General features: G+C 39.0%; 2 long non-coding RNA genes across 2 annotated transcripts; one reads left to right on the forward strand and one right to left on the reverse strand.

Annotated features, from left to right (window-relative positions):
• Window positions 1-1,044: 1,044 nt before the first annotated feature.
• Window positions 1,045-61,135, forward strand: LOC129634100 (uncharacterized). The gene is made up of 5 exons (XR_008705422.1): window positions 1,045-1,609; window positions 1,943-2,038; window positions 14,051-14,130; window positions 55,053-55,299; window positions 60,928-61,135. It is a non-coding gene; the product is annotated as an uncharacterized LOC129634100 (long non-coding RNA).
• A 29,810-nt stretch (window positions 61,136-90,945) lies between these two features.
• LOC129634150 (uncharacterized) lies at window positions 90,946-94,191 on the reverse strand. The gene is made up of 3 exons (XR_008705448.1): window positions 93,584-94,191; window positions 91,901-92,128; window positions 90,946-91,139 (listed from the first exon to the last, which is right to left on the reverse strand). It is a non-coding gene; the product is annotated as an uncharacterized LOC129634150 (long non-coding RNA).
• Between the last annotated feature and the right edge of the window lie 49,988 nt (window positions 94,192-144,179).

A 144,179-nucleotide genomic window follows, 5' to 3' on the forward strand; every position in this document is an offset into this window, starting at 1 on the left:
CACAGGCTGTCTCCAGCCTCAGCCACAATGGCCTATGCATTATTCTCCTAACACATCAGTTGGCTTCTTTGTTTCTCCAAATCATTGCCTGGACTTCTCCTTCACTTAATTAAGATCTCTGCTCAGAAAGGATTTGCTTGACATTTACTGTCTGTAATAGTCCCTTCCATCTTTTAGTCTCTATCCTATTACCCTGCTTTGATTTGCTTCTGAGAACTTTATCACTATCAGATACCACTTCATGTGTGTGTTTGATACTTTTCTTTCCATCACGGACTTATGAGCTCTGAAGTTTAAGGGCCCTATATATCTTATTTCCCACAGTACTCAGCATCTAGAACTTAGTAGGTTCTCAACATATCATTAAGTGGGTATTCAATAAACTGACCTTCTGTTAGAGCCATGTGGTTGATTGATGACTAACTTAGGTCTTGATGCTGAGTTGTGTTGTTCTCGTTATATACTCAAGGAAGGGTGTCAAGCAGCATTCACTGGACCACTACATAGTTGAACATCCAGTCAGGACATATGATCCAAGACAGTGTAATTTCATTTAATGGGAGAGACTGTTTGAAATGGATTCTCCATGGAAAGCCTAAGGTCTAAGTTGGTTCTTGCATTGCTCAACTCTTGCATGTGGAACAGATATCACATTGTGAGTCCCCAGGTACAGGTCTCTCAGCATATAAGTAACCAAGAAGCCACACAATAAAAGGAAACTAATATGGGTTGAATAATGAATAACGATTGATCTATATATCCTGTACATATTTCTTCATTTGTCTTCCCTGAGATAGATGTTCGCTTTCCCCTCTACAAATAAATCAAGAGCCTCCGGGCTACAAAACTTGCCCAAAGACAGACCTGCTGAGATTGGCAGATGGGACATTTTGTACAAGATTGTCAGCTGAGGCATAGAAGTCAGGATCTGATCCAGAGCCACACACCTCTTTATCAGATGTCGCAACTCCGTTCACTTTCCCTCAAGTCACTCCCTCTTTTGAGACTCCCCCCGCCCCCAACACCCACACATAAAGGTACACACACAACAAAGCAACCTCAAATCTGTGGAGGACAGCCAAGGATTTGAGGCTGAGGTTTCCTGTGCCAAGAGTTGCCCCACCAAGCCGAGAATATAACACCTCCTTTTGGCTTCCGTAAAGCTTCAAGACAAATCTTAAACCAGATACACTCCTTTTAATCCTATTGTTACCATCTCATGTGGTGCCAAAGTAAAGAAAGGACATGCCTTTAAAATGGGGACTCTAAGAAGATATAAGTAGGATACACAAAACACACACTCAGAGCAATTCCCAGGAGGGTTAAAGCGTGATCTCGCCTAACCACACTTCCTCCTTCCCATCACCCCCTTCCTGTGCAGTAATAAGTAAATAAATGAACCAACAAGCTACACTCTGCTGTCTTTTTTCAAAAGCATAATATATTTCAAAAGTTTAGTTGTTTCTTTCTGCTTTCTTTCAAGGGAAGAAAGTGTACTTACTATGACTCAGACCTGAGGGCAGTTCCTTTCTATGTATTATTTCATTTATCTTTATCATAGTTTCTTAAAGGCAAGCCATTAATGACAAATGAACTGCAGCTCAGAGAGGTGAGTTTACTTAATGTCAAACAGCTAGTAAGTAGCTCAACTGGGATTTGGATTCAAATCAGATGATTCCAATACCCCCATTTTTTTTTTTCACTTTCTTCCATATGCAGTACTGAATGAATATGATATATGTGTGTGGGGGTTGGGCAGAGAATGGTGACTGCAGTTGATTATTGTTATAACAAGAGCTCAGACTGATTTTTTTTTTAAGTCAGGGACTAATAAAGATGGCTGCACTGAGCTCACATGGTATTAACATGACACGTGTTGAGATGTGCTTGTTGGAAGGTGGATATCTTTGTGTTATACCTGCTTCCTGACCCACTCATGCAGGTCGGCAAGAGTTGACACAATCAAGCAATCAAGTGCCTGACAGGAAGTGGCTTGTGTGCAGTTCTGAGCTCTCTGGCCAGGAGACAGGACTTCCTGGTGAGCAAAGCTAACAGCAGATGAATTAATGCTTTTTATCAGCAGGAGTTTCAGACCCCTTCATTTCTAAGGTGAAACCACCAAATATCAACTCAATCATGTCAGTATTATGACAGTCCTTTGTCTACACAGCACCATAGGATTTCTGGGGAGAAAGCTAGAAAGAAGCTGATATGCAAAAGTGCTTATTAAAGCAACAGGAGAATACAACAGTTCTTTTTCATTTTTTTTTTTCAAAAAAATTCTTTTTCAAAAGTACCTGACATGAACAACTGGAACCTAAACTGCAGAAAGCTGAGAATTTCATTAACTCTGTTGCAGGATTTCTCAAACCCATACGACTCCCCAAACCAAGCAGCCATCAACAGCACAGTTCTCCTTCTAAACCGCCACTGTGGAATATCAATTGCCTTCATGACATGGAAAATCAGGACCCAATGTCCACCTCTGAACACACCTAGATTCAGAATGACAACTTGAGAACATAACTTAGAGATTCACTTCTACCTTGATTTTTCAATGAGAGGTATTTGAGGCACGTAAAAAGCATCCATTTTCCATTCCCATATTTCTTATGAAATGAATGTTCCTAGGTATGCACTTGATTCTCATTCTGGTGTCAAGAACCCAGTGAAAAGGTCTCATAGGGTAAACTTTAGAGTCTAGTCTATTTTTTTTTCTCTCAACTTCTTGCAATATGCTTCACTAGAACTTTATAACGTGATTTGATACTATCATTTGTCATAACTACTGAATCTGAGTGATTTCTTGGATTGAAGTCTGCACACTTCTTAGTACCAAGTGTAGAGATGCTAAAATGGCAACCCTGAGGTCAGATATTAAAATGTACAACCTCTTCTCCTCTTGTAATGCTTGGTTGATAAGCAGTTATTGTCCTGAAAGCCAGTCATTGGAGTTGAAAGATAAATATTATTCCATATCTTATTGAATAAAATATATTATATCACAGGTGATGGAGACAGATTGACTCAATAAATTCTAATAGTGTATGCTGAGAAATAGTGGCAATAAAAATGCTGATGACTTGACACAGGGAGAATATTGAATGTCATTAACATGCTATTTCCTCTCTTCTGATCTCCCTGTCATGTTCTTTACACGGTTATCATCTCTATCAGTGGATTTTTCTTTGCATTATCGGTATGAGGATAAATGGCATGTTTAGTACTTTAAGTTATCCACTACTCCACTTATTACAGAAATGAGACAGTAGCCTAAACACAAAAAATTAATATAAAATTTTATATTTAGCCATATCATCAGCCTATATTTGAGCATGCTGCAAGAATGGGAGCTGCCACTGAGCACAACTATGTGGTCTTTCCACAAAGTTTTGTCCAAACTCTCATTTGTGCTAATTTTCATTAACTGAATCAGTTTAGAATAATGAGTCAGAATTTCCTTTTAGGATTTTATTTTAAGACAGTTCAGTGACATGGATCTTATTTTATGAGATGCAGTTAAGGTGCAAGGCATGAAAATTTTAAAGCTTGTTTTAATCTCAGTTGTTTTTATATATTGTTTGGGATACACAATAAACACATACCATTTGTTAATAGAATTTAACTTTTGAGTTACAACTTCTAAATTGATATTTTAAAAAAAGTGTATTTTGTTAGAGCAGTGACTCATCATTAATGAGAGAGTCTCTCCTATGAGGACCTTACACAGGGTTCTTACTCAATTGGAGTAAGATTTCCTACTCCAATTACCCTCAGTCTTCTCTGAAGAGTTTTGGATGAGATGCTTCTATTTGGCATAGTTCCTTAAATTGTCCACAGATACTCTAATCTCAAAATATCTTGAGCTGAAATTGTCTTTTTCTGGAAAAGCTTTTTCCTCTCCGTGTTCTATTTCAGTGAGTGATATCACTCCCTAACCTGTACCCCTAAACCAGACTTTCACATCCTTTCTGTCCTTCCTCTTCTTTGCCCAAAGCCTCAATAAGCAAGCAGTTACCAAGGACACAGGTGTTTCTAACAGGGTTTAGAATCTATCTAGTTCTCCAAATCCTGTATCTATTCTCCTTCAGGTCAATGTCATCTCATCCTCAGATTGCTACAATAGTCTCTGAATTCTTCTTCCATCTTCTAAACTGCTCGCATCTGCAACCCCCAACCTGTCAATCATTCTCCATATTGCAGCAAATCTGATCACGCCTTAAAGTGAAGTCACTCGGCCAAGTCTGACTCTTTGTGACCCCATGGACTGTAGCCTACCAGGCACCTCCGTCCATGGTATTTTCCAGGCAAGAGTACTGGAGTGGGTTGCTATTTCCTTCTCCAGAGGATCTTCCTGACCCAGGGATCGAACACAGGTGTCCAGCATTATATGCAGACGCTTTACCATCTGAGCCACCTGGGAGTCCTCCTAAGATAATGCATGATCTTATCAAATCCCTTCAATGGTTCCTCACCATCAGCAGCAGCTTATCCCCAGGAGCAGGGGCATGGATATGTCTTGCCTTTAAAGGCTGTAATGGGGTGTGTTTTAATTAATATTGCTATTGGTATTAAAGAAACTAGCAAAATATTCCTTCCTCAAAACTGAAATATACTGAGAGGCTCCAATGATGACTTAAAAGTCAAATATGACTGGTGCTGGTGGATTTCCAGCTGATGTGCTCATGCTGTCACCCACACCTCCATCACATAGAAGGGGAACACCCTGGAGTGCTTTGGTTGTCATAGTGGGCAGGCGAATTGTTTTTTATTCTTAAACTTATTTATCTTCATAAATAACATGGTTTAAACCTTTAATTCGGAGAAGGCAATGGCACCCCGCTCCAGTACTCTTGCCTGGAAAATCCCATGGACGGAGGAGCCTGGTAGGCTGCAGTCCATGGGGTCGCTAAGAGTCGGGCATGACTGAGCGACTTCACTTTCACTTTTCACTTTCACGCATTGGAGAAGGAAATGGCAACCCACTCCAGTGTTCTTGCCTGGAGACTCCCAGGGATGAGGGAGCCTGGTGGGCTGCCGTCTATGGGGTCGCACAGAGTCAGATACGACTGAAGCGACTTAGCAGCAAACCTTTAATTAAAGGTTTGTTTCTAGGAAGCCTAGAAATACAATGTTAGAATATGAGTTAATCAGTTCAGTTCAGTTCAGTCGCTCAGTCGTGTCCGACTCTTTGCGACCCCATGAATCACAGCACGCCAGGCCTCACGGTCCATCTCCAACTCCCGGAATTCACTCAAACTCACGTCCATTGAGTCGGTGATATCATCCAGCCATCTCATCCTTTGCCGTCCCCTTTTCCTCCTGCCCTCAATCCCTCCCAGCATCAGAGTCTTTTCCAATGAGTCAAATAAACAGTATTAAAACTGAGCGATGAGTGTCAATGGACCCATAATGCTCAATTCATTTAATCACGATATGTATAAACTACAGCAAGATATGTACAATAGTCAAAAGATGTCTTCAGTAATCTTGATGTCTCCAGTAATCTATTTATTGAAATCAAATGTTAGAAAAATTAGGAAAAATACAATAACATTTTTCCATATATCTTTTTAAATTTTTGTCTTTTAGTGTATTGAGAATAAGATAGTCTATCTGTACCCATGATGAATAGTACCTGCCAGTAGCATCCTGAAGTTTATAGTTTAGAAGAAAACTATAATATTAATAAAGCAAATTAACCAGTTGTATGTTTGAGTGTGTGTGTATGAGTGTGTGAGGGGGTATATAAGAGGGACGGAGAGAGAGAGATTTCAAAACCCCTAAGTGACAATTAGTCCAAGAAAGCAGTTTTATCCACTCCTTATGTTGTAAGAAATATTTCATTTTTAATCTACATTGTATTTTACATTCACTACAAAAAATTATGTGGTGTACACATCTTGAAAATTATTTGTTCATAATTTTTCACTTAATTAGTTTTCTAGTAAATAGCAAGAGTGGCATTTGTTCTGGGAAATAGTAAAATTAGTCTTTACATATAATTACTATTAATAATAATTTTAGCAGGATGTTAAAGAGAGATTATTTCCCATCTCCTTTTTGGCCAAAGCCCCAGTGGTTGATGGAGAAGGGAATGGCAACTCACTCCAATATTCTTACCTGGAGAATCCCATGGACAGAGAAGCCTGGCGAGCTACAGTCCATGAGGTTGTGAGACTCAGACACAACTTAGTGGCTAAACCACCACCACCCAGTGGGTGAGAAAAAATATATTGTTCTAAGAAATGTCCCAATACAAAGAGAAGAGCTGGTCTACCATGGCAGGCTGAGATAAAACTTGCTCTGCCCAAGTTATTGACAATCCATTCCCAGGCCATAAGAGTAGGTGGGTGAGACAAAAAAGGAGCACATCTTCCACAATACAGAGAGGTGCCTTTCTTATCACTGCGTGAGTACAAAACCTTCAAGTGGCCTGCTTCTTAGAATTCGTTGGTGTGTTATCATCACCTAGAGACTACTAGAGGCAAATTCAGGGACATTCTGAAACTTCTGCAGATGACTACGATGGTAGGTATCTCCCAATTACCAAAAATGGACCTTTGAGAGGGAGCTTGCTAGAACTTTTTAAAAGAACACTTGGAAAAAATGGTGGGAGGGGCAGAGGGGCAGGGAATATCCGTGGTGGTCCAGTGGTTAGAGTTTCATCCTTCTACTACAGGGAGCATGGGTTTGATCCCCAGTTGGGGAACTAAGATCCCACAAGCCATGCAGTGTAGTCAAAAGAAAAAAAGGAAGAAAGAAAGAAACACCACTTGGGAAGGCCACCTGGACAGGTGAAGAGACCCAGAGGAGGATGGCCATTTTACCTTCTGAAATGATTGCTCTTATGTCTAAAGAGGACTAGAAATCTTAAAGACCTGTATGATAAAGTCATCTAGGAGTGGGGAGTGATAACCTTCAGAATAAGTAGTGAGAGAATAAAATTATTTCTGCTTGGTCCTAATCAAGTCCAGTGTGTTCAATTGTGTAATGATAACTATTAAGAGTTCTGTGTTTTTTTCAAGTTTGATATCACAAGTCAGGTTCCCCAGAAAGCAATGAACCAGGTATCTGTGGACTGGAAAGTTTGGGACATTCTCTGGGACATTCTCTCAGGATCCATACTTGTGAGGAACTAAAGGAATCTGGATTTAACCGAAGGAGAAGTTAGATTGAGATGCACACATAGAATAAGTCTTGGTTGGGCTGGGATCCTCCTTCAGAATTTTCTAAAATTAAAACAAGGAACTGAGCTTCTTACATAGACCAGGCATTGCACGTGGTTTACTCCAAGGAAGGGCATATGAGCTTGAATGAGGCAATATTCTTTGTTCTAAGAAACTCACCATGTCAAGATGGAGGTAGTGTTTCAGCAGCAAATGAGTCATCGGAACTGCCAACGACTGGGAAAATATGTCATTCAATCCTGAAGAGTGTGTTTGGCACCTCATAACATTTGTAACAATCTATGTCTGGTACTACTAAGATCTACTTGCTTTGTACTAATTTAGGGATCACTTTTTTCACAATTATGGTGCTCTCCTTTCCTGGAGAACCTGATGGGAAGAAATACAGACCCCACACTGACACTGTTCATAGGTCATGTAACCAATATTCATTATTTCATTTTTGAACTATCCATTCTAGTTTTCCTTCATTTTAGGAGGATCCATTTCTTGGTCTAGGTAGCTTACCTGGGCAGTAGGGTAAAATGTTCTTATTTATGAAAAGTGTGAGTGCCTGTCACCATACTCTTCTCAGGCTAGGCTGCTGCTTTTGCCCATTTGCTATCACAATTAAGCACAAGAATAGTAAGGCATCCCCATGTAGTGACTAAACTTATTCTTCTCTGCCTCCATTCTGTAACTGTATATCCGTTACACCAGCCAGGGTGGCATACTTTCCAACCCCTGGTACCATATTATCTGCCAGGTCTCATGGCTCAATGTCAGGACTATGTGCACCATATCCTGAGTTTACTGCAAAGCTCTTTCCTTCCCCCGACTCTTCACAAAACTGACAGCCTTTTAGGTGATTTGGACTTCATTATCTGTTTCCCATACACAACCACACTAATAGTTGGGCCCATGACAATGTTTTAGAATTCTGAATATCAATGTCAGCTGAAATACTGTCTACAAAAACTCTCATAATGTTGAGACATTTTCTTTTTTTTAACCCAAGCAAGTAGCTCAGTTTTTAAAAGAGACCAAGGAAACCCTTCATACATATACTTTCTGTGGTGTTACTATAGTTTTTCCCCCTGGAAATCTGATTCTTTCTTCAGTCAGTGGGTTCTGAACTATAAACTGGGTCAGGCTCAGTATCTGAAGAAGGAAGTGGATTTTTGATTGGGGTGGTTGCCTTGAATTATATACAGTTTGTATTTCTTTTGATCATATAGATGGCACTCTTGTTAATTGCTCATCAATCTTTCTCCCAGGAAGCTGGGATCTATTATCTATTCTCACAATTATCTGTAGGTCCATTAATTCCAGTTGTTTTTTTAAATTTCTAACTTATTATAATCTTTGTATGGAACTTGTTCTGGTGGTAAAGTGTCATTACCTATCCTCTAATATTTCTGAATTCCAAGATGCCATTCTATCATTGAGCCCATTTCTATAATAGTATCTGCTATTGTTGATGCTGGTTCACACCACTCAGTCACCACTGAACTTCTCCATTCCTCTCATCAGTTTGCTTGCCAGTTTGATTAGCAAGGTGACCTCTGATCCTTTCTGCAGAACACAGTCAAATGATGGGTTTCCCAGTCTTATACACAGCACCAACTTTAACACGTCTATTCTCTGAGCCTTTTGATCCCCTATTGTATAATCTGCAATGGCAGTTCTGTCAGTTCTGCTTAGCCTCCTGAGGGTAATTGATTTCCCCAAGCTTCTAAGAGACATCCTAACAATGTGTTAAAATCACCATCTGAGGTCTTTGCCAGATTGTTGTATCCAATATTTCGAGTAGTGATCCCATTTTGGTAAACTCTCTCTGTCCAAAATTATATTCTGTCCACTTATTTTCAGTACCCTCTGAATCCATTCTCTAAATAATTACCTTGTTTCTGACAGTACATATTGACTATCTCTTTTAGCAAATTCCTTTTCTCCCTTGGTAGCCTCAGTGATTCCCTGGCTAGGTATCATTGTGACTCATCCCTAGTTAAAGTGGTCAGGAAAGAAGAAGGGGCAGATCCTGAAGGGCACACACTTTGTTTTACAAGACAGAAAACCCTGCGTAGTCTTCACAAAAAACATGGGCTATAGGTTTTAACAGGGAGGAATAGATCATTTCCATTGGCCTAAATGGATTTGGAGATTCAAGGTTTTTGATGCAAAACTTCAGATGTTCCTATCCTGAAAGTGAAAGTCACTCAGTCGTGTCTGACTCTTTGTGGCCCCGTGGACTGTACAGTCCATGGAATTCTCCAGGTCAGAGTCTTTCCCTTTTCCAGAGGATCTTCCCAACCTGGGTATCAAACCCAGGTCTCCAGCATTGCAGGTGAATTCTTTACCAGCTGAGCCACAAGGGAAGCCCAAGAATACTGGAGTGGGTAGGCTATCCCTTCTCCAGAGGATCTTCCCAACCCAGGAATGAAACCAGGGTGTCCTGCATTGCAGATGGATTCTTTATCAACTAAGTTATCAGGGAAGTCCTGTTCCTATCCTAGTTCTTACTAAATATACAATAGCATTATGCCTTAAAATTTTGCATACCTTATTTAAAATATAATTTGTTGATAAAAATGCTGTCATCTGAGTCTTCAGTGAATCATAATCTTTATGCTCAGTGATGATGGCTGCTGACTGATCAGCATGGTAGTTGCTTAAGGCTGGAGTCAGTTCAGTTCAGTTGCTCAGTCGTGTCTGCCTCTTTGCGACCTATGGACTGTTTGACTCTTTACTCTATGGACTGTAGCACACCAGGCTTCCCTGTCCATCACCAACTCCTGGAGTTTGCTCAAACCCATGTCCATTGAGTCCGTGATGCCATCCAACCATCTCATCCTCTGTCATCCCCTTCTCCTCCCACCTTCAATCTTTCCCAGCATCAGGGTCATCTCCAATGAGTCAGTTCTTCGCATCAGGTGGCTAAAGTATTGGCGTTTCAGCTTCAGCATCAGTTCTTTCAGTGAACATTCAGGACTGATTTCCTTTACGATTAACTAGTTCAATCTCCTTGCATTCCAAGGAACTCTCAAGAGTCTTCTCCAACACAACAGTTCAAAAGCATCAATTCTTTGGCACTCAGCTCTCTTTATAGTCCAACTCTCACAACTATACATGACCACTGGAAAAACCAAAGCTTTGGCTACATGGACCTTTGTTGGCAAAGTAATGCCTCTGCTTTTTAATGTGCTTTCTAGGTTTGTTATAGCTTTTCTCCCAAGGGATAAGCATATTTAAATTTCATGGCTGGGATGGCTATAGCAATTTCTTAAAAGACAACCTGAAGTTTGCCACAGCAGTTGATATTTTCTTTTCTGAACTATTTTTCTGTAGTACGCAATACTATTTAATAGCGCTTTGCCCACATTTGAAGTTTGTTCAATATTGGAGTCAATTCTTTCAAATCCTTCCACTGCTTTATAAAATAAATTGATGCAATATTCTAAGTCCTTTGTTGTCATTTCAGCAATCTTCACAGCATCTTTGCCAGGAATAGATTCCATCTCAAGAAACCACTTTCTCTACTCATCCATAAGAAGCAAGTCCTCATCCATTCAAGTTTTACTGTGAGGTTGCAGCAATTCAGTCTCATCCTTGAAGGCTGGAATCATCTTCTGCCTAACTCCTGCTAATGTCAATATTTTGACCTCTTCCCGTGAATCACAAACATTCTCAAAGGTATGTAAAATGGTGAATCCCTTCCATAAAGTTTTCAATTTACTTTGCCCAGATCCATCAGTGGAATCACTATTTGTTGCACCTGTAGACTTTATATAATACAACTTGGAATTTGAAATTACTCTTTGATCCACAGGCTGCAGAATGGACGCTGTGTTAGCAGGCATAAAAAACAACATTAATCTCATTGTTGACTTTCATTAGAGCTCTTGAGTAGTCCTGTGTACTGTCAATAAGCAGTAATGTTTCAAGATGAATCTTTATCTTTTTTTTTTTTTTTCTGAGCTGTAGGTCTCAACAATGGGATTAAAATATTTAGTAAAGCAAACTGTAAACAGATGTGCTGTCATACAGGCTTTGTTGTTCCATTTATAGAGCACAGGCGGAGTAGATTTAGAGTCCACAGTTTTTAAAAGTCCTAGGATTTTCATAATAGTAAATGAGAAGTGGCTTTTACTTGAAAGTCACCAGCTGCAGTAGCTCTGAACAAGAGAGTCGGCCTGTCATTTGAAATTTTGAAGCCATGCGTTGACTTCTCCTCTTTACCTATGAAAGACTTAAATGGCATCTTCTTCCAGTGTAAGGATGCTTCTTCTACACTGAAAATTTGTAGTTTAGAGAAGCCATCTTCATGGCTAATGGTTTTAATTCAGCCTCTAGATAACTTGCTTCCAGCAATCACTGTTTCATCTTGCTCTTTCATTTTATAAGGACAGTGTCTTTCCTGACACCTTATGAACCAATCTCCGTGAGCTTCACACTTTTCTTCTGTAGTTTCCTCACCTGCCTCAGCCTTCCTAGAATTGAAGAGAGTTAGGGCCTTGCTCTTGATTAGGCTTTAACTTAATGGACTGTTGTGATCTTCTACCCAGAACACTCAAACTTTTCCCCAATCAGTAATAAAGTGATTTTTTTTTTTTACCATTTGTGTGATCACGGGAGCGGTTTCAAGAAACTTTTCCTTCGTGAACTTTTCCTTTGTCTTCACAACTTGACTAACGCTTTAACTTTCATACTATTTTGGTTCAACATGCCTTCTTCACTAGGCTTAATTATTTCCAGCTTTTATTTAAGGTGAGAGAGGTGTGACTCCTCCTTTCACTTGAAAACTTAGAGGCCATTGCAGGATTATTAATTGGCCTAATTTCAATATTATTGTGTCTCAGGGTGTACGGAGGCCTGAGGAGGGGGAAAGAGACTGGGGAACAGGTAGTTGGTAGAGTAGTTGGAACTCACACATAATTTATGTATTACATTCACTGTCTTATATGGGTGCAGTTCACGGCACCACAAAACAACTGCAGTCATAACATCAAAGATCACTGACCATCATTGTTGTTCATTGTTCAATCAATAAGTCATGTCCGACTCTTTGCAACCCCATGGACTTAAGCACACCAGGCTTCCCTGTCCTTCACTATCTCCTGCAGCTTGTTCAAACTCATGTCCATTGAGTCAGGGATGCCATCCAACCATCTCATCCTCTGTTCGTTCCCTTCATCTCCTGCCCTCAGTCTTTCCCAGCATCATCATATTGAATATAATAATGATGAAAACGTTTGAAATTCTGTGAAAAATATCAACCTGCGACTCAGAGACACAAAATCAGTAAATGCTGTTGGAAAAATGGCACCCATAGCCTTGCTCCATGCAGGTTGCCATGAACCTTCAATTTGTTTAAAAAAAAAAAAAAGTGCAATTATTTTCAAAGTACAGTAAAGCGAAAGGTAATAAAAGAAGCCATGCTTGCATTCATCCTTCAGAACTGAGGCACTCATACACAGTTGCTGGAAATATTACTCTTTTGACTCCATCTTCAGGAATTGCCCTCAGTTGAGGAGAACTACTGAGCTCAAATCTGTACATTTCCCTTGAGTGTTGGCACAGACCCAGTGGCTGGTAATATAGAGGCCAAAGGTGCAGGCTTCTTGCTTCAAGGCAGGCACTTTTGAAATGATGATCCATCTCCAACACTCTCCAGGGCATTCTGGGGTTGGGTTGATACCCTCTAAATTGCATTACTTCCTCTGCCGCAGTCCTTCCTTGCCTCCTCCACAGGAGTTGATCTTGCAAGGCACTTCTCAATAAACTTCCTGCATAAAATCTCTGTGTTTCTTTCAAAGGACTTGGTCTAAGATAACGAATATATTCTGTTGTTACTGGACTTATGAATGTCATTAGAGATTGTTTCAAATATTCTTATCCAAAGTGAAGTATTTATTTTACTTGGAAATGTTATAATATGCCATGGAAATTGACAAAAAGATTGAAAAAATTTCCCTAAGAGTTTGGGAGATTATGTTACTGTAAAATGAGTCTGTAAGTCTAAGGTTGGTTAATGCCTATAGGATCATGTCCTATATCACTTGCTTCTCACAGTCTATCCTTCTCACATCCCAAGTTATTTGTTTTCTCCTAATTGTATCTCTTTAGGGGTCTTTTACTATATTATTTTATGTTTCCTCTTCCTTCACATAGCTAAGTGAAGTGACACCAGAAGTACAGCTTTTCTAATAATTTTACATTGAAGTATTTTGCTGGGAAGGGACCATCTCTAGAATGAATTAATTAATATGGTGATAGCATGCTGGTATAACTTTTATTATCATAAGTGTATCCTCTTCAGTTATCACAGCAGGGGCTCAGATCAACCAGATTCAGAGCTTTGACTTTGATAGAAAAATCATGACAATGGTGTGAGAATCGATGGAGTAACGTCTAGAGTACTCTCTTGTTGGTTTATGAATTTTCTGATAAGTATGAGTGTAGAAGGTCAAAGCCAGACTTGAGATGGCAACTCAACTGGCCTCAGCTGCTCAGGTTTTATTAGGGAGGTTCTGTTAGCCATAGGCTTCAGAACATCCTTGTGGTTGGACAACTAGCTCAGGACTGTGAGACACAAAGATAGGAAGGTGAATAAAAATTTCTTTCCTCTTTATTTTATCAAAAATAAATGTCTATACATGTCAAAATGAATCACATTGCACACCCTACAACTGATTCCGGATTATGGCAGCAGAATTTAGAAAAGGGTTGGAAATGCTCTCCACCAGCAGTTCCCAACCTTTTGGGGAACAGGGACTGGTTTCATGGAAGAGGAACTGGGGATGCGGGTTAGGGGTGGCGAACAGCTATAAATAGAGATGAATCTTCACTTGCTCACCTACTGCTCACCTCCTGTTGTGCAGCCCACTTCCTAAAAGGTCAGGGACCAGTACTGATCTATGGCCCAGGAGTTGGAGACCTCTGCTCTGAGCTGCCCTAAAGAGTAAGATTCTTTCCTTGAAATGGTACTGTAACAAGAAATACATTTTTGCTGTTGTTGTTCAGTCACCAAGTCATGTTTGACTCTTCTCGATCCCATGGGCTGCAGCATGCCAGGCCTCCCTGTCCCTCACTATCTCCTGGAGTTTGCCCAAGTTCATGTCCATTGCACTGGTGATGCCATCCAACCATCTCATCCTCTGTCACCTTCTTCTTTTTCTGCCTTCCATCTTTCCCAGCATCAGGGTCTTTTCCAATGAGTCAGATGTTCACATCAGGTAGCCAAAGTATTGGAGTTTCAGCTTCAGCATCAGTCCTTCCAATGACTATTCAAGGTTGATTTCCTTTAGAATTGACTGGTTTGGTCCTCTTGCAGTCTAAGTGTCTCTCAAGAGTCTTCTCCAGTGCCACAGTTTGAAAACATCAATTCTTCACTCTCTGCTTTCTTTATGGTCCAACTCTTACAACCGTACATGACTACTGGAAAACTTTGATCTATGATTTAGAAAAGGCAGAGAAACCAGAGAGCTAATGGCTTTTTGTGTGGAGATAAGTATGGGATTTCTATTTAAAAAATCAGAAGCTCTAGTGGAGTGTTTATAGCTTTGATTGTACAACCCTATAAATAGATTTGTGAACAACAGATTCAGTTTCAGAGAATGAGGCACAGCTTCTACCCAACGATTTTAAAGGAATCAACCCCAGATGTGCTATATGTAGTATTGTCAAGTCAGTTTGACAAATGCCTTCTGGAAGAGCACTATTATCTCTCCATAATGGATTTTTTTTTTCCAGAAGACAATTGGTGGACACATTATTTCTATTTTGTCAATATCCCATCTTTAGGTATCACTTCTCTGGTCTTGGTTGGCCCTCACTCACCATGTCCCACAAACTCAGGCCACTTTTTCTGACACAGGGTTGGTTTGTGACACAGACTGAGCCAATAATTAAACTCCCATCTCCTTAAAGAGAGTACAAGTAGAATCTTCCCCGAGATTGCCTCATGCTTATTGGAAGAGGCAATATCTCTTTATCTCTACATTTTACAGCTATAAAGAGGTAAGCCAGAGATGGCCAGTGGTTATCTTACTCACACAGTGAAAGAAACCTTCATTTCAATGAAATGAGAGTTTAGAAGGAGATGCAAAGAAAGATCACTGACAATATTCCTGGGGCCCATGGGTCTGATTGAACATTTAGCTGACTGTTCTCCTGGACATCTTTTAGTGAGCCAGTGAAATTCTGTTCCTCCCTGAGATTGTTTGAATTGTTTTGCCACTTTAAAAACATTCAGCCTATTTTAACAAATTATTTGGATGAATTGTATTTGAATTGAATCTACTACTACTTAATTCCTCCAGTCCACATTCTCCACACCTAGTTTGACTCAGGATAATCTAGGATTGGTGCATATAATTGCATTTTTTTTCTGTTTAACTGGAGACATAAAGTGACAGTGAAGTTCACTCAGTTGTGTCTGATTCTTTGTGACTCCATGGACTGTATAGTCCATGGAATTCTCCAGGCCAGAATACTGGAGTGGGTAGCCTTTCCCTTCTCCAGGGGATCTTCCCAACCCAAGAATCGAACTCAGGTCTCCCACATTGCAGGTGGATTTTTTACCAGCTGAGCCACAAGGGAAGTATAAGTCAGGAAGATTTTCTTACATCAGTGTCTTTAAGTGAAGAATCTGCTATGGCCAATAGCTCAGAAAATGCCCATTGGATACAGATATACTGGATTAATAAAAATGTAAAAGTACTAGGTAAATAATTTCAATGTTATACAAGTGATGATAAAACTAAGAATACAGGTTTCCATTCAGTTTTTAAAAATCCCAAAGAGGTATGTGATGAACAAAGACTATAACAATACAACTAAGGTAGCCATGAAACTTCATTCTTATGAAAATAGAAAGGATTCCCTTATTCATTAATGATCTACCTTTCTAAGTAATATGTAATTTTTGTCTCTCTGCCAATGGGCATGGCTAAATATTGATGCAATCACATAGGGTGGAATATCAGTGAATAGGAGGCAACATTTTATATTTATACTATATTTCTCTAGAGTCAAAAACCAGTAATACCCTGGGGTTTTAGGATTTCTTTTCTCAGTTGTGAGCATACGAGCATGAAAATGAATGAATGGGGAAGAACTGGGAGAAGGATGGGGTGGGAGGCTGGGGTTAGCAGATGGAAGCTGTTATATGCAGAACGGATAAACAGCAAGGTTCTACTGTACAGCACAGGGAAATAGATTCAATATCTTGTTATAAACTATAATGAAAAACATTAAAAGTGTATACAAATGTATAACTGAATCACTTTGCTGCATAGCAGAAATTAAGACAACACTGTAAATCAACTATACTTCAATAAAAATAAGAAAATGAAATTAGCTTGAAGGGATTACTTGTATTTTACCTGATTTTCACCTAAAAAGTGTTCATTTCATATGATTCAACATGAGCATTCAGTGATTTTAATTCTAATATTATTATAAATGTGACATGAACATTACTAAAGAAAGAACAACTACTACAAAACAGGAACTGGAATAAGTCCTTAATTTACTTAAAAACATGTGATCTTTCACAACATTGACAGTTGTAAAGTACCAATGAAAGAAAGTGAAAGTCACTCTGTCGTGTCTGACTCTTTGCAACCCCATGGACTATACAGTCCATGGAATTCTCCAGGCCAGAATACTGGAGTGGGTAGCCTTTCCCTTCTCCAAGGGATCTTCCCAACCCAGGAAAGGAAACCAGGTCTCCTGCATTGCAGGTAGATTCTTTATTAGCTGAGCTACCAAGGAAGCCCAAAAGATGTAAAGCTCAATTGGTTAAGTACCAATAGGTGTAATTATTTTCTTACTATACAGATGAAGAAAATAAGTCTCTAAAGGTTAATTAACTGGCCAGTGTCACAGAGACTGTATATATGGGAGCCAGGACTTGAACCCAATGAATCCGGTTCCTGAGTCTGCACCATTAGCCGCTGTGTTATATTATGCCACAAAGTAACACTCCAGATTCCAGGCTTATATTTCACCTTTTCCAGTCATAATGCAGATACAATAAAACAAGGTAAGATTTCTTGAAGCTTTATATTCCTCTTCCTCTGATTTCTTATTCAGGATATCAATGAAATGAGACCACTTTTATCAATTTTATCAATGAAATGAGACCACTTTTGGTGTCAGCACACTCAGGACTTCTCTGAAACTCTGGATCTGAGTCAATGGAATAACAAGTAAAACTCATGACTTTATTGAATGCCATTGTTGTTTCAGATTATCTCCTAGTCATCTCATTTCATGAGGGAGGGATTTCTACTCTAGGCTTTTTAGAATGGCCAACAACAGTTACCTGACACTGGACAGATGAGATAGTCAGCAATTTATAAATCACGTGCACTCTCAGCTTGGGGGAGAAAGATGGTACCTGCCCCATGGGGCCACATGGAAGCTGCATTCAGGGACAGAGTGAAAAAGTAAGTCTGTGGGAGTCAGTCTTTGCAGCATCAAGAGGATGGGGTGACCCATGGTGTCCATGGGAGGATGTGGTTGGCTTGTTTGAATAATGCCACAGACGGGCAGGAAAGTAAAATCTGCTAGTCAGAGATGGGCAGGAACTGTGTCTGGTCCTCTTAGAGTGTTGTTTGGCTAAGGGGATTCATCCATGAGAGCACTGTGGGGAGGAAAACCTGCAGTTAGGTACCTGGTGCTTCCCTGGTGGCTCAGATGGTAAAGCATCTGCCTGCAATGCAGGAGACCCAGGTTCCATCCCTGAGTTGGGAAGATCCCCTTGGAGAAGGGAAAGGCTACCCACTCCAGAACTCTTGCCTGGAAAATCCTATGGATGGAGGAACCTGGTGGCCTTCAGTCCATGTGGTCGCAAAGAGTTGGACACAACTGAGCAACTTCACTTTTCAGTTTCCCTAGGTATCAAGGCAGCAGAGAATATTGGGCCTTGATCTTAGGCTTTAAATGCTGTTGTCTGGCTTGATGGTTCTAGTAGGAGCAAAATCTAAAACAAAGAAAACAAAATAGTCCTTGATGTGTTTGGCTAAAACTGAATGTGAGAAAACTTTTGCTCTAGCCAAAAGAGGAAGGAGGCTGACTAATCATAAACAGTGGTCAGAGGCATTGCTTCAGTACTTTGTAATCTTCAGGTCCTAACTTGTCCTTAGGTTTTTATAAAAGCACAGATGAAATGCTAGATGAGTTGAGAATTTCCAAATCATTTATACAGATGTTCATATTTTCAGGCTAACAGACAGGACAAAAATATCTTCAAATATTTTTAAATGCCTCCTTTGAAGATCCTGTAGCATAAGCTACACAACTACGTGATCTTGGGCAAGTTGTTCCACTTTCTTAGGCTCAATTGCTTGACTTTAAATAAGATCTAATAATATCCATTTCAAGGGATTACATGAAACTTGAATAAAACAACAGATATGAATGGGTTGCCACTTCAGAATACTCAATAAATATTATTCCTTTCTTTCTTCCCCCTCCACTTACCATTTGGTTTTTGTCTCTTTATATTATTGACAATTATTAGATGGTACCTTACTTTCTATGGTGTGCAGATGCAGCTGTAATTGCTAGATCCTTTTATAGGCCATTGTAAATGTAACATTTGAGTCAATCAAAAGGCATCATCTTAGTATTGAGTATACAACTATATATACATGTTACTTCTATACCATGTCATCCATGAAATCTCTAAAGTCTCAAAGTTGAAAACAAGAAGCTACCAGAATGGAACAAAGATACTTCTGCTTTCAGTTGTCTGTAGATTGCATTTGTAATGTTTGAATACTAAACAATGATATTCTTTTAGTGCTGGTGGGAAGTGAAATGTCAATACCTCCAGTAGTTAATCAAGTATTTCATTGCTAGGTGAAGTAGAGGAAAAAGGAAACATAACGATAATGGCCTATTCTTTAGAATACAAGATAATCCCATAGCACCTTTCTGCTAAAGTTAAATTTTAACTTAATTTGTTCATCATATATAGACTTCCAGATGTACAAGCTGCATTTAGAAAAGGCAGAGGAACCAGGGATCAAATTGTCAACATCTGTTGGGTCATAGAAAAAGCAAGAGAATTCCAGAAGAACTTCTGCTTCATTGATTACACTAAAACCTTTGACTGTGTGGATCACAACAAACTGTGGTAAATACTTCAAGAGATGGGATTATCAGACCACCTTACCTGTGTCCTGAGAAACCTGTATGCAGGTCAAGAAGCAACAGTTAGAATCAGGCATGGAACATGAGACTGGTTCAAAACTGGGAAAGGAGTACATCAAGGTTGTATATTGTCACCTGGTTTAATTAACTTTTATGCAGAATGCAGGTGCAAATGCCAGGCTGAATGAAGCACAAGCCAGAATCAAGATTGCTGGGGAAATATCAATAACCTCAGATATGCATATTATATCATGCTTATGGTAGAAAGTGAAGAGGAACTGAAAAGTCTCTTGATGAAAGTGAAGAAGAGAGTGAAAAAACTGGCTTAAAATTCAACATTTAAAAAATGAAGATCATGGCACCCAGTTCCATGACTTCATGGCAAATAGATGGGGAAACAGAGGTTTGAAACAGTGAAAAACTTTTTTTTGGGGGGGTGGGGGCTCCAGAATCACTGCCAATGGTGACTGTAGAGCCATGAAATTAAAAGACACTTGCTCCTTGGAAGAAAAGCTATGACAAACCTGGACAGTATATTAAAAAACAGAGACATTACTTTGCCGACAGAGGCCCATGTAGTCAAAGCCATGGTTTTTCCAGTAGTCATGTATGGTTGTGAGAGTTGGACTATAAAGAAGGCTGAACACTGAAGAGTTGATGCTTTTGAAATATGGTGTTGGAGAAGACTCTTGAGAGTCCTTTGGACTGCAAGGAGATCAAACCAGTCCATCCTGGTTTGATCAGGAAATCAGGAAATTGGATTTCCTGATTTTCTGATATTCTGATATTCAGGATTCTTGATCAGAATATCAATGAATATTCAGGAAATCAGTCCTGAATATTCATTGGAAGGACTGATGTTAAAACTGAAGCTCTAATACTTTGGCCACCTGACATGAAGAGCTGACTCATTGGAGAAGACCCTGATGCTGAGAAAGATTGAAGGTAGAAGGAGAAAGGGATAACTGAGGACTAGATGGTTGGATGGCATCACTGACTCAGTGGACATGAGTTTGAGCAAACTCTGGGAGATGGTGAAGGACAGGGAAACCTGGTGTGCTTCAGTCCATGGGGGTGCAAAGAGTCAGACACAACTGAGCAGCATCAAATACCTGTTTTACGCTAGTAATTCTATTAACTTCTTATTAAACCTCATAGTAGCCCATGGACACCTCAAACTTAACATGTTCATGATGAATTTTCCATGTTGTACCCATTCCCTGCATTCTTTCTCTTCTCTCCATTTTAATGAAGGGAACTGCCAATGTCTATCAAACTAAATCAGAACTAGGGCTTCATCTGGGGTCTCTTCCCTCTCCTATCCTTCATAACCAATCATTCCTATTGTCTTTCAATGCTTAGTCTTAATCCATTTTGGTTTTTTATCCCATCACCACCTTCAGCTTTCATCCAGATTAAAACAGTCAACAACAGCTCTGTTGTCACATGCATGTTTCACATAGTAACCAACTACCTTTTCTTATATAAAAACATTCCACACAATAAGAGATAGGAAGGTATCAGCATGATGGTGAAGATCCACTCTAGCCTATTTCTTCAACCAATTACAATTGAAATCTTTGGACAAAATACAAAACTGATTGTTTGAGGGTTCTAAACAAAGCAGGTGGAGTAGAACCAAATCTTGAAGTAACTCTATAGAGCTGTATCCTGAGATTTTTTTTTCCCCTATCCTATTGTTGGGGTCCTTTAATGGACCTTTAATGGACCCCAACAATAGGTCCTTTAATGGACCACTCTGGTGGTCCCGAGTTGACGGATAAGAAAGTAAAGGAGAGATAAAGAGACTGATATTCCTTGGTTTACAAAGAAAGCCAATAAAGCCCCCCTGCACAGGGCTTGCTCTGTTCATGAAGGCCTCAGGTGCCCTCTCAATGGGGTGAAGGTGCAGAGCACCTTCTTGAGAGGGTCTTAGAAGCCCAGGCAGGAAAGTGAACACAGAGGACTTCTGCGCTCCAAAGAAATAGCCTGAGAGAGAGACAAAGAAAGCAAGAGATGGGGACCAAAGCTCTGATGCAGCAAAGGTGTTTTAATCAACATGGTGTGGACATATATACTGTAGTTATTCTCAGCAAAGATAAAGATTAAAATTCCAGACTTACAAAACATAGGCGATCCATATTAAAGAGAGAGAGAGTTGTAAATAATCACTTTTACCATATGGCTCATAAAAAGGAAGAGGGTACTTATCACCGTATAGAAAAACTAATGAAGGAAATGCCTGGATTCCTCAGCCCCCAGAGAGGCTTGCCTCTCCTCTTAATTCCTGAATATTCAGGAATTAATAAGGAACGGAGAATTCCTGACAGATCCAAAACAGCACGCAGGAAGCCTCCTGTTAAATGCTTCCTGACGATTCCCCCTATTTTATTATATTTGTAAAAAAAAAAGGTCCTGACCAAATGAGTTTGGTTAGTATTAACCAACCTTATAGAAAGGCTACGGCAAACAACAAATATAATTATCAAGACAATCACCAAAGTTACAGTTCCAGACCCGATACTGTGGGTAATACTTTGAAACCATCCTGGTGGGTCTAGCCCGGATAATTTGTTCAGCTAAAGTTTCCAAATTAGGGGAAGAGGGCAGATTTTTAGAAAAAGTTTTAAAGATTTCCTTTTGCAGTAAGTGTACATTCAGAGAGGCATTATCATGTATATTCTGTAAATGAAATTTGATTTGTTCCCAGTTGTAGGCGCTATGATTGAATTGAACAAGAGTAACACAAAATTGAGTAGCTTAAAGAGATAGAGGAGTTATGACAAGTATATAGTTTGCAATTAATACAAATTACAGAACGCAAAGTCTTATTAAATTGTAAATTTCCTATGGCAATAGCAAAAGTGGAACACAGGCCTACATAAAATATGACTGATTATAGCGAAAGAAATAGTTACTATGACCACGATAGGTCTCTGTGAAATGTCCGGTCCAAGTTCCAAATTTTTTGCTGTTCGCAGCAAGTTTTCCAAACGTCCCATTGTTCAGGCCCAATTTGTTTATCGAGGACGATTAGAAGAGGAGGAGGGGGTGCCATTCCACAGTCAAGCCAGCCAAGAAGTCCTTTGTCATGGTAATATTTCATTAGTAACCTTTTACATAATGTTTTTTGTTCTTTCCCTAACTCTTTCCCTAAAGTTTCAGTAGTGTAAACATGGTTCACAGTAAATAACCCAAGCAACTTCCGAAGGTCTTCTTTTGGAGGCAGGATGGAAACTCAAGTTTGTTGGCTGACGTTTATGTGTAGTACTGCTGGGCCCATGTCCGAGGGAAGGGCTTCATATCCTAAAGACATGTTAATCAGTTTTCCTTCGTCCCCAGGTTGTGATGGCTCCTTCACATTCTAGAGAGGGGGCATACGTATAGAGTCATTAGTTGAAAGGATTGGTCCTCTCTCTGTCCATTTGACCACCTGTAATAGAGCGGGGTTGGGTATTAGTCCAGCTTGAGCGGGGGGTGGTCGGGGGTGGGGGGGGGAGGGGTAGGTACAGGCCAAAAGACTGAGCATTGCCAGGAGAATGTATTCAGGACTCTGAGGCAATCCCTGTTGAGAGAGCAAATTTTCAGCTCGATTAGTAAGGGTTTTTATTTGTCCCCAGGGGAGATCATAGGGGTGATGCCTCTGAGGGCGGTGCTTTCTGGAGATCTTTAGAGTGGACATAGCCCATATTGGAATTTCTTCTTCCTGGGGTTCTTGTTTCATCTCCATTTTGAATGCCGGGGGTCCCCTTGGGTTTAATCTTCCAAAGAGGTTAAAAAAAATTAAAACCAATAAAACTGTATTAACAATAGATATAGGTTTAGAAAGTATCTTATGTTGGAATCTAGTGAAGTCTGCTTTAGATAAGGAAGACAGTAGTGTACCTGTGCATACCCCCTTTTTAAAAATTTATGTATTTGTAACTTTAGTGTCTGATGTGTTCGTTTGACTAAGTCTTGTGTCTGTGGATTATAAAGAATAGCTGTAATATATTTAATAGAAAAAGATTGTAAAAATTGTTTAAAGTGTCTAGAAATATAGGCAGGGTATAACACGTTGTGTAGCCTTGCCATGAAGAGGTGTGACCCAGATAAAAGAGGAATTTGTGTCTATACAGACGTGTAGGAAGGAAAATAGAGGAAGTTCAGGGCGATGAGTTACCTTGTGCGATGGGTTGAAGATGTTCAGTTCAGTTCAGTTCAGTTCAGTCACTCAGTCATGTCCGACTCTTTGTGACCCCATGAATCACAGCATGCCAGGCCTCCCTGTCCATCACCAACTCCCAGAGTTCACTCAAACTCACGTCCATCAAGTCGGTGATGCCATCCAGCCATCTCTTCCTCTGTCATCCCCTTTTCTTCCTGCCCCCAATCCCTCCCAGCATCAGAGTCTTTTCCAATGAGTCAACTCTTCGCATGAGGTGGCCAAAGTACTGGAGTTTCAGCTTTAGCATCAGTCCTTCCAAGGGCTGATCTCCTTTAGAATGGTTGGATCTCCTTGCAGTCCAAGGGACTCTCAAGAGTCTTCTCCAACACCACAGTTCAAAAGCATCAATTCTTTCGTGCTCAGCTTTCTTCACAGTCCAACTCTCACATCCATACATGACCACAGGAAAAACCATAGCCTTGACTAAACGGACCTTTGTTGGCAAAGTAATGTCTCTGCTTTTCAATATGCTATCTAGGTTGGTCATAACTTTTCTTCCAAGGAGTCAGCGTCTTTTAATTTCATGGCTGCAGTCACCATCTGCAGTGATTTTGGAGCCCAAAAAGATAAAGTCTGACACTGTTTCCACTGTTTCCCCATCTAGTTGCCATGAAGTGACGGGACCAGATACCATGATCTTCGTTTTCTGAATGTTGAGCTTATTTCCACATGAAAAGCATCCTTCATTTCCCTTTCTAAAGGCAGCAACCATTGTTTTAGCTAGCATTTGTATCTTCTGAGTTTCTGATCCTAGATTGTGACAAGCCTTCAAATAATCAATAATAGTCCCTGTCTCATGAATTGGAGCTATAGCTTTTTGACATTCCTGATTTGCATTTTCATAAGCAAGTAATTTCTCTAGTTGCCTTTTGGCTTCTTCTCCAATTACAGTATGGGAAATAGCAGTTTCTAATCTAGCTAAAAAATCAGCACACATTTCATTAGATCCCAGAACTTTAAATAAGTGATGAAGTAAAGTAGCAAAGTGATGGGGCTTTCCAGCCATTTTATCCATGTCTTAGTACTTACCGGCCTCAATAGGCCCTGAGGGCACTCCATCAGAATTTGCCTACGTATACCAAGCTCCTGTTCTGGGTACCACTTGTTGGGGTCCATTAATGGACTGGAACCTGGTGGTCCAGAGTCGACCGATAAGAAAGTAAAGGAGAGAGAAAGAGGCTGATATTCCTTGGTTTACACAGAAAGCCAATAAAGCCCCTGCACGGGGCTTGCTCTGTTCATGAAGCCCTCAAGTGCCCTCTTGATGGGGTGAAAGCGCAGAGCGCCTTCTGGAGAGGGTCTTAGAAACCCAGGCAGGAAAGTGAACACAGAGGACCTCTGTGCTTCAAAGAAAGCCTGAGAGAGAGACAAAGAAAGCAAGACACAGGGACCAAAGCTCTGATGCAGCAAAGGTGTTTTAATCAACATGGTGTGGACATATATACGGTAGCTATTCTCAGCAAAGATAAAGATTAAAATTCCAGACTTACAAAACATGGGCGATCCATATTAAAGAGAGAGAGAGAGTTGTAAATAATCACTTTTACCATATGGTTCATAAAAAGGAAGAGGGTACTCATCACCGTACAGAAAAACTAATGAAGGAAATGCCTGGATTCCTCAGCCCCCAGAGAGGCTTGCATCTCCTCTTAATTCCTGAATATTCAGGAATTAATAAGGAACAGAGAATTCCTGACAGATCCAAAACCGCACACAGGAAGCCTCCTGTTAAATGCTTCCTGACATCCTATCATACATTTTCTCTCAGTATGGCAGGAGTAGTGCAGTCTTCAGCTAAAATTTTGAGTAAAATTCTGTGTTTCTGGCTAAAGGAACAAAGAAAACAGGACTCTTATGGTGAGATGTTATCGAGAGATGGATGCTCAAAGGAAGAGAAGAGGCGCTTCTAATTCTCTGTATAGGAACATGCGAGTGTTAGTCCATACCTTGAGCTACGTCTTTGTGGGAGAGACCAACAGTAGCCTAACTAAGGCTTAGATGAATGAGAGAATAAAATGACGCACACAAATCTTTTAGTGCAGTCTCTGAAGAGCATACATATGGAATAAATACAAACCAAAGATGGTGAATGCTTGCAGAACTCAACTGAACTCTGCACAAGTATCTGTCTAAATTCTGAGCTGTTCAGCATAAGGCAGATTCAAATCCTCATAGCAAGGATTTGAGAATTTAACCTAATAATTGAGCCTCTTCCCACAGAAGAGAAGATGCAACCTAATTAGACTGATTGCTTGCTGAAAGGAAAATAATAATATTTTACAGAGCACTTTAAAAAGAACAGTGCCCAACAACTTAACATCCACAACATTCAGGGTGTAATCCAAAATTAATTGATTCAAAAACTAAACAAATTTCAACAGTAACAAATAATAAAATGTGACAGATAATAAAATGTCACAAAACTGTAAAGGTAAAAATAAACATATGCCAAGCTTGAGGTTAGTCCAAATGCTGGAAAAATCAGACACATGCTTCAAAACATACTTTAAATTTTATTAATATTTATGTAAAGAAAAATATTTTGAAATGAGTAATAAAAATGAGAAAGTGTCAACAGAAATAGGAATTATATAAAGAACTAAATGTGAATTTTAGAGGTGGAAAACAGAATATAAGAAAATTTTTAAAAATGCTAATTGGATCCAATAATAAAATAATGACCAAAGAAGAAAGAGTAAACAAATCTGAGGGTATATCAATATAAATTATCCTGAGGCTAGAGAGAGAAAAGGTTAAAAAAGAAGAACAGAGTTTTGGTTTCTTTGAATGTGTAATTGAAGTTCAAAAGAAGGGGGCAAGGAAATTGGGGTTGAAATAGTATTTAAAGCAATAACAGTAGGAAACTTAAATTCTTGAAAAACATATTTATAGGTTGAAGATCAGCAAATTTCAACCTAGATAAAACCAAGGAAGATCATGTGTAGGTATATTATAATCAGTTCACAACTAAAGATAAAGAAAAATGTTTAGAAAATGGCATGACATATAGTGGAAGAAAAATTTGAATAAATTTCTCTTTAATATCCTTAAAGCACTGAAAGAAAGAAATAGAAACTCAGAATTCTATCTCCAATAAAAATATTCTGCAGGAATAAAAGTTAAATAAATAAATTTAAAAATAAACAAAATAATAAACTAAAAGAAAATTTATGAAATTCTAGAGGAATTTCTTCAAGGTGAAAAGAAAATGATACAGAGATTAGAATTTTTAGGAATTAAGGAAAAGCAAGAGAGATATCAAATAGCAGGATAAATGTAAAAATTACCTTTACTGACTAAAACAAAAATGTATACTTGATTATTAAAGCAAAAATTAAAACATTTTTGAAATTCTTGAGGTATATAGAAGTAAAGAGTATGACAATTGAGACAATTAAGAGATGAAGATGATTGTGGTGGAGAAAAGACCTAATATAGTTGCAAAGATTTTCATTTTATATGAAGTGATACAATATTAAAGGTAAAAGATTAAGTATGAATACTGAAATCTCTAGAGAAATCACTAAAATAATGCAAACAGATATTGACAAACATTCAGTAAATAAAATAAACAGGTGAAATAAAAACAAAGTAGTAAAATTATGGACATAAATCCAATGCAATCAATGATTATATTAAGTGTTAATAGTTTAAATACCTCAATTAAAAAAAAAAAGCATAAAAAATTGCCAGAGTAGCTTAAAAAGCAAGAATCCACTATGTGCTGCCTACAAGAAATATATTTTATTTTATTTTTACTTTTAAATTAATTTATTATAATTGGAGGCTAATTACTTTACAATATTGTGTTGGTTTTGCCATACATCAACATGAATCCACCACAGATGTACACGTGTTCCCCATCCTGAATGCCCCCTTCCCTCCTCCCTCCCCATACCATCCCTCTAGGTCATCCCAGTGCACGAGCCCAAAGCATCCTGTATCATGATCAAAACTGGACTGGCAATTCGTTTCTTCTATGATATTATACATGTTTAAATGCCATTCTCCCAAATCATCCCACCCTCTCCCTCTCCCACTGAGTCCAAAAGACTGTTCTATACATCTGTGTCTCTTTTGCTGTCTCGCATACAGGGTTATCGTTACCATCTTTCTAAATTCCATATATATGCGTTAGTATACTGTATTGGTGTTTTTCTTTCTGGCTTACTTCACTCTGTATAATAGGCTCCAGTTTTACCCACCCCATTAGAACTGATTCAAATGTGTTCTTTTTAATAACTGAGTAATATTCCATTGTGTACATGTACCACAGCTTTCTTATCCATTCGTCTTCTGATGGACATCTAGGTTACTTCCATGTCCTAGCTATTGTGAACAGTGCTACGACTGGGGTACACATGTCTGTTTCAATTCTGGTTTGCTCAGTGTGTATGCCCAGCAGTAGGATTGCTGGATCATATGGCAGTTCTATTTCCAGTTTTTTAAGGTATCTCCATACTGTTCTCCATAGTGGCTGTACTAGTTTGCATTCCCACCAACAGTGTAAGAGGGTTCCCTTTTCTCCACACCCTCTCTAGCATTTATGGTTTGTAGACTTTTTGAGAGCAATTCTGACCAGCATGAGATGGTACCTCATTGTGGTTTTGATGTGCATTTCTCTGATAATGAGTGATGTTGAGCATCTTTTCATGTTTGTTAGCCCTCTCTATGTCTTATTTGGAGAAATGTCTGTTTAGTTCTTTGGCCCATTTTTTGATTGGGTCATTTATTTTTCTGGTATTGAGCTACATGCACTGCTTGTATATTTTTGAGATTAATTCTTTGTCAGTTGCTTTGTTTACTATTATTTTCTCCCATTCTGAAGGCTGTCTTTTCACCTTGCTTATAGTTTCCTTCGTTGCGCAAAAGCTTTTAAGTATAACTATGTCCCATTTGTCTATTTTCACTCTTATTTCCATTGCTCTGGAAGGTGGGTCATAGAAGATGCTGCTGCTGCTGCTGCTAAGTCACTTCAGTCATGTCCAACTCTGTGCAACCCCATGGACGGCAGCCCACCAGGCTCCCCCGTCCCTGGGATTCTCCAGGCAAGAACACTGGAGTGGGTTGCCATTTCCTTCTCCAATGCATGAAAGTGAAAAGTCAAAGTAAAGTCGCTTAGTCATTTCCGACTCTTAACAACCCCATGGACTGGAGCCTACCAGGCTCCTCCATCCATGGGATTTTCCAGGCAAGAGTACTGGAGTGGGGTGCCATTGCCTTCTCCGATAGAAGATCCTACTGTGATTTATGTCAGAGAATGTTCTGCCTATGTTTTCCTCTGGGAGTTTTATAGTTTCTGGTCTTATATTTAGGTCTTTTAAATCCATTTTATTTTTGTGTGTGGTGTTATAAAGTGTTCTAGTTTCATTCTTTTACAGGTGGTTGACCAGTTTTCCAGCACCACTTGTTGAAAGATTGTCTTTTCACCATGTATTTTTGCCTTCTTTATCAAAGCAAATGTGTCCATAGGTGCGTGGTTTTATCTCTGGGCTTTCTATTTTGATCCATTGATCCATATTTCTGTCTTTATGCTAGTATCATACTGTCTTGATGACTGTAGCTTTGCAGTATAGTCTGAACACAGGCAGGTTGAATTCCTCCAGTTCCATTCTTCTTTCTCAAGATTGCTTTGGCTATTCGAGGTTTTTTGTGTTTCCATACAAATTGTGAAAATATTTGTTCTAGTTCTGTGAAAAATACCATTGGTAGCTTGTTAGAGATTGCACTGAATCTATAGATTGCTTTGGGTAGTATACTCATTTTCACTATATTGATTCTTCCAACCCATGAACATGGTATATTTCCCCATTTATTTGTATTATTTGATTTCTTTCATCAGTGTTTTATAGTTTTCTACATATAGGTCTTTTGAAGAAACATATTTTAAACATAAAAATAACATATTGAAAGTAAATACGTGCAAAAAATTGCCAAGAAAACAGTAAGCCTTACTATTTATAAAATAAAATTAAAGAGAACTACCAGATATAAAAAGAAATATTTCAGTAAAAAAATTCAATATGACAAATGGGATAATTCAGAAGAAAGACATAAAAATTATTAATATACATGTGTTTAGTGATACAGCTTCAGTCAGTTCAGTTCAGTTCAGTCACTCAGTCGTGTACGACTCTTTGTGACCCCATGAACCACAGCACGCCAGGCCTCCCTGTCCATCACCAACTCCCGGAGTACACCCAAACCCATGTTCATTGAGTCGGTGATGCCATCCAACCATATTATCCTCTGTCGTCCCCTTCTCCTCCTGCCCTCAATCTTTCCCAGCATCAGGGTCTTTTCAAATGAGTCAGTTCTTCACACCAGGTGGCCAAAGTATTGGAGTTTCAGCTTCAATATCAGTCCTTCCAATCAACACCCAGGACTGATCTCCTTTAGGATGGACTTGTTGGATCTCCTTGCAGTCCAAAGACTCTCAAGAGTCTTCTCCAATACCACAGCTCAAAAACATCAATTCTTCGGTGCTCAGCTTTCTTTACAGTCCAACTCTCACATCCATACATGACCCCTGAAAAAACCATAGCCTTGACTAGATGGACCTTTGTTGGCAAAGTAATGTCTCTGCTTTTCAATATGCTGTCTAGGTTGGTCATAACTTTCCTTCCAAGGAGTAAACGTCTTTTAATTTCATGGCTGCAATCACCATCTGCAGTGATTTTGGAGTCCCCCAAAATAAAGTCTGACACTGTTTCCACTGTTTCCCCATCTATTTCCCATGAAGTGATGGGTCCGGATGCTGTGATCTTAGTTTTCTGAATGTTGAGCTTTAAGCCAACATTTTCACTCTCCTCCTTCACTTTCATCCAGAGGCTCTTTAGTTCCTCTTCACTTTCTGCCATAAGGGTGGTGTCATCTGCATATCTGAGGTTATTGATATTTCTCCCGGCAATCTTGATTCCAGCTTGTGCTTCTTCCAGCCCAGCATTTCTCATGATGTACTCTGCATATAAGTTAAATAAGCAGGGTGACAATATACAGCCTTGACGTACTCCTTTTCCTATTTGGAACCAGTCTGTTGTTCTATGTCCAGTTCTAACTGTTGCTTCCTGACCTGCATATAAATTTCCCAAGAGGCAGGTCAGGTGGTCTGGTATTTCTATCTCTTTCACAATTGTCCCCAGTTTATTGTGATCCACACAGTCAAAGGCTTTGGCATAGTCAAGAAAGCAGAAATAGATGTTTTTCTGGAATCTCTTTTTTTTTCCATGATCCAGCGGATGTTGGCAATTTGATCTCTGGTTCCTCTGCCTTTTCGAAAACCAGCTTGAACATCTGGAAGTTCATGGTTCACATATTGCTGAAGCCTGGCTTGGAGAATTTTAAGCATCACTTTACTAGCGTGTGAGATGCGTGCAATTGTGCGGTAGTTTGAGCATTCTTTGGCATTGCCTTTCTTTGGGATTGGAATGAAAACTGACCTTTTCCAGTCCTGTGGCCACTGCTGAGTTTTCCAAATTTGCTGGTATATTGAGTGCAGCCCTTTCACAGCATCATTTTCCAGGATTTAAAATAGCTCAACTGGAATTCCATCACCTCCACTAGCTTTGTTCGTAGTGACGCTTTCTAAGGCCCACTTGACTTCACATTTCAGGATATCTGGCTCTAGGCTAGCGATCATATCATCATGATTATCTTGGTTATGAAGATCTTTTTTGTACAGTTCTTCTGTGTATTCTTGCCACCTCTTCTTAATATCTTCTGCTTCTGTTAGGTCCATACCATTTCTGTCCTTTACCGAGCCCATCTTTGCATGAAATGTTCCCTGGGTATCTCTAATTTTATTGAAGAGATCTCTAGTCTTTCCCATTCTATTGTTTTCCTCTATTTCTTTGCACTGATAGCTGAGGAAGGCTTTCTTATCTCTCCTTCTAATTCTTTGGAACTCTGTATTCAAATGAGTATATCTTTCCTTTTCTCCTTTGCTTTTCACTTCCCTTCTTTTCACAGCTATTTGTAAGTCCCCCTCAGACAGCCATTTTGCTTTTTTGCATTTCTATTTCTTGGGGATGGTTTTGATTCCTGTGTCCTGTACAATGTCACGAACCTCCATCCATAGTTCATCAGGCACTCTATGTATCAGATCTAGTCCCTTAAATATATATATCTCACTTCCACTGTATAGTCATAAGGGATTTGATCTAGGTCATAGCTGAATGGTCTGGTGGTTTTCCCTACTTTCTTCAATTTAAGTCTGAATTTGGCAATAAGGAGTTCATGGTCTGAGCCACAGTCAACTCCGAGTCTTGTTTTTGCTGACTGTATACAGCTTCTTGATCTTTGAAAACAGCTTCACATGACAATAAATGAAAAATGACAGAAGGATACAGATAAACTCAAAACTATTGTAGCATACTTTAATAACTGTTACTTCTCATTATTTCTCATGAATTAATAAAATTAGATGAAATCAGTATGAAAATAGAAGACCTAAAACCTCTTTCAAGTACCTTGTTCTAATTAATATTTTCAATCATTGTATCCAATAAGTGCACCTTACACATGGTACAGTCACTAAAACAGATCATATATTAGGGTATAAGACAATTCACATTAAGTATAAAAGGATCAAAATCATATGGAGTATTATCACAAAAGGATTAAATTTGAAACCAGTAAAAAAACTTAGGAAAACCCACATATCTGAAAATTAGCACATTTCTAAATAGTTCATAGGTCAAGGAGAAAATCATGAGGAATGTTAGAAACTATTTTTAGTAAAAATATATGATATCAAACCATGTGTGGTGTAATTAAAATATAGTTGTTATTTTTAATTATTTTAGCAAAAGAAAGATTCACCTTCATAAGCTAAAATAAGCCAGGTAAACAAAGACTTATTTTACAAGAAATGCAAAAGGAATTTCTTCAGTCTGAAAGTAATGACATCAAATATTAATTAAAATCCACAGAAAGAATTTAAGAGAATTTGAAATGATAAATATGTGGATAAATATACAAGATTACATAATTTTTTTCTGTTTTCACTTCCTTCTTTCAAAGGCACACAATTACATAAAGCAATCATTATAACCCAGTATAATTGAATTTACAAGATATAGGAATAATAATACATGTGACATTAACAGTAAAAATAAAGATGAAGGAAATGAAGATATACTGTAACAAAGTATCTATATCTTATAAGAATTCATCTAATTTGTGATATTATGTAATCCATAGAAAATAATTAACCATATGTATGTAATCACTAGTGAAAATGAAAATGGTGATATAGGTACATAAGTGCCATATTGCTATTTGATATACTGTTATTTATAATTTTTGTTTCTTTATCTGTTTCTCCTTTGTAATGATCTTAGCTTTTGTAATTATATATATATACACACATACATATATACCAAATATATATAAACTATGTATAATGCCAAATATACATATATAATACAAAGTATATATATAAAACATCATATATTATTATAACAAGATTTATATAATTTATATTAAATATGTATAAAATTATATGTATATAATATATAATAATAACAAAGGAGAAAAGGAGAATCTGAGTAACAAAGAGAGACATGGGAGATATTAAACCAAATAGTAACATGACAGATATAAATTCAATCACATCAGTAATTATATTACATATAAGTGGATTCAGTTCAGTTCAGTCACTCAGTCCTGTCCGACTCTTTGCGACCCCATGAATCGCAGCTCGCCAGGCCTCCCTGTCCATCACCAACTCCTGGAGTTCACTCAAACTCATGTCCATCGAGTCGGTGATGCCATCCAGGTGTCTCATCCTCTGTCATCCCCTTTTCCTCCTGCCCTCAATCCCTCCCAGCATCGGAGTCTTTTCCAATGAGTCAACTCTTCACATTAGGTGGCTAAAGTACTGGAGTTTCAGCTTTAGCATCATTCCTTCCAAAGAACACCCAGGGATGGTCTCCTTTAGAATGGACTGGTTGGATCTCCTTGCAGTCCAAGGACTCTCAAGAGTCTTCTCGAACACCACAGCTCAAAAGCATCAATTCTTTGGCGCTCAGCTTCCTTCACAATCCAACTCTCACATCCATATATGATCACTGGAAAAACCATAGCCTTGACTAGATGGACATTTGTTGGCAAAGTAATGTCTTTGCTTTTCAATATGCTATCTAGGTTGGTCATAACTTTTCTTCCAAGGAGTAAGTGTCTTTTAATTTCATGGCTGCAAACACCATCTGCAGTGATTTTGTAGCCCAAAAAAATAAAGTCTGACACTGTTTCCCCTGTTTCCCCATCTATTTGCGATGAAGTGATGGGACCAGATGCCATGATCTTCCTTTTCTGAATGTTGAGCTTTAAGCCAACTTTTTCACTCTCCTCTTTCACTTTCATCCAGAGGCTTTTTAGTTCCTCTTCACTTTCTGCCATAAGGGTGGTGTCATCTGCATATCTGAGGTTATTGATATTTCTCCCGGCAATCTTGATTCCAGCTTGTGCTTCTTCCAGCCCAGCATTTCTCATGATGTACTCTGCATATAAGTTAAATAAGCAGGGTGACAATATACAGCCTTGATGTACTCCTTTTCCTATTTGGAACCAGTCTGTTGTTCCATGTCCAGTTCTAACTGTTGCTTCCTGACCTGCACATAGGTTTCCTCCAATAAAAATAATCAGCAACTGTCAGATTGATTAAAAAGGCAATGTTCAACCACATGTTGTCTATAGAAACACATTTTATATTTAATGACACAAACAAGTAGAAATAAAAGAATAGAAAAAGACATACAATGGAAATAATAAACCATGAGAGAAATGAAGTAGCTATATATAAATATTAGACAATATTTTGGACTTTGTACAAAGAAATCCTGCAAGAACTCGATATTTCTGGAAGATGTAATAAATATAATGTATATGCATCTAATAAGCCATGACTCCAGAGCACATGAATGAAAATCTGATAGAAGTGAAAAGAACATAATCAATGATGATATTTTAATACTCTAATCTCAAAAAAAGAGAGAGAAATCTCCAGTGATATAAAAGACCTATATTACTATCAACCATTTTGACCTCAGTGACAGTTATGTTATCCTTTATCTGATGACACCACAATATACTCTTTTCAAGGTGGCATAAAATATTCTTTAGGATGGACCATATGCTAGACCATAAAAGTCTCAGTAAAGTGAAAAGCACTGAAATAACACAAAGTGCGCTCTTCAATCACAAAGAAATTAAATTAGAAATTAATAACAAAGATATTTGGGAAATCCTCAAATATCTAGAGGTTAAATATTCTACTTAGTAATTCAGAGGTTAAAAAAGAAACCACAGGGATAATTAGATGAATATTTTAGATGAATGAAAAAGAAAATGTCAAAATTGATGAAATGAAGCTAAAGCAATGCTTAGAGAGATATTCATATATTTAAAACAGCTTTATATATATATATATATATATACACATATATATATATATGTAAAACTCAATGTGCAACACCTACCATACAACTTAGCCATCTTGTAGCTCAGTTGGTGAAGAGTCTGCCTGCAATGTGGGAGACCTGCATTCAATCCCTGGGTTGGAAAGATCCCCAGGAGAAGGGAAAGATTACTCACTCAAGTATTCTGGGCTGGAGAATTCCATAGACTGTGTAGTCCATGGGGTTGCAAAGAGTTGGACACAACTGAACGACTTTCACACACACACCCCAATGGCTCAGTGGTTAAAGAATACATCTGCAATGCAGAAGATGAAGGACACACAGGTTTGATCCCTGGGCAGGAAGATCCCTTAGATGAGGAAATGGTAATCCACTCCAATATTCTTGCCTGGAAAATCCCATGGACAGAGGAGCCTGGCAGTCTATAGTCCATGGGATTGCAAAGATCAGATATGACTGAGCGACTAAGCACACACACATATTTAACTCAATAATAAGTCAAACAGCCCCATCAAAAATGAGCAAAATACTTGAATCTACTTTGCCAAATAAAAGATGAGTAGTACTGTATGTAAGCATATGGAAAGTTTAGTCATCGGGGAAATACAAATTCATACTACAATGAGATACAATTACAAACCTATTTACTTTACTGTAACCCAAAAGATTGATTGTATCAAGCATTGGTAAGAATATGCAGAGTTGATATTTCCATATGTAGCTTTGTTGGAAATGTAATGTGGTACAACTACTTTGGAAAACAGTTTAACATATTCTTAAAAAAATTAACCAACACCTACCATACAACCTAGCCATTTCAGTCTTAAATATCAGAGGAAAGAAAACCCTCAAATAACATCAACACGTGAATGAATAAACACATTATGTTCTAACCATACAATAAAATAAAATATTAAGCAAAATTAAACGAAAAAAAGAAATAAACTATGAAACACACAAGAACAGGAGACTAAGGATAAGTCTTAATTATTCAGCTGTGTGAACCAAACCAGGCCAAAAAGGGAACATATTGCATGACTCTATAAATGCATACTCTCTATGATTTATTTTTTTAAAAAAGCTAGAACATACAAACAGGAAGACATTTTATGGCTGTCTGGGATGGGGGTGACAGAAATGACAGATTACTACAGGTGCTGAGAAAATGTTTGGTGGTGATGGATATGTTCATTATCTGTGGTGACGGCTTCTACAGGAATGCACTTTTATCAAAATGGATCCAATTTTACTCCTTAAATATGTGTAACTATACCTTAATACAACATACTAAAAATAGATAAGTAAAACTTTTATGGTACCCTACTGTCACCTGGAAATTTTTTCAATTTTTTAGCATGGCATTATCAAAGGCCTCCATATTAGCTTGAATTAGTCCTAGCTTTGAGTGGCAGAAAATCTAAATGAATGGTGGTCTAATCTCAGGGTCAGCAAGCATTTTCTGTAAAGGGCCAGACAGTGAACAGTTTAGGCTTTGCAGGCCATATGATGGTAACTACTCAACTTTGCCTTTGTGACATCAAATCAGTTATGCTAAGCTGCTAAGTCGCTTCAGTCGTGTCCGACTCTGTGCAACCCCATAGATGGCAGCCCACCAGGCTCCCCCATCCCTGGGTTCTCCAGGCAAGAACACTGGAGTGGGTTGCCATTTCCTTCTCCAATGCATGAAAGTGAAAAGTGAAAGTGAAGCCGCTCAGTCATGTCTGACTCCTAGCAACCCCACGGACTGCAGCCTACCAGGTTCCTCCATCCCTGGGATTTTCCAGGCAAGAGTACAGGAGTGGGGTGCCATTGCCTTCTCCATCAAATCAGTTATAGATGCTATCTAAAGGAATGGCATTAGTGTGATCCAGTGAAACTTTAATTACAAAAACAGATGGTGAACTGAATTTGGAAGGGTGGGCTGTAGTTTGCCTATCTCCAGTTTGAACAATAGCCTTTGTAAACATAGGTAATCCAAGAATACGATGATGACTCCATTCTCCTCCCGGTTTACTATCCTTAACGTGTAGTGTCTATGTCATGGCACAAGACAGCCACTCTAGCATCAACCACATCTGTATTTCAGCAAATGGGAGAAGAAAAGAAAGAAGAAAAAAAAAAAAAAGCATGCCTTTCTCTTGGAATACTCCTAGAAAGTTATGCACACTTTAATTTATATTTGTCTGTCTGGAAATTAATCACATGGCCACACTTAGATACAAGGGAAACTGAGCAATATAGTTTTCATTCATGATGTCTAGGTATCCAGATAATTGTCAGGGTTCTACTACGAAGAAGAAAGTATTAGGTAAAAATTCTCTTCTGAATTTTTCTAAATATAATATGTATAGAATCCATAATTATATGAAGGAAGCAAAAAGGAAAATATATTTTTAGATAGAAATCACAAACTTTTATTTTGTATCATTTTTAAATATTGTAAGAAACATGCTTAAAGGATATTTGTTTATATAAAGAAATATGATTTCCTTAATGACATAGAGATGACGTCAGACAAGCTTGTGTGTTGGATTCAGATGAGCCTGGATAATTCTGGTTTTCACTTATTGTTTATGAGAAAGTTAATAAATGTCCTTTGAATCCTAGTTTGAGAATTGAAAGTGAAAATATTAGCCGCTCAGTCATGTCTGACTCTTTGCAACCCCATGGACTGTAGCCTGCCAGGCTCCTCTGTCCATGGGATTCTCTGGGCAAGAATACTAGCGAGGGTAGCCATTCCCTTCTCCAGGGGAGTCTTCCCAACCCAGGGATAAAACCTAGGTCTCCTGCACTGCAGACAGATTCTTTACCATCCGAGCCACCAGGGAAGCCTAGTTTACTAATCTGTACAATGGGCAGATATAGTTTATTTAATATATTCACATCTATGTACGAGGACAGGGAGAGTACTGCTTATCTTTCCAACACTGTAGTTATGATATGACAAGTTAGGATGATTTCTAGTGTCTGAAAGTGAAAGTGAAAGCTGCTCAGTTGTGTCCGACTCTTTGAGACCCCATGGACTATAGAGTCCATGGACTTCTCCAGGCCAGAATACTGGAGTGGGTAGCCTTTGCCTTCTCCAGGGGATCTTCCTAAACTAGGGATCGAACCCAGGTCTCCTGCATTGCAGGTGGATTATTTATCAACTGAGCCAAAAGGGAAGCCCAAGAATACTGGAGTGGGTAGCCTGTCCCTTCTCCAGCAGATCTTCCCGACCCAAGAATCAAACTGGGGTTTCCTGCATTGCAGGCGGATTCTTCACCAACTGAGCTATCCAGCATCTACATTTTATTAAATCTTCATAGGCAAAGCACAGAAGAATTTGAGGGTCTGAGGATCTTAGGTGTGCCATAGACATTTTTAAAATTCACATTGGTATATATCACTCTAAGTAACTGATAATATCTCACTTACATATAAACTGAGCCACTCATCACAATGCCATTCCTGAAACCTATATGCCAACAAATCTCCAGAAAAATACTGATGCCAGGGTCTTAATTTTTAGCCATTCTGAAACTCCAATACTTTGGCCACCTCATGCGAAGAATTGACTCATTGGAAAAAACCTGATGCTAGGAGGGATTAGGGACAGGAGGAGAAGGGGACAACAGAGGATGAGATGGCTGGATGGCATCACCGACTCAGTGCAGATGAGTTTGGGTGAACTACGGGAGTTGGTGATGGACAGAGAGGCCTGGCGTGCTGCTATTCATGGGGTCGCAATGAGTCAGACACGACTGAGCGACTGACCTGAACTGAACTGAACTGAACATTTGTTGCTAAGAAAGGCATTGCTATTACATATTTAAATGAGATTATTTCCAGCTCGTGTTTTGAAAACAATTTGCAACTATCACTGTATTTTATTTTAAGACAGCTTAGTTTGGTAATCCTTGTTTGACAGATGAGAAAGCCAAAACATAGAACAGGTACCTGCCTCATAATGACAAGCAGACGTTTATTGCTGAAGCTTATTGCCATCAGGGGCGTATAAGGAATATAAGAAATACTGGGTTGGTTAATTTTAAGAAATTATAGTCAGGATGGTCCACCCTTACCTTTGCGATACATAGGTGCTGGCTTTCTTAGTGGCTTCAATCATGGGCACAGCATTGAAACACATTTGCCTTCAAATTCTAGACCCTTCTTGTCCACTCACAGGTTTAGTTAACTATAGAACCTACAGGAACTATCTGTCTCATGCATAATCTTGAGTAAAGATACTAATGGGTAAAATCTGAATGAGTGGTGTAGTCATGCCTGTAACCACCTTTCTCTCACCCCCCAACTGGTGGATGCAGATTGCAGACCAAGAACAAAGCAAAATCAGGGGCAAACTGCCCACCACCTCCAGCCTGACCACAAGCTCCCTTGGAGATATATGATCCTTCTATGCAGTCATCCCAACCACCTGCTCACCCTCAGCCAGCAACCGGCAAGCTCCAAATTTACATTGGGAAATTTGAAAAAGTATCAGCTCCTGACCTCATAGGCTTCCCAGGTAGTGGTAGGGGTAAAGAACTCACCTGCCAATGCTGGAGATGTAAGAGATGTAGGTTTGATTCCCTGGGTCAGGAAGATCCCCTGAAGGAGGAAATGGCCACCCACTCCAGTATTCTTGCCTGGAAAATCCTATAGATAGAGGAGCCCGGCAGGCTATAGTCCATGAAGTCATACACAGTTGGACACGACTGAGGCTTAGCACCTGGCCTTGGACCTCCAGTGGTTCTGACTTAACTGGACTGGGATGGGGCTTCGATTTGGTAGGTTTTAAGAGTATATTGTCACTCTACTTATTCAACTTATATGCAGAGTACATCATGAGAAATGCTGGGCTGGAAGAATCACAAGCTAGAATCAAGATTGCTGGGAGAAATATCAATAACCTCAGATATGCAGATGACACCACCCTTATGGCAGAAAGTGAAGAGGAACTAAAAAGCCTCTGGATGAAAGTGAAAGAGGAGAGTGAAAATGTTGGCTTATAGCTCAACATTCAGAAAACGAAGATCATGGCATCGGGTCCCATCACTTCATGGCAAATAGATGGGGAAACAAAGGAAACAGTGTCAGACTTTATTTTTTTGGGCTCCAAAATCACTGCAGATGGTGATTGCAGCCATGAAATTAAAAGACACTTACTCCTTGGAAGGAAAGTTATGACCAACCTAGATAGCATATTCAAAAGCAGAGATATTACCTTGGCAACAAAGGTCCCTCTAGTCAAGGCTATGGTTTTTCCAGTGGTCGTGTATGGATGTGAGAGTTGGTCTGTAAAGAAAGCTGAGCACCGAAGAATTGATGCATTTGAACTGTGGTGTTAGAGAAGACTCTTGAGAGTCCCTTGGACTGCAAGCAGGTCCAACCAGTCCATTCTAAAGGAGATCAGTCCTGGGTGTTATTTGGAAGGACTGATGCTAAAGCTGAAACTTCAATATTTTGGGCACCTCATGCGAAGAGTGGACTCATTGGAAGACCCTGATGCTGGGAGGGATTGGGGGCAGGAGGAGAAGGGGATGACAGAGGATGAGATGGCTGGATGGCATCACCAACTCAATGGACATGAGTCTGAGTGGACTCCAGGAGTTGGTGATGGACAGGGAGGCCTGGCGTGCTGTGATTCATGGGGTCGCAAAAAGCCTGACACGACTGAGCAACTGAACTGAACTGAACTGAAGAGCATCCCAGGTATTTTTACTGTGCAGCTGAGGTTAAGAACCACAGCTCAGGGGCTTCCTGGCTGGGACCGTGGGCTGCCTCACCTTTCCTGTGGATTTCAGACTTGATCTTGCCTGTTGCTGTCTGGCCTGCTCTGCCTGATTCTCAGTTCACAACTCTTGCCCAGTTCTGCACTTTCTGGTATTTGTGTCGTCCTCATTTACTGGTACTTTTCCAGCTTCCAGCTAAATGCCTGCTCTACCTCGCAGGTGTGTCTGAGTCAGACCCAGGCTTTGCCTCGGCCTCTCTTGCTGCCTGGGTCCTGAGTCTGTTCCAGGCAACCACTGTCCAAATCTTAGCACAGCCTCCAAGACTTTGCTCCTTTAGGGATGCTTCCCTGAGGCTCCTCCCAGCCAGGGGCACCTTCAGAACAGATTTTCTGAGCAAAAATACTGGAGTGGGTTGCCATTTCCTCCTCCAGGGGATTTTCCTGAGCCAGGGATGAAACCTGCATCTCCTGAATTGCAGGCAGTTTCTTTACCTGCTGAGCCACTGCGGAATGCATACTGACACTGTTTAGTATTCTCTGATGTTCCTTTGCCCTGACAGTGGGAGGGAGTGTAGTTGTGGGGGTGGGGGTGGGGGTTGGGGAGTGGAGGGTGTGGGAGGGGGTAGGGGGTGTGGGAGGGGGTAGGGGGTGGAGAGGTTGGAGGAAGGAGGTGGGAAGGGGAGCAAAATTCCAGGACGTATTTCCCCAGTGGGATCCCCATTATTATTAAACACAAATAATTAAAGTTGATAAATTTTATGTTGTCTAGTACATTTTTCATATTCTATTAAGCCTAGTGTATTTTTAGCTTTGTATTTAAACATTTAATATTTATTACTAAAGGTATAATATAAACCATTTAATATAATTTAACTACAGTGCCTATATTTTTTGAGGAAATTTAAAGGAAAAACTATTAGCTACACAAAACTTCAAGCTTTGACCTTGTATTGATTTAAATTTGGGTCTGTAACTCATAACATTGTTTGAAAGAAATATTTATTTGATACCTGGTATAAATAAGAGAAAGAAGGGGAAAGCAGTCACTTTTCACACCTACAAAAATGGGAAATATTATATCTTCTGCCAAAGTATTCATTCTACTCAAAGTTACTTGAGAAGAAAAGCTGGAGTTAATTGTCATTTATTTATATAAAGCTACAAATTAATAATGACTACTTGTTGTCTTCCCCTTCCACTCATTCAGTATTTCCCAAATGGAGTTAACTGGGAGTAAGAAAAGAGGCATGGGAGGGAGTGACTCATTGACTCAGATTACTGTCACCTGTTTTATCATTTTATGGGAAATAGTAAATGGATAGATGCCTATTTATTATTTTATCTCAATTTGCAATGTCACGAATGAGTCTTATTATGCAATGACTGACATTTACTCAAAATTTCTGAGATAACATTTCATTTACATAATTTCAAGATAAATCATCTAAATATAGTAGCCTGCCCTGTTTCCTATCAAAAATTGATCAGAATATGAAAATATCAATTGATTGCTTCCAGTTGATGCATTGTCTTGTACTTAATCATTTGTCTATGATTTAACATTGAATTCATTTTTTTTTTCATTCTATTTTTCTTTTCTCTGCTGATATCAATAACATTGCAGTGAACGACTCTGTGTTTGTTATTTCAAAATAAATATTTTGAATTTATTCATTTGTATAGATTTTGCACAGGTCAAATATCGTTAAACTTCTTAGTCTAATTGATAAGCCTATCGAATACATCCAGTTCTCTAAGCTTCCTAAGGAGATGCTGCTGCTGCTGCTGCTAAGTCGCTTCAGTTGTGTCTGATTCTGTGTGACCCCATAGATGGCAGCTTACCAGGCTCTCCCGTCCCTGGGATTCTCCAGGCAAGAACATTGGAGTGGGTTGCCATTTCCTTCTCCAATGCATGAAAGTGAAGAGTGAAAGTGAAGTCGCTCAGTCGTGTCCGACTCTTAGCGACCCCATAGACTGCAGCCCACCAGGCTCCTCCATCCATGGGATTTTCCAGGCAAGAGTACTGCAGTGGGGTGCCATTGCCTTCTCCGTCCTAAGGGGATGAGAGCCATTTAAAAACAGCCCCATGTGTTGGTAAAGAGTGCTCAGATTGAGGAAGGAGAAGAAAGTAGAGTATTTCGGCCCCTATTTTACGGTGGGTTGGTCTGATTTCAAACACTGTTATTAAATCCAACCGTTACTATTGTTTTTATGGTGTTGACAACTTGAGGTGAAGTTGCATGAGAATTCTTTACAATATAGAGTGTGTGTGGTGTGCGTGTGCTCAGTTGTGTCCAACTCTTTGCTACCCCATAGACTGCTGCTGCCGCTGCTAAGTCACTTCAGTCATGTCCGACTCTGTGCGACCCCATAGACAGCAGCCCACCAGGCTCCTCTGTCCATGGGATTCTCCAGGCAAGAACACTGGAGTGGGTTGCCATTTCCTCCTCCAATGCATGAAAGTGAAAAGTCAAAGTGAAGTCGCTCAGTTGTGTCTGACTCCTAGCGACCCCATGGACTGCAGCCCACCAGGCTCCTCCATCCATGGGATTTTCCAGGCAAGAGTACTGGAGTGGGGTGCCATTGCCTTCTCCAACCCCATAGACTAGGCCACCAGAAAATTCCTCTGTCCATGGAATTTTCCAGGCAAGAATACTGGAGTTGGTTGCCATTTCCTACTCCAGGGGATCTTCTTGACCCAGAGATCAAATCCATGTTTCTTGCATCTCCTGCACTGGCAAGTGGATTCTTTCCAACTGACCCCCCTGGGAAGTCCCACCTATAGAGAGTACACAGTGTGAACTATTAAGGCGATTCATAAATTGGGAAGGGGAAATATGTGATACAACTGTCTTTCTTATTTGGGGACATCTGCTCTTTGACCTCTTCCAACTGGTCACTGTGCCCCGTGGCTGTTGGGCTAGGTTGGGTAACCAAAGGAAGAGCTTTGCAACAGGTGTTCTTTTATAGGTGTTGCTATGGCCTCTTGAGGACTTTCTTTTTTTCCAGTTAGGTATCTATCAGACTTTGTGGTTCATGTTCTCCTCTGGTTATTCTCTCAGCTGTGATCAGCAGACTCTGAGATACAAGGTGGAACTTTCCACGTGGCACTGTGGCACAGCTTCTTCATGTGTGTCTGTGCTACAAAAGGATGGTAAATGCTTTACCAGCGATCATTTTATTGGCTCTGAAAGGAGGTTTGATCTCGGTTCTAGTAACCAATTAGAATCTATCCCTCTTCAAAATTTACATTGTTTAATTCATAACTAATCAATTATTCTTCTGTTATGAGAATATTTCATGTTTTAATGGCCATGATGAACTTCTTTGTGTTCATTGATTTCTTTTATTTTTTCTTCTCAGTCTCTCCTTCTCTTCTTCTTTTTTTTTTTTTTTTTGTTCTCATCACATTTACTTCCTTTGTTGACTCCATTTGCAAAGGTTGTTCCTCTGTTACTTCCACTGGGAGAGATTCCACATAGGTGATTTTAGGCAGGAGGTACTACAGCAGAATTTAGTCCCTTAGTTTGACTGAAGTAGCCAAAACTTGTTATGTTGCTGTTGTTGTTTCTACAAATTCTATTCCCTCTTTTCAAAATAAAGGATACAGTCACTTAAACTTTTCCAGCGAGGCTCCTCATCTCCACAATGACATTCTTCATGCCTGGGGTGGGGGGTAGAGGGCTCTTTATTTCCCCTTTCCACAGAGCATGGTCCCAGCTGTGTGGTTCCCTTCATGAATATGCATGAAATCAGATATGACATTGCCCTGCTCCCATTAATAATCTTGTCATCTGACTTGTGCTCCAGAAAGCTCCAGCCCTGGGCTTCTCAGAGCAAATGTAGCCTGAAGAAAAACAAGACAAAACAAAACAAAAAGACCCTATCTTTTTGTTTATCTTTTTTTTTTTTTAATTTTATTTGGATTAAGTATTCCAACATTTGGGCAAGGGCTTGTGAGAGGAACAGAGGAGGCAGGAAGGGAGAGAGGGAGAGGGCTCAGAGGAGAAGTCGGCCCCCTTGTGAATGGCGTGGCTTGTTGGGAGTCGAACGCGGTGGGTGTAATGGCATGCGAAGTGACCTTGAATATAGGCACTGTGGGTAGCCCCAGCTTTTTTGTAAAAGAAGCATTTGCAGTGGAGGTTTGGGTTTCAGGCCTCCCAGTCATCAATCATCTCAGCCCATTCTTCTCTTTGACAGCTCAGTACAAGGCCTGACATTTGACACCCAAGACCCCAGAACTTACACACAGACACAAGCTGATGCCCTAAGGGAGGGGAGGAGGGGAAGAGAGAGAAAAAAGCTTATTTTATTTTTTAAGCAGCAAACAAATTCTGTCACAGTAATTCTGCAGAAAAGCATCACGTTGAGTTTTGCCACTGCTTTGTGATTTTTCATGCTGCCCAGGGTTCTCAAAATAGCTTTGTGTGGACAGTTTGGGGTAAATATCTCAGCCTGGCGGGCCACTTACCATTTGGCCAGATTGAATCCAACCTCAGCATTAAAGGATGGATTGGTGGACAAGGGGGTTATCGCTTTCTGGACAATGGTCCATGACATTGTGACCTGAGTGCCATTACATCATACTGTCACTTCAGGGGGAAGGCCACCCTCAGGGTACTTTCCCTTTGGAACACTGGAAAAATAAAAAAGAAGGATAATAACTCAGGTTCAGATATGAGCTCACTGAAGTCTGGGGTCAACTAATGCAAGTGTTTCAGGGATCAAATAATGGTAATTGGTGTTAAGAATTAGGTAATTTATGGTTCTAACTTTGAAAGAGTCTAAAAGGTTTATAACATGCAAGTCCCAGGATTTCATGGGTGAAGGTCCAGGTGGCTGTGCTTCTAATCCCTGTTCATCGACAGCCAGTTAAGCTGAGTGCCAAGCCCTGAGCATACGAGGCCAAGGGTATGCCATTAAATTCTTACCCAAGTCTGAGATCTGACAGATCAATCTTTCAATGACTTTTGACAATGACTATATGCCCAGCACTATACTGATATCATAGAAAATGCAAATACTTTAAGAGACAATCCCAGCCCACACAAACACTACTAGACTATTTGGAGAGATAAAGCATATGTTGATAAGATAGTGCATAGCAGGATAGTAAAAACAAATGTATTCTGATAAATCAGTGAGACTGTCTCCAGGATTACTCAGCACATCTTTCATCCTGGAAACATCAGCATCTCACACACAGACTTGAGGGAAAAAAACCATGGTTCTTCTCAGTGTAAATGTAGAAAAATATTTTGGGGATTGCTTAGGAAATATAAAAAGCTTCCTAACAATTATTAGCAGTATAGGTTTAGGGGTCAATATTAGGTATGGTTCAGAAAAATTGAGCAGAGACTAATAACAGCAGTGAATAGTGTGACTGAAGTAGAAGTCATTTTTCTCTTTATCTTTAATAACTTTCCCAATAATTAATGATGGATATGAATAACTTTTATTAATAAATAAATGTTATGAATATTGAAAACAGTAGGGCTATTCAGTTGGTCCTTAGAATCATATATCAGCTTCATTTCATTCTATGGATTTTCTCACAGTGTGGAAAGTCTGTCAACATCCTCCTTTCATTCCCCTCCTGGAAATAGTTAATAATGTTCATGCTTCTGCAAGAGCAAAGGTGAATCAGCCTCTGAACCTGAGGGAAGCTCTTTAGAGTAGATGGGGGCTCCTCTTCTCTAGTTCCACAATGGCCTGTGCACTTGAATAACACCAACAAGTTGTATTAATTTGGGAGTGACTTTTCGACCTTACTCATTCAACTGGGAGCTTCTTGAGGGCCAGACCCTGTCTTTGTCAGGCAGTTTACACATGTTTATTCCTCCAGAGGGCAGGTCCTTACCAAAAGAGGCATTCGATGTCCTACTGAAGACTTAACAAGTATATGAATAAAAATCTGCTTCCATATCTCCTTAGACAAGCTTTATCACTATATATTTAGGGCACTGATTTGTCCACCTGTAGGCAGTCACACTGGGGGAGGAAATGGCAACCCACTCCAGTATTTTTGCCTGAGAAACCCCATGGACAGAGAAGCCTGGTGAGCTACAGTCCGTGGGGTTGCAACCAAACCATCACCACCACCAGGCAGGCACACATTCCTTAGTCTTTGAGCTTTGCTCTGTTATCACTTTTGGCAGTAAACAAATTTATTTTTCTGACTTTTCCTGAGCTTCTTGTCAAGAATGGATGAAGAAAAACTTACCAGACTCTCATCTACTTTCATTGAAAATTGCCTGTGCTTTTTTGCTTCTCCTTTACCTTTCTTTGCTTGTTCTTAATTTTTTAAAGTATGTCTTTCTTTTTTGAAAAGCTTTTAAATTCTCTAAGAAATAATACTGTATTTTTTTTTTTGCTTTTCTAATTCTCCAAAATAAAGTGTCATTTATAATGATGTAAGTTTCACATAGTTAATTCCTGTCCAAAATAGCTTTTATTCCCCAAGTTATTTATTAATTTTTTCAAGTGTCTTGCTCTTCTATCAGGGTATTCATCTATGTTTGGATAAATCTGTGGTACTTTTATTTGGTGTGCTTCTTTTTCCCCTGGAAAACTTCACCCACTGCTGTCAAGAATTTGAAGTCCAAATCATGATTTTCCCCCCAACTTTGTTAAAGAAGTACAGAATCTGCAATATTGCAAAATGAAAGGTCTTAATCTTGAGGGGAATTCTCTGATCCATAAAATAAGAGCTTTGCTTAGCCATGAGCTTGTAGAAGTAGTGTTTTTCATTCTGTACAAAAAATCTACAGTTAGCCTGAAAATGTCACACAGTGGAGATGATTAGTTATAATGTAAATAGAATGTACCACTGAAAGCAAACTCAGGACAAATGTCTTGGTTTTTTTTTTTTTACAAGTTAGCTATTTCCCAGTGTGGGGGAAAAAAAAAAAGTAATCAAACATTTGTAATTAACAATACTGACTACCATCATTTTAATACTTTCAAACTATGGAGACAGCTGACATTCAGTGCAATCAGGGTGAAGACTGCATTGTTGGGTGGAGGAACTCCATGGCCATTTTTCTCCTATAGGTTCACCATGCGTCACTACAGAATTGGAATTCAAGAGGTGAGCCTGTATTTCTAATCATGTTGATATTTCCCATGTAGCTTCTTAGTCAGCTCCTTGAATTCTTCACACAAAACTATAAAAAGGTCATCAATTATAAGGACCTTATGTAAATACTGGGCAGTTTTGTGATTCTATTCTGAGCAACGTTTATATACATTTGCTCAAATAAATTAATTTTCTTGTCCCAAATGACTCATTTAGTGGAAATAGAAGTTTTCATGCCAATGCAAATAGAGAAGGGAAAGAGGGCACAGGGAAATGAGGAGAATGGGAATTCACTTTGTAATCTACCAGTTTATGAGTGTTGGCACATAGTTTTTAAATGGAAAAGCATTAAGCAAATATTTATTAATATATGGGGAAGGAAAAGAGAGAGATAGGATTAGGAATCTAATCTTCTTATATGGAAAGTAACCATGTTGAGGGTTTGGTGTGCACTACAGACATGCCTGCATTCTAGTCCAGTTTGCACTGTTTTCCTGGCTTGAGAATCTGACTCACTTCAGTTAATTTTTCAGAGCCATATTTCTATATATGCAACATCATAATGTAGTTTTTCAAACTGTGATCACTGGCAGCTAAATGACACAACACTTCTATCTTCTGTAGGTGCTAGGGGCAGGTCCACATGTATTGGGCATCCCATAACAGATGAAGAAAGGCTTGCAAACTTTGCTCAGTCATGTTACAGGCTAAGGTGAGTCTGACTGATCCTTGAAACTCCACCTGAGGTCTGGAGTCATGGCCATATGGATTTTAATAGCAGTTTCTTTCCTGCCAGGAAACAAAGTTTCTATACAAAGCTTCCACCATGTTTCCATCAACCCATTGCAATGAGTCATTTGCTATGCTATGCTATGCTAAGTCACTTCAGTCGTGTCCGACTCTGTGCGACCCCATAGATGGCAGCCCACCAGGCTGCCCCGTCCCTGGGATTCTCCAGACAAGAACACTGGAGTGGGTTGCCATTTCCTTCTCCAATGCATGAAAGTGAAAAGTGAAAGTGAAATAGCTCAGTCGTGTCCGACTCTTAGCGACCCCATGGACTGCAGCCCACCAGGCTCCTCCATCCATGGGATTTTCCAGGCAAGAGTACTGGAGTGGGGTGCCATTGCCTTCTCCAAATTAGTCATATAGACTGCTCCAAAAACTATATTTTCTTCCTATCACTTGTTAGATCTCAATAAACTTCCTCTTTTGGCATTTATACCCCGCCCCCAACATCTAGCATTGATTATCCTAGTTTTGTGGTATTCACGGACACTGTCATGTTATGAATTATCCATCCCAACCTTATTGCCAGCCCTTTGACATCTCTTGAAATCTCTCCCCCTTTCTACATGACCTTTTTAGAGCATTGGCATTCTCCTCCAGCTTATGCCCATGATTATTTTTTCAAAATTCAGTTCATCTTTCTCCATCCAAGAATCTTTCAGAATGAAATTTAGCTTCTTTGAATTGCTACTTTATTTTGTGTTCCTCAACTTTTCTGCAGAATGGATACGTTTATGTTTTTCATACTTCTTTTCCCTTGCCATTTCTTAAAGCTTTTCTTTCTTTTCTATTGAGAATGCAAACTCGTCAGGAGATAGCATTACATTTTTAAAACATATTGTATTCATTATATGGCCCAGCAGAGTTCCTTATATAGGATAAAAATTTTAGTAATTGATTCTTGAATATAATTGCAATTAATTGAATGCTACTACAGATTCCCATTAGCTATTACTATTATTTTTGCATGCATTCTGCTTTTTCTATCTCCCTTCCCTAAATAGGTAGAAAAATTGATTTATTGATTTGCATACAAGTATTGGTATTCATCTATTTGTATTTTTAATTATATCATGGCAATGCCCCTGAAAACAAAAGTAACAAAAGTTCATTTTTAATTGTGGCATTTCTTGGTCCTAGAATGGATCCTTACATATAGATTCAAGGTAACATATTTCTAATGGCAATTAACTAGCAGAATTTCACTAGCAGAACTTCAAGTTTCACACCTTTGTTCTTTTCTAATTCCAGGCCCAGAAACCTAACTGTATCATGTGCTTCTGTGTATTTGTCCAATAAGACCTCAATCCAGGTTCAATAAATAAAATAGTATTATTTCAGTTGTATTCTTATAATTCTTAAAATGCATTATTATTGTATAGATGAGTGAGTGACTTGATCTCTACTTCACTAAGTAGACGAGGGAGTTTGCTAATTCACTCCAGGTCTATTCTTTGAGTCTTGCTACACAGTTTTGGGCCCTTAAGTATAAGGATAGCAAAACTTGGATAATAATGAAGAAAGAATGTACTATATGCTTTGAAAAGGAGGAAGATAAACAATAGAAGAGAAGATTAGAAATACTGGTTCTGCAACCACAGTATTCTGTTTGAAAATCAACCCACCACCACTTGACTCTGTGTTTCAATTACCTTATGTATAAAATGGAAATAAAATGCAGCTTCATGGGGTTATTTGGAGGATCCAATGGTATATGGAAGTAATGCACTTATACAGTCTCTGGCAGAATATGGCTTTTATTCCATCCATGCTAGCTATAATTTTCATGATTCTGACCATGAATTCATCAGGTGGACAGTCCCGTGCTTTTGCTGGGGGTTAGTCCACTTGGGTGAAGCCACAGTCAAGCACATGCTTATTAGGCAGCACAGGTTCCCAGCTTCCAGTGCCATGTTTCTTAGTTCCATCTGTGTGGGCTGAGTGTGAAGGAGGATGGAGAAGCTGAAGAGGAAAAAAAAACAAGGCCCCTGAGCATTAAACAGAGTCTATTCCCCACGCCTACTCCAAGAGATTAAAGAGACGGATTCTCGAGCAGTTCTTCAGACTGACTAATTTATATGTATATTGAGGACTCAGCCAGAAAATTTTTTTTAAAAGGAGCTGGGGGAAAATATGATGCTCTCACAGTCCCAGCGGTGTTGCCACATCCATTTTACTAGCACGTTTATCCTTTAGTACTTCCACGGATTGACATGAGGGAGGAATCCGCATGTCATGGGAGATAACATCTCACTGTTGCCAAAGGAGTCTATTCAGACATGCATGTTAGTGGGTTGATAACTTATTCGGTATTGCAGAGGACTCAAAGATAGACATTTCGCCTTTTATCTCCATCTCTGTGCTCCCTGCATACTAAAGATAGTGCAAAACAGCCAGATACATCTTAACTAACCCACGCAGAAAAGAGGGACTTTTGCTAGCCTGCTGCCAGGGCTGCGAAGTGAAAGGGACAAGGTGTCACAGGGCCTAATGACAAATGAATTAAACATGTTTATGTCCCAACTTGAGTGGTCTGTGAATGTATTTTTAAAGCTCACACCTAGTGATAATTTAGCAAGAAGAGGTGTAAAATAAATGGGAGGCAGACATTTTGCAGCAGTCTTGGGTGGAGGGGTGGGCGATAAAAAAAACAAATAGGGAGGTTGCAATAAAAAAAAAACTGGGTAGGTTAACCCATATGAATATTTATACTAGTTGACACACATTTTGAGGAGAAGGAAAGAAAAATGAAAACTTATTTAAACAATGGCTCTAAATATGTATTAAAACAGAAACCATTCTAATTGCCTGTGTATTTTCAAGAAGGTAAGGATGCAGGATTCTCTATTAGACACTGTACAAAACAAACATCTATCTTTTTGTCAGCACCAATCATTGAGTATTTATCCTTTACTCAAATAGTATGTGTCCTCTCTCAATTACCTATGGGTGGTAGGAAAGTGGGATCATTTAAGATAATGTTCAAGATAACATTTCAAATACACAAGGTGAAGCTGACCGTGAAGATAGTGATTCCATTATTTTAGATCAGCAAGATCATAGCTGCTCTGACATGATCTGAAAACTGAAGCCCAAAAGTGAAATTTTGGTCAAAATTTCTAACTCACTTTTTGTGTTCAGCTAGAATTTATTGCTATGTTATTAATATAAAATATAATTATCTAAACAAAAATTAATATTTTAGAGAAAAGTGAAATGCTTAATGGTCACTGTTGCTCTGCTTAAAGAGCTTGAAAAATGATTCAAAGAATATGAACCAAGATGATAAAAAGTAATTCAGCTGGAAGATTTTAAGTGATTTTTATATTTTGCTTTCTAGCTCTTTTCCAGATTTTCCAAATATTCAAAACTTAGTATGTATTTTTATAACCAAGAGAAATGTGTAAGTGCTTCTTAAACATGCTTTATTTATTAAAACCCATTGTTCGTATGATCCATATGGCCCCCAATTATTTTTATATATATATTTCAAACATTTTATTGAAGTACAGTTGATTTATAATGTTGCATTAATTTCTAATCTAGTGTTCTACTTAACATTCTTAAATGTTCCTTTTAAACATCTTTGAAACAAAGAAATGCTATATTTGAAAAAGTTTTCCTCATGCACACAATATTTAGGAAAATATACCATGTTTTTCATGGTCAAGTAGATCAAAAGACAATTTATTTTGAGATCTTACCAGGTCTTCAGTAGAGTTAATTCAATATACAGAAATGGGTTCAATTTTTTTTTCAAATGAAATTTATAGGCGGCTCAGATGGTAAAGAATCTGCCTGCAATGCAAGAGACCTGGGTTCTATCCCTAAATCAGGAAGATCCCCTGGCGAAAGGACAGGCAACGCACTCCAAGCCTGGAGAATCCCATGGACAGAGCAGCCTGGTTGAGCCGCTAACACCCTCACTTTTCATCTGCAAGTACAGTATATGTATGCGTGTATGTGATGCATGCTCAGTTGTGTCTGATTCTTTGAGACCCCATGGGTTGTAGCTCATCAGGTTCCTCTGTCCATGGGATTTCCCAGGCAAAAATACTGGAGTGGGTTACCATTTCCTACTCTAGGGGATCTTCCTGATCCAGGGATTGAACTCACGTTTCCTGCATCTCCTGTATTGGCAGGCAGGTTCTTTACCAACTGGGCCACCTGGGAATACCTCCTATAAGTAGAGTACTAGGTGTTATTAATATATATAACTTAAAATATTATAGACCTAACAGCATGCAATCTGTTCACTCTCTTTGGAGGGTTTGTGTTGGTATTATGAAGTATATGAGCCCTGCCTCCCCTTCCTAACTCCTTCTTCTGCTTTCAGTTGATTTTTTAAAAATATGTTTATACCTCTCTACAAATGAAGTAGAAAACAAGTGTTTTTATTTCATTTGATCATTATAGGGAACAAAACTGAAAATTCCAGGCACCTATAAACTTGTGTAATCTCATTTAGCTACATGTGCTAAGATAGAAAATGTTTACTCTTCAGCTTTGTGTCATGTAGAACTAGCTGATCTTTAATGGAAAGTTCCTTTGTCTCAGTCCTAGTACTTTCTATCATTTTCAAGATGGGCATAAGATTTCTTTCTTTCATTTTCCAGTGTAACAGTGAATGAGTTCTGATTGGTCAGGAGCTTCATTGAAATCCTTGAGTGCACAGGGTATTTCACTAACTCAAGAACTATTTAAAAATAAACTATAACTGTAAATGCAATTTTATAGTAAGGCCATCAGCTTTGAAAATATAAATCTATAATATTTATATATGGGCTGCCATTGCACAGAAGTCATAACCTCCCATGAGAATGTGTATGTGTATGCCTTTGCATCCCACCTCGAATGATTTTAACTTTTAGCTTTTCTTCATGAGCACCCAGATTAGTGTCTGTGACTTATGGCTGCATCAATTCATACAGAAATGCATTGTACCACTGCAAGGGAAGTAGTTCATCTTCTACATGACAACACTTGCCCATCTCCAAAACCTGAAAGGACTCTAGACATGCAAAGTCAGAATAGCTTTAGAACGAGTTCGGGGCCTAATTATAAACCTGACAAGCAGGAATTTACAGAAATAGAACAGAGCCATGCTGGGTGATACGTCTTTGTTGATATGTCTATTTATAAATTGACATTGGACTAAAACATTGAATACTTGGACCTACCCAAATACATGAGTATATTATTAACGAATATTCTACAAATTCAAAAGTCTATGGATTTGAAACACAGCTGGTTAATAATCATTGGTCTACCAAAATTTTGCTTTGAATTTTCAAATTAATTAGTGGGTTTGAACACAATAGCATCAATATGTTCAATATCTTAGTTTTGTATTTAGAACTAATGTTTAAGTTCTCTGAACATACAACATTAGAAATGACTCCTCTGTGTAATTACTCTTATTTCCTAATCACTCTCATTTGCAGTTTGTTTATATTTATAAACACATAGAATTTGAAAATACCAAAATATACTAATTCAAAAGAAATCCCCTTTCATGGATAAAGTATTTATGAATATCAATCATATGGGAATTTCTTTGATATTTCTAGTAAGATCCAAGTGCATTTCAGTTCAACGGTTAGTTGTATCAGGATGAAAATAGCCGTGTGTTATGGTCAACTTCACATCCAATGAATTGTGTCTATAAATTTACTTCCTTAATACCTCTGGCTGTAGATTTGATCCTGATAAATGTGACACCATTGAAGGTTCATTAAAAACATGGTCCACATTAGAAAACATCCATTAGATAATATTTTATTCAATAGCAGTTAATTGTATCTTGGTTTAAATAGCTTTTGCTTATGATTGAGCAAGAAAGAGAGCAAACAATACTTGTACACACTTTAATTTTCAGTAGATGATTAGTAAATATTGTTCAATGAAATATTTTTGTGTCATTCTCCACTAAGGCATTAAGCCACATAACTTCAACTAGAGTCTTTATGTAGCTAATTCCCAAATATAAATCTCCAGCTGCCATATTTTTAATGAGCTGTTTGAATTCAACTGCATGATGAACTTTCTATATGGATGTTTCTCCAGGCTGGCGATATCAGCATGTCTCTTTCGAGGTTCTGCCTTCTCTTCTGTGCCTTGCACATGTGCAAGTCAATACCCCCGCCTTCAATTGTTAAATCCTCATTGGTTACTTTCTCTTTTCTTCTCTCTACATGCCATGAGAAGCAAACTAAGTTTATTTGGTCTGTCTTTGCAGTTCTTCCCATGCCCACCTTTTCTTTCTATTTCCACTCTATTACGTATACTCAAGTTCTCAACATTTCCTGTACAGACTTCAGTAACTTTTCAGTTGATCTTTCCTTCTACCATCTCCTTTGACCTTAGCCCACTTTAGCATAACTACAAATTAATATCTCTTTTGCATATGCTTGGGATATTACAAACTCTTTTTTTAAAACCTTCAGTTGTTCTCAAACCCAAACTTCCAGAATAAACCTTTCCACAATTTGGCTCCGAACTTATTTTCTAGGGAATTCTGCTTTTAGCTTTGACATAAAAAGAGCGTGGAAATCGTCACTCCCAGATTTCTAACAAGCAAAAGCTGGACAAGAAGAAAAGCAACAACTTTTCTTAGACCCATCGGAGAACTGACATGACAAGGGAAATTCCCATCCTGAAATTTGAAGACAGTGAGACATCTTGAGAGACATTAACGCAGATATGTTTACCAGGAGCAGAAGTCTCTGGGTCCATAAGCTGAGAGGAACACGAAAATGGTAATATGACAAATTACTGGAGTGAGAATGTGGATTAGTGGGAGGGAAAATACTTAGAGGTTACAGTCTTAGAAGGCACTGACACTTGTGTTGGGCTTTCAGTCCAGGAATGCTATGAAGATCCAAGAAAGGCACTCCCCTCAGGGGTTCTGGCAGAGGGAAAAGGAAACAGAGAACTTTATGATACATATCCAGAGTCTTTTCCATAACAGAATTCTGCTCTTCATGGAAAGGACTTTGCCAGAGCACAGTTCTAAATAACAATTCTGCTAGAATAAGGGAATTCCTCTGTACTCCAGCTCCATACAGCCTTCCCGTTGGACCTAAAGTGGGAGGGGGTGGATTACAGGCAACTGGGGACTTAATCAGAAAGTTATACAGCATTTCTACCCTCTGTACCCTATCACCACACCAACAAGGATTCAGGATAGTCACAGTAGATTACAGCTGAAAGGGCCGTGACACACAGATTCTCTCTGAGAAGCAGTACATAGCAAAGTCCCAAAGTCAAGGTGAAGGGCAAAATTAAGGACTAGAGGAATATGAAAACTCTGAAGCCTAGAAGTACAGAAAACATGAAACACAGCCCAACTGTTAGGCAGATTAATGTAAATCCTCACACTAAAAATCTGTTTACCTCAGTTCCTATTCCCTGATACTACATCTGCAAACTTATACATAAATAAATATTCATATTTATAAATTTATAAATAAAAAACCTTATAAATAAATAAAGCAAAAATAATAAATCATACAGTGAAAGTGAGTGAAGTCTCTCAGTCGTGTCCAACTCTTTGCGACCCCATAGACTGTAGCCTACCAGGTTCCTCTGTCCATGGGATTTTCCAGGCAACGGTACTGAAGTGGATTGCCATTTCATTCTCCAGGGGATCTTCCCAACCCAGGGTTCGAACCCGGGTCTCCCACATTGTAGACAGATGCTTTACCATCTGAGCCACCGGGGAAGTCAAATCATACAAGAGGCAAGGAAAAAGAGGGTGAAAAAAAAAAATAAGCCATCAGAACACAGACTCATATATGATACAGGTGCTGAAATTTTCAGACAGGGAATCTAAAATTACAGTTTCATACATTAAGGTTGCTAATGAAAAAAGTAGGCAATATACAAAGAGAAAATTAAAAACAAAACCAAATAAAACAAAAATAGATAGACACTGAAAAAAAAGAATAAAAAAGAACTGCTAGAAATCAAAAACTTTGTGTTAAAAATGAAGAATGCCTTCAACAGGCTCATTAGTAGACTTGACGTAACCAAAGAGAGAATTAAAAGACTTGAAGATGTGGCAATAAAGACTTCCCCAACAGAAAAGTAAAAAACCAAAAATAAGGAAGAAAACATTTAAAAACTGAATGTAATGACAATATGAAAATGTACATAAGTGGAGTACAACAAAAAATGAAAAGAGAGAATGAAACAGAGGTATTTGAAGAAATAGTGGCTGAGAAATTCTAAAATTGACAGACACCAAACCACAGATCCAGATGCTCAGTGAACATCAAACAGCATAAATACCACACACACACACACATTACATTCAAATTTTAGATAATTAGATACACAAAACTGAAGGAAGCTGGAGGAGGAAAAAGCATCTTAACTTATAGGAATAAAGATAAAAATTACATCAGACTTCTTTTTAGGAAACTTGCAGTCAAGAAGAGTGTGATATATTTGTGATATATTTAAAGTGTTGAAAGAAAATGTGATATATTTAAAGTGTTGAAAGAAAACACTATCAACCTGGAATTATACATCAAGCCATATTATCCTTCAAAAAGGAAGGAGAAATAATGACTTGCTTAATAAAGAAAAGCTGAAAGAGTTCATTGTGAGCACACCTTCTCCATAAGAAATGTTAAAAGAAATTTTTAAGCAGAGGAAAAAAACTATTCAATACATAGGTCAGAAATTGGAATCAATATAAAGAAAGGAAGAGGATAGAAAGAAAATTTATTATTACTATTTAATTGATCAAAATGACCAGTTAAATACTAAATTAATGCTAAAATAATGACTAACACTTAATTGAGTAATTTTAGTATATATGCATACACACACACACACACACACACAATGAGTTACATCAGTAGTCCAAGGGATGAAAATTGGGAATACTGTATTATAAGGTATCTATGAAACATGTGACGTACGCAGCCTGTACTTGAATGTGGACATAGATTATTCCAAAATTTGTATTGTAAAACCTAGGGTAGGGTAAATCACTAATTTTAAAAGAAAAGCATAAACGATGTGATAAAAGAGAAGATAAAATGGAATCATATAAAATGCTCATTTAAGACCAGAGAAGGCAGAAGGGTCTGGGGGCAATAAATGAATTCAACAAGAAAAAAGTGGAAAGATGAGAGAGATTATTCCAAGCATATCCACGGGTACTTGCTCTCAGTGTGAACAGTCTAAAAACATTTAGTTGTTAGAGTGGATTAAACAAATCTAATAAATCAAATAAACCCTCATTTCCATCTTTTGGACTTACCTATTCCTATTTTAAATAGAGTAAACTATGATGTTAGAAAACAAAAATATAAATAGTAATCTCCTAAGCTCTGCCCACAAATCAACTGTAACATGTAGATTGAATTTGACTGATTGATGGAAAAGGAAATAGCCACCCACTCCAGTATTCTTGCCTGGGAAATCCCATGGATAGAGGAGCCTGGTGGGCTACAGTCCACGAGGTTGCAAAAGAGTCAGACATGACTTAGTGACTAAACAGCAAACAGAACTGATTGAAGTGAGTAGATATTTTACATTTATTTGTAAGCATTTAGGAGTAATGTTTTCTAAGATTGAGAATTAGGTCAACAGAAAACTGAAAACTGGTCTATTATATTCTGCTCATTAAAGGTTTTAAGAATGTATTTATAAAGGTATACTGTCTGAGACGTGTTTGCTGTAATGATAACAAATAAAATATCTAAAAATATAATTTATATCCATACTAAATTTTATCTTTTTAATTAATATGAGTAATGACTTCTCTTTTTGCATCTAAATGGCAGGTAAAATTATTGCATGTTGCTGTTTGTTATAGCTCTTCTAGAAAATGCTAGTTAATAGTAGTATGATCATTGAAAACTTCCTCCCAGAGTTTGTCAAGGTCTGGGTCTGTAGCCTGCAAAAGACACATAGGGTACACGTTTAGGTGAGCTTGTAAAGACATTGAGAAAGCAAAAATGGAGAATAAAAAATTCTATTGATGTACTTCTGCTACAGGTTTTGTCTGTTAACCTCATGGAGAATTTATTTGTAATTAAACTACCACAATCTTTCTTGGTCAATATGTTCTTTATTTTGAAAGATAAACAAAAACTGTCAAATAATAGATTTTTGAAGTGCAAAAAAGTACTGTTTTTATTACTCTATTCAATATACTTTTTTCCCTTCTAAATAGGTCATTATACTTCAAGCATTTCTTTTTTAAAAAAAAAAATCTCAGCATAATCAGCAGGAATTTAAATGACTTTATTATTTGCATTTCAAATTACAGTTGAAGAAACAGAAGTTGGTTTTATAAAGCACATCAAGGAAAGGGAATTAACAAGGAAATCAGTTTTACCTGAACCATTTTTTTTTAATTTATTTTTTTATTGAAGGATAATTGCTTTATAAAAATTTGTTGTTTTCTGTTAAACCTCAACATGAATCAGCCATAGGTACTATCAATTTGTAATCCCTTAAACTCAGTGTAGCCCCCAAAATGTACGTTTCTGTTCTCCTTTGAATTTAGAAAAAGAATGAATAAATTATGTAGTCAAGTTGGAGTGTATGGACTCATGCACATTCTTCCACAGAAAGAAAATAAATACTAGGTGATTGTTTCAGCACAAATATATTGATACAGCTACTCATTTCAAAACGCTAACTTTATCTGTGAACAGCAGATGCATACAAGTATGGGTGCCTGATAACAAGGATGCAAGATGGATACGAATGCTATCAGCAATCTCTTGTGTGTTAGGAACATGAGTCCCTAAGGCTGAGTTGGCACCACAAAGGTAAATGCAAAATTCTCCTTTTCTTCAGAGATTTTTCAGTCAAACTCTGGTTTTCTTCTTGATAGTCTAGATATCATTTTCAACTATTTTTTTTTTCAAATTTGAATGTTTATATGATCACCTGGCAATCTTGTTAAATGCATGTTCTGAATCAGTAGATTCTAGGCAGAGTCTAAGAATTTGCATTTCCAGCAAGCTCCTAAGTCATGGTAATCCTGCCCTTCTTAGGACCACACTTAAAGATGTAAGTTTTTAATTTATTTTTTTAAATTTATTTTTAATTGAAAGATAATTGCTTTACAATATTGTATTGGTTTCTGCTATACATCAACGTGTGAATCAGCCATAGGTATACTTATGTCTTCTTCCTCTTGAACCCTCCTCCCACCTCCCACCCCTCTAGGTTGTCCCAGAGCACCAGTCTGAACTCCCTGAATCATACAGTTAATTCCTACTGGCTATCTATTTTACATATGGTAGTGTATATTCCCATGCTACTCTCTCCAGGGTTTTAGAAGATTACACATTTAAGAGGAGCTTAGTAATGTACACATTGTTATAAACTATTACTTTATATTAAATAGCATTTTTTGCTCTTTGGATACATAATGAAATTCACTAAGACTTCCTCATTTATATTTTGGTAGCTTTTGATACTGCAGATAATAAACAAATAAATTGCTTTGTTTTGGTCACTTAGGGGATTTTTTCCCCTTTGCAATGATTTAGATCAACCCCCTTTGTAGTGAATCAGATTTGAATTCCCAAAAGTTAAATTCTGTGTTTATCAGTAGAGGGACAATCTTTTCCATTCCGGCAAAATCACTTTGGGATTTGTCTCTTCACTTTGCTTTCACTCCTAAGTCATCATCCTCTGTTACATGTGGAGAACACAAGGTGCTTTAGTAAGTAAGCAAGTGTTAATTTCAGAGTTAATACCTCACTATATTGCAAAAACAAATACAGCTTATCCCTGACTTTGGGGCTGGATGATGTAGCCAAATACTTTCAAAGTCATTTTTTAAATAATTAAATATGTAGGATACTCGGAGGGAGAAGTGATCCGTTAGTTATCCTCTAGTTAGAAGAGAATCATGGAAAGCTTAATGAAAGAGGTTGAGCAAGGCTTAGAGGGCTAAGAAGGACTTGGCCATCTAGACAGGGCTGTCAATGACATTGAAAAGGAAATCCATGCAGTATTCTAGAAGTCTGTGAAAGTCTGGTTGGTTTGAGGCCATGCAAGTCATTTGTTACTGATGAGAAAATCAGTGGAAAAGAAGGCAAAAGGTAGAAAGGGAACAGGCTACAAATAGCGTCAGGCAGTTGCAAGTTTCTGTGTTTTATCCTGGCAATTGGAAGTCATTTATGATTTTAAGTAGGGTAATGATGTGAAAAAAAAAATATTTTACTGTGAGCTCTTTATCTTCTCTTCAGTGTTGTGCAGAACAGATTTCTTCTACAAAATGTAAGTTTCTACCATAGCCTTTTCAGAGTTTAGTGCTTGTTAAACTCTGCACATATACATGTACATTTATATGCAGAAAAGAAAGTTAAAGTGTTAATCACACAGTCATGTCTGATTCTTTACAGCTTCATGGATTGTAGTCCGCCAGCCTCCTCCTGGCCATGGAATTCTCCAGCAAGAACACTGGAGTGGGTAGCCATTCCCTTCTCCAGGGGATCTTCCTGACCCAAAGATCAAACCTGTATCTCCTGCATTGAAGGAAGATTCTATACCATCTGCGCTACCAGGGAAGCCTGATGTAACTACGACTATGTAGTATACAAATGTCTAGGTTTTACCTCAGTTGTTTTGAATCTTAATTAAAAAAAAAACTTACAACCTATAACTATATTTTAAAAAAAGATCAAAGTGTTAATTCATTTAGAAATTACTAAAATCCTGTACTAAACCCTGTACTTTTATTCATAATCTCTTTAAACGTTATTTCTTTCTAAGTTACACTTTTACAGGTTATTGCCTTTGGACAAAATCACAAAACTTTCTGCTATGTCTAAATTAAACTTTACTAAGTTTAAAAAAGCAGAATAAATGACTTTATTGTATTCTTTAGAAGTTATTCATATTAATTATAACAGATTCTAGCAATGGGTCTGCAAAGAAAACATTAGAAAAAATTTTCACCAAGTTTTTTTAAACAGGTTTAAACATACATAAATTATACAGATTTGTATAATAAATATCTCAATACCCTTTATATAGATTCACCAGCTGTTCTAGTTTTTCACATTTGTTTTTTCTACATACAATTGGGTCAGGCTGAAGTATTTGATAATAAATTGCACGTATCATAACACATTCATTCCTAAATATTTCAGAATGAATCTCCACCAGATAAGTAAATTCTCCTTCAATAAGTACAACAGTGTTGCTATAACTAAGAAAAGTAGTAGTAATAATAATACTATAATAGTACTTATAACATCCTTTAGGAAGTTAGGGTTAGGGTTAGAGTGAAGAATAGAAAACTTTTCTACTCTCCATACCCAGGTAAAAATTTGATTCTGCAGAAACAGTAGAAGTTAATGCATATTCACTTGAGTGAGGGATATGGACCTACCTTGAGCTCAGGATCCTATACAAATAACAATCAGAGACTGGATAATTCCAGGATATGGATAGAACACTCTCCTGCTTAAGACCCTCTCCAGATACAAGACAGAATTTGGTTGCCATGGGAAGAAAGGCAGGAATACTGAGAAAGAGTCACTCTCAAGGTACACATACTCTGCATAAGGGTGACGCTCAACCAGGACAATCAAGAACCACTTTTTTCCCCATAGTGAGCCCAGTGTTGAGTAACAAGCAACAGCAGTCTACTAATAGTAAGCAAGAACTTGGAAAGACCCCTCTGTGGGAATTAATTATGTGCAGGAACTACTAAAATGTTAGAGTGGAGCTGGGACATTTAGGAAAAAACCCCATGTCACCCCTAACCCTTCATTAAGCACAAGCTGCTAACATTCCACCACTGCGGGACTTTGAAATCTGTGGTCCCTTAAAGATAACTTGAGGAGTAAAGCCCCAGTTCCAGCTTCTTGTCTTACTGTATTTCACGATAATATTTCACACTAAGAGCCAGAAAAAAAAATCTGCCTGATTATGGCTCTAAGTATTATTTACTTTAGTCTCTACATTTTTATTTATAATGTCTCCAATCTCATAAAAACTATGAGACAACTAAATAAAGCAAGGGAAACATAATCATTCATTTTCAAAAGAAAAAGAAGTTAGAAACAGACCAAGAGAAAACAACTTTAAAATAACTATGAATAATATGTTAAAAGATCTGGTGTAAAAGTTGACAATATGAATGAAGAAATGAGGTATTTTAGTAGAGATATGAAAGCTATTTAAAGGCAAATGGAAATGCTAGAAGTTAAAAAAATCAGAAATGAAGCATTAGTTTAACAGACATTTCAGCTAATTGGACAAAAATGAGGACTGGATGAGTTAAGTTAATAATGCTGCTGCTGCTGCTGCTGCTAAGTTGCTTCAGTCGTGCCCAACTCTGTGCGACCCGATAGACGGCAGCCCACCAGGCTCCCCTGTCCCTGGGATTCTCCAGGCAAGAACACTGGAGTGGGTTGCCATTTCCTTCTCCAATGCATGAAAGTGAAAAGTGAAAGTGAAGTCGCTCAGTCGTGTCCGACTCTTCAGGACCCCATGGACTGCAGCCTACCAGGCTCCTCCGTCCATGGGATTTTCCAGGCAAGAGTACTGGAGTGGGGTGCCATTGCCTTCTCCAAGTTAATAATAGATAAACAGAAATTATCCAATAGGATCACAAATAGAAAATAGAGGGAAAAATAAACAAGCAAAATATGTAAAAGCTATGAGAAAATAACAAACAGTCTAACAAAAATCTTCCTGAAGGAAATGGGAGAGATTTTGAGCAAAGAATATAGTAGAAAAGATAATAGCTGAGAATACTCCAAAATTAAAGAAGGGATACTAATCATGGATTGAAGAATCTGAGAGAACCCAACCGATATAAATACAGAATGTAACAGAAGAAAAAAAAAATTTCTAATCCAGTTGCTGAAAACCAAAACTAAAGTGAAAAATCTTAGACAGCTAAGGTCACATATATTTTAGAGCTTAAGAGAAAAGTACATTATATTTACCATTTCTGGCGCTCCACCCTCATTCTTGAAGTTATAAGTTTCCTCTGGTATTCTCTCCTCAGTCTAAAGGATTTCCTTTTAACACTATTTCAGGGCAGATCTGCTGTTAATTAATTCTCTTAGTTTTCTTCATATGAGAATTTCTTTTTGCTGTTGTTCCCGAAGGATATTTCCAGTGGATATAAGCATCTGTTTTAGAAGTCGCGTTTTTGTTTGTGTGGGGATGGGAAGGCAGATTAAAGGAATTCCACTGTCTCCTGGCGTTCATGATTTCTGGTGAGAAGTCCACTGTCATTGCTCCCCATCATATAATGTATCTTTTTTTGCCCATTTTTCTGATTTTCTCCCATATCTTTGGTTTTCAGAAGTTATATTACTGTATTTGTGGGTATGAACATCTTTGACTTTTGTTGTTCAGATTTCTCTAATCTTAAGGTTCTAACATATAACATTTGCCAAATTTGGCAAGACTTTCTGCTGTTATTTTGTTATGTATTTTATCTTTACCAATCCCTCCCTTCTTTCCTTCTGGGGTTCTAATATTACGAATGTTAGGCCTTTGGGTATTATCCCATAGGACCCTGAAGTTTGATTTAAATACTTCTTTGTCACTGTTCTCAGGTCTTTGGGTTGGATCATCTCTGTTGATCCATCTTTAAGTTCACTGAGTCATTCCTCTGTCATCTCTATTCTGCTATAAGCCTATACAACATTTTAAAATTTTCAGATATTTTGTTTTATAGCCCTGTTACCATTCGATTATTTTTAATAGTTCTTCCTTCTATGCTGAGAATTTATACTTTTTTTTCAATTCTTTAAAGTGCTTACCCTTATTTTGTGGAGAATGGTCACATTGCTGCTTGTTGATTCCAAAATCTGTGTCATTTGGTGATTGGCATCTGTTGATTATCATTGTTGAGGATTGTTCAAATTTTTCTGGTTCTTTGTATGCTGAAGAGCTTTGTATGCCTCCTAGGAAATCTGAATAATATGTTGTGAGGGTTTTGGACACACTAAAATCCTCTGGAGAATTTTGAATTTGTCTTTAGGAACCAGTCAACCCAGTCAGCTCCAGACCACAAATTCTGGTTCATCTTCTGTGGGCAGTAGTTAAAGTATCTGTTCAGTCTGAAAGGATTTACCGTGCTGTTTGCAGCTATCCCCGTGGATGTACCACCAAAGACTCAGGTAGGACTTGGGCAGTACTTTGCCTCATAGTTCAGCTCTAAACATGTTTGCTATGCTTCTTGGGTGTGTTCTGAGAATATACAGCTTGAGAGAAAAGGGGGCCTCCTGCCAGCTGATACACATAATTAGGGTATTTTCTCTCTCATTCTCAGTATTTTCCCAGTATTCCCCGCTTCTCAGCCTTCTGGCTAGAAATCAGTGTTTTCCTCTCAGAATTTTAGCCCCTGCACTGATACTCATGGGGAGAAACACCAATTTAAAAAAGTAATGAGTATCTCCCCCATGTTCTTCAAATAACATGAGTCTCTTTTCCTGTTTTCTCTATACAGATTGATAAGTTTTTTCTGCAAGGTTTTATGTGTCACATCAACCAGCTATTTCATCCAAATGAGCATGAAGTGATCAGAATAATTTATATCAATATTTACTCTCTTTTCATCAGGAAATCAAAATGTAAGAGGCATCTTATTTATCTATCTTAAGCTACTTATAGAAATGTATTCCCTAATTATAGAATTCTGTCTAGGCATATCCAGAAATTTCCTATGTATGCTATCAGGATTTGCCTCAATGTTTAGTAAGTTCTTCCTACTTAGGCTGTCTAAAATATGTATGAAATAGGACATTTTTCTGTATTTTTAAGAAATATTTAGAATTTCTTAATACATTTTATTTTAGGTGGCTTAAAGATCAATATACCATTTTGAATTAATGTTTCATATAGTGCTAAAGATTTTCCATCATATATTTCTTATGTTAATATTTATTTTTGCTAATGTAGTCCAAAGGTTGTGCTAAAAACCTAATTTGGATGCTCTTATCCATCATGTGAGAGTGATACAAGAGCATATTTTTTTTTTTGCTACTGAAATTAAAGTGTCTTATTATAGGGTATTTATGCTATGGATGTTCTTAGTAAAGTGGAATTTTTATATTATGTCATTAAAATGAATATTAAAATGATACAATGGAAAATATAGATTTTCATATTTCTTTGGCATAGAGAAATTCTAATGTGAAGTACAAGTGGCATCTTGTAGAAAGATCTAAATTGAAGTCTTTAATTTAAACTAAGGCTATATGATTTTTAAAAGATCTACTTTAAATTTCCTTAACTATTTCACTAATTAAAGTGATTAAGGAATAGAGTTTCTATATACCATCTTCTTATGTTTTTGCAAATATTGTATTCATGAATAAAACTAAACAGCTGGCTGCTGAACCTGGACACAAAAGAATACCAGTCTAGGTATTACACCGTACTGTTGGTAATCCTAGATTTTTTTTTGACATATCTTGTTGACTGGATGTTATCTATTCCTCTCCCTTTCTGGTAAGACCACTCCAGATCACTTTTGGGAAATCAAGCTCTTTGATATGGTGTGATCTGATTCCTGTATAGGGGAATTGTTCTCAAACTTCAAGTGTACCAGGCATACTCAGGGTACTTGATGAAGCACAGATTTCTGGTCCCACTTCCAGAATTTCTGAGTCAGTAGGTCTGAGGTGGGGCTTAAAAACTTGCATTTCTCACAAGTCCTTAGGTATTGACAATGTGGCAAATGCAGGGACAACACTTGGAGAAACTCTAATCTAGGGTGAATCACTCTATTTTCTCACTGCTGGAAAGTAGTTCTACTGGTATCAGCTGAACCATCATAGCCTAGATCATTGTACTTCTCTCCACACTGAACCAAAAACACAAAACTATAAACTTGGTATATGGCGGTGTTGAAATACAAGTATGTTGTTTGTTAGAAATCTAAGCTTAGTCAGTTGTGTGCTGTAGTCAGAATCACAATGATAGCAAATGATATAATGTCCAGTGAAATAAGTGATATATTCCCATCTTTGTTAGGAGGATAAATCAGAAGGCCCTCTGTTCGCCTTGCTAACATCCCTTCACTCAAGTCTTCCTTGATCTAGCCATTCATCAAGATGGGTTATAGATCATTTCTTATACAGCTATCAAAACATTCTGTGAATATATCTATCATTGAACTTTACATTTTTTTAAAAAAAAATTACCTTTCTATGTATCTGTTTTCCTCATTGGACATTTGTTCTTTGAAGGCAAGGGTCATTTCTTATTAATCTTTTAACTTCAATGATTGGGGCAAAATCTTGTGGGTGGTTGGAGCCCAATAAATTTTTTGTTGAAAGAAGAGATTCATGATGGATGATGAGTGAAAGGCAAAGTCAAAATACAACCTGTCCAAAATGATTTCCTGAGAGAGTGAGTGTTTGCATTTCTTCATACACTCATGCAAGTCTGTGCATGAGAAGCTACTGTCCCCATAACAGTCCTTTACTCTTTTCTAGAAAGTGTCCCTGTGCTTGTGACTTGTACAGAGAATGACAAATAAAATCCTCAAGGGGATAAGAGGTGATAGACTGGAAAATTTAAATTCTAGATGGAAAGGCACAAGTTGAAGGAAAATATGTCTTAAGTTTAAAATTCACTGAAAGCATAGGTGGGGGAAGGTGGATTTAACACACGGTAAAATAAGCTAGAATTAGGTGTTTTCATTGGGATTTAAGAAACTACATTAGCACACCTTAAAAAAAATATTACTATGCATTGTGATGGATACAGAGCACATTCATCCTTTACTTACATTTTCGTGCTTTTAGAACATTCTCCCCCTTTAAATACTAAGCCATATTTCAAGACCCACTAGCAGTTTCCAGAATTCACCTGTTCCTGTTCCCACCTGCAGTGATCTCTCCCTCCATTGAACTAATATAACACATGCTTTACTTATCAAAATCCTGTCATAATATACATAAGCATCTATGGATTATGAACTGTCTCTGATGAGATTGTGAGTTCTTTGATGTTGTACATCAGGAGTGACAAATTGAATGCAATGTGCACGCTGCTTCTCACCAAATGGCAACATCTCCCTGAAGTCCTGGGATAAGAATAATACTGAATGTGTGTAATATTCTCCCAATCATACTTAGAATGAGAAAATGTCATTACTTATACCAGATATGAAATTATCTTGAAATTTTGTATCCCTAGAAACTTGTAGGGCAAAATTTGTAGCAGAGAAGGACCAACAATATGTAAAATGAAGAAATTAAAAAGAATGTAACAGTTACTTAATTACTAATATAAAATATATGTTGAGATTTAAAAAGATATTCAAAAAGTTCAAAGTTAATTTTATTCCTAAATAATAGATTTATAAGAAATACTAATGAACTCATGGGTGCACGTAATTAATTTGGGGGGAATATATTCTCCACCAATATACTCTTTTTAATACCCAAAATAGAACTATCAGGTCTTTATATATTTATTTAGGTAAGCAAAAATGGCTCCAAATAAATATTCAACTTTAACCTGGAAGTTCTGGACAATATCTTTCTGTAATTGTTAGTTTTCTATTATGCATCATCTATTATACAGCTATTTTTTTAATGAGGAATTTATGCTATAATTGATGGACTATTAGAGTTTAAAATGGGAGTGAATTTAATAGCCTATCTCATATATTTAATTCTATATTCACAAAGGACTTCAGAGCATGCAAAAGAAATTTTGAACTTACTTTGGTGATCTTAAAATCTGGACAGTATTGACTGTTAACCCAATAGTTGATTCATCTTTTTTTTTGAGATAAAATTAATCTAGGGAATTCCCTGGTTGTCCAGTGGTTAGGACTTTTCTTACCCACTGCTGGAGGCCCAGGTTTGATTTTGGTCAAGGAAGTAAGATTCTGCAAGCAACATGGTGTGGCCAAAAAATTAAAAAAAAAAAAAAAAAAAAAACAAATAAAATTAATCTAGTTGCTCTTGTGACGGAAATAAGAAGAATTCTTACTCATTTTAAGTAATGAAAAATTTCCTCTTTTTATAGATCTCAGTGACACCTGATTAAAACATAAATGGGCAATGCTGTTAAATTCATTTTTCCCCAGAAGTAAGAACATCATGCTTACCCATGGGCTTGGACTCTTAATCTCTGAAAGTCTCTAGTATGTGCATAAAAGAGAGCTCAATTGTTTTTACTTCTTCTGAATGATGTTTTTAATTTCTTTGTCTTTTGTTAGTTCTTATTCATACATGTGTGTTCTCAGCTTAATGTTTATTACAGTTTTTCTCTGTGCCACACATTTTGCTCAGTGGGGAGCTACACAGATGACAGAGACGTAGATCATGCACTCAAGAGATCATAGACCATTAGAAAGAACAGATAAGTAAACGGGCAGTTAGACTAAAATTGAAGCATCATGATAGAAGTGTTTTGTAACCCTTTAATCTTGATGCTAAAGCTGAGACTCCAGTACTTTGGCCACCTCATGTGAAGAGTTGACTCATTGGAAAAGACTCTGATGCTGGGAGGGATTGGGGGCAGGAGGAGAAGGGGATGACAGAGGATGAGATGGCTGGATGGCATCACTGACTCGATGGACGTGAGTCTCAGTGAACTCCAGGAGTTGGTGATGGACAGGGAGGCCTGGTGTGCTGTGATTCATGGGGTCGCAAAGAGTCAGACACGACTGAGTGACTGAACTGAACTGAATCTTTTGTGTCTCTCAGCATTTAGGGCCCATGGTATCAATACAATCTGTATTCCTAGTTAGATTTTCTTTTTTTTTTTTTTTTAGTTTTTATAGTTCAACTTTTTTTCCCTACCATCTTTTTCACAACAACAATATCTCATTCTTGCTGAGCATCACTGAGTTTAAAACCTTTAATTATCCCTCATGTACTGTACCTACTTCTTTGATGTAGTGATAATAGCTGTAATGAGGCATGTGAACAAACCTAAACAAACGGTATATGTCCCTTCCAGGGTCTGGATTAATTGATACATTTAAAGCACAAATTACCTGTGAAGGAGAGGTACATAGGTGGAGTACAGTAACTGGCTCTGATTTAAGACTATTCTAAGCAAGATTGTTCTGATTCAGTCACATCCTCAGTGTCTCCCCCTGGACATGCCTGACTCAGATTAGGGGACAGCCTCCTTCTCCCCACTTTTGCTATGTAGCTTCTTATTACTCAGTCTGTGTTTTGTCCTTGTACAAATCCAGAATGTGGGCAGATCAAGTTCAAACGGATGGAAATTAGGCGAACATTTGGCCGCCTCATTTCCTAACCCTGAAAAATGCACCAAACTCATTTCAAGATCTCTGATTTCTGTAAAAAATGGGGGAAGAAAATGATTCAGAGCTAGCGTGTTCTGAAAAACATGTATTTGACTGAACAGTGAAAACCTTTGGGCGGGCTAAAAGGAGAGACATTTTGTGATAACAGCAAACAGCATGCACTGCCGTATATTCTCCCTATAAATATAGTCCTTGTAATTCTAAGTAAAAAGTGAAAGGTGGAGAGCATAATATACTTACTCTTTTGTAAATTTTTGCTCATTCAACAATACTTCATGTTTTTTATTGTCTGTACATTCTATATGATGAATATTTTTCCCACAGAATAATCAGTGCATCTTTCCCATATTAATATACATATTAATGATTTAATCCATTCTCTGTTATACATTGAGTTTGTTTAATTTATAATATTATTTTTGAAAAAGATAAATATTTTGTACATCTCTGGCTACCTCTTTTGAGTAAACACCTTTAAAAGGAATTATCTTTTCAAGTACAATTTTTTTTCAATTAAAAAATATTGTCATATTTTCATTCAGAAATGTTATTTACATTCCCAATAACCATCTCTGATTGTCCTAAAATGTTAGCCATTTAAAAAGCATTCATTAGGAATTTAGAAAAATTAGAGGTCTACGTTATGTGCTGGGGGTATTTCAATAAGACATAAGTCCTTGCGGTGTTTTCAACTATGTGTTCAAGTTTCCCAGTAGTTAAAGGACTATGCTCATTGTCTATTTCAACTTGTGTCAGTTCAAATTTATTAACAACAACATATTTGTAATATCACTGCCTAATCATTTTAAAGTCTCAGGATCTATAGTGATGTTCTTTTTTTATTCCTAATATTTGCAATTTTCATCTTCTCTATCTTTATTGACTTTTCTAAAAATTATTTTTTGACTTTGCTTATCTCCTCTATTGTATGTCAATTTTCTATATTATTAATTTATGCTCTTATATTTATTATTGCATACTTTGGGGGGATTCATTTTTTTGTGCTTTTCCTATCTTTCTGTAGTACTTGACACTTTGACTTTCACCCTTCTTTTGAACTATAGACCTTAATGTGAAAGATTAAACAATAAAACTAAAATTATAATGTAGCAATATAGAAGTAATAGAAAAGTATTCTTAAACAAAAGCCAAAAACTTTACCCCCAAATTAAAAATTGATAAAGAAAAGTTATTACATTAGCTGAATTGTGTTCATATTCTTTAAAAGAAACCATTGAGAGTGAAAAAGGAAGGTACAGAAAGGAAGAAGTTGTTTAGAATAAACATAACTAACAAATAATCTTATTTGAAATGTATTAGGAACTACTAAACATCATGGCATCCGGTCCCATCACTTCATGGGAAATAGATGGGGAAACAGTGGAAACAGTGTTAGACTTTATTTTGGGGGGCTCCAAAATCACTGCAGATGGTGACTGCAGCCATGAAATTAAAAGACGCTTACTCCTTGGAAAGAAAGTTATGACCAACCTAGACAGCATATTGAAAAGCAGAGACATTACTTTGCCAACAAAGGTCTGTCTAGTCAAGGCTATGGTTTTTCCAGTGGTCATGTATGGATGTGAAAGTTGGACTGTGAGGAAAGCTGAGCGCCAAAGAATTGATGCTTTTGAACTGTGGTGTTGGAGAAGACTCTTGAGAGTCCCTTGGACTGCAAGGAGATCCAACCAGTCCATTCTGAAGGAGATCAGTCCTGGGTGTTAATTGGAAGGACTGATGCTAAAGCTGAAACTTCAATATTTTGGCCACCTCATGCGAAGAGCTGACTCATTGGAAAAGACTCTGATGCTGGGAGGGATTGGGGGCAGGAGGAGAAGGGGATGACAGAGGATGAGATGGCTGGATGGCATCACTGACTCGATGGATGTGTGAGTGAACTCCGGGAGTTGGTGATGGACAGGGAGGCCTGGCATGCTGCGATTCATGGGGTCACAAAGAGTCAGACACGACTAAGCGACTGAACCGAACTGAAACATCAATCTTAAAAAACAAAACAATATCAAATATGGACAAAGAACTCAAACAGGTACATCAAAGAAGAAACTACTGAAATATTTAATATAAAAATTTCTTCGTATGTTAGTAATCTGAAACATCAATTAAAATGACAGTGAAATGAATAGTTCACATTTACCACAAAGGCTAACAAGATTGACAATTTTACAATAACCATAGTGTTTGTAAAAGGAATTATGGATGCTATAATTATTGACTGGAAGATAGCTGTGGACAGGGTGTTTTCTGGCTTTTTTCACCTCCTTGACACAGGATGCTGAGTTAAATACATGGCATGGTGTTTTGCCAGGAGTGAGAGATTCAATTCCTTGAGAACTTTAATTCTGATGATCTTGTACTTCATCAGCAATCCTGTTTCCTTTCCTGCTGTTTTTTTGGAACTCTAAATGAAATGCAGAAAGACAGAAGAGGAAACTTTGGGCCTCAAAAAGTATCATTTGTACAGAACAGGTATAGTTATTCAGCACTCTTCATGGAACAAAAACTGGATTTCTGAGATGGGAAATAGATGGTATGGCATCTGTAAAAAGAGGCTTTGATTTATTTTAGGACCACTGGTGGTTCAGACTGTAAAGAATCTGCCTGCAGTGAGGGAAACCCAGGTTCAATCCCAGGGTCGGGAGGATCCTCTGGAGTAGGCAATAGCAACCCACTCCAGTATTCTTGCCTGGAGAATTCCATGGACAGAGGAGCCTGGTGGGCCACAGACCATGGGATCACAAAGAGCTGGACACGGCTGAGCAACTACCACTTTCACTTGTTCACTTTCTTGATCATGAGACAAAGCATGAAACAGACAATTGTTATTTTTCCCAGTTCAATCTAATTGAGTTTATAACCAGTAGAAGTTCTTTCCAAGATATTGTAATAAGTTTTTGCTTATTTGTTTTAGTTTTTAGTTATTCACATTTTGACACGTGTTGATGTTATTTTGAGGCATCTATTTTTCACCTATTGTAATAGTAATACTATATGACTGAAACTATTTGTCTTTTTACCAGACTCTTTAAGTTCCATCAAGGTAGGAGCTATTAATATGTTTATTTTCTTGCTTATCATAATTTCTAGGCACAATATAGATACTTGACTTTATTTATGAAGGAATAAATGGATCAATCATACATTCAATTTTATCATGAAGTTTCAAGAGAATTAATCCATATTGACATTATATTCTAAAATTATATTATTAATATTCTTGGCATTCAAAGGAAGTGCTCACATATAGCTACATATATTACACACTTATAGTTGAATAATATACAATATTGCATAGAGTATATTGAAGCAAAAACATTTAGGGTTTAGTGAAAATGGAAAAAGTTACATTATGTTAGACACATGATAAATTATCTATCTTGAATGAACAAGTTCAAAAAGATTCAAAATATATAATAAAAGCTTATGCGTGTGTGCCTCCTAAATCTCTTCAGTCGTGTCTGATTCTTTGCAAACCTATGAAATGTAGCCCTTGAATTTTGGACTATAAGTTATGGGCTTATTAAGCATAATAGAAGGCTTCCCTGATGGTTCTAGTGGTAAAAAACCCACCTGCCAATGCAAGAGATGTAAAGGATGCAGTTTCAATTTCTGGGTTGGAAAGATCCCCTGGAGGAGGGCAGGGCAACCCACTCTGGTATTCTTGCCTAGAGAATCCCTTGGAGAGAGGAGTCTGAAGGGCTGCAGTCCACAGGTTTGCAAAGAGACAGGACTGAAGTTTCTTAGCAGGAATGCACGCAAGCATGATAGAGTAGTCAAACTTGTTTTATTAGGCACTGTTATGACTTAAGTAATATTGCAAGGAGAATTAATATCATAGCCATTAACATAATAAATTATGACTAGGTAGGAAAATGGGATGAAGGGCTTGTAAGAAAATAAAGAATTGGCAAAACATCAGAGAGAGCTTCCCTGGTGGCTCAGTAGTAAAGAATCTGCCTGCAATGCAGGAGCTGCATGAAACGCAGTTCCACCCCTGGGTTGGGAAGATCCCCTGGAGGTGATCCCATGTTAACCCACTCCAGTATTCTTGCCTAGAGAATCCCATGAACAGAGGAGCCTGACGGGCTACAGTCCCTAGAAGTGACTGAGCACACACGCATAGCCTGAAAGATGTGGAGGAAAAGAAAAGAGGAGTTAAATATGGTTCTTGACAAGTAGATCATTGAGACTTAGAAAATTCTCTCTGCTGGGGGTTCTCTTTTAACTTTCCAGCTACAACATGTATTCTCTAAATATGGGGATTTATCTTCAGGTCTCTCTATCTGTCCTCATCTGTTCCTCTCTGTCTGTTCCTCCAACTTCCTCTTTTTCTAATTCTTTCACACTTTATCTCTTTTCCTTACATTTCTTTATTTTATCGTATAGTTTTCTCCTTCACTTGCCCCTTTCAATTTCAACTTAAGGTTGAAATTCATCCATCTTTCCTTCATTTAGTCAACAAGTCAAAAAAATTAATTACCTATAACTATAACATGCCAAGGTTCTAGTTAATTAGAATGCAAAGATTAATAAGACATGATACCTTGCCTCAAGAGATTTTACCATTAAACAGTGATAAACATTCATTCATTTCTGTATTTATTCAATCATTATTTATTTACTGGGGATATATGGTTGAATAATACATGATCTATATTAGCAAGGAATTCCAAGTTTGATCTAAGAATATTTAAAATACTTTTAGTCTTTATCATGATAATATGTGGAAGAATATGATACACAGGGCTGCACTGATTCCAAAGGATAGGGTTAGAGGTGGGGAAAGAAATATCATTATTTTTCATCCCTATACCACTTTTAGGAGAAGGCAATGGCACCCCACTCCAGTATTCTTGCCTGGAAAATCCCCTGGACGGAGGAGCCTGGTGCGCTGCAGTCCATGGGGTTGCTAAGAGTCGGACACGACTGAAAGACTTCCCTTTCACTTTTCACTTTCATACATTGGAGAAGGAAATGGCAACCCACTCCAGTGTTCTTGCCTGGAGAATCCCGGGGACGGGGGATCCTGGTGGGCTGCCGTCTATGGGGTCGCACAGAGTCAGACACGACTGAAGCGACTTAGCAGCAGCAGCAGCATACCACTTTTACCTCAATGAGAAGGTATCATTTTATAATTTAACAAATATTATTAATAAAAAGTCTCAAATACAAAGTTATGATTCTGGATGTTTGTGTCTTCTCATTTCTCAGGGTCCCTTTATGTTCACAGTCACACTCAGTTATTATTAGTTTTATTTCTATGTACTTCAGTTCAGCCTTTCACCCTTTGATTCAGGGTCTATTAAGAGGGAAGAAAAAAGTTTTGTCCGGCAATTTTAGTCTCATCATATTTCTACTCTCCCTTAAAAATTGTATTGTCTATGAAAAATTATTATATATCTGCTTTTTTACTATGCCTTTATTTAAAATTTGCTCCAAAATTATTGCTTTGGTGATCAAATTAATCTTATTTATTTCTTGTATCTTAGAAATTCTTTGAAATACAATGTCCTTTTACACAAACATTTCAGTCAATAGTTAATAAGTTTCTTTTACATTTCTATAAATTCTATGTCACCGGAAACAATTGGTAAAGAATCTGCCTGCAATATGGGAGACTTGGGTTTGATCCCTGGGGAGGGAAGATCCCCTGGAGGAGGGCATGGTTACCTACTCCAGTACTCTTGCCTAGAGAATCCCATGGACAGAGGAACCTGGTGGACTAGAGTCCATAGGGTCGCACAGAGTTGGACGTGACTGAAGTATCTAAGCAGCAGCAGCTGGAAACAATAAGCTTTATTCAAGAACTCTGTACATCCTCTTCTCTCCCAAATACTCTTCATCTCTAAGAGAGACAGAAGTTTATCTTGATAAACTTAAGCTCTTGACAAGAAACCTGTCTGGGCTGAATGTGCAATCACTTTGGTCACATCTTTCCTTTTCTTTTTTGAGCAACCGTCCCTGAATTTCAAAATTGAAATACAAACACATCATAATAAAGACATGCATTTCCAGGTTTCTGTGGGACTTCATGGCAAAGAATGTGTCTTCGTAAATGTGTTGTGGCCTTACAGACAAAGCATTGCTCTCCTTGTCAGATCTATAAGCTTCTCTGGCTTTGTCACCTCCCCAGTATGGCAAATAGATAGGGAAACAGTGGAAACAAGTGGCTGACTTTATTTTTCTGGGCTCCAAAATCACTGCAGATGGTGATTGCAGCCATGAAATTAAAAGATGCTTGCTCCTTGAAAGGAAAGTTATGACCAACCTACATAGCATGTTAAAAAGCAGTAATGCTCAAAATTCTCCAAGCCAGGCTTCAGCAATATGTGAACCGTGAACTTCCTGATGTTCAAGCTGGTTTTAGAAAAGGCAGAGGAATCAGAGATCAAATTGCCAACATCCGTTGGATCATAGAAAAAGCAAGAGATTCCAGAAAACCTCTATTTCTGGTTTATTGACTATGCCAAAGCCTTTGACTGTGTGGATCACAATAAACTGTGGAAAATTCTGAAAGAGATGGGAATACCAGACCACCTGATCTGCCTCTTGAGAAATTTGTATGCAGGTCAGGAAGCAACAGTTAGAACTGGACATGGAACAACAGACTGGTTCCAAATAGGAAAAGGAGTTCATCAAGGCTGTATATTGTCACCTTGCTTATTTAACTTATATGCAGAGTACATCATGAGAAACGCTGGACTGGAAGAAACACAAACTGGAATCAAGATTGCCGGGAGAAATATCAATAACCTCAGATATGCAGATGACACCACCCTTATGGCAGAAAGTGAAGAGGAACTAAAAAGCCTCTTGATGAAAGTGAAAGTGGAGAGTGAAAAAGTTGGCTTAAAGCTCAACATTCAGAAAACTCAGATCTTGGCATCCGGTCCCACCACTTCATGGGAAATAGATGGGGAAACAGTGGAAACAGTGTCAGACTTTATTTTTCTGGGCTCCAAAATCACTACAGATGGTGACTGCAGCCATGAAATTAAAAGACGCTTACTTCTTGGAAGGAAAGTTATGACCAACCTAGATAGCATATTCAAAAGCAGAGACATTACCTTGCCAACAAAGGTTCGTCTAGTCAAGGCTATGGTTTTCCCAGTGGTCATGTATGGATGTGAGAGTTGGACTATGAAGAAGGCTGAGCGCCGAAGAATTGATGCTTTTGAACTGTGGTGTTGGAGAAGACTCTTGAGAGTCCCTTGGACTGCAAGGAGATCCAACCAGTCCATTCTGAAGGAGATCAGCCCTGGGTGTTCTTTGGAAGGAATGATGCTAGAGCTGAAACTCCAGTATTTTGGCCACCTCATGTGAAGAGTTGACTCATTGGAAAAGACTCTGATGCTAGGAGGGATTGGGAGCAGGAGAAGAAGGGGACGACAGAGGATGAGATGGCTGGATGGCATCACTGACTCGATGGACGTGAGTCTCAGTGAACTCTGGGAGTTGGTGATGGACAGGGAGGCCTGGCGTGCTGCGATTTATGGGGTTGCAAAGAGTCGGACACGACTGACTGACTGATCTGATCTGATCTGATCTGATTACTTTGCTAACAAAGGTCCGTCTAGTCAAGCCTATGGTTTTTCCAGTGGTCATGTATGGATGTGAGAGTTGGACTATAAAGAAAGCTGAGCTCCAAAGAATTGATGCTTTTGAACTGTGGTGCTGGAGAAGAGTCTTGAGAGTCTCTTGGGCTGCAAGGAGATCCAACCAGTCCATCCTAAAGGAGATCAGTCCTGGATGTTCATTGGAGGGACTGATGTTGAAGCTGAAACTCCAATACTTTGGCCACCTGATGGGGAGAGCTGACTCATTTGAAAAGACCCTGATGCTGGGAAAGATTGAGAGCAGGAGGAGAAGGGATCGACAGAGGATGAGATGGCTGGATGGCATCACCAACTCAATGGACATGGTTTAGGGTAGACTCTGGGAGTTGGTGATGGACAGGGAGGCCTGGCGTGCTGCAGTTCATGGGGTCGCAGAGTCGGACACAACTGAGCAACTGAACTGAACTGAACTGAACAGTAACAAATGGAATAGGTGTTGAGTCAAGCACATGGTTTGCTGTTAAGAGACGCTTCACTGGTTTTATCTACTCTTCAGGAAGATCTTCCCATGCCAAGTCAGTTTGTAATAGACTGAATCTTTCAGCAATCCTTTGCTCTGACTCCAGAGTCCTTCTCAAATATCTTATGAGGGTGACCTGTTCACGTAAATGTCAATATCTCAGAAACCTAACCTAAAATCCAAGAGGCTTTTTCAGCATCTGAACTTTACTCTTGGTGCTCTACATACTGTTCTTTGAATACATGGATGGACTACTTGGTAACTTACTGATCTGTGATCCAGTTTTTTTGGAAGCTTTGGCTTATAGTCTCACAGAAGGACAGACACAAAGACTTGGATGATGAGAGGCAGATGCGAGCTGGCAGTGCTACGGCATCCAATTAAGATTTTTAAGTAAGGAGGCGGGAAAGAAGGAACACAAGGTGTACAATGCCAAGAATGAAAATCAACAAATAAAGGGCAAAACAGTAATCCAGCACTTTCTTTGTCATAGTTAAAGAATCCCAAATGTGGAATGAATGTGGAAGAGTTTGTTACAGATGTGGGTGGAGGGAAGCAAAATGAGGAGACCATGATAACCAAGTGTTCCTAGAAACAAAAATATATATAAATTCATAATAGAAAATTCATGAATTATGAAAGACACATTTTTGTTTTTTTAATACTTAATACTCTTTAGGGTTAAACTATCTTAATATTACTTTTACCTAATGTTATTTTCTAGCCCACTTTTGGTTTATCCGATCTATATAAAAGTGAAATGCATTGATCAGAATTATAATCTTCTTTTAGACAATAACATCAATATTTCTCTGCTTAGGGTGACTGAAATGTAGTAAGATGTAAGAAAAACCTTTTATCTCTCAAGAAACTTACTCTCTAACGGGAGAAAAGCCACTTCTATATTTAAAAATAAAAGATAAGAAAGATATAAAAGCAAGATATATTCACCACCACCATTGTTTATAAGTTAAACACGTTCATGTACATGCACACACTCATGTGTGCAAACACACACACACTCACACCCCTCCTTTCTAGATCATCCTAATCGTCAGCCCTGTCATTGTTTGCACTACCATATCTTCAGTAATATTCAACATTTCCCATTTTCTTCTTTTAATTAGTAACTTAAATTTTAAGAGCAATATTTTAGGTTTACAGAAACACAGAGCAAGAGGGACAGAGAGTTCCCACATATGCAGTCCCAACCCCCAAATGTTCCCTATTACCAACATTTTGCAATCGTGGGTTACTTTGATTACAACCAGTAAACTAATATTGATATATTGTTGCTAAACCAAATCCACAGTTTCCACTAAGACTCACTCTTTGTGTTGTAAATGCTATGGATTTTAACAAATGAATAATATCATGTGCCTAAGATTTTATAAAACTCAACATTCAGAAAACGAAGATCATGGCATCTGGTCCCATCCCTTCATGGAAAATAGATGGGGAAACAGTGGAAACAGTGTCAGACTTTATTTTTCTGGGCTCCAAAATCACTGCAGATGGTGACTGCAGCCATGAAATTAAAAGATGCTTACTCCTTGGAAGAAAAGTTATGACCAGCCTAAATAGCATATTCAAAAGCAGAGACATTACTTTGCCAACAAAGGTCCATCTAGTCAAGGCTATGGTTTTTCCAGTAGTCATGTAGGATGTGAGAGTTCAACTGTGAAGAAAGCTGAGCACTGAAGAATGGATGCTTTTGAACTGTGGTGTTGGAGAAGAGTCTTGAGAGTCCCTTGGACTGCAAGGAGATCCAACCAGTCCGTCATAAAGGAGATCAGCCCTGGGCGTTGTTTGGAAGGAATGATGCTAAAGCTGAAACTCCAGTACTTTGGCCATCTCATGCAAAGAGTTGACTCATTGGAAAAGACTCTGATGCTGGGAGGGATTGGGGGCAGGACAAGGGGACGACAGAGGATGAGATGGCTGGATGGCATCACTGACTCAATGGACGTGAGTCTGAGTGAACTCCGGGAGTTGGTGATGGACAGGGAGGCCTGGCGTGCTGCGATTCATGGGGTTGCAAAGAGTTGGACACAACTGAGCGACTGAACTGAACTGAAGATTTTATTAAACAAAACAGTTTCACAGCCCCAAGTAGCTTTTTTTTTTTTTAATTAATTTTTATTGGAGTATAGTTGCTTTGCAATGTTGTATTAGTGTATACTGTACAGCAAAATGAATCAGTTTTCTGCCCCTTTTTGAACTTCCTTCCCATTCAAGTCACCACAGTGCCTTAAGGAGAGTTCCCTGTGCTACACAATAGGTTCTCATTAGTAATCCATTTTATACGTAGTATCAATAGTGTATGTCTATCAGTCCCAATCTCCCAATTTCTCTCACCCCCTTTCCCTCTTGGTATCCATATGTTTGTTCTCTATGTCTGTCTCTCTATTCCTATCCTGTAAATAGGTTCATCAGTATCATTTTTCTATATGCCACATATATGCATTAATATATAATATTTGTTTTTCTCTTTCTGATTCACTTCACTCTATAGGACACTCTCTAGGCCCATTGACATCGTACAAATGGCTTCTTTATAAGCCATTCTTATAAAGCCATTCTTTATAAGTTTTGCTTCTTTATATAGAAAAAGCATTGTTAAACGTATCTCCTGTGTGCAGTGGAAGTATGTTTCTTATAGTAGGTAGTCAACAAGATGTGGAATGGCTAGGGCACTGGATATGCCCTTTAAGAAACAATTTTAATGAAGACTGCATGTTTTCTCCAAAACAGACACATGAGTCTTATACTCTAACCAGCTGTTTGAGAGTATTTATTTCCTTTTGCTGTTTCCAATATATTACTAAATTCTAAAATTTTTGCCAAAGGGCTATCTTTGTTCAGCTGGCATTTCCCCCCGTTACTGGTAATATTGAGCATCTTTTTATATGTGTAATTGACTACTTATGTTTCTTTTTATGGTAATTGCATTTTTTATATAATTTGTTGATGAATTGGGGTTGAGTACTTTGTAATTTTCTTATTAATCTTTGGGTTTTTATATACTCCAGATATTTATCCTTGACTGTTAGGTAAGTTGAAATATTACATTTCAGTTGCGGCTTGTTCTTAACTTCACTTATGATGCCTGTTATTGCACATAAGTTTGAGTGAAAAATAAAGATAAAAAGGAAGTCTAGAACCTAACATAGTAAAATGGCGAGTGGTTGGCAGTGGGGGATGGAAGCCAAGAAAACAAAAACATATGCTATGGTCCTAATTTGGCAAGAAGCCCATCCTTATTCTGGTGACTAGTTTTCTCTGAATTTTCTGAATATCTTAAGCTATATACCCCCCCTTTTTCTTCTTTAACTTTCTGCAAGTGAATTTCATATTCTTTTTCTGCCACCCAACCACATCATTCCATAAGATGTGCCTCTGCTCTTCAGATTTCCTCATTCAGAGACCCTGTCTTCTGTGTTTGATGCTCTCTAAAGAACTGTGTACACTCACAGCTCTCTATAAATAATGGAAAGAATAATAATTTGCATATACAGTGGCCTGTAATTGGTTGTGATATACTCACTGGTAATTTTGCATGAGGGATGCTCCAGTAAAATAAATCGTGCTTGTCTGTGTTTACTTTGGACAGGTGAAGTACTATATGGCATGCTGAATTTTTATATCAAGTTTTAATTAGGTTATCTCGCTTGAGTTACCCAAATAACCTGCTCTTCCCAATAATGAGAATGGAATTTATTTAGAAATGAATATCAATGACTCATACCTCTATTTCAGATTAGGAGAGAACTCTTCTCGGTAATAGATTCAAGTTAAATATTTGGCATCCTAATCTAGCCAGGCTTACCGATTGATTCTCTGCCAAGAAGAGCCCCTGCCAAGCCAGAGAAGGGAGATATTGAGGTCAGGACTCTGTTGCATACCCAAGAGAGCACATGGAACCCACTCTGCAGGGATGCAGGGAGTGATCAACCCTCTCCTTTTCTGTAAATCTCGCTCCAGCCAGCAGTAGGTCAGATTGAAGGAGAACATACTTCCCACACCATCTCACTGTCAGCACATTACATTTTCACTAGGTGAGTCTTCTGTTTCAAAATGACAGACTTTTCCTTTTTTTTTTTTTTCCCCACAGAATAGAACTTTACAAAGCAAATTCTTTGAAGCTTATTATTTTCAGTTTCAGTCAGTCAGTTCATTTGCTCAGTCATGTCCGACTCTTTGCGACCCCATGAACCGCAGCATGCCAGGCCTCCCTGTCCATCACCAACTCCCAGAGTCCACCCAAACCCATGTCCATTGTGTTGGTGATGCCATCCAACCATCTCATCCTCTGTCGTTCCTGTCTCCTCCTGCCCTCAATCTTTCCCAGCATCAGGTCTTTTCAAATGAGTCAGCTCTTCGCATCAGGTGGCCAAAGTATTGGAGTTTCAGCTTCAACGTTGACTATGATGGCTACTCCATTTCTTCTAAGGGATCCCTGCCCACAGTAGTAGATACAATGGTCACCTCAGTTAAATTCACCCATTCAAGTCCATTTTAGTTCGCTGATTACTAGAATGTCAATGTTCACTCTTGCCATCTCCTGTTTGACCACTTCCAATTGGCCTTGATTCATTGACCTAACATTCCAGGTTCCGGTGCAATATTGCTCTTTACAGCATTGAATCTTGCTTCTATCACCAATCCCATCCACAACTGGGTGCTGTTTTTGCTTTGGCTCCATCTCTTCATTCTTTCTGGAATTATTTCTCCATTGAGCTCCAGTAGCATATCGGGCACCTACTGACCTGGGGAGTTCCTCTTTCAGTATCCTATCTTTTTGCCTTTTCATACTGTTCATGGGGTTCTCAAGGCAAATATACTGAAGTGGCTTGCCATTCCCTTCCCCAGTGGACCACATTCTGTCAGACCTCTCCACCATGACCCGGCTGTCTTGGGTGGCCCCACATGGCATGGCTTAGTTTCATCAAGTTAGACAAGGCTGTGGTCCGTATGATCAGTTTGGCTAGTTGTCTGTGATTGTGGTTTCAGTCTGTCTGCCCTCTGATGCCCTCTCTCAGTGCCTACCATCTTACTTGGGTTTCTCTTTGGGAAAGTCAAAGCATGGAAGATGATAGGAAGAAGTAGTTTTAAGTTACACTAATACTTTTTATTATTGTGATCATGATTTTTAACCTCACAAAGGACTTTTCTTTTTATTCTTACCCCAATCAACCAAGGCAAACTTCTCCAAAGAAGCAATGATCACAATATTGTTCAAAACACTAAGGTACAGTTTGCATGTGACTTGAGGCCTAGCCTAGTCATTTCATCTCTGAAATGATGTGTCTCTGAAAGATGTGCAAAGCACATCCAGCACACAAAGAAATAAGAGAATGTGCTGTCAGTGCCTTATAATCTTAATCAGATTCTCTGAGAGACATTCTTTCATGGATATAAGACAGGAAGGCAGTATCCAGATTAAGAAGTTATTGGTACCCAGTAGCTCAGAATTAACTCAGTGATTCTGCCTTGAAAATGTGTTTTCTCATGGAAACAGTAGCTATCAAGATTTCCTAAGCTTTGTTGGATCTATGACTTTGCCCTTGAAATACAGCCACCAGGTTAGGAAGGTGATGAGAGTAAAGTTTCATCTTTTTCAAAGATAAGAGTGCTGCTGCTGCTGCTGCTAAGTCACTTCAGTTGTGTCCAACTCTGTGTGACCCCATAGACGGCAGCCCACCAGACTCCCCCATCCCTGGGATTCTCCAGGCAAGAACACTGGAGTGGGTTGCCATTTCCTTCTCCAATGCATGAAAGTGAAAAGTGAAAGTGAAGTCGTCCAGTTGTGTCCGACTCTTCACGATCCCATGGACTGCAACCCATCAGGCTCCTCCGTCCATGGGATTTTCCAGGCAAGAGTACTGGAGTGGGGTGCCATCGCCTTCTCCGAAAGATAAGAGTAAGTTCTATCAAAAAAATCTCAGGCAGACATGATTTTGTAGATATTTGTACCAGGAGTTCTGGCAAACACTGGTCAGGTGGAATGAGAGCTGTGAAGGAGAGAAAGCTGGGGTGGCTAACAAGAGGATTTCATGTAAGAAAAAATGTGATGCAGAGACAGGACGTGTGCAGGAGCATTCCCTCAAATATCAGAAGGATGTTCCAAAGCTGCTGGGCAGACAAAAGATAACAAACATCCTGCATGAACCTAAATATCCCTGAATAGAAAAATAGTTAAATGAACTACATGTACGTATATTATGTATAACATATTTACATATATAACATATGTATAAATATATATACATATATATACAGATAAGAATAATTAAATACATAGATTATCTTATACAAATTATATATAGATTATATTATAAATATTATATATATATATATTATATTATATAAATTATATATAGACTTGGAGAAGGTAATGGTAATCCACTCCAGTACTCTTGCCTGGAGAATCCCATGAACAGAGGAGCCTGGCAGGCTACAGTCCATGGGGTCTCAAGAGTCAGACACAACTTAGCAACTAAACCACCACCACCATATATAGACTATATTATATAAGTTATATATATATAAAGAGAAAGATATAAATGTGTTTCCATAGGATATGGGATCAACTAAAAGTCCTATTTTAAAAACATTTAATAGCATGATGCATGAAAAAATACATGTCAGCATACAGATATAAAACTACAAATATAGAATGATTCCTTCCTAAAAACATGTAGAGAAAAATATTAGAAAATATAACAAGACACTAAACATGGATACAAAGGTGAAGTTTTTACTTTCATTCTTTTTTGTGTTTTATATAATTAATACACATCACTTTATAATGAAAGTTGCTGAAGAATTGATACTTCCCAATTGTGGTGCTGGAGAAGATTCTTGAAAGTCCTCTGGACTGCAAGATCAAACCAATCAATCCTAAAAGATATCAACCCTGAGTATTCATTAGAAAGACTAATGCTGAAGCTGAAACTTCTATACTTTGACCACTTGATGCGAAGAGCCAACTCATTGGAAAGGACCCTGATGCTGGGAAAGATTGAGGGCAGGAGGAGAAGGGGGCGACAGAGGATGAGATGGTTGGATGGCATCACCGATTCAATGGACACGAGTTTGAGCAAACTCCGGAAGATAGTGAAGGACAGGGAAGCTTGGTGTGCTGCAGTTCATGAGGTCACAGAGTCAGACAGGACTTAGCCACTAAACAACAATAACAAAATTAAAAACCTAGCTCCTTATGGGTTTATAGGTATAAATAAGTTATTACATTTACCTGGGCAAAGCATAACAAATCTGCTTGAGATGCTCAGCTCTGACCACTGCCAATAAACACTTGAAAAGGGAGAAAAGCATCTGCTGCCAATATACCCGCATGTCTGGCTGCCAAGACTTTTTATCTAAACTTTTCTTGAAAAGAAATTTTACATTCGGTAGCCTCCATATTGTTGTCTTTTTCATCTTTCAACACTCAACAACCCACTTTCTGCTCTCACTCCTCTGTGGAAAGACCCCTCAACCAACTACCAAAATCGGCAAATCAAATCTCTTTTCTCCCACTTCTTCAACTTCACATTCTCTTGGTGTTCTATTTTTCAAAACCTTCTAAGGGTATAAGATGTAAGCTCTACTTCCATGTTTCTGTGACATCACACTTTCCAGGTCTTCCTTTGACCCATTTATACATTTTTGTTTGTAAATGCACGCTTATTTGGGATTCTACTATATTCCAGATTTATCTGTGAGCAAGCCTTTGCGCTAACAGAGCTTACCTGCTGGGGAAGGTGGAGAGGAATGTTAAAAAAGTAAGTAAAGATAGAAACCAAGCAATTTCATTTCATACTTCTGAACCTATCTGGTGCTGCTTACAAAGGCCTCTCATTTACCCTTGGTGTTTTGCAGGGTTCTCTCTTTATGTCTCTTCTCATTCTTCACACTTTTCTATCTTTTCTCAGGTTTTCTACTAATCTGTTTAGTCTTGATCTCACCCCAGTGTTCTTGTATACAACTGTCCATCCACAGATAACTCTACCTACACATCTGGCACTTGTCAAAATCAAGAAATGTCAAGATAAATTCATCATCTTCCACTTTAAACCTGTCTGTGCAAGGGTATCTCCACCTCCGAGCAGTCTACCTTGCCTGAGGACTACAGGATAAACATGGAGAAGGTCAGTGATGATCGTTCCTGGTGTCTCTAATCTCCCAGGGTACCAAATTAACTTCTTTCAGTAGAGATAATTTGGCTTTCGTCTCTGAAACAATCCAGAGCATAAGCACCGTGACTTCTTTATTCTAAAATATATACACGAACACATGCAACATGAGCTACACACAGATACACAGCCAGGCTTCCCAGGTGGCACTAGAAGATAAGAACCCGCCTGCCAATGCAGGAGACGTAAGAGATGTGAGTTTGATACCTGAGTCGGGAAGATCCCCTGGAGAAAGGAGCAGCAACCCACTCCAGTATTCTTGCCTGGAGAATCCCACAGAGAGAGGAGCCTGGCGGGCTATAGTCCATAGCTTCGCAAAGAGTCAGACATGACTGAAGCAACTTCATATGACTTCAAACACATGTACACTAAATTCTTTGAGTTCAGGTCAAATTCACATATTCCAATCTAATTCTATTAATTTGGGGACACAGGTGTTCAAAATAAAATGTTAACATCAGAAATCTTGGTTTTAGATCCCCTCCCACCTACAATTCATTTCCAGTTACTAGAGGGTTCTGAGCACCATGGCGTCTCACTTAGGACCAGATGCATACCAGACCCACAATCAATGTTTGTATTAATAGATTAATTCTTCTGTTTCCTGAGAGATCCACTGTCGTGAGGCTGCTGGTGACCTACTCAAGAAAGCAAGCAAGACAGATAACTTGTTTTCTGTTTCAACATAGGGTTTTGCATGTTTTTACTGGCAAGTAGGGCATGGATATGTGCCTTTGAGTAAACATTATGTGATGTATTTTCTGCACTTACTTCTTGCCTTTGCTATTGTCAAAGATGATTTAAGATCTTTTTTTTTTGTTGTTGTTGTTTGTTTCTTTGCTTTTTTCTTTAATGGCTATTTGGCCATCATGGGAATGTATTGTATTTTCCACGGTCTAATCTTTACCTTTCCCTTTCTTAAAAAAAGTTCCAATTCAGTGCAGCAGCCTAATGGGAACTGGGCTGACATTGGCACCCCAGTCCAGCTGGGCACAGGTTTTCCATCCAGCCCCCTGGCAGCCTAGCAAGTCCGTGGTCTGGATGGATCAGCTGACAGTCCTTCATGCAGCTGAATCTGGCTGAGGGGAGATGCACTCCGTTTTCAAGAAAGCAAAGGTAAATCTGCCACAGTCCATGGTCCTTGTGCTAGCCAGATACAATATGTACCCTGGTGAGAACTTGCTTTATCCTGTCCTATGAAACTACTTCTTCTCTAGCTGGAGAATGCTTACAAGGTGAAAGGTGAACTCTATGCATATTTTATAGAATAGGTTTATTACAGCTCTTAGAGTCCAAATCCAATCTGTATCATCAACCTTCCCAAAGCACTTCTGCTTTCCCCTGCAAACTTTTGCATCCACTTTCACCCTGATCAAGGTGAAACTGAGGCTTCCCAGGTGGCTCCGTGGTAAAGAATCTGGCTGCCAATGCAGTAGACGCCGGTTCAATCCTATGGTCAGGAAGATACTCTGGAGAAGGAAATGACAACCCATGCCAGTATTCTTGCCTGGGAAATCCCATGGACAGAGGAGCCTGGCGGGCTACTGTCCATGGCATCGCAGAAGAGTCAGACACGACTTAGTGACTAAAACAAGAACAAAGGTGAAACAAATGCCCCAGTCCTCTCACAAACCCACTCCGTTTTCTCTTTCCACAGTCTCCTCTCTGTTTTCACCAGCATCTCTGTTTTTCTCTCTCTCCTCTCCGCAACCAGGAGAAGAGAGGCTTGGGAAGGAAGGTGCGAAACAAGTCTCATCTCCCTTTACTACTTCCAGAACAATAAAAAGCTCTCACAACAACACCCACAGTAATGAAGAAACCAGGCCAGAAAAAACCTCTAACTTACATGCAGGGTGTTTTAAACCCCAGCACTGATCAGAGCTCATTGAGAGATGGGGATGACAGTCACACACACCAATGAGGGTAAGAACTTTTGAAAGCATTTCTTAAAAAAAAAAAAAGAAAGAAAGAAAGAAAGAAAAAAGAAATTCAGAGGTTCCAACAGAAATTCACAAACACAGGAAGTGGAGTGGTGATTTGCTCAAGGTGTTTTTTATTTATTTTTTTCTCCATCACTCCCCTTTTGGGGAATCACTGTGTACCCACGGCAGCTCCAAACAAAAGGAATGAGGCAGGTTTTAGAGGCTTCCGAAAGGGGGGACTGAGGAGGCGAGGGAAGAGAGGAGCATGATTGATGGAGTTCTGGTTGGCTTATAAAGGGCAGCCGGGAGTGCAGAGAAATAATCAGGGAAAAGGGCGTCCCGTGCTGGCTTTCTCAGAGGGGCGAAATGAATCCGGCTCCTCTGCATTATTAAGTTGTCAGGCGGGCTGATGATGAAAATCTGAAGGTCAGGCATAACAAGAAGCACCTTATGGGGGGGTCACGACCTTTCTGGAAGTGCTACACTCATGTTTATCTGCACCTAACCCTTATCCACAATTCTTCATTTGATAAGAACATTGGAGGGGGGAGGCTGGGAGGGGTGTCTCCTCATATGTATAAGCAGTGAGCGAAATTAGGCTTCCCGTGAAACTGATGGTGGAGGCTCAATTCACAGTGAAAGATAATAAAACCTAAAGGACACACGAGGGATGCAGGCAGAAATTGTTCGCTACAGTGGAACTCAATAAAGGGAACAAGAGCTTCCCTAAATGACAAATTTGGTACAGTGATGCTAAAATCAGGATTCTCCCCGGAATTGAGGCAGCAATTCACGCACAGCAGTACCACTTCTTATTTACTTTGGAGATCCTAATGGCCTGGGGAGGGGTGGGGGGGGTGTTTTGGGGGAATGTTTGTTTCTTGATCTTTTTGTTTTAAATCAAAGACACGAGGTGAAGGACGATCAGACAGAAATACTCGATTTGATTTGTAATTTTGTTTGTTTCTGAACTGGCAACCGAGCCGCAGCTCTCGGGCATCTTGTCTGCATGTGTTGGAGCTGAGAGTTTGTAGTTTTCAATGAGTCCCCTCCCAGGTGTCCTCCATTTCTCGAGAACTGAGGAAGTGCTTGGGATTCTCAGCTGGGACTCATAGACCAAACCTCTCACTGATCACAAAAATAAACATATCACTTGTAAAAATAACACTGGAACGATTCACAACGTACAATACAGGCTTCTATTGACACTTCCAAATCGAGTTGTTTATCCCTGTCTGTAAAAGGAGCATTCTTCAGATTTAGAGTCTTTGGCAGCTGTGTGTGTAAAACACAGCATTTGAAAAATCCGTTCTAAAACGCAGATATATTTGAAATTGTACAGAAAGGGGAACGCTTGGTAAAATGAGGGCGGAAGCAGTTTACCTGTGGAATAAAAAGTGAATCACTCTGAAAGTCAGCTAAGGACTTTACCCTTTCCAGAAAAGAATTCTCTAAAATGTGGAAGGAAGGAATATTTTCTCTACTACTCTCATACATTTTTTGCTTATATCTCTTTTAAGGGCAAAAACCTGATTTTCAACAAGGTACTTTGAGATAGTTCATTTGACAAAATAAGTAGATTGTGACTTGAGTGGATGATATTCAATTTGGATTTACATTCTTAAATAAAAGGAATAAGCTAGTACTTAAAAATATATATATTTTGGTCAGGTTCCTTAAGTTATCTCCATAAGCTACTTGCCATCCCTTCTGCCAACTCATATGTACAGAAGCATTATCCCAATAGATAAACCACGGATAAACTAGGGAAAAAAATCCATTTTAGTTTCTCAATTCTAATCTTTTATTTTTTTTCTTTGTGGTGCTGTGCGGCATGTAGATTCTTAGTTCCATGACCAGGGATCTAACCTACATCTAACCTTCCTGCATTTGAAGTGCTGAGTGTTAAAACACTGGACTGCCAGGTAAACCCTAGTTTCTAAATTCTATGCAGGGATAAAAATACAAGTTATATATATAACTTGACCTGGACATTACTCACAGCCTATACATTTGAAGATTATATCTGTGCTTTTTGCCTCACAGTTACCTCCCCTGTGTAGCAGAGATAAAATCTCTACCTTCCTGCAAATGTGCATATGAATGTTTGTTTAAAAATTGGATTCCCTCTATAAAAATAGCATCGCAAAATTAAGGGAAATAGGAATATTCAGTAGCAATATTACACTCAAACATTTTTTTCTTTTCTTTCTCATTTTTTTTTATCCTTTGTCCAGAAGGAAAAAAAAAAAAACAAAAAAAAACAGGCTTGTAATTGATGAGATGCTTTGGTTTAGGCAACATTGACCCAGAAACCAAGATAATAAAGTGAGCCCATTATTGCAGGGTGGCTGCCACATTAGGTTACACCAAGGGATGACTTTACTTGCAGAGTGGAACAGGTGCTAAGAGATGAACCCACAGGAATAGTCCTTCTGCAATTGTTTAAATACAAAATAATCCTTTTTGTTCTTTTGTAGGCTAAAGTAAGTGTGCCATCTGGAATGTATTTTCTATTAATACCTATTAGAAAATATTAACATTGCTGGTTTGCAATTCAAACAAATCTTTAAAAAGTCACAGTTCAGCTTGCCATGAGCTCCATTTATCAGAATGCATCCGTATAATGAGCCAAGATGTCTTTAAGGCTAAGGGTGAATTTTCCAATAACTTTGTCAATGATCAACCACCCAGTCACAATGTGAGTACGTGGAATGTCACAAATATTAACCACACTTTTGTTTTGCAAGGAAGAAGAATAAATTTTTATTTTGTGATGGTTTCGTTTTTCAACCTATGGATTTCTTTTGTAAAAAAAGCAGATTTGAAACTTGCTTGCAATAAAAGATATGTACACATTAAACAGAATTAGATCAAAAACATTGACAAATAAAATTGAACATACTGAAACTGATGTCATTATCAGTTGGTGACTTTGAACATTTAAGAAGAGATTGGATCTCCACCTCCTGGCCGTTGGTTTTCTTTATGAGTCCCAGCTCTTTCTTGCTTTCACTGACTCATGTTTGCAGTACGTTTCATCTGACCTCAAAATATCCTTCTGATCAGATTGTATCTGTGGTTCTGGAGCCATGATTTTCCATTCTCCTAGGCTTGGGCCTAGATTTCTATGACATTCAGAAGTTTGTTTTAAAATGTGTGACATTTGATTGAAAGGAAGGGGCCCAACGTATTAAACCATGGTACTCAGGGTACCGTCTATGGATGAGCAGCATCTGTCCCTTGGCTGGCCACAGGCACCCAAGCTTGTTAGAAATAGAGACTCTAGAACCCCTCACTCAAGACTGGCATTTTTAACAAGATCTGAAGTGATTCATAAACACATTCTAGTTGGACTGAAGTAGATGCCATTTGGCATTTGGGGGCCTCATTTGGCTGAATCAAGGGTCAGCTTAACCTTGATGACATGGCAGTTCCAAATGCCTGCTGCCTTCATGGCAGTTATCACCAAGGACCAAAACTGACAAATGCATGGACTTTCTCTGCTTGTCTTCCCCGGTAGAGAAGAAAGCATCAGAATTGAGAATATGCTGAGAAGAGTTCTTAGGGAATCACAAATCCTTAGAGAAGAGAAGGGCTCCATTTCTCATAACATGTTTACTCTAAAGGTAATTAATAACACAGGCTTCCCAGTTGGCTTAGTGGTAAAGAATCCTCCTGCCAATGCAGGAGATGTGGGCTCAATCCCTGGGTTGGGAAGATCCCCTGGAGGAGGAAATGGCAACCCATTTCAGTATTCTTATCTGGGAAATCCCATGGACAGAGGAGCCTTGTAGGTTACAGTCCATGGGGTCACAAAGAGTCAACATAACTGATCAAATAAGCAAGCACAAAAGCAGCTAATAACACATCGTCCAATAGCAAATACCTGTAGGAGGGTAGTAGTGTTAGTCAGTCTTGTCCAACTCTTTGCAATCCCATGTACTGTGGCTCTCCAGGATCCTCTGTCTGTGGAATTCTCTAGGCAAGAATACTGATGTTGGTAGCCATTCCCTTCTCCAGCAGATCTTCCAAATTCAGGGATTGAACCCTGGTCTCCTGTACTGCAGGCAGACTCTTTACCATCTGAGCCACCAGGGAAGCCCCCAGGAAATACCTGTGCATCAGGTTAATTGTAAGTTGTAATAACAATAATAAAAACAAAAACTCTTTCTTTGCATCAGAGATGCTCAAAGAATAATGCCTTCTGTTCTCATGATACCTATTATTAGCTGCTTTTTCTTTCTTTAACTTTGCAGAGGGCAAAAATACTCTCTGTGTTTTAAAAGATACTGGAAGTGATTGCTACCTCTCAGGGTATCTTTATTTTATTTTCACCTCTGCGAGCCAACTCTACTGTGACTTTTTATTGCTGCCTTTTTTATCCATTTGGAATTTCATAGGCCAATCGATTCAAATCCATTTTAAATCTCAATGGGCTGGAGCTTGGCATGTGAGTTGGTTGGCCAGGTGCAAGTTTCTCTTCAAAATATGACAAAAGTCATGGCTGAAATATAGAGCGGCAAAAATGTAGGAGAGTTTTGCCAAGTTGCGGCTAAACAAGGCTGACTGTTATTAGCAAGGGGCAGAGGGGCAAACGGGGGAGGAGGAATGTGGGCAGTGTGCTATTTGCATAATGATCAATCTAGTATTTTTTTTTTTTAAAGAACACGCCACTACCGTTCATTCTTTGAGCTTTTAAAATTTTTCCATTAATAAAAATATAACTCAGAGAACTAGCAATGCATTAAACAAATAAGAGAGGTAAGAATGGAAATGTTTTAATGATCTTCAGCCCAGTGTTCAATCCCTTAGAACTTCTATCCCAAAGACACCCCCAAATTCAGTTTCCACCACCAAAGCATGAAGCCTGACTATGGCACTCACAGTTTATGTACCACTGAGCAGATGCTGCAAAATAAGGATGAAACAGTTTCTGGTTCGTCTTAGATAATCACGGCAGATTAAGCAGCAGTTTCCTTACAGTGTTTTTACTATGCATTATTTTTACTAGGCAGCGTCCTTCGAAATAATGGGAATTGATTTCACAGATCTTTTGCATATTACTGATGCTCAGTAATGTTGCCGAGTAAAACCTTTTCCATCCTGCCGCTATGAAAAGGCACTAATTGGGGAAGAAGAAGGTCCCCCCCATGGAAGGCTCTCTTCTTCCGCAGATTTGAAGCTGGGAATCAATTGAGCCAGGGAAACTATATGTGGGCCTTTGTGGTTTTAGCAGCTGGAGCTTTGTGTCCTGATTTAGCTGACCTAAAATTCACACGCTCCCAGATCACAGAGCATCGGCTGCACTGCCCTTGGTTTCCCCTTCTTGGCCCTCAGCTCCCTCCTCCCACCACTGTATTTCTCCTGCTGGATAATAAAAAAAAAAATGGAGATGAACTGCTGGTGAACCAGGAGGCCAGAGAATGAATGCAGAGACAAAGATCACCAGTGTCTTCTGCAGTCAGACACAAATCTTAAAACGCATCCGATTATTTACCTTGACTTTGGGTCCCTGGGTGTGCATTTCATCTCTACCTGGCTGTTTGGCTTATTTCCCCAAAGAACTTACCTGCAAACATTCTCTAACAGACATGTGGATAGAAGATAGAACTTCTTTCTCTCCAAAGTCGTCTCTATCACTGGTTGACTTGGCAATAACAGCTTCATTCCTCCTAGAAATGATTTTTATTGGAAGCCTCTATTTTTTTTCCCCCTCTGAAGCCTTCGTCCCTAAGTCATTTCCTCTTGCTGGGATTGTGAGATCTTGTGTGTTTGGGAAAAGAACAGTGAGAGGAAACAGGCCATCTGGCCTCCACTGCAGTGCCTTATCACAGTTAGCTACAGGACTTAGGCAAGACAGTGAACTTTGCTTGTACCTTGCTTCCTTTCTGTATAACTTTCTCTTTCAAGTGATTATGACCTCCTTCACCTTCATCACTCTTACCTTTGAGGAGTTCCACTATAAAAGTTAAACTCCCGTGTAAAAATTCATTTGCATCACATTATCCACACTGTATTCAGGCCAGGCTGTCCTGAGCTAAACATGTTAGGAAGAAGCTGGAAGATTTATTCATTTTATCTGCAAAATTCTGAAAACAGGACATGGCAAGGTTTTTTTCTTCCATTTAGGATGTGAAAATATTTCGGCTGTGAAAGTATATAACACATGAAAATGTTTTAAATGATAAAGTTGGATGGATTCAGTAGCAAACGTTCTAAAATTATTTTAAATATAATTTGAGTGAGAGAAATCTGTTTCTGTACACTTCAAGGATAAAATGATCAGCAAAGCCCCAGAAGTATCTGTTGTCCCATAAGGTTTTGCAGGGAGTTCAAAGTCGATTAGTTCTGTCCAGGGTTGCAACTGCAGCAGCTCAATAATAGCTATGGAAATTTCCCAAAATATGCTTCTTAAAATACTAAGTCAGTGAGATGTTCATGGTTATTCTAGACACACATGTTCATGTGCACGTGCACACACGCGCATACACACACACACACACACACACACACACACAGTTTTCATGGTGAAAAACAGTTTGGAAGAATTTGAGATGAAATATACTTAAGATAGTTTTTTGATTGCAGTATGTTCGGAGCTTTTTATCTGCAGATGTTCACTATGAATCTCCTTGAGAAAGATTGCCCTCACAGCATCTTTACAATGTACATGACCATTAACTCTTCGTGGGGAAACACCAGTTAATGCCTTAACCAAACCATGCATCTCAGAACACCATTTATTAAACACAGATATAAATTCAGCCTCTTGGAATTAAATAGAAATACAGATTGAATGGGACTCCTAAACACTGCTTTAAATAGATGAAATTCAAACATCTTGACCAATTTTTTTTTAGGCAAAATCTCTTATTTACTATTTTATATCATTGTCTTTCTTGGTAAGGAAAGGCTGTCTATAGATAACAGCTTAGTGATGGGCAGTTTTAAGAGGCAAATAAAGATGGTGTATGCATTAACTTTTTGGCATAACTCTTATGAGTTATTGTAGTATTCATAGCCTGTCATGACAAAACACCACTATATCATTTCAACCAAACCACCTATTACACATAGATCAGTCAAAATTTTAATAATGTCAAAATATTCTCCATTCTCTAAATTTCACCATGGGCTTCTCTGTTGTCCTGCCTTGACTTACTAAGAGGTTTCTTCTAAAACCCCCTTCACCCTTATGGCCACTTTTTCAAATCCTCTTCTTCCTCCAAGGACCATGCAAAATGCTAGGACGATTCCTTTTATCTTCTTATAGCTAATCTTTTTCTCTGGTTGTCAGCAGTTTGTACTGCTACTGGTATTGGACATATATTTCCTCTTTTTATGCTTAGCTCTTAGTATTATTTTAATTCCCATTCCTTAAGCATTTTTCTAAGCTTATCACAGTGCTAAATTTCTGTAAAGGATCTCATTAATATGTAATCTATGCAATGGGGAGTACCTATCTGTCTCTCCTGCATCACACCACCTCTACCCCTCTCTAATCATTCTTTAATAAAGAAGGGGATTTAATGAAGTTTGCTGAAATAAATGGACTGTACTAAAATTGATTTCAAATTTGTGACTAAATATCTGAGTTGACGGTCTGCAATCTTTCCAAGTTTCTTTTGCCTTGGCCAATGTCCTGAAGATATCCTGCATAAACCCTTTGCTGTGCTCACTGAAGTTTTTTGCTACTGTTGTTCTAGACACTCTTTTAGCCCTGAGAAACCAGGAGAAATTGATGAAGGCTATTCCTCTCCAGACCAAAGATTTATTCCTATTGCAGGAACCATTTTTGGAAAAGCGGCATTCTGTTGATTCCAAAGTTGCAGAGAGGCCATCTCTTGGTTTATATGAACTGAGTTAAAATTACCCCTCTACTTCAGCTCACTTGTGTTGAGCATCTATAATGCATCAAGACTTATGTGAAACATCATGGGTACAAAGTTAATTGAGACATCTCAGTGGAGTCTAACAATGAAGACCTATAGATAAAGACATTATTTGAACAAAATCTAATAAATTCTAAAGCTGAAGTATGTACCAGATGCTACCTAAGTTCAAAAAGAGGCATTTGCCCAAAGATGAAGGTTTAAAAACCCAAAGTAATCCCTGTTTCTGGGCTTCCCAGGTGATAATCACCTGCCAATGCAGGACATGTGGGTTCAATCCCTGGGTCCAGAAGATTCTCTGGAGAAGGAAATGACAACCCACTCCAGTATCCTTGCCCAGGAAATCCCATGGACAGAGAAGTCTGGTGGGCTACAGTCCATGGAGTCACAAAAGGGTTGGATATGACTGAGCAACTAAATGACAAACAAAAACAAAAATCCTGGTTTCTACCACCCTTTGACTTCTTGGTTATGTTTATACCTATAATAAAATTACGAGAATTAAGTTTTTGGCTTCTCACATCTCTCCTTGGAAAACTTCTACACTGATAAAACTCAATAATATAGCCCAGTCCTGGGGGTTTGTCTTTAGTAGTTTCTCCAATTGAAGTGGGCAGGGAGCTAATTTTCTTTCAGCTGGAATCAATTTTTTCTACTCAAGTCCATTCACTAGAATTAATCGTTTCGGAAGAAGCTCAATTTTGCTGGAAAATCCAGAAAAGATTTTAGTTACAGCTCCACATAATAAAGCAATTGTGTAATTAATAATACATTTGTCACTCCTTTAGAGAGTGGGAAAAAAAGTAACACATGTATGGCTTTAGTGTAAATCCTGACAGTGGAGATTTTTTTTCCAGGGAATTATACTATTATACCATAAAAATGTCAAGGCGCAAGTTTACTGTTCCTACTAATATTCTAAAATATTCTCTTCAGCTGACATCTCTGTCAATTAAAATTAAACAAAATTGCATTCTGCCATCCACACTTCAAGGAGTAAGCTTTCAGTTTTATGGCTGTTCTTCGAATTGATTTTTAAGATGGCATCTGTAAAACTTGGCTGAAACAAGATGAGGTGGGGTGAATCTAACGACCAGTCAATGTAAAAAATGTTTTTAAAGATCGTGAATTGACAGCCAGAATAGACTGCACATGTCTCCAGGTTTCTCAACTATTAAAATACATCCAGCAATTCTTTTGAATGGAATGTTTGTCCTGATATAATTTAGTGCCAACATGCTTCTGGCTTGTTTTGGGTTTCCAATATTTTTACAGAGAGTAACATAAACAAGGAAGCTGGTGAGTGTTGCTTCCAGTTACTCAATTCGCACAGATTTGGGAAGAGTCCTCCTCCTGGTGTTTCCCACAGAGCAGCTCTGTGAACGTGCTTTCTCACGGGACTGTGGTTCTCTGGGAGGACAGGCAAGAGCCATGTGGACAGTGGATGCTTTTGGCAGGATGAGGCTGCCAATAAAATCTTCAGGGAGATCATCCTCTGTGATAGGAAGAGGAGCAAAGTAAAATCTCCATTACAATTCCCCTAAAAGACATTGAAGAAGCCATCTTTGGGCTCAGCCCTCTGATTGCCAAACTTTAATGCGAAATGTTTTATGAGTGCATTTAAGGCAAGTATTATTTAATGATCCAGAGTTTCTTAGGGCCAAAGTACCCCCTTCATTCTTGGTTAAGCACCTTTTGGAAGCTCAGTGTACCTTTTCAGGTCACCTGGTTACCACTTAAGGGAAAGAGATAATATCCTAAGCAGTTTAAAAGGGTCTGTGCCCTTTACAGTAGGTTCAAAATGGTATTCTGGCTTGGCTGCTGTCTTGAGTAATTCGTGGAGTTGGGGAGGGTAGAAGGATGGCTTGGAAAATGGGTATTCTTCATGGGCAGATGCTTTGTCTAGACACATAGGAAACGGTACTCAGGAAAAAGCAATAAGGGTTGAGGGAAACTTTCTTCCTTGCTTTAAACTGAAGAGACAGGACTGTTTAGGAACAGTATTTGGGTGTATTTGGGTCTTGTAAAAAAGGATGGCATCTTTCTCAGTGGTCATGTGTAAGCTTCCATGAATTCTAATTCTAAGGGAGCAGCATCATGGTGTTCAACTTTTCTGTTTCCTTTTTTTTGTTTTTATGAATTTCCCATTCTTGGCATATAGCAGCACATAGTATAGGCTTCTTAAATATTTTTGAATAAAAGGTCCATCTAGTCAAAGCTATGGTTTTTCCAGTAGTCATGTATGGATGTGAGAGTTGGACTACAAAGAAAGCTGAGCACTAAAGAATTTATGCTTTTGAACTGTAGTGTTGGAGAAGACTCTTGAGAGTCCCTTGGACTGCAAGGAGATCCAACCAGTCCATCCTAAAGGAAATCAGTCCTAAATATTCATTGGAAGGACTGATGCTGAAGCTGAAACTCCAATACTTTGTCCACCTGATGAGAAGAACTGACTCATTGGAAAAGACCTTGATGCTGGGAAAGATTGAAGGCAGGAGGAGAAGGGGACCACAGAGGATGAGATGGTTGGATGGCATCACAGACGCGATGGACTGAGTTTGAGTAGGCTCTGGGAGTTGGTGATGGACAGGGAAGCCTGGCGTGCCGCAGTCCATGGGGTTGCAAAGAGTCGGACATGATTGAATGACTGAGATAAACTGACTATTTATTTTCTAAGTGAATAAATTATTAGATTGGACTCTATTGCTGCAGTTCCTTAAGTATCTCTGTCACACAGGGCACTCAGGGCCAGTACACTGAGATGACCCTGAGGGATGGGATGGGAAGGGAGGTGGGAGGGGGTTCAGGATGGGGGACACATGTACATTTATGGCTGATTCTTGTCAATGTATGGCAAAAACCACTACAGTATTGTAAAGTAATTAGCTTCCAGTTAAAATAAATTAATTAATTTACAAAAACAAGAACAACAACAACAAAACTCTGTCGCAGAAGTAGAGTAAGTGAAAATGCCTCAGGAGAGAATTATGTGGGGGGAAACTACCATATTGGGTCTCCTGGAGACTCATGGAGATCACACTGGAAGAAAAATCAGGAGAAAGACAGAGGCTGCTTTCAGCCCTCCGGGTTTCATTTTCTTTCTTCTCTCTTTCAGTCTTGAACACTCTTGTGTCCTCTCTCTTTATTCTCTAATTCTGTTCTTGGTGGATGAAAGCATTAATCTCTCAGTTGTGTTTGGCTCTTTGTGACCCCATGGACTGTAGCCCACCAGGCTCCTCTGTCCATGGAACTCTCCAGAGAAGAATACTGCAGTGGGTTGCATTCTCTTCTCCTGAGGATTTTCCCAATCCAGGGATCAAACCCAGGTCTCCTGCATTGCAGGTGGATTCTTTACCATCTGAGCCACCAGGGAAGTGCCTTGTTGAGTTAGAGTGTATCTTTAAAGGACATCTACTACATGTTACATGTCCAAATTCAGTAGAAAGACGGAGCTCAGGAGAGGGATTGGGATAAAAGGTGCCATAGACTATTCACCTCCAAAATTCATATGTTGAAAGTTAATCCCCATTGTCATGGCATTTGGATGTGGCATCTCTGGGAGGTGATTAGATCTAGATGGTGAGGGTAGAACCCTCATGAATGAGATTAGTGCCTTTATAAAAGAGATCTCATTGAGCTTCCTTGCTCCTTCTGCCATGTGAGGATACAATGAGAATATGACCATCCCCAAACCAGGAAGCCAGGTCCTTACCAGATACCAAATCTGCTGGGCCCTTGATCCCAAATTTCTCAGCCTCCAAAATTGTGAGAAATTAATATTTGTTGTTTAAGCCAACCCAGGGCTTCTCTGGTGGCTCAGAGGTAAAGAACCTACCTGTCAATTCAGGAGATGTAGGTTCCATCCCTGGGTTGGGAAGATCTCCTGGAGAAGGAAATGGTAACCCACTCCAGTATTTTTGCCTGGCAAATCCCATGGACAGAGGAGTTTGTCAGTATACAGTCTATGGGGTCGCCAAAGAGTCAGATACAACTTTAGCAACTAAATGACAACAATAAGGCACCCTGACTGTAGCATTTTGGTTATAGCAGCTTGAACCAACCGTGTCCAGACATGGGCAGGGTAGGCAGTAAGGTCTACTTGAACCAAGTGACTAAGGACCTCTCTGAAGTATTTGAGAACCCACAGTGGAAGTAAAAGGACTGTCTTAGAAAAATCGACATCTGTTCTTAGCCACATTGTAGAGTTGGCCTGAAAGTTTGATTTATAGCACATCTTCCTCTGCCTGAGCCTCAATCTGGAAATAATAACAGGCTCGTTTTTAACATAAAGGCATGCTACACAAATACCTGGAATATCTGACATGGTAACACAAGGGCTATTTTAGTTGATTATTGACTCATTCCACTTTTTTTAAAAAGCTGATAAATATTTATTAGGCTCCTACTATATGCAGAGGCACATTTCTAAGCATCCAGATACAGACATGTGGAATGACTAAACCCTTTCTTGTAGAAGTGATATTCCAGTGGGGATTATGGAGAATAAGCAAGATAAATAAATCAGTTGATATCTATGTATGTACACACAAGGTATGTAAGTGTGTAAAGCATATGTGTGTGTGTAAAATGTCCTATATGGTAAAAATATTGGAAGAAAAAACTAAAACAGAGACAGGGATAAAGAATGTGGGAGAATAGGGATGGGAGAGACTGGGGAGGTAGAAATAGTTTCAAAGGGTGTCAGGGGAAGATGCCCTAAAATGGTGCCAACTGAATAAAGACTTGGGGAAGATGAGGAACAAATCCTCCAGATTCCTAGGAGATTCCTTTCAAGTAGAGGGAACAAAAAACAGGAGCATCACTGACATCTAGGAGGAACAACACGAAGGACAATGTGCCTGAACATGAGTTTGCAAATAGAAAAGGAAAGAAAGATGAGACCAGACGGATTAATGTTTTGTGAGTCATTGGGAGGTCTCTGGGTCTCACCTGGAGTGAGATGAGAAGCCTCTGAAGTATTCTGAGCAGAAGAGCTTAACAATGTTTGTTTGTTTGTTTGTTTTCCAGAGGGCTTTGTGTTGCTTTCTTGAGAAGAGACTGAAGATGGGCCAGAGTGAAACTAGGGAGACCAGTGAGTAGGCTCTTGTACTAATCTAGGAAAAGATTTATACTTTGGGAAGAAATATGCTTTGTATTTTCATAAGAGATGATGATGTTGATTGGAGAGGTCAGGAAATTGAAGCAGATCCAGGACTAGAACACTAAACTCTCTTCTCTTCTTTGGGCAATTTTATCAAGATCCAATACTTTAGATATCATCTTTACATGAATAACTTTTCAATTAAATCCACAGGCTGTCTTTTCTCTGGGTTCAAATCTGTGTATTCTATTGAGATGTCTCAGTGATTAATTTTTATCAACTTGACATATTTCAGTGGTTGCCCAGGTATTTGGTCAAACATTACTCTGAGTATTTCTGTGAGGGTGATTTGGATGAGATAAACATTTAAAACTGTGTTTATAGACTGAATAAAGCAGATTGCCCTCCTTAGTGTGAGTGGGCCTCACTTAATCAGTTGAAGATCTGAATAAAAAAATTGACTCTTCCCTTGGGCAAGAGGGAGCTCCTCCTGTCTTTCTACCTTTGAACTGACATATCAGGGTTTTTTCCTTCCTTTGACTTAAACTACAGCATTAGGTCTTCCTGGTCCTCAAGTCTACTGGCCTTGGGTCTAAAACTATACTATTGGTTGTCCTGGGGTCCCCAGTTTATCCACTCACCATGAAGATCTTTGAGTGTTGAGCTTTGAGCTTCATAATTGCATGATCAGTTCCTTATAATAACCTATATATGCATATATTCTGTTTCTCTGGAGAACTCTAATACAAAATTTATCCTGAGTATTTGCAAGCCTTTAACATGTATATGTATAATATTAAACTTATATTCTTCACTCCTCACTATTCCATCCATCATTTCAGCCCTCTGCCAGTTCCTAATAAATGGATTCACCGTCAATCTGGTTACATAAATCTTAAAGGAGTTATCCTTGGCTTTTCCCTCTCCCTCATCTGCTAAGCCCATCTAAACCATCTGCATATTCAGTTGTTTGATAACCTCAATAGATCTCTTAAATATGGACACTTACATAAATTTCCATTGCCTCACTATAATCTCAGGTCAGTTCAGTTCAGTTCAGTCACTCAGTTGTGTCCGACTCTTTCCGACCCCATGAATCGCAGCACACCAGGCCTCCCTGTCCATCACCAGCTCCCAGAGTTCACTCAGACTCATGTCCATCGAGTCAGTGATGCCATCCAGCCATCTCATCCTCTGCTGTCCCCTTCTCCTCCTGCCCCCAATCCCTCCCAGCATCAGGGTCTTTTCCAATGAGTCAACTCTTTGCACGAGGTAGCCAAAGTACTGGAGTTTCAGCTTTAGCATCATTCCTTCCAAAGAAATCCCAGGGCTGATCTCCTTCAGAATGGACTGGTTGGATCTCCTTGTAGTCCAAGGGACTCTCAAGAGTCTTCTCCAACACCACAGTTCAAAAGCATCAATTCTTCGGTGCTCAGCCTTCTTCACAGTCCAACTCTCACATCCATACATGACCACAGGAAAACCATAATCTCAACTACCACCATATTTGTTGGACTACTCTGTTTTACCTACCGTCACTTTAGGCTTCTCCACTGTGTACTGATCTGTGAGATATAGTCTTTCAAACCATACATTTGATTATTCTACTTTATTTGAAAAATCCAGGGTCTTCTTATTGCTCTGAGAATAAGGAATATAATTCCTCACTCAGCTTCCAAGACTCATAGCCCCCTTTGCTTGTGACAAGTATATGCTTGTTGTCCCAGACTAATTCTTCTTAGCACCTCGTTTCAATCTCAAATATATCTAGGTTTGGACAATAAATTAAGGGGTTACTTTTCCATGACCAAGATTAAAGTGAACCAGTTTATATTCTCAACTGATGAGCACCCAAATCATTCTCAGCTACTTAAAGAAATATTTTCTGAACAAGCAGAGCCATCTTGATTGAGACAAAATACGGGTGCTAGAAGCTCAGGAGTTATGTTTTCAAAAAAGTTCCCCAGAGAGGAAAGAAGAGGCCATGGGGCCCTTGACCCAATGAGTAGGGGAAAAAGGAGGTTGGTGACAGAAAGCCATTAATTCATGCACTGTGAGTTTGAATGATGTGTTTTCTTTACACCTTCAAGTAGTTAAGATCAACTGGAAGTCTAAAGCCCAGTTCAGCCTTCCTGGAACAGTTATAAACCATGGAAGTTATCCCAAGCCTCAGGATTTCTTTCAGAAATTCAACCCAGAGGGATAGGGTGATGAGAGAGGTGGGAGGAGGTTTCAGGATTGGTAGGCAGGAGCACATGTATACCTGTGGCCAATTTATGTTGATGTACAGCAAAACCGTAACAATATTATAAAGTAATTATATTCCAATTAAAATAAATTAATTAATTCAAAAAAAGAAATTCAATGTCTTCTATTACATGAAATCCAAATGTATTTTCATTTCATGGTAAGTTTAAAAAGATGACATGAGTTTCTGTTTTCAGATACGAAAATAGAAAAAAAAAAAAGAACTCTAGATAAATCAACATTATTTGTAATGTTATTGTGTTACTTGAATGTTGGTCTTTTCACATATTTAAATTATTAATTCATCATTTATATTTGAAGATTGCTAAACTTTCAACAATGAAAATAGTGACAGACTTTATTTTCTTGGGGTTCAAAATCACTGCAGATGGTGACTGCAGCCATGAAATTAAAAGACACTTGCTCCTTGGAAGGAAAGCTATGACCAATCTAGATAATGTATTAAAAAGCAGAGATATTAGTTTGCCAACAAAGGTCCATCTAGTCAAAGATATGGCTTTTTCAGTGGTCATGTATGGATGTGAGAGTTGGACTATAAAGAAAAAGAATTGATGATTTTGAACTGTGGTGTTGGAGAAGACTCTTGAGAGTCCCTTGGACTGCAAGGAAATCCAACCAGTCCATCTTAAAGGAAACCGGTCCTGAATAGTCATTGGAAGGACTGATGTTGAAGCTGAAACTCCAAGACTTTGGCCACTTGATGCGAAAAACTGACTCATTAGAAAAGACCCTGATGCTGGAAAGATTGAGGACAGGAGGAGAAGGGGATGACGGAGGATGAGATGGTTGGATGGCATCACCAACTCGATGGACATGAGTTTGAGCAAGCTCTGGGAGTTAGTGATGGACTCAGGCCTGGCGTGCTGCAGTCCATAGGGTTGCAGAGAGTTGGACATGACTGAGCAACTGAATGTACTGAAACTTTCAGGAAAATGGTAAAGTTTACATGGAGATAGTGCTATATGGAAGTTTCCTTACCTACAATAAGGAGGTAATATATCTTTTATCTCCTAACATAATTGTGAGGAGTAAAAGAGAACTTGTGAAAATGTATAAGGTGTTCTGTTTCAGTTGATGGACCCAATATATTCCAAGACTATTGGTTGTCTTTTTTTGAGACAACCTTTGTCTATTTACTGAGTCCCTAAAATATAACAACTATTCCTACACTTGGGCTTTTTTGGTGGCTCAGTGATAAAGAATCTGTCAGCCAATGCAAGAGACACAGAAGACATGAGTTCAATCTCTGGGCTGGCAAAATGCCCTGGAGAAAGGAATGGCAACCCACTCCGGTGTTCTTGCCTGGGAAATCCCATGGACAAAGGAGGCTAGTGGGCTTAAGTCCACAGGGTTCTTAAGTCCACAGGGTTCCAAAGAGTCAGACAAAACTAAGTGACTGTGCATGCATAGCACATACATACACTTAGTCTTATCTTCATAATTATATGTTTCATGTTTTTATGAAAAATCTACCCACCTAATTATCAACCAACACCTCAAATGGTGGATATTTAAGAAATAAGGAATGCACATAATATTTAGAGTTCTGAAGTGACAAGCCTTTGCTGCTGCACACAATCCTCTAAGTCATGTACTCCTCATTCTGAAATGACAACCCTGAACTGTAAATAAAGCATAAATCTCTGAAGAGCTTATAAGACAGATATGGAGAGAAAGCATATACGTATAACCATAAGTAAACATGCAAAATAAATGGACACAACATTGCTTTCTCTATTATTTTCAAATCAATCACTTATGTACATTCTTTATTCAATTTGTCTCTTACATAGACATTTCAATTGGCTCTTCTTATTTCCCCATGTTCCTTAGCCGAATTGATTTTTATTTGCCTCACATTTAGATTTTGTTAATTGCTGTACATATTCTGGAAATGATTTCCTGATATTTTTGTCCATAAGTCTGAATTATCTGATGAACGTCCAATTCTTGATGCTCTGCATATGTTAGGTGTTTATATCAACTTGTTGATATCAGCATGTTTATATCAACTTAAGATCCCTAAAAATTAACTTGGACCATCATGGAATCCTGAAATACGCTTTGAGACAAAGGTATGTCTGTCTAGTTTGTTACTGTGAAGAAAGATCCCCAGAGGGGTCTGGCCTGACCCCTGAATGTTTTCCTTCCTTGCTGGAGGAGGACATGCTTGGTCCACTTCTGTGCCTGCCCCTGCTATTCACTATCTAATTGTTTATTATGATTCCCAGGCAGACCTCTATGATAAATAATGAAGATTTGCTTTACATGTAGATATTTATATTTTATAAATGGAGCCCAGGTTTCCCAGCTCACACTGTCCTGGAGGGGATATAACCAAATGGGTGAGGGTAACAATAAGGACAACCACAAAAGCCTCCCACAAGCAGCAGGACTGCGTTTCTGATCCTGAATGTAAGCACTTCCCTGCTTCTGGCAGAGGCCTAGCCAACGTCAACATCCTTAACCACTGTGACCTAAGTCCTTTTTTCTTTTACAAGTTAGTTCTACTCTTTCTTCTGCCATTTCTAGTGGCCTCTTTTTCCTCAACAGTCTCCATTTTTCACTCTCCAACTTTCTGCCCTATTGGTTCCTGGTTTGTCCTGAATATGGTTGAATCTAAGGTTTGTCACAGCTTCATGGTAACATTCTCTTCATCACGATTTGTTTTCTTTTCTCATGTCCTTGGTCACCCATGTTACCACCACCATTATGGTAAGGAAAAGTGCTAACCAAAATTACAACCATACTACTAGGCAAAAAAATTAGGAACCTCGCCTTGGTTTCTTTACAGCAGATTTATCTGACTATTTTTTCAGTTGACGCGACCACTTTCCCCCAGAACTTGGCAGAATCTGTTAGGAAGATAGGGCAGAAGAAAACATGAGCATCAGTGAAGAATTGACAATCAGATCTACCCATCCGCACCTACATTTGAGCATCCTGATTCCAGCTGGAGTGTCTCTTCTCTTTCTTTGCTCAAGTATGCTGCTTCCCCATCCAGTCTAGCTTTAGGGAGGTCACTGGCATGTCATCTGAGAGGTATGGTTCTAGGGAACTGCTGATGATGTCAATGTATGTGGTTGCTTTAAGTAATTTAGAGTTTTGGATCTAGACCCATGGGTCATAATGCATGGCACTGATGCTATGTAAGCTCTCCAGAGGTTCCATCAAATTTCTATTGATTTGTCAAGGTTTTCTTCATTATAACTATATATTTATCTGTATTAGTTGGTATAAAGGCTAAACTTTGATGATAAAGAGAAGCAAAACTACTCAAAGATAAAAATTAGTATCTTTCACAGAGTATTTCAGAGAAAGGCAGGAAGTCTGGGTGTGTGCTGAGTGATTCTGCTACATGAGGTTGAAGAATTCCAGCTTCCTCCAGGGTAATAAATCTAGCTGCTCGGCTGTTGCTTAATTCAATGCCCTTAACTGTGTGGTCAAACCTGGCTCACAAGTTCCATGACCTCGTTATTAATCCAATCCATAGGAAGGAGGGAAGGAGGAAAGTGAAGCAGTAGAGGGCAGGGAAGGAAAGAAGGTATTTTCCTTATGATAGCTTGCTTTCGTCCCTTTGGCAAGAAATGTACATGTCTACACAAGGTCCGAGTAAGTCTGAGAAATGTTGCTTTTACATAGGTGGCCATTTGCTACCCAAAACCCGATGCAGGGTGGATCATATCAGTGAAGAAAGAACGTCAAAAGAGTGACTGGATGACAGTTAGCAGCCTTCTTCACAATACTGTATGGAGATGCCTCTTGGGTGAACTACTAAGCTAAACAGCTCATGTGATGTAAGATGCAGTGGGCACAACTGCCTTGAGTTATAGGTGATGCCTCAGGCTACTATTGGAACTTGGTTGGCAGAATCCCTGAGTATGTCAGGCTGTAACTGAACACAAGTTTAGTCACTTACCGTAACTCAACAGCCAATAGATAGAGGGGAAGAAAAGTACTTTATTCAGGAAAACCTGGCAATCTGGGGAGATGGTGGACTTATGTACAGAGACAAATTCTAGAGATTCTGCTCAGTCTTGACAATTTTTAAAGGTGAAAAGGAGAAACAATCTCAGTCAATCATCAAGGGAGGCATTCAGAAAATTCCATCAACCGAGGAGCCTGGTAGGCTACAGTCCATGGGGTCCCAAAGTCAGACCTGACTGAGTGACCTCACTTTTCAGATTCTTTGTCATCTTTCCACTGCATGCAGATCAGATGACTTCTCCCCTTCTTCCTTGGAATGTTGTCTTGCTCACATGGTCCATCTGCAATTGGATGTTCTTCTGCCTGTGTGGTCCACCTGGAAATTTACTAAGGGGAAACTACAGGTAGAGGGTCAGTCATTCTTTACTTAATTCTTCAGTCTTACTCCTTCTAATCTAATAACGGAATCAGCAGGGAAGGTAACGTGTATATATTTAGTAAAGCAGGAATCAGGAGCAAAGTTAAATGTAACCTAATGATCTCATCAGAGAAGGCAATGGCAACCCACTCCAGCACTCTTGCCTGGAAAATCGCATGGGCGGAGGAGCCTGGTAGGCTTCAGTCCATGGGGTCGCTAAGAGTTGGACACGACTGAGCGACTTCACTTTCACTTTTCACTTTCATGCATTGGAGAAGGAAATGGCAACCCACTCCAGTGTTCTTGCCTGGAGAATCCCAGGGACAGGGGAGCCTGGTGGGCTGCCGTCTATGGGGTTGCACAGAGTCGGACACGACTGAAGCGACTTAGCAGCAGCAGCAGCAGCAGCAATGATCTCATATTTATGATTAAAGTCTAAAAAAAAAAAAAGGATGATCAAACAGAAAAGAGGCAAAGGAGCTGCTTACAGAGCCAAAGTGACCTACTGGATCAGCCAAATAGATGTTGTGGAGGAAAAAACAAGTAACCAGAGGGATAATGGTAGATGTTTCATAGATATCGTTAGGCTCTCTCAAGGTTGTCTGAGTCTTCTCATTTCCTTTTCATTTGTTGTGAGAAGTTCTAGAATTCCAAACAGTGCTGAGGACACAAAAACATTATCAATGACTAGTGTCAAAAGTGAGGCAGGGGGCCAAACCCTATGGCTCCAATAATGAACAGGACAGACAAAACGACTCCCCCCAAGCCACAGAGGGGGAGAAAAGAAAATAATTACAAGCCATTAAATGATTGCAAATGTGTGAAAGGCTGTGAAGATGTCCAGGCTGCTAATAATGTGTGTGTCACAAGTAATCTAATCTAGCCTGGGGTCGTGAAAGGCCTTTCCAAGGAAGTGATGCTTCAGTTCAGTCTGCAGGATGGGTAAGAATTAGTGGGGCTAACAAGAAAAAGGGTAAGGGGTGAAATAGCATATGCAAACTCAAGAGGGTAAGCTGGGAAACAGATTTTTTTTTTAAATCTCAGGTTTCTCATCTATTAAATGGGGATAAACATGCCTCCTTTTAAAGACTCTCATTAGGTTTGAGTTAAATAATTCAGATAAAGATTTAAAACAAGCCTGGAAAGAGAGAAAGGGCAATAATTGGTAGCTTTTAGCTGACTGTGGCTCAGATCATGAACTCTTTATTGCCAAATTCAGACTGAAATTGAAGAAAGTAGGGAAAACCACTAGACCATTCAGGTATGACCTAAATCAAATCCCTTATGATTATACAGTGGAAGTGAGAAATAGATTTAAGGGCCTAGATCTGATAGATAGAGTGCCTGATGAACTATGGACTGAGGATCGTGACATTGTACAGAAGACAGGGATCAAGACCATCCCCATGGAAAAGAAATGCAAAAAAGCAAAATGGCTCTCTGGGGAGGCCTAACAAATAGCTGTGAAAAGAAGAGAAGCAAAAAGCAAAGGAGAAAAGGAAAGATATAAGTATCTAAATGCAGAGTTCCAAAGAATAGCAAGAAGAGATAAGAAAGCCTTCTTCAGCGATCAATGCAAAGAAATAGAGGAAAACAACAGAATGGGAAAGACTAGAGATCTCTTCAAGAAAATTAGAGATACCAAGGGAACATTTCATGCAAAGATGGGCTCGATAAAGGACAGAAATGATACGGACCTAACAGAAGCAGAAGATATTAAGAAGAGATGACAAGAATACACAGAAGAACTGTACAAAAAAGATCTTCACATCCCAGATAATCACGATGGTGTGATCACTGACCTAGAGCCAGACATCCTGGAATGTGAATTCAAGTGGGCCTTAGAAAGCATCACTATGAACAAAGCTAGTGGGGATGATAGAATTCCAGTGGAGCTATTTCAAATCCTGAAAGATGATGCTGTGAAAGTGCTGCACTCAATATGCCAGCAAATTTGGAAAACTCAGCAGTGGCCACAGGACTAGAAAAGGTCAGTTTTCATTCCAATCCCAAAGAAAGGCAATGCCAAAGAATGCTCAAACTACTGCACAATTGCACTCATCTCACATGCTAGTAAAGTAATGTTCAAAATTCTCCAAGCCAGGCTTCAGCAATATGTGAACCGTGAACTTCCTGATGTTCAAGCTGGTTTTAGAAAAGACAAACGAACCAGAGATCAAATTGCCAACATCTGCTGGATCATCAAAAAACAAGAGAGTTCCAGAAAAACATCTATTTCTGCTTTATTGACTATGCCAAAGCCTTTGACTGTGTGGATCACAATAAACTGTGGAAAATTCTGAAAGAGATGGGAATACCACCTGATCTGCCTCTTGAGAAATTTGTATGCAGGTCAGGAAGCAACAGTTAGAACTGGACATGGAACAACAGACTGGTTCCAAATAGGAAAAGGAGTATGTCAAGGCTGTATATTGTCACCCTGCTTATTTAACTTCTATGCAGAGTACATCATGAGAAACACTGGGCTGGAAGAAGCACAAGCTGGAATCAAGATTGCCGGGAGAAATATCAATAACCTCAGAAAGGCAGATGACACCACCCTTATGGCAGAAAGTGAAGAGGAACTCAAAAGCCTCTTGATGAAAGTGAAAGTGGAGAGTGAAAAAGTTGACTTAAAGCTCAACATTCAGAAAACTCAGATCATGGCATCTGGTCCCATCACTTCATGGGAAATAGATGGGGAAACAGTGGAAATAGTGTCAGACTTTATTTTGGGGGGCTCCAAAATCACTGCAGGTGCTGACTGCAGCCATGAAATTAAAAGACGCTTACTCCTTGAAAGGGAAGTTATGACCAACCTAGACAGCATATTCAAAAGCAGAGACATTACTTTGCCAACGAAGGTCCATCTAGTCAAGGCTATGGTTTTTCCTGTGGTCATGTATGGTTGTGAGAGTTGGACTGTGAAGAAGGCTGAGCACCAAAGAATTGATGCTTTTGAACTGTGGTGTTGGAAAAGACTCTTGAGAGTCCCTTGGACTGCAAGGAGATCCAACCAGTCCATTCTGAAGGAGATCAGCCCTGGGTGTTCTTTGGAAGGAATGATGCTAAAGCTGAAACTCCAGTACTTTGGCCATCTCATGCGAAGAGTTGACTCATTGGAAAAGACTCTGATGCTGGGAGGGATTGGGGGCAGGAGGAGAAGGGGATGACAGAGGATGAGATGGCTGGATGGCATCACTGACTCGATGGACATGAGTCTGGGTGAACTCCGGGAGTTGGTGATGGACAGGGAGGCCTGGCGTGCTGCGATTCATGGGGTCGCAAAGAGTTGGACACGACTGAGCGACTGAACTGAACTGAACTGAATTGTTATATTAGCATTAACATTAATTCTACTCACCTAGGAAGTGGAAGATATATTTATGCAAATATAATCTTTTATCTAACACTGGAAACATCTTGGTATGTTTTAATGCTATACATATATATATACATGCATACATATATCCAAAATTCACTAGTGATTCTGATGGTAAAGCATGTGCCTGCAATGCAGAAGACCTGGGTTTGATCCCTGGGTTGGGAAGATCCCCTGGAAAAGTATTCTTGCCTAGAGAATTCCATGGAAAGAGGAGCCTGGAGGGCTGTAGCCCATGGGGTCACAGTCAGACATGACTGAGTGACAAACACCTTCACTTTCATATATATATATATGACATATAAGTGATATGTCATGGATATACATATATATATATATATCCATGACATATCACTTAGCAAACAGAAATAAGAAATCAGAGAACAGGATTGAGCAAATAAAAATTTTAGAGATAATTATATCAGCTGTACGTAACAGCATATCCAATTAATAATGTTAATGATGGCTAAAGTAATAAAGGTATTTATTTGTCTCCCCATCCAGAAAGACCAAAGATAGGCAGTTCTCTGGTCAGGGTAGCAGCTCCAGGATGTCATTAAGGTCTTTTCAATACTCTGTTCCAGCTTTCTCAGCATTGCCTCTTATTTCCAAAATGGCTGCCACAGTCTTGGCAGCTCAACCTTCTCCAAATACATTCAAGACAAAAGTGAAAGCCACAAGACAAAAGGAGTCTTTCATTTCATCATTTCAAAATCTTTCCCTGGAGCCTCCTAACAAGTTTTTCCTTTGTGTAACTGTCCACTTCTAGCTGCAAGTGACACTTGGATAAGTCACCACCGTCTTTGTGATATAGTTAGGCTGTTGTTAATGGCTGGGGTTGGGTAGATTACTGCATCAGAAAAAAAAAAAAAAGAGTCAGGAAGTGATTGTGGCTATTGAATATGCAACTAACAATATCTCTCTGTTGGTTTGGAGATGATTTGAGAAGGCAATGCTTGGTTGATTTTATAGGCTAACACAAGAAGAACAATCCTAAAAAAAAAAGTGCATATGCAAATACTCAGGATAGCTTCCAACCTTACACATGTGGGGAAGGATGTGGGGAAGTACGAAGCAGATTGTAATTCAAGTCAACATTTTTTGAAGTGGTAGGAACTTTTCACTTATCATCTCATTTAATTCTCACAGTATCCTGGAAAGCGAGGCATTATGCTTCACCAGAAATAAGTTAACAGCTCAGAGAGTTTAATTCCTGGGTTCAAGGTCACATATTGATTGGGTAAAAGGCAGAACTGAGATCCCAATTCAAGTAAGTCTAACAATAATTTCAGGATATTATTATCTTAAAGATGGAAGCTGCTACTGCTGCTAAGTCGCTTCAGTCGTGTCCGACTCTGTGCAACCCCATAGATGGCAGCCCACCAGGCCTCCCCGTCCCTGGGATTCTCCAGGCAAGAACACTGGAGTGGGTTGCCATTTCCTTCTCCAACGTGTGAAAGTGAAGTCGCTCAGTCGTGTCCGACTCTAGCGACCCCATGGACTGCAGCTTACCAGGCTCCTCCGTCCATGGGATTTTCTAGGCAGAAGTACAGGAGTGGGGTGCCAGAGGCTGTATTAAAAATGTGTAAATGTGGCTCAAAGAGAATTAGACCTGTATGAGCTTGAGGCACAGAAACTATTAATAATATGAGCTGCTGCTGCTGCTGCTACTGAGTCGCTTCAGTCATGTCTGACTCTGTGAGACCCCATAGACAGCAGCCCACCAGGTTCCCCCGTGCCTGGGATTCTCCAGGCAGGAACACTGGAGTGGGTTGCCATTTCCTTCTCCAATGCATGAAAGTGAAAAGTGAAAGTGAAGTCACTCAGTCGTGTCCGACCCTTAGCGACTCCATGGACTGCAGCCTACCAGGCTCCTCTGTCCATGAGATTTTCCAGGCAAGAGTACTGGAGTAGGTTGCCATTGCCTTCTCCGAATATGAGCTAGAATTTCTTAAATACCAGCTTACGGGTCAAGCGCCATTCTAAGCTCTTTGAATACAGATAAATATCTTACTAATATATGCTACTATCTATCATCCTTTATAGACCAGGCACAGATGATTAAACACCATGCACAAGCCCACCTAGCTGGTACATTGAATGCTGAAGGTTTACCTTGAAGCTATCTGACTCTAGAGCCCATCCCATTAACCACTTTGCAAATCTGCCTCCAAGAGTTCCCAGTCATTGCTATGAGCTCTGGAATGTTCTCTTTGATCATCGGTGTTCTAGGAACTCCTTTAGAGCATACCCCAGGCGAGTTTACTGTAGTTGCACAGCACCTGCTGTGAGCAGGACCGCTTACCCCTGTCAGGACAGCACGTGCATCAGACAATGAGAATTCATGTTAGGATTAGGTACGGAGGACAAACGCTCTGGATGAGAGGAAACAAAGGAAACCCTAATAATGTAGTAGTTAATTAGAACAAACAAACAAGCCACCAGAGAATTTTTCCAAATTAGTTATTATATAGAGCTATTACAATGAGAAATATAATTACTCATATTTAAAAAAAAATCATCATAGATAACCAACCATTTTGAGAGAGCAGAATGACACATTCTTTTCATTTTGAGATATTGAAGATTCCCCTTTGAGTTGAGTTTCAAGAGTTTCTAAATATAACTGTATCCTCAGATTACTGTTTGGGGGTCTGATCTAGGTTTATTAGAATAAGATTAAGCTATTGTAACAAAGGATGCAACATGATTCAGAAACTTAAAAAAAGACGGCTTAGCTAAACTGCTGGAAGAAGAGTCAAGTAATTTCCCTTTCACTGGGAGATAGCTTAAGTCAGTTCAGTTGATACAACTCAACGATAGCAACAAACCACAATGATGGGTTGTTATGTCTGTATTTGTAGCCCCAAAGTTATCAAAAGGCCCGATCAAGGTTTAGATGATGGTGAGAGTTAACAGATTTGTTTATCCCTATGATCTCTAATACTAATTCAAATTTTCTATTGAATTTTCTCAAAAGGCAGTAGTGGACTGAAATAGACCACAGATATAGAAAACAAACTTATGGTTACCAAAGGGGAAAGGCAAGGAGGCATAAATCAGGAGTGTGTGATTAACATATACACCCTACTATACATAAACTCAGAGAAGGCAATGGCAACCCACTCCAGTACTCTTGCCTGGAAAATCCTATGGACGGAGGGGCCTGGTGGGCTGCAGTCCATGGGGTCACTAGGAGTTGGACACAACTGAGCGACTTCACTTTCATTTTTCACTTCCATGCATTGGAGAAGGAAATGGCAACCCACTCCAGTGTTCTTGCCTGGAGAATCCCAGGGACAGGGGAGCCTGGTGGGCTGCCGTCTATGGGGTCGCACAGAGTCGGACACGATTGAAGCGACTTAGCAGCAGCAGCATACATACACTAGATAAATAACAAGGACTTATTGTATAGAACAAAGAACTATTCTAGATATTTTGTAACGTATAAGGGAAAATCATCTGAAAAAATATATATAGTCACTTTGCCAATATACCTGAAATTCACACAGCATTGTAAATCAACTATATTTCAATAAAAAGCTAAAAAAATTTAGTGGACAGAGTGGGTAATCACCACCATCAAAGGAAATAGAATAACAAAATAAGTCAAGAAATATGCAAACAAATTATTGCAATAAAGTAAAATTGCCCTGCAAACTGGGTCTATGTCTTTATGGGATTAAAAAAACAATTTAGAGGGTCTCTGGAATGGATTTTGGCAGTCACGTAATGACTGAGACAAGGAAGAAGATGAATTGTGTTGGTGTCCAGAGGTGTTCTCCCATCTTTAGGTGTGGATTCACAAATTTAAGTGACAAAATGATTTATAAAAGTCCAAATTAAGAGACTTTTGTCTGACAGTATTCACATTTGCATTATATTTTCTTTGTGAAGATTTTGGCCTTGATCTTTCTCCCACTAGAACAGCGATTTACAATGAAACCATATGAAATAATCCACACTGAAGTAAGACCTGGGATGTCACTCCCTGGTCACCCAGAGCCAGCACTCAGTGATTAAACCCATTCAGAGCTGGGCTGCAGGAACAAAAACAGAAATATAATCTCCTGTCTTCTGCCCTAATTTTTTTTCTATTTTGAGCAAGCAAGAAGATATAAAACAGTAGAAACATTACTACCATCACAGCTAAGGAAATAGAGAGGAGACAAATTATGTATACATACCTGTAACATATATGTGTGTGTGTGTGTTTGTGTATGTAAGAGATTACATTTATAATTAACATTATTCATGCAAGAAAAGAAAGAAAATAGCTAAATGTTTTGCAACTTGAAGTTTATAATATAACATGCAAATATAAAAATGTTAACATTTAGTTTCAAAAAACATAGCTTTATTTCTCTTTCCTAAATTAAATTGCAGAATGGAAACTATGATAGCTCAATTTAAAGAGTTTCATAATAATTATCAGGATAGGTTAAATAAAATATTGAGGGGAAATAACCTGACCCAATAGTTACCATAATTCTCACCTCTGCTTGACACACCAGGAGTTTTTATAGGAACAGTTCATTTTTCCGGTTTAGAATGAGGCTGGAATTAATTTAGAATTAACTTGAAGAATTTTCCATTTATAAAAAATATACCATGATATTAACTGTGGTTATTTCTGGTATTGGAGATCATGTAGAAAACTTGTTTTCTTCTTGAAATTCTTCTGCATTTTCCAAGTTTTATATAATAAGCTTGTGCTACTTAGATAATCAAGTAATTAAGAAAGTTATTTTAGGGGAATAAACTGTTCAACATCATATTTTCTTTGTATTGAGAAAAAGCAGTTGTACTGAATCAAAAGATTAAAGAAAATTGGAGTTCATTTTTACTCAGTAAACTACCTAAATTTAGATAATAGCCAACTGAATCAGGTAGTGCATAAAAATAGAGGCTGTTTAAATAGTTGTTTGGGGGGAAGGATATGCATATAATATGTGCATGGGGAGCCAAACACATAACATATAGAAATTCTTTATGAATTGTTTAACCCTTCAAATATTTTCTACCTTTACCTGGCAAATTTAAGAACATTATTTTTAATTTTTTTTGAGTAATAATATATTTCTTTTGCATGTTTAAATACTTTTTATCTGTTTCTGAACTTCATAATTTTTTTCTATAGAAAAAGCTTGCCTTTTTCTTCTCTCTGTGTGTGTACAAAATTTGTTACTCCTTCATAGGTATTAAGTATATTTAGACTTGAACGTGTATATATTCTCCTGCTTTAGTACTTACAGGGATTTTGGAAGATTCTCACATACTAACTTCTTACAAATTGTAGAAGCTAGTTCTGTCCTGGATCTGTGCCCCCCACACCCCCACCAATCTGTTTTATTATTTTACCATCATTTAAAATGTCCTTATCTTGTTAGCACTTACAGAGGCTCTCTCTAACTATAACTTCAGGAACAGATTAAGTTGGCTTTTCAAAACCATCCATCATTGGAGATATGTTTTCGTTCATGTTTTCTTTTGTAAATCATTTTATTCTTGTAAGGTGTCTCTGGATGCTGGCATGATAATAGGCTATATAAATGATTTTATCCTATATTTGTGTTGTATATACTTTATTGTAATAGCACTCTCGGGTCAAAAGCAGCCAATATTATTCCGATTAATTCCTGTCTAGACACTCATAAATTGTCCTTTAATTTGCAGAGAGAAAACGAAGTCATATGAAGCATAACCTTTCCTGGCTGTAGGAATTGCACCTGGTTTTTCTGGGCCAGAGGAGGCCCGCCTCCTCACGTCCTTCAAAGCAGCAGGCTCACAGCTACAAGGGTGAGCGTCCGGTTTTCTATGCTTGGCCCAGGTAGCCAGCCAAGTCCTGCCAGTTGGCACGCTGTCCTCAAAAGGAAAACACAAAACCTAATCCCCCAACACACTTTCAGACAAACACTCATTTTATTTACTCATATTCATCTCCCCAGAAGGAAAAAAAAAAGGAGGAGAAAATAGCTTGCTTAATCCCAATACTAACACAATATTGATTCACATTCATGTTCCCTATTTATTGACGTGCGTTGCATACAATGGGGGCTCTCATTTAGGTGACTGTGTTGAGAGGGGGAGGCACAATTGCATTAGAGAAAGAGATGAAGCACAGTTTATACAGCCCTAATTTTATGTAATATAAACCTTTCAGACTCTGCACATAGGAGTGAAAATGTATGTCCTAATGAAAAGCCAAATGCATACCAAATGGATTTATCTTAAAGCTAATTATGGCTGTGGAATATCTGTCCTGCAAAGTCCACCATCATTTCCTAAACTTGTATAATGAAATTAACTTTCTTCGTTTTGCAACAGCTTTCTGTATATCTCATTAACCAACTGTAAATGCTTTTGTGCTTGAGAGCAGAGCATGGGGTTTTGTTTTGTGACATCTAGTGTTCAATGTTTTGAAATTATGCAGGTGGTGTGTAATGCTGCAGGCTAACTATACACAGAGCTGGAGTATATATTGAACACCAGACGACATATACGTATTACTAGCATATGGCTTCTGCAAGAAGAAAGCAGATATGAAAAACACCGCACTCTTTTTTTTGCCCCTTGGAAATTTTTATTGCCTAGTGGCAGCTGTATTTAATAAAATATTAGTAGCCACTTGAGGTTTAAAGGTGTAACACAATTCCATTTCAATATAACAATTCCATAAATTCAAATATGAAAACTTCATAGAAGCATGATATGGCTATAATTAAAAAAAAAAAAAAACCTTGGTATGTGCTTTCAAAAAACAAATTTAGAGTTCAAAAGGGAGGGGATATATGTATACCTATGGCTGATACATGTTGAGGTTTGAGAGAAAACAACAAAATTCTGTAAAGCAATTATCCTTCAATTAAAAAAAACAAAAACAAATTTAGGGCACTTTGTACCTGTAGTCAATCTATAATGTGGAGTTCAGGTGATCATTTACACGTTTGAAAGTTGGAAGTGATTCTAGAGACCTCTATAACAGAGACTGATGGTTTAATTTGTTGTTGTTTTTTAAATCACTAAACCAGCAACACAGTCATCTACCCACTGCCTGCAAATAAGTTTCTTCCCTTCCTAATTTCTTTATGCCTCTTAAAGTCTTCTTTCTTTCGAGACTATCAAATACAAAAGTGCCTAAGAAGCTGTCAAGCTCCACACAAATCTTAAGCTTTATTGTTGTCATTTGCAAGTTCATAAAGAAATAATATCACCACCACCCTGCACCCCCACCCCCCCAGCCTTAACCACCCCGTCCAATCTATTCTGGTATAGTCAAGGTCTCAGAGAGGCAGAGACACATATTGACTGAGAAGCTTTGGATTGGAAAGATTTTGGGTGGTCCCCTTTTCCTATGAAATTATCCAGATAAAATGAAGAGAGAAATAGCCCTTTTCTGGAGGAAGGTTGTACCTTTATAGATAGGTGGCAAAGAATCTAGAGGAAACAGAACATGAAAAGGTTCAGAGTTTTAAGAGACATGGGTTCATTCACAGAGTGTGTCTTGGAGTGTGTGGCCAGAGGAGAGGCAGAGCTTACAGTGCCTTCCAAAGGGCTCATCTAGCCCACAGCGGAGTTTTGATTGCCTAGCACAGTGTTTTTTAAAAATGTATAAATGCTTCAAGATTGTACACACTCTTTCTAGTCTATCACAATCCCCTTGTTCACTTGCTAAGTTATGTCGGATTCTTTGTGACCCCATGGACTGCAGCATGCCAGTCTTCCCTGTTCTTCGTTATCTCCCAGACTTTACTCAAACTCATGTCCCTTGGGCCGGTGATGCCATCCAACCGTCTCATCCTCTGTCGCACCCTTCTCCTCCCATCCTCAATCTTTATCAGCATCAGGGTCTTTTCCAATGAGTCGGCTCTTTGCATCAGGTGGCCAAAGTATTGGAGCTTCAGCTTCAGCATCAGTCCTTTCAATGAATATTCAGTGTTGATTTCCTTTAAGAATGACCGGTTTGATCTCCTTGCAGTCCCAGGGACTCTCAAGAATCTTCTCCAGCACCACAATCCCTATGATTCCCTATCAGCTTATACCTGAGACATTCTAGGTCAAGATTCCTAACCTAAGACATGGGGAAAATGAAAGACAGGAGGGGGCACATGTGCAAGAGTAGAAAGTTAAGGGAAAGGATAAAATGATATCAGATCAAGACAACAGCCCTCCCGGTACCTGCAAAGAGAGAGTCCTGGAAGGATTCTAAGTGCTGTTGTTGCTGTTTAGTCCCTTAATCGTGTGTGACACTTTGCAACCCCATGGACTGTAGCCCTCCAGGCTTACCTCTCCATGGGATTTCCCAAACATGGTTCCACTTTTATTCAAAAGATTATTTGGGTGGGGCAGTAAAAAGAATGGTATGGAATAGAGAGCAGGGAATACAGCTCAAGAATCTTTGGAAATAGCCCCAGAAAGAAAGAGATGATGAAGGGCAGACTAAAGGCTGCATCCCAGGGTACATGGAGAAGGTAAGAATTCTGGACATGTTAGTGAAGTAGGTCAACAGAAGTTGATACTGCTTGAAAGGAAAACCCAGGGGTTAAGGGAACATTTTATATAATTTTACATGTATAAGTTTATATACAAAATTGAATGAGAAGAAATAACAGAGATGGAGAAGAATTTGAGGAAGACAATAGTGAGTTTTCTGTATAGGTAAGATGTTAGGTGAAGATGATCAGCTCAGAATCAGAGTGCAACTTTGGAAAGCAGTATTGGCTGAAGATATACACTTGAATTGTAGGAATTTCAGTGAACGTCAAGGCTGTATATTGTCACCCTGCTTATTAACTTATGTGCAGAGTACATCATGAGAAATGCCAGGCTGGATGAAGCACAAGCTGGACTCAAGATTGCCAGAAGAAATATCAATAACCTCAGATGTGCAGATGACACCACACTTATGGTAGAAAGCTAAGAAGAACTAAAAAGCCTCTTGATGAAAATGAAAGAGGAGAGTGAAAAAGTTAGCTTAGAACTTAACATTCAAAAAGCTAAGATCATGGCATCCAGTCCCATCACTTCACAGCAAATAGATGGAGAAATAGTGGAAATAGTGACAGGCTTTATTTTTCTGGGCTCCAAAATCACTGCAGATGGTGACTGAAGCCATGCAATTAAAAGACTCTTGCTCTTTGGAAGAAAAGCTATGACCAACCTAGACAGCGTATTAAAAAGCAGAGACATTACTTTTTCAACAAACGTCCATCTAATCAAAGCTATGGTTTTCCAGTAGTCATGTATGGATGTGAGAGTTGGACTCTAAAGAAAGCTGAGCACTGAAGAATTGATGCTTTTGAACTGTGGTGTTGGAGATGACTCTTGAGAGTCTTTTGGACTGCAAGGAGATCCAACCAGTCCATCCTAAAGGAAATCAGTCTGAATATTCATCGGAAGGACTGATGCTGAAGCTGAAACTCCAAAACTTTGGCCACCTGATGCGAAGAACTGACTCATTGGAAAAGACCCTGATGCTGGGAAAGATTGAAGGCAGGAGGAGAAGGGGATGACAGAGAATGAGATGGTTGGATGGCATCACTGACTCAATGGACACAAGTTTGAGTAAACTCCAGGAGTTGGTGATGACAGGGAAGCCTGGCGTGCTGCGGTCCATGGGGTTGCAAAGAGTTGGACACAACTGAGTGACTGAACTGAACTGAATCTTATTGGGAAAATAATACCCAATGAGGAGTGAAAGGGCTGCCCTGATGGCTCAAGCAGTAAAGAATCCAGCTGAAAAGCAGGAGATACAGGAGATGGTGGTTCAATCCCTGCGTCGGGAAGACCCCCTGGAGAAGGAAATGGCAACCCCCTCCAGTATTCTTGTCTGGGAAATCCCATGGACAGAGGAACCTGGTGGCCTAAAGTTCATGGGATCACAAAGAGTCAGACACGACTAAACATTCATGTACATGAGGAGGGAAACTCATGAGGAGGGAAAAGGGTGAGGGATGGCTCCCCTGAGAATAATAGTGTTCCAACATTGACTCAATGAGGATGTGAAAACAGAGACTGAGAAATAATAGTTATTAAAGAGGTAGAGGGACTTCCCTGGTGGTCCAGTGGTTAAGACTCCACACTTTCAATATAGGGGTTGTAGGTTTGATCACTGGCTGGGGAACTAAAACCCAATGTGCCTAGAGTGAAAGTGAAGTTGCTCAGTCATGTCGGACTCTGCAACCCCATAGACTGTAGCCTACAAAGCTCCTCTGTCCATGGGATTTTCCAGGCAAGAGTACTGGAGTGGGTTGCCGTTTCCTTCTCCAGGGGATCTTCCCAACCCAGGGATTGAACCCGGTTCTCCCACGTTACAGGCAGACGCTTTACTGTCTGAGCCACCAAGGAAGCCAATGTGCTTCATGGTGCAGCCAAAAACTAAAATAAAATAAATGCTTTTAAAAAGGTAGAAAATCCAGAGAAAGGGTCTAAGATAATACTGAGATGCATTGCTTAATACTGTGTGCCATCCTGTATGATGCCAGGGAGATGGATTTCCAAAGGAATACTCTAGTCTGCAGCTTCTTATTGTCTTTTTATAAGATTTGTTGTCATTTATACATTGACTTAATGTTTAGCCAAGTGAGCAGAGCCCGTTTTGAATACATTGAGAACAGTCACTGAGAACAGTTCTTTCTAAACAAATCAACCCCTTCCCCCACCCAAACAGCTTTGCTGGAACAGCCTGTTTGTTTTGAGATGCATTTCATTCCTGTTGTGTGCTGACTCGATTACAATGTTCTAAGTGACCCCATTTATTTTCTTCAAACTGCTGTGATAAGGCTGGAGCTCAGGAAACAGGACTTGAGAAGTTCAGGATTTAAATCAAGATGAACTTTAAAATAGAGAACTTGAACCAAATTCCCATCTCAAATCCCAGGAAAGAAGAATCACATGGCCCAATTGGGTTGAACTTTTGTTTTGTTTTGTTTTGTTTTGTTTTGCAGCAGATTTTTCCAAAGGAGGGTCAGGAACAGAAATTATTGTTGCTATGGTAACTCCTGAGCTTTTAGTTTGTGTGTGTGTGTGTTTGTGTGCGTGTGTGTTTTCTATCTTTTTTCTGCAGTTCCAAAGTAAGATAAAGGTTGCTAAAAATTCAGTAGTTTTTTCTAGTAGCTAGAAGGAAAACACATATCAAATTTTACTTTTAGGTCAGTGCTTTTTTTTCATATATATTAAGACATGATGGAATTATTTAATTACCTTTGCTAGCAAGTTTACAGACAAGCATAGCCCTCTCTTATTGCATATCCACAAATAGGATTATTTACATCCAATCTAAGGAGTGCTGACTGGTGTCATTGGAAGCTGACGCTGTATCAGCATTTAAATTCCCACTTTTCTGGGCAAAAACCCAACTGAATGATTCAATTAAACTCTTTATGTTATATATTATCCAGAAGTTCACAATATAAAGTGATTCTCCCAGTCTAAACCCCTGACTTTATTATTGCAATTTGGTAGCAAGACAATTTCCAAGGACTATTTTACTTGAACTGCAATGAAAACGTTAGGCCATAACATACTTTTTGATGCAGGTTTTATGAACAGCACTCCAAAATCAACCATTATTTCAAGCACATGCAATAAATAACCTTCATTATTCATCAGAGTGCAAATATGCATTTGTGTTTGCAAATATGGTGGTTTCCTGAGCGAAGAAGCCGGCAATCAACAGCTCCTGCAGCCATTTAAGGAGGTAACAAATGGATGTCAGCCTCTTTAATTGGGAAAGACCATCTCCAGAGAGACAAACAGCCCATCCTTCAACATAGACTTTGTTTATTGCTTCTACCCAGTACCTAGGAGAGTGTCATATTGTAGACACTCAACTAATATATATTGAATAAACAAGACTTGACCTAGATCCCCTAGTGACCTTGGAGCTGTAATTTTTCCAATGATTTTAAAGGAATTTATTTTCTGTTTGTTTTGAAATTATCAACCCCCCCAAACTCTTTTAACAAAATTTACCAATTAGATTTAGCATATTGTAATTCTGAGACTGAAATGCTAAAGAATTTCTTTCTTTGAAGATGCTGTTGCCAGCTGCCTAATATCCTTTTTCTTTTTAAGAGAAGGAAAGTCAAAAATATTTATACTGAGATTCCAAAAGTACATAAACGCAGAAATAATATATCAGCCACTTGGATGGATAAATCCAACATGTCCGGTAAAGCCATTTGGTGTCATTTGCTTTCAGCATTTTGGACAGACACTTTTCTGTTCGAACTCCTTCGGCTCCAGGCCCCCTCACACAGGTTTCTTTGTCAATTTAACATTTCTTGCTCCTGCCTTTGGGCTGATGAACCATCTCAGCCTCCTGTGTGTAACCCTGCAACCTCACCACTCCAGCTTCTTCATTAGAATTATGCTGGGTGGTTGGTTTGTTCACACATTTAACCAGAAAAATTTAAGTGTTGATCACATGTCATCTACTGTGCTATGTGCTACACACTTGGACACACGGATGAATAATTTTTACTAAATATTTACCCCCATCTCCCCAAAAAATCATGCACTGAAGCCCTAACCCCCAGTGCAATGATATTTGGAGGTGGGACCTTTGGGAGGGAATTGGGTATAGACAAGGCCATGAGTGAGGCCCTCATGATGAGATTGGTGCCCTTATAAGAAGAGAAACCAGAGTACTTTTCTCCACTATGCAAGGACACAGAGAGAAGCTGGTGGTCTTCAAGTCAAAAAGAAGACCCTCACCAAGAAGCCCACCACGCTAGCACTCTAATCTGAGACCTCTAGGTCCAGAACTGTGAGAAAACACAATTTTGTCATTTGAGCCACCTTATCTATGGCATTTAGTTCTAGCTTCTGAGCAGACTAAGACAAACTCTGAAGTCTCTACATCCCGATGCCAAGAGTTGATATATAACATCAGCCAAATCCAAGGTATTAGTGTCATAACTCCAGAGAAGAAAGAAGGTCACTGCCTAGAGCAGTCACAGATGAGTGAACATTTATGATGAGTTTTGAGGGCATGTACTAAAAATAGAAATTTGGTAGAGTGATTTCTTTGTAGAAGATGCAGAATGTGTAAAGGTCTGGAATCATGCAAAGGCGTGGCGTATTCAGGGAACAGTCATATGTTTAGTGTAGGTAAGATATAGACTTGGTCAGACCAGAGATGAAGATGAAAAGATAGGCTAGTCAGATTGAGAAAAGTCAAAGGTTTTTTGCTAAAGAATTTAAGCTCTATCTCATCCCATTAAAAAGGTGGTGGGGGAAAATGAACGTATGGTTGCCACAGGGAAGGGATAGTTAGAGAGTTTGGAAAGGTCATGTACACACTGCTATATTCAAAATGTATGAACAATAAGGATGTTGTATAGCACTTGGAACTCTGCTCAATGTTATGTGGCAGCCTGGATAGGAGGGGGATTTGGGTGGTGAATGGATACATGCATATGTATACCTGAGTCTTTTCACTGTTCACCCGAAGCTAACCACAGCATTGTTAATTGGCTATAAGCACTAAGTTGCTTCAGTCATGTCCAGCTCTTTGCAGCACTATGAACTATATCCTGCTAGGCAACACTGTCCATGGGATTCTCCAGGCAAGAATACAGTAATGGATTGCTGTGCCCTTCTACCCAATACAAAATAAAAGTTTAAAATCTGAAAGAAAAAACAAAGATGGTGGTGGTGTCACTGGATTTGCAAGCAAGCAAGTGATAAGGGTAATTTTCTTTTTATCCTGATAAGAACACTCAACATGAGATCTAACCCCAAGAAATTTTAGGTATATGTATGATATTGTTCACTAAATGCTCAAAGGTATGCAGCAGACCCTTGGAATGTAACCATCTTCCATAACTGAGATTTTGTACCCATTGAATAGCAACCTCCCGTGTCTCCTTCCCTCAACCACTGGTTCCCATCATTCCAATTCTGCTTTTGTGAGTTTGACTATTTTAGATACTTCATGTAAGTGGCATCGTGTACTACTGGTCCTTCCGCAACTGGCTTATTTCACTTAGCATAAAATCCTTAGGGTTCATCCATGTTGTCACAAATAGCAGAACTTTCTTCTTTTTAAAGTTTAAATAATACTTTACTGTTATGTATACACCACATTTTCTTTCTTTATCTGCTGGTGGACATTTAGGCTTTTTCCATAAAGCTATGGTTAACAATGCTGCAATGAACATGGGAATGAAAGTATCTCTTCAAGAGTTTGATTTCAATTATTTTAGATAAAGAGTCAGAAGCAGGATTGCTGGGTCATAGGGTCGCTTTTTTAAAGGATGATCTGCAGCACTTAAGGGTAAGACAGATAAGGCAGAAGCTAGTTAGAAGGCTGTTATGGTCTGTGGGAGAGAATGAGAGCCTGAGCTACATTGAGGGGATGGAAAGGAGCCAACAGATTTGAGTTGACCTCTACACGACTAGCCTTTCATGCAAGAAAAGGCATCAGCTGTCTACATTCTCTGGTTGCCAGAAGGTTCTCTGTTCCCAAACTTCTCTCTTTGCCAAAGTACCTGATAATCCCATTGCATCTCACTGAAATCAGTTCAAGAAGGAAAGCTCCCTTGAAACAAAATAAAACAAAACAAAAACAGGTTTCTGGGAGGCATGGCACATTATCAATAATATCGCTTTATACTGGCCTGGGGAAATATTTCCCAAAGTGTGTTCTGTGGGACACTATGGTCTGTCAGACATTAATATTTATTCCATTAAACAGAGAAAAGGGGTTTGTGATGAAATTTCTTGGGAGACTCTCTGGGTCAAACAGATTTATTTGCTGCTATGTTTTTAAGCCTCTAATTCCTAATGTGGACTATAAATATCTAAAAGAGGGATGTAGACTGTGTTTTTTCTCAAGGGCATTGGGCCACTTTTTCATAGAGCTTCTCCTATGAATGTAGTTTTAAGTGACAATTTTGGAAACCTTCGATATACAGAGGGCTTATAGGTAACAAAGAACTTTCCCTCACGAGCTTCATAACTGGGGCAAGGCAAACTTTACTGCAGATATTTTAGCAAAAAGAAGCAGATGTTCAGAGTTGCCAGTGCCTTATTTTTACTCATAGAGCATCTAAGAAGAAGAATTTGGGACTCAAAACCCAAATTTTCTGACTTCAGGTCTTAGAGAGCTTCCTGCTGGGCCACAAATACCATTGCTGCCATAGCTAAAAGCAGTGGATGGAAAGAGACCACAGATGGTCTCTTTGGTGAGTGGTGCATGGAGCTTGGCAGAATGCTTAAGGACTTGGAGGATATAAGTATTGACATGTTCAGACATCCATGTCATATATGTAAAATCCTGGAAAACTGTCAGCACTGGTATCCAATATGTGATATTCAACTGGAGGGTGCAAATGTACTCTGTATGAATTGTACCTATTCCTTGGCATTACCACCTGAAGTCACTGCCATCTTAGGTGGAACTGGTGCTTCAAGGGTCCTTGTTTCTTTGTATAATCATTTATTTGTTCAGTGGACACTTATAAAGATATACTGATTCAATCATAGTATCCTTTCAGCCTAGATATGGCTCTGACTCCCCAAAGCTGGTACGGCTATTTCACAAGGCTCCCTTAAGCTGAGTACTCTTTCTGGCTATATAATGTTCATAATATGAAAGGTCTGATGCTTTCGAACTGTGGTGCTGGAGAAGACTCTTGAGAGTCCCATGGACAGCAAGGAGTTCAAACCAGTCAATCCTAAAGGAAATCCGCCATGAATATTCATTGGAAGGACTGACGCTAAAGCTGAAGCTCCAATTCTTTGGTCACCTAATTCAAAGAACCTACTCATTGGAAAAGACCCTGATGCTGGGAAAGATTGAAGGCAAAAGGAGAAGGGGGTGGAAGAGGATGAGAGGATTAGATAACATCACCAACTCAATGGAGATGAATTTAAGCAAACTTTGGAGATAGCGAAGGACAGAGGAGTCTGGAATGCTGCAGTCCATAGGGTAGCAAAGAGTTGGACAAAATTTAGCGACTGAACAACAACAAAAAATATTAAGGGTCACCTCATTTTAAGATGAATCCATTCCAATTGGATGAGGAAGGCTTTGCCATAATTATGTAAACTTGGAAAGGAAGTTGGGTATAACACAGAACCTGCTGCAGACTCTCACCAGAATACCATTGCTCAAGTAGTCATTCAACATGATACAGCAGCAAACTCAATGCAAAATGTATGCTACAAACTAAGAATAGTCGTGGGCAACAGAGACATGACCTCTGCCTTCACAGGCAATTGGACTTCACCAGGGAAGGCAACTGTAGAATACATCATTTTAAGTGATTGACTAAATAATATAAAGTGAAAACAGGCACAAATACTAGGAATGATGGAAAGCTCTAAAACGGAGCCTAACAATTTTTCTAATATGGTGGTCAGAAGGAGATCAGCCCTGGGATTTCTTTGGAAGGAATGATGCTAAAGCTGAAACTCCAGTACTTTGGCCACCTCATGCGAAGAGTTGACTCATTGGAAAAGACTCTGATGCTGGGAGGGATTGGGGGCAGGAGGAGAAGGGGACGACAGAGGATGAGATGGCTAGATGGCATCCCTGACTTGATGGACATGAGTCTGAGTGAACTCCAGGAGTTGGTGATGGACAGGGAGGCCTGGCGTGCTGCGATTCATGGGGTCGCAAAGAGTCGGACACGACTGAGCGACTGAACTGAACTGAAAGGCTATGTGGAGTTTATTTAGCTCATCTCATCTGAAGATATCTGCAAAATGAGGTCATGGGACTCCAGCAATATTTTCCAAAGAATCCTCTACAGAACTTGGCCCTATGTATTTGGGAGTTACCTTGATCATACAAAGTTCAGCAGGCTTGTTGACTGAAGAATCTGTTGGTCTTTAGTGTGCAAATGTTCTTTTGAATCTCAAAGGGAAGCTCTGGAGAGGGGCAGCTCCCAAACTTGATGGGGAACATGTTTGTGTAGAATACTTTTTGTAATGGTGATCCAAGGAAGACCATTTTCAAACATAACAATAGATGTCCAAGATCTCTCCCAATTTTAAAATTCAATTATTATATCTTCAAGCATGTCTTTCATTTTATAATGCCCAGCTATTTTCAACTAAGATTTTCCTCAGGCTGTAGACCAGTGAGCAGGTCAATGTAACTTTATATTGTGTGCATGCTAAGTTGCTTCAGTCATGTCCGACTCTGTGCCACCCTATGGACTACAGCCTGCCAGGCTCCTCTGTCCATGGGATTCTCTAGGCAAGAATACTGAAGTGGGTTGCCATGTCCTCCTCCAGGGCATTTTCCTGACCCAGGGATCAAACCTATGCTTGTTATATCCCCTGCATTGGCAGGCAGATTCTTTACCACTAGTACCACCAACTTTATATTACCTGCTCCCTGATCCAGAAATCTGGAAGGAGTATGTTAAAAGTCAGAAATCCGGGAAATCCTATGACTTCTTCTTGGTAACATGGCACCTTGGGAGCAGAAACCACATCTATCTTTCTTATAAACCTACTCTCAGCTACACAAAGTGGATTTAAGGGCTTTCTCCCTGGTTGTTGTTGTTTAGTTACTAAGTCGTGTCCAATTCTTTTGCAACCCCATGGACTGAAACCTGCCAGGTTCCTCTGTCCATGGGGTTTCCCAGGCAAGAATACTGGAGTGGGTTGCCATTTCCTTCTCCAGGGGATCTTCCCGACCCAGGGATCAAACCAGCATCTTCTGCATTGGCAGGCAGATCCTTTACCACTGAGCCACCTGGGAAGCCCTTCTCCTTGGTACTTCCTACAGCTTCCCACAGCACCAGCAGGGAGCCATGTATCATAAAAAGTGCAGGCTGTGAACCTCAGCTGCTCTCCTTCTGTAGTCAGAATGAGACTACAGAATGAGACAGAATGACATCTAGAGCCTCTGGCAATAGCATTGGTTCGTTTGTTGATTTGTGATCTTTATTTAATTATTTTTGCCTTGTGCTGTGTCTCTGTCGCTGCCCACAGGGTTGTTATCTAGTTGCTGCAAGCGGGGGATACTCTCTAGTTGCAGAGCTGGGGCTTCTCATTGCATGGCTTCTCTTATTGCGGAGCACGGGCTCTAGGGCAGGCGAGCCTCAGTGCTTGCATCACATGGGCTCAGTAGTTGTGGCTCTAGAGCACAGGCTCAGTATATGTGGTGCAACAGGCTTAGTTGCTCCGCAGCATGTGGGATTCTCGTGGATCAGGGAGTGAACCTGTGTGTCCTGTATCGGCAGGCAATTTCCTTACCACTGAGCCACCAGGGAAGCCCATAGGCATCAATTCTGAAGGAGGTTCCTGAGTGGACACAACCTGCTGGCCGCCCTGTCGGCTCACCTCCTACAAAGTATGTTAGTGGATTCTGTGAGAGCTTTTCTACTTATTGCGATGCTGTGCTACTCTCCCAGGAAGGAGAATCCTGACTTCAAAGTCTTCTTTCAGTCTGTTTTTATATCTAAGCCACATACAGCACACATGCAAAGCTTCTGTCATGTCAGTCTCTGCCTGCCTGGATGATACAGGCTTTTCCCTAGTTAGCAAATCTTTGATAAGTTCACTGATAACCTGGGGGGCGGGGCAGCTGGAATGGGAAAAATTACGTGCTCATCATTCAGGGGTCATTTTAATAGAAATACTCCCATCGATTAGAGTTCCATCCTTTGGGACCAAAGGCTTTATCTTTGTTCCAAACTGAACATGTCTATTATTCACTCTACATGGTGATTCTATCAGTAATGGACAAGAGTTTGCAGGAATATCCACCCTGACCCGGAGGTTCTCTTCTCTGAGTAATACAGACTTCTGCTTTTCCTATGGATGGACTGGTATTTTTTCACCGTGACTGTCATGTCTTAGTGTTTCTACGTGTTTCTTAGGATGTAGCATGATAGATAAGGACACCACTCTGGTTGTTATCTGATCTCGAGTAAGATGATCCCTTCTTAAATACAGTACCTCTATTTCTATAACCAAAGCAACACTGTATTAGCTTACTGGGTATCACATCATACAGTTGGCACCCATGGGCTCTATTTCACAATTGAAGCCACCAGTCTTTTCCAGAGAGGCTTTGATTAAGCCACAGTTTTCACATCCAGTTATTTCAGGCCTTTTGTTTTCTTTGGATGAAAGTGCAAGACTTTACATTTGTTCCCGTGACATGACTGTATATTTTGGCTCATCATTCACAACCATTCACATTCTTTCATTCACTGTGTTCAAGATCCTTGCTGCGTTCGTGTAAGAAAATTTGATGAGCATGCCATCTACATCATCTTTCCGATCCCAAATAAAAATGTGGAACAAGATGAGGCTGAGTGCAGGGTGGTCATGACACGCTCCTAGAAACATTGTCCCTCAGTGACATTAATTCACTTAATTACTCACCTCTGGGAACTTGTTCAGCCAAGTCCAAGACTCTTTCATGAGCTCAAATTTTACTATTTGGACTACTAGTATATCAGGAAAGGCTCTGTATACTCAGACGGACTTTTCAGAAGAGTCTTTTCTTAATTTTCTCTGCATGTCTGTGTGGGTTTCTGTATATGTCTGTGTATTTCTCTATGGGTCTGTGTTTCTGTGTATGTGGGTGTACAAAATGATTTAGGAGCTCCTGAATAGCATAAGAAGAAAAAGCACTTCTTTTTAATAAGAAGCCTTATGAAATAGCTTGTGTTACAGGAGTGAAGTCCCAGAAAGTCATCTTTGTGATCAGTGTCTGCATCATCTCTGGGATTTGTCACAAACTGATTCAACACAGAAGTTATCTGGAAAAATTAAGGTCTCAAAGAAATCTTGGCAGTACTCTGCCTTTTCCTGGATTTCAGGGAAAATTTTTGATTTGTGATCTCTTAAGTCTGTAACAATTTGCTATTTCTAATTTATTGCTTCATTTGTGACTGCTGCTAAGGCAAGGTAAATTTATTCTGATTTGCACAACCTAAGTCCTTCCTCTGACACTGACTAATTATTCCCTGAGTTAAAATAATGAAAGTGTCGGAAAGTGTCCGAACGCAATTTGTTAGGAAAACATGTGGCATGCTGTGTTACCCCAGACCAGAAAAGCCTAAGTGATCAGAAACCGTGGAGAATTAAGAGATGTTTTTTTTTCCCCTCAAAGGTTATAAATCAATGTAGAAAATTTTAAGAACTTTCATGCCAAAGAACTGAATTTGGTGACATACAGAGTACTTGTCAGTTCTTAAATGTCTCATATCTTAATAAAAGTAATACTTTTAGAGAGCCCATCAAAAATGACACAATAACAACATACAAGAAGTCAAGAGAACCAATATTTGGCAAATGCCTACTATGTTCTTGATTTCACCATCCTGCTCATACCAGGTGCTTCATCTAATTTTCATAACAATTCTTTATGGACTCATTTTAAATTTTCTTATTTTATTCCTCAGCATACAGCGATGTGAAGTGTGTGTAACTGTCTCAAGGACAAACTGATAAGTATGAGAGCTGTATTTTCAACACCAACTGCTGATTCGAGAACTGCCATACCAACATTCCACTGAAAGTTGACTCTATTTAATGTGTAAAGCAATTAAAAAAATTACCTAATGAAGCTTCTATTCAAGAAGCTAGATGTATGGAAACATGTATTTATATAATAGAACTAATTATTAAAACATAGAGTGATAAACTCAGACCTGAAGTGAGTAACAGAATTTGACAGAGAAACTGAAGAGCCAAAGAATTCCTCATTTGTATCTTTTCCAAAAGCAATGTCTGGCCCAAAGTTGGATTCTTTCTGACTTCCAACTTCTCTGTAACTTACTCAGTCTCCAAATACTTTTTTGTTTTTATAATTTCAACACTCTCTTAAAAAATTTTTTGACCCAAATACGTTAGACCTGTCAGGATTACTCCAGGTAAAATATGTATAATCATAATAGTAATGATGATGAGACTAAGTTTCCAAAAGGGTGTCATTTTAAATTAATGATATAATTTATATATGCACAGTACATTTGTAATAAGTACCGACTAGATTTTGGCAATTTTAAACTACAGTATAACAAAAAAGTGGAAGCTCTGCTTCTTCATGAGAAAAACTCTGTTATAAAGATGAATACTTCAATAAATCTCAGTTAAGATACTTCGGCTTACAAGATCATTAAAGATACCAGTATTGTTAATTTAAGGCACTGTTTCAAATGTATCCCATATTTTTTATTAAATAATACTAACCAAATACTTTAAAAATATTGTAGGTAATGTTCATACAGAGGAAGAATTTCTTAATTTGATCATATTTTTAATTGTTAATCATTAAAAGAAAAATATTTCCTGAGTTTTCACCTGCAAGATGCTAATATATGTTATAGATGTAGCTAGGAGGGAGCCTCATCAGTATGATATATTGAGGGTATCTGACTAATATCACCTTCAACATTTCTTAAAGGGACCCTAACCTTTAAGAAGGTGATTGTAACTTAGCATCATGGTCAATCAAAAATCTACTCTATGGCAAAATTAACCTTCAACTCCATATTCATTAATGCAGTGAATATGGCGTGTAATAGAATATTATCCATCCCTGAAAAAGGAATGCGTGTTGACACATATTAATAATACCACATGGATGAACTTTAATGACATTATACTAAGTGAAATAATCCAAATGCAAAAAGAAAATTTAGGATTCCACACACTTGAGGCATCTTGAAGAGTCAAATTCATTGAGACAAAAAGTAGAGTGGTGATTTCCAGGGATTGGAAGGAGGAGGAATGGGAAGTCATTATTTAATGGATAGAGCTTCAGTTAGAGAAAGGGAAGCATTTCTGGAGCTGGATGGTGGCAATGGTTACAAAACAAAGTGAATGGACACAATGCCCCTGAACTTTACACTTAAAAAGGGTAAAAGAATAAGTTTTATGTTTACTTTATCACAATGAAATATAGCTGATATCAGTTTAAGAAATGTATGGTCTTGTAAATTGTTTCCTTGTCAATTGCTTCCTAAAATATATTTTCTGATAGGAAACAAGGTAGGATAGGGTCAAAGCAAAGAAAAATTTCAAAGCTAGGCAAAGTATTTTTTAAACACTATTGTTGAAGAGATAATATGTGCATCTGATAAAGATGTAAATTTTTCAACAGTGTATATAGTAAAACTTAAGTCATCCTTCCTAGTTCTCCTGTCATTGAAGGCAGCCATTATTATCACTCGTGATACAGTGTCCCAAGAGATTCTCACAAAAATATATAAGTATTTATGAAAGTATTAAAAAAAAACTTTTTGCTTTCTTCACATAAGACATCTTGAAAATTCTTTTTTTTAATTAATTAATTTATTTTAATTGGAGGCTAATTACTTTACAATATTATAGTGGTTTTTGCCATACATTGACATGAATCAGCCTTGGGTATACATGTGTTCCCCATCCTGAACCCCCGTCCACGTCCTTCCCCACCCCATTCCTCAGGGTCATCCCAGTGCACTGGCCTTGAGCGCCCTGCCTCATGCATCGAACCTGGACTGGTGATCTATTTCACATATGGTAATATACATGTTTCAATGCTATTCTCTCAAATCATCCCACCCTCACCTTCTCCCACAGAGTCCAAAAGTCTGTTCTTTATATCTGTGTCTCTTTTGCTGTATCACATATAGGGTCATCATTACCATCTTTCTATATTCCAGATATATGTATTAATATACTGTATTGGTGTTTTTCTTTCTGACTTACTTCACTTTGTATAATAGGCTCCAGTTTCATCCACCTCATTAGAACTGATTCAAATGTGTTCTATTTAATAGCTGAGTAATACTCCATTGGTATATGTACCACAGCTTTCTTATCCATTCGTCTACTGATGGTCATCTAGGTTGCTTCCATGTCCTGGCTGTTGTGAACAGTGCTGCGATGAACATTCGGGGACACGTGTCTCTTTCAATTCTGGTTTCCTTAGCATGTATGCCCAGCAGTGGGATTGCTGGGTATTATGGCAGTTCTATTTCCAGTTTTTAAAGAAATTGCCACACTGTTCTCCATAGTTGCTGTACTAGTTTGCATTCCCATGAACAGTGTTCCCTTTTCTCCACACCCTCTCCAGCATTTATTGTTTGTAGACTTTTGAATAGCAGCCATTCTGACTGGCATGAAATGGTACCTCATTGTGGTTTTGACAGACTGTTGCCTACCAGGCTTCTAAGGCGACAGTCCATGGAGTTTTTCAGGCAAGAGTACTGGAGTGGGTTGCCATTTCCTTCTCCAGGGGATCTTCCTGACCCAGGGATCGAACCTGGGTCTCCCACATTGCAGGCAGACGCTTTACCATCTGAGCCACAGGGAAGCCCTGATAATGAGTAATGTTGAGCATCTTTTCATCTGTAGTTAGCCATCTGTATATCTTCTTTGGAGAAGCATCTGTTTAGTTCTTTGGCCCACTTTTTGATTGGGTCGTTTATTTTTCTGTTATTGAGCTGCTTGTGTATTTTGGAGATTAATTCTTTGTCAGTTGCTTCATTTGCTATTATTTTCTCCCATTCTGAAGACTGACTTTTCACCTTGCTTATAGTTTCCTTTGTTGTGCAAAAGCTTTTAAATTTAATTAGGTCCTATTCATTTATTTTTGCTTTTATTTCCATTATTCTGGGAGGTGGGTCATAGAAGATCCTGCTATGATTTATGTCAGAGAGTGTTTTGCCTATGTTTTCCTCTAGGAGTTTTATAGTTTCTGGTCTTACATTTAGATCTTTACTCCATTTTGAGTTTATTTTTGTGCATGCAGTTGGAAAGTGTTCTAGTTTCATTCTTTTACAAGTTGTTGACCAGTTTTCCCAGCACCACTTGGTAAAGAGATTGTCTTTTCTCCATTGTATATTCTTGCCTCCTTTGTCAAAGATAAGGTGTATATAGGTGTGTGGATTTATCTCTGGGCTTTCTATTTTGTTCCATTGATCTATATTTCTGTCTTTGTGCCAGTACCATACTGTCTTGATGAGTATAGCTTTTTAGTATAGCCTGAAGTCAGGCAGTTTGATTTTTTCAGTTCCATTCTTGTTTCTCAAGATTGCTTTGACTATTTGAGGGTTTTTTTGGGTTTGCATTCAAATTGTGAAATTATTTGCTCTAGTTCTGTGAAAAATACCATTGGTAGCTTGATAGGGATTGCATTGAATCTATAGATTGCTTTGGGTAGTATACTCATTTCACTACATTGAGTCTTCTGATCCCTGAACATGGTATATTTCTCCATCTATTTGTGTCACCTTTGATTTCTTTCATCAGTGTTTTGTAGTTTTCTATATATAGGTCTTTTGTTTCTTTAAGTAGATTTATTCCTAAGTATTTTATTCTTTTCATTGCAATGGTGAATGGTTTGTTTCCTTTATTTCTCTGTTTTCTCATTGGTAGTGTATAGGAATGCAAGGGATTTCTGTGTATTAATTTTATATCCTGAAACTTTACTATATTCATTGATTAGCTCTAGTAGTTTTCTGGTGGAGTCTTTAGGGTTTTCTATGTAGAGGATCATGTCATCTGCAAATAGAGTTTTACTTCTTTTCCAATCTGGATTCCTTTTATTTATTTTTCTTCTCTGATTGCTGTGGTTAAAACTTCCAAAACTATGTTGAACAGTAGTGGTGAGAGTGGGCATCCTTGTCTTGTTCCTGACTTTAAGGGAAATGCTTTAAATTTTTCACCAGTGAGGATAATGTTTGCTGTGGGTTTATTATATATGGCTTTTTTTATGTTGAGGTATGTTCCTTCTATGCCTGCTTTTTGGAGGGTTTTTCTCACAAATGAATGTTGAATTTTGTCAAAGTGTTTCTCTTCATCTATTAAGATAATCATATGGTTTTTATCTTTCAATTTGTTAATGTGGTGTATCACATTCATTGACTTGCAAATATTGAAGAATCCTTGCATCCCTGGGATAAAACCCACTTGGTCATGATGTATGATCTTTTTAATATGTTGTTGGATTCTGTTTTCTAGAATTTTGTTGAGGATTTTTGCATCTAAGTTCATCAGTGATATTGGCCTGTAGTTTTCTTTTTTTGTGGCATCATTGTCTGGTTTTGGTATTAGGGTGATGTTGGCCTCATAGAATGGATTTGGCAGTTTACCTTCCTCTGCAAATTTTTGGAAGAGTTTGAGGAGGATAGGCGTTAGCTCTTTTTTTTTTTTTTTTTTTTAAATTTTATTTTATTTTTAAACTTTACATAACTGTATTAGATTTGGCGTTAGCTCTTCTCTAAATTTTTGGTAGGAAAATTCTTGAAAATTTTTGAAAAATTTCAAGAAAAATCTTGAAAATTTTCCCTTTGAAATACTGCCTTATTCTTTTAAATTGCTGCAGTACTAGTTCATTGAATAAGTGTATCCCAATTGATTTAACATTCTCCCAGAGGTGAATATTAAGTTATTTTCTAATATTTAGAATCATAAGTGATTCTTCAGTGACTACCATCGTATGAATACTATTTCCTAGTGTGGGATGTTCTTCAGCTTTCTAAGCCTCAGTTCCCATGCTTGTAAAATACACATACTGTGACAAACCTAGGCAGTATATTAAAGAGCAGAGACATCACTTTTCCGACAAAGGTCCATATAGTCAAAGCTATGTGTGGAGAGAAAGCAAATTAGCCAAGGTGGCATGTTCAGGCTCTCTCATCCCACACTTTGGAAATAAGGACATGTAACATCTGAGATCATTTATACCCCTGCATATGCACATCATGAGATACTTACTTGGTCTTGAGCTACTTTGAGCTTGTAGGGATATATGAGCTCCACCCAAGAAAGTTGTGACGTTTTACTGTTCCATCAGAGCTATATCCATTAGGTCAGCCACAAAGGGAAAGAATAGAGTGTGTCTACTTCTATGGCTGCTGCTTCAGCTAGGAGAGAAAACTTATGGCTGCTGTGTCAGCCAGGAGAGAGGTTGTGTGCGGTTATGTTGTGTTATGTCTGCTGCTACAGCTGCCGTGCCAGAAGGGAATAAGCGTGTCTGCAGTTCCTACGGCTCCTCCAGTCCTTCTAGCCTCTTAGCTCACGCCTCGCCTACTCTAGGTCAGTGGACAGTGCGGACAGTGTGAACAGCAAGACAACTGGTGCTGTGAATAGGATGAAGAGCAATATATACTGTGGTGTTTCCAGTAGCCATGTAGACATGTGAGAGTGGGACCATACAGAAGTCTGAGCCGTGAAGAAATGATGCTTTCAAACTGTGGTGCTGGAGAAGACTCTTGAGAGTCCCTTGGACTGCATAGAGATCAAACCAGTCAATCCTAAAGGAAATCAGTCCTGAATATTCCTTGGAACGGCTGATGCTGAAGCTGAAGCTCCAGTACTTTGGCCACCTGATGCAGAGAACTGACTCATTGGAAAAGACCCTGATGCTGGGAAAGATTGAAGACAGTAGGAGAAGAGGATGACAGAAGATGAGATGGTTGGATGGCATCATCAACTCAATGGACATGAGTTTAAGAAAGCTTCAGGAGAAGATGAACAACAGGGAAGCCTGGCATTCAGCAGTCCATGGGGTTGCAAAGAGTCAGTGACTGAACAACAGCAACAAAATTACTTATTTTGTGGACAGATGAAACAAGTACCTAAAGTACTGAGCACAGTGTCAGGTTTGTGGTGTATATTCAGCAAATGCAGCTTCCAGTTTCTTTCCTCTCCTGTAGTTCACATGCTTTTTCTAGGTTAAATAATCACAATTGGAAGTTAATGGAAGATGAAGATCCAAGATTGTTCATGGCATAGGGAGGTTAAGAGCATATAGTAATAGAACCAAACTGCATAGATCCTATCAAGCCTTGCTGCTTATCAAACATGCAAGCATAACCTCATGCTTTCATTTCTATTACCCACCCCGCCTCCAGCCTAGTTCCATAGAAATAACTAAGGTACCTGTTCATACACTTGAATGAAAGCATGCAACTGCATGCTTGGAGGAAAGCATGCATCTGCAGTGTTTTTTTATACTGTAAGCTTTCCAAAAATGATAGTTGATGAAAGAATTTATTGGTCTTTGAAAGAAACTGCTCTTATTCATTTACTCTAAGTAAGCAGGGTTGTTACTCTGCATTTAACTACCTGAAAAATGGCAAAGAGCTCTGTAACAAGTGCCTATTTAATTATTCTCTAAAAGTATGGAGCACAGAAGAATGGATGCTTTTGAACTGTGGTGTTGGAGAAGACGCTTGAGAGTCCCTTGGACTGCAAGGAGATCCAACTAGTCCATTCTGAAGGAGATCAGCCCTGGGATTTCTTTGGAAGGAATGATGCTAAAGCTGAAACTCCAGTACTTTGGCCACCTCATGCGAAGAGTTGACTCATTGGAAAAGAGTCTGATGCTGGGAGGGATTGGGGGCAGGAGGAGAAGGGGATGACAGAGGATGAGATGGCTGGATGGCATCACTGACTCAATGGATGTGAGTCTGAGTGAACTCCGGGAGTTGGTGATGGACAGGGAGGCCTGGCGTGCTGTGATTCATGGGGTCGCAAAGAGTTGGACACGACTGAGCGACTGATCTGATCTGATCTGATCTGATGTCTAAAGAGAGTGCAAATCATAGGTTCATAGACTTGCGGAATGTTAGCATAGGGAGAAAAATATTATCACATCTTTCCTTTTCTAGTGGTAAATAGAAACTAACCGGACAATTCTATTAAATGTGTCTGAGCACTCTGTGTAAAGTCTGCTTTAGCACTAAATATCTATTGGATATTTCCTCTGAGAACAGGTCTTATTATTACATTATATCATACAAGATGAGTCAATAAGGGAGTTATTTTCCAACCCAGCTTGCCAATGGAAATACCTATTTTAAAATTATTCCAAGACCTTCTTCGTAGGAGGTTAGGAAAAATATGCCCATGAATCATAAAAATAGCAAGCCCTGGGGCTCAGTGGGCCTGATATAAGAGATACAAAGAACAAAGATAAAGGTGTACTACAGGTATGCAGAAATAGGGGATAAACAAAAGAAGTAGACATTGGATGAGGTGGGTAAGGCAGAATAGTATACTCAGAATGCAAAAACAAAAAACACAAAATGAACTTAAAAAGTTCTTGACCTGGAGAGACTAAGAGGATAGTTTTTACTACAAATGTCAGGAGGAAAAAAAAAACAAAACATGATTTCCTTGCATAATTGAGATTTAATTAGGCCAAATTAGGCTGTACTTTTACTAATATTACTTTTATTTTTCAGTTTAATCCATTTTCAATCACAAAAGGTTTTTTTTTTTTTCATTTTTCTTAATATCCTATCATCATCAGTAACAGCTCACCTGTTTTAAAAATATCTTGACCCGAATAAGAAAAGCCTCTTTTGAATTAATTACTCCTCTCGGGGAAAGTGAAGGTACTTTTCCTAATTCAAATTTAAACTAGCAGAGTAAAAGAAAAAGCCACACACACTCAAACCCCAAATTCACTGTTTTCCCTTGCTGGTCAAACAATCTGACAGGAGAAGGAAAGGGGTTGTATTTAAATGCTCATTTTGCCTATAAAGATTTTTCATATCTCACAAAACCAAATTCTTCTGTACGATTGACATTTCAGAAGAGGAAGGAAGGCAGACAGGTGAACTCAGATCAAAATGGATTTTGCCAACCTTCGATTTTAAAGGTCAAGGTTGTTGCAGACTCGTGTTGTGTTTTCAGTCTAAAGCTCTCACCTTCATTGCCAGCATTCGGGAAATGTCCATTAACAAAAGGAAGAGAATTCTTCCCTTGCTCTGGTTGGGACTTCAAAATAGCTGCAGAAGACAGCTGCGTTAGAAGAGCAGAAGGACTTCCTGTCACATGTGCTATTCTTCTAGAAGAGGAGGGAGGATGTTTAATTTGTTTATTTATGAATTCCAGACAATTCTGGAAGAATGGCACATTAGATAACCTTACCTTGTAGTCTCCGCTGTCCCAGGCTGCAGTGGTCCACTGTGGTCAGTGTTTGGGACCTTTTCACCTGTCAGACCACTTACTCTAGAGTTTGTTCTTGGAGAACTATAAAGGTCTGTCAAAAAGTACACACATTCTCTTGTGAACCAAGATACCCAACTTAAACAAATGTACATTTAGCTGCCCTGGCTTTCTGTTCACAAGGAATTCTGGCCACACAGCAAGAATTCCACACAACTCTTGCCCATAGCCCATGAGGGAACAACAGTAAAAAGAGAAAGTTAGGAATTTGTATCTTTCAAGGAGATGAAACATTTGTATAAAAAGTTCCTAAAAGTGCCACCTTCATAAGAAGAGTCATTCACTTGAGGGTGGTTTTAAAGTTTGGCCTAACTGTTCTAGAGATGCTGTCTTTATACTGGCATAAAATGTGAGCTTAACTCTCACGATGTTTTAAATATTATTGGAAAATATAATATATTGCTGAGATATACATTTTGTGATATTTTGTGGCCAATTACAATTATTTGTAATGCAGGAGAGGAAGAAATTTTTAGCATCCCTGGCTAGGTCTGAAAAGTAAACCTATGAAGACAAATTAACAAGTGAAGAAGATACAAATTTATTTAATATGAGTTTTATGGGGCACAAGAACCTTCATAAGGAGATGAAGGCTTGAAGAAAAGGTTAAACTTGAGTATTTGTAGGCTAGGATTCATGGAGAGTGGACTGATGTGGAAAATTCCAATAGGTTAGAGTATAACTGCAAGATGCTGGCAGAAACTTAGCAAGATCTCTCCATTCGTCCCTCTAATAAAGATGTTCCTTTCCTCTATGTAATGGGCTTCCTTGGTGGCTCAGACAGTAAAGCGTCTGTCTGCAATGAGGGAGACCCGGGTTCGATCCCTGGGTTGGGAGGATCCCCTGGAGAAGGCAGTGGCAACCCACTCCAGTACTCTTGCCTGGAAAATCCCATGGACAGAGGAGACTGATAGGCTACAGTCCGTGGGGTCGCGAAGAGTCGGACACGACTGAAGGACTTCACTTTCACTTTTCACTTTTCCTCCATATAAGGAGGGAACCTTTGTGGAGGTGATGGAATTCCAATTGAGCTATTTCAAATCCTGAAAGATGATGCTGTGAAAGTGCTGCACTCAATATGCCAGCAAATTTGGAAAACTCAGCAGTGGCCACAGAACTGGTAAAGGTCAGTTTTCATTCCAATCCCAAAGAAAGGCAATGCCAAAGAATGCTCAAACTACTGCATAATTGCACTCATCTCACATGCTAGTAAAGTAATGCTCAAAATTCTCCAAGCCAGGCTTCAGCAATAGGTGAACCGTGAACTTCCTGCTGTTCAAGCTGGTTTTAGAAAAGGCAGAGGAACCAGAGATCAAATTGCCAACATCCGCTGGATCATCGAAAAAGCAAGAGAGTTCCAGAAAAACATCTATTTCTGCTTTATTGACTATGCCAAAGCCTTTGACTGTGTGGATCACAATAAACTGTGGAAAATTCTGAAAGAGATGGGAATACCAGACCACCTGACCTGCCTCTTGAGAAACTATATGCAGGTCAGGAAGCAACAGTTAGAACTGAACATGGAACAACAGACTGGTTCCAAATAGGAAAAAGAGTACGTCAAGGCTGTATATTATCACCCTGCTTCTTTAACTTACATGCAGAGTACATCATGAGAAACGCTGGGCTGGAAGAAGCACAAGCTGGAATCAAGATTGCCGGGAGAACTATCAACAACCTCAGATATGCAGATGACACCACCCTTATGGCAGAAAGTGAAGAGGAACTAAAAAGCCTCTTGATGAAAGTGAAAGAAGAGAGTGAAAAAGTTGGCTTAAAGCTTAACATTCAGAAAACGAAGATCATAGCATCTGGTCCCATCACTTCATGGGAAATAGATGGGGAAACAGTGGAAACAGTGTCAGACTTTATTTTTTGGGGCTCCCAAATCCCTGCAGATGGTGACTGCAGCCATGAAATTAAAAGACGCTTACTCCTTGGAAGAAAAGTTATAACCAACCTAGATAGCATATTCAAAAGCAGAGACATTACTTTGCCAAAAAAGGTACGTCTAGTCAAGGCTATGGTTTTTCCTGGGGTCATGTATGGATGTGAGAGTTGGACTGTGAAGAAAGCTGAGCACTGAAGAATTGATGCTTTTGAACTGTGGTGTTGGAGAAGACTCTTGAGAGTCCCTTGGCCTGCAAGGAGATCCAACTAGTCCATTCTGAAGGAGATCAGCCCTGGGATTTCTTTGGAAGGAATGATGCTAAAGCTGAAACTCCAATACTTTGGCCACATCATGCAAAGAGTTGACTCATTGGAAAAGACTCTGATGCTGGGAGGGTTGGGGGCAGGAGGAGAAGGGGATGACAGAGGATGAGATGGCTGGATGGCATCACGGACTCGATGGACTTGAGTTTGAGTGAACTCCGGGAGTTGGTGATGGACAGGGAGGTCTGGCGTGCTGCGATTCATGGGGTCGCAAAGAGTCGGACACAACTGAGCGACTGAACTGAAGGATTTTATCATCCGTTTCAGGGGCGAAGGACCAGAAAAATGCCAAAGTGATTTGGTACTTCTGCTGTTTTCTCAAACTCCTTTGGCTTAAAACATTCAGTATGCTGAAGTGCCTAATTTTGAAGTGGCATGTCCTGATCCTCATCATTCGTATTTTAAAATGTTACAGGATTCCAATACACAGGCTTCTGTGTTACATTACAAATGCTCAGCACACTATATTCTACCTTGGACACTCTTAGTACATACTCAGACACCCACACTCATGTAAGATATAAGCTCAGTTCAGTTCAGTCGCTCAGTCGTGTCCGACTCCTTGCGACCCCGTGAATCGCAGCATGTCAGGCCTCCCTGTCCATCACCAACTCCCGGAGTTCACTCAGACTCACGTCCATCGAGTCGGGGATGCCATCAAGCTATCTCATCCTCTGTCATCCCCTTCTCCTCCTGCCCCCAATCCCTCCCAGCATCAGAGTCTTTTCCAATGAGTCAACTCTTCGCATGAGGTGGCCAAAATACTGGAGTTTCAGCTTTAGCATCATTCCTTCCAAAGAACACCCAGGACTGATCTCCTTCAGAATGGACTGGTTGGATCTCCTTGCAGTCCAAGGGACTCTCAAGAGTCTTCTCCAACACCATAGTTCAAAAGCATCAATTCTTCGGCACTCAGCTTTCTTCACAGTCTAACTCTCACATCCACACATGACCACTGCATATAAGCTAATGGGATATTAATGCTAATAGTATCCTCAAAAGTGATCAATAATGACCCTCTACTTTGAAAATGACTTAACAGGGACCTAGCACATTCAGAAATGTGGCCTAGTGGCAGATAGCTGGTTAATGATGGGGCAGAGGATGGAACCCAGTCCTCCTGGGCCCTGGCCCTGCCAGCCCTCAGCTCCTGGTTTTCAACAAATACTCTAATTCTCTGTAGACTTGAGATGCTCAGCAAATGTCTTCAACACCATCAGACTGTACCAAATAAGCACGTGCAACTGAAACACTTAGGTTCCTAATATTTGACATTTAACACCACATACTGAGGAATATCTTTGACCCATCAGGGCTACATCTGAACCTGAAAGAAAAATGTTTATGTTGGTTATTAGACATCTCTATGCCTGTCTCCCTTCCCAGCTCTTGGAGACATATGCGGCTATTGTCAGCTCCGTTTCCTGTGTTTAACCCACGCTCTGTCTCCTCTGATTGCCCCTAATGGAGCTTGACAGTGTAGAGTTAATCTAAGCTCTGGTTTCCAGGTCTCAGTTCAGGAAACAATTGGTCCCCAGAGTACTGGGGCTTCTTGCAAGGCTATATTCCCCTTGGGGCCTTTCCCAGCCCAGCTGGGGAGCTTTTCCCATTGTCTGCCAAATGGACACCAATTAAGTCAACTGTTCTCCAATTAGAATTTAGCAGAATTCTTCTTGTTCTCTGGTACTCCTGTTCCCAAACCGCGGTCTGTTTTTGGAATTAGTTACACAGGGAGGAAAATAAATAAATAAATGGCAGCCCTTTCCTGTAACCAGATCCCCCTGGGTTTTTCCTGTCAACCATTCACACAACATGATCCCCGGATAGATGGCAACTGCTTGGTAGCTCTGAGGTTTATAATCTGCATAATTCTTCCATGGGGCTGTTCGGGTAGTAGAGAGCCCAAAGCTAAGAATAGAAGGAGCATTCCCCAGAAGGAGCACTCAAGTCACTGGGAAGAGGAGGGAAAATTCCTCTTTGTACCAAAAAATGTGGGTTTGCTTTGAAGAGATGAAAGTGTGGTGTTTTGCTTTC

Source organism: Bubalus kerabau, chromosome 19, assembly GCF_029407905.1.
Source record: "Bubalus kerabau isolate K-KA32 ecotype Philippines breed swamp buffalo chromosome 19, PCC_UOA_SB_1v2, whole genome shotgun sequence".
Taxonomy (NCBI): Eukaryota; Metazoa; Chordata; class Mammalia; order Artiodactyla; family Bovidae; genus Bubalus; species Bubalus kerabau.